Source organism: Rissa tridactyla, chromosome 3 (genome assembly GCF_028500815.1).
Source record: "Rissa tridactyla isolate bRisTri1 chromosome 3, bRisTri1.patW.cur.20221130, whole genome shotgun sequence".
Lineage (NCBI taxonomy): Eukaryota > Metazoa > Chordata > Aves > Charadriiformes > Laridae > Rissa > Rissa tridactyla.
In genome coordinates, this window is record NC_071468.1 from 123,221,703 (window position 1) to 123,360,685 (window position 138,983).

The following is a 138,983-nucleotide window of genomic DNA, read 5'->3' on the forward strand; positions in this document are numbered from 1 at the left end:
CTAAGAAAGCACCAGCTTCTGCTATGCCTCTCCTTAATCTTCCTTTCTTTATTCCCATCTCCCTTAAAACACCCAGGAGGAATGCACAGGGGCCACAGTCTTCTGATCCTGTCCCTGCTCATATCCAGAGCCTAAGATACTATTTTATGACCCTGGATAAATCCCCTGGCTCTAATTCCCCACTCACGCAAAGAGCAAGACAGCAGCACTCCTGCCCCATTGCAAGCTATGCACAGGGGCACTCTGCCGCACAGCCTTATTAAAAAGTTGTTGTCACTCTCCTAGAGGATGACCCATGGCCCATGGAGGCAAGTTTCTTTCTCTGAGGAAGGCTCTGGTTCTCGCTAAGTTCAAGAAACTTGCTAAACAGTGCTTGGATATCACAGCAGGAGAAATCAAAGAGAGTGCTTCGATCCCAGCACCTGCATCTGAGTCAGCAGTCACATTAGCAGCTCACTGTCTTTCAGATCCAGCTCTTTCAGCCTGGCTTGGCCTTCAATCTATTATTTTCCTTTCTAAGCTCATCAGACTCATTCTTTATCTCCCACCGGCTGGCTTTCTTCTCTCTCCCACACCGTGCTTAGACAGACAGTCTGGCTGCATTTCGCTCTGCTTGACTTCTGCTTACAAAACTCTCAGATCCTGCTGCCTGCCCTTGAATCGCAGCCTGGCATGTCTTGTGTACTCTTGATAAAGAGACCAAGGGAAAGACATACAAACCCCTGTTTTCTCCGTGGCGATTGGCTTGGCTTCCTTTTATCTCTTACATTTGGGAGTGACTTTTGCACAACCACCTTTTCCTTGATGGCCCTGCTGCTGCTTCTTTTTTTTTTTCTGTTTCCTTCAGAAAGAGATAAAAATGGTGTTTAAAAGAAATGAACTGTGGCAGTGCTACATATGAAAGAACACGCTATTCACAGCTAATATACATAGTATATACATAATAAACCGTAATTCTGGTTAAAATGTTCTGAGCACTCCAGCTATGGATTTGGTCCTCCATGGCTGCTCCTCTCCCTAGGCACAGCAGCAGGCACGACTCACAAAAGGCGGCCCAGATGCCACGACCCGTTTTGGAGATTTTAGGACAGACACAGCCCAGCTGTGCCGAGGGAGTGAGAGCCTGCCAGAGGCACTACCGAGTTGACGCTGTGGGATGCTGAAAGGCCTCGGATGGGCGTGAGGGGGAGGAGGAACATGGCGGCGGGCTGCGCTGGAGCAGGCGGAAACGCGCTTAAATCCGTAAGAAAGCAGGATTAACGCTTCCCACCCCTCCCGAGACTGCTTCCTTTCCACACTGCGGGAACGAGGGCATCCTAGGCCCTCCCTTCCCAGCCTGCCGGGGGCGTCCCGGCCGCCCCGGCCCCCGCCCCGCGGCCCGGACAGGCCCCACCAGCCGCGCTCCCGCCCTCAAGTTGCCACGGCAACAGATCCCCGTCGCTCCTCGCGCCTGCGCGGATCCGCGCCCTGCCCCAGTGCGCATGCGCAGCCCCCCTTCGAGCGCCTGCGCACCGGGCGAGCCGGCGGTTGCCCTGGAGACGGCGTCGCCGGGGCCCGCGGAGGGAGCGCCTCCGCCGCCATGAGCTCGGAGCCGTGGCCGGGCCTGCCCTTCCTCCCAGGCTGCGCCTTCAGGGATCTCATGGTGAGCGTAGCCGTCCTCCCGAGGACTCCCTGCCCCCATTTCCCCCGGGACACCCCCCAGCCCCGACCTGGCCTGGCCTGGCACAAACACCCCTGAGAATCCCCCCTCTACACCCGCCACCTGCTCTGGGGTCCTGTCAGTGACATGCGACCTGTCCGGCTCCCCCCTTGAACGAACCGCCAGGGAACCTGGTTCTCCCTCAGACCCTCCCCTAACTCCTCAGGAGACCTAGTACCCGTAAACTCACATAATATTCCCCCAGGGGACATGTTACCCCACGAACCCATCCCGAGGGAACAAACGATTCCCTCGGACCACTCTCTCATTCCCCCAAGAGGTCTGTTACCTCCCAAATTCACCTAATATCCCTGAGGGGACTTGATATCCTGGGAACCCATGTCCTCAGAACCCACATCCTGGGAACCTTCAAACCCTTTAAACTCAGCAAACACCCTTCAGGGGACCTGGTGCCCTTTGAAGTGACCCCCAAGGGACCTGGTGCCCTGTAAACTCACTTGATGCTCCCCAGCAGATCTAATTCACACTGAACTCTCCCCCAGGGGACTTGGTGTTTCCCAATGCCAACAAATATCTGCTGAACTCATTTCTGGAGACCTGAACTCTCTGCACCCACCTGGTACCCCCTGACCCCACCCACAGCAGACCTGGCACTCCCTAAGTTCTCCCAATGTAATTTAAAGTCTGTTCCCAGGGGACCAGGTATCCCTGAGCCCAACCTTCAGGGGACTTGGTACTCTTAATCATGTCCCCAAGGAACTCATTGCACCCACCTGATAACCCCTGAAATTGTCATGATAGCTTTGGAGAGTTAGGTTCCCCCAGCCTCATTTGAGACACTAAAAGCTTTCCCTATAACTGCAGAACTACTATCTGCAAACACATACCATGAAGATCCAGTACCCCTGAATCCATCCAATAGTTCCCCTGCCAGTTCATGTGGTACCTCAAGGGAAGAAATATCCCCATATTCACTTTGCAGTCTTGAAACCTGATTCCCCCAGGGAAACTCCTGTTTCTCTGAACCATCTCAGTTTTCCCAAAGGGATGTGTTCTCAACCTCTACTCATTCTGATACTGCCCTGAACCAGGACCCTTAAGCACACCTGATATCCCCTCAACTGACTTGATATACTCAGGAGAACCAACACTGTCCTGGACCCACCCACCACCCTTAGTGGGACAGTTACACCCTGAAGTCACCAATCTCCTGAATACTCTCCTGATACCTCCTCCTGCAAAGCTCTGATAGTTCCACAGATGGTCTCCCAGTATTGCAGGGAGAAATGAATCCTTGATAGTCCATACGGAACTAATGGTCTGGAACCTGAGAACATGATAGTCTTCAGAGAACTGGTATCCTTCCACAGAACTGATACCCCCACAGCCTCCAGGTTCCTGCCAAGGAAGTGAGACACTCTCAGCTTCTCCCAGGTTCCTTGGAAGAAGTAGTGTCGTCCTCATCCTCCACACTTGAATTGATACCTAGATGAGGAAGCAAGCTGTCCTTTTCCCCATTCCCAGTGGCCCCCACATTGAGGATCTGGTAACACCAAGTCCTTGCAATATCATCTTGAGGAAGCAGTACCACAGATGAGAACTGATACCCCCTGAGTTCCTTCCAGTACTGTTTCAGAGCAGCTGACAGCTCCGCCCTTCCTTCTCTCTGGGGAACTAATATCTTGGGTCTTGACACCATTGCTCAACTTCAACTCAATGCTACTAGCGTCAGTTTGAGAACCCAGTACCCTGACTGCTTCCCTCAGAAGCAATGCTCCCAGACTTTTGTAGGGAACAGGTAGTCCAGGGCATGCCTTATATTTCCCTGAAGCTTAGTATCTTTAAGAACAGGCTCCTCAGTTTCCATAAGGCTCCGTATTCTGAGTGAGGTCCCTTCTTCCTCCTGCTCCCTGCCAGTACATCCAAGTTGCCTGGTCATCGGGCAAACAGGGCCCCGGTATGCTCTGGTATTGTAGGATAAGGAATCTCATGTACTTGCATGTGAACATTTGTCACGGGACATGTTCTACTGCAAAAAAAAGACATAACCTTGGGACAGTACTCCTTGTCCTTGATATTCCCATTGAAAACTGACACCTGCAGTACAAGCACCTCTCTGTCTCCCTAGATTGTACAGAAAAGAGAGCCTCTTACCAGTACGGTCTACCCTTTGGCAAATCTTCTCAAGTGACGGTAAGCCCCGCTGCAGGTCAGCCCACTCTGCTCTTCCCATATCACTCACAGAGCCTCTTAACTTCCTGGGACACAGACTTCATACTTATTTGACGTTTCAATGGAAATGCTTATTCTCCCAAATGAGGAAAGCTTCCCTTTCATCTCCTGCCACCACAATGCTCATGATATTTTGAGAGGAGTCTAGAGTACTTCCTAGATACCCTTGTGATAGAAATTACTATAGCTCTTGTTTGCTCCTCAGATGGAGTGGGGAAGAACCTCTAAAGGATTTTAACAACACTGAAGGGATCTAGTGCTCCCTTAGGAAGATATTGTCCTATGTTTCTTAAACCAGTGGTGGTATTGTCACTAATTCCTGTTGGACAGACTTGTTCTTGACATGATGTGCTCTTGACAAGGACTGTGTCATGATGGGCTTTGGTAAACCCAGTCCGGATCATTCTGGATGCTTTTTTGAGAGCCCAGTTTTCTCTGTTTTCCTAAATAGGACCCTCTCTTTTCCTTATTCTGCTTTTGTGTGGATTAGGATTACCCAAGGATAAATTGTCACTGTAGCAGTTTTAGTGGTGTCTTCCAGCATGAACAGTCAAACTGTTTTCTAAAAGTCAGTGACAACTGAGTTCTTCAACAGGAGAGTCATTTACTCATAACGAATGCTCCTAATCATGCAGTAATAAAAGTTATCTCAGAATTATTTTAACAATAGTATTTCCTCAATATAATTTATAACATCTTGGAAATCTGCAATGCAAATTTCTGCCCCTAGCAAAATATTATTCCCTCTATCAGTAAAATCCTGCCTGCTTTAGTCAAATGAATGCTTGTACTGACTTCAGCAGTGCTGTGTGTATGTAAGAAACACCCACGGGACTTAGCAGAGCAGATCGTTATTTTAGAGTAACTTGAAGTGTTGGTAATGTTTTAAGGAGATGTGGACTCCAGAATTGGTTTTGCAGTGTTCCTCAGGATGAGCCCTAGTGAGTGCCAGCAACCCACTTTGCCTCAATTTTCCAGTCCATAAAATGGGCATCAGGATACTTGTTTCTCAAGTGAATGCTAAGGAGTGCTGAAGAAAATCTCTGTGTTCAAATAAGATAGTATTGTCATTGCTTAGTGTTCAAGTGACAGAGGAACAGAGCCACTGGGAGGGGGAACAGCGTTTGTATGAAGTGGTATAGGCTTGGCAAAAAGAAAGACTTAATTCAGTGGAACTTCTTCAGATATGGACTGGCAGCAACTGAGATTAGGAGTCTACTTTCTGGGTTTTCCCTTTTAAATTTACATTAGTCACCTGATACTGTGAGATGTTATTGGCATCCATGCTCACTTGGGAGACCCTATCAACTTTGGGAGTCTTATGAATTTATGAGGTGTTTTCTTTAGGCAATGGTGGTCCCTTAAAAGCCTGTGCACTTCTGACAAACACTGATATTGCCCAATTTAAAGACAAACTTCCTGGTTCTCCTTGAATATTTTTCCCGCAGCTTTCCCTTGGTATTTATTTAACAGAAGGAAATGGCAGTTCTGTGGCAGGGCTAATGTTTATAAGACATTCCATTAACATGTCTTCAGTAAGCTCTCTTGTTTTCACCTGAACCTGTTTTCCTAACTGCTCCGTCCACAGCATTGCAAGATCTGTAGTACCAGTTTAAAGAGAAAACAGGCAACTATGTGAAATTCAAGTGGGGCCTTGAAGGTATAAATAAGATTAGAGGCTTAACCATGAGGGGTGAAGGAGGAGGTGGAGACGTGGTTCATATGCTTGATGTTGGACAGATTGCAAGTCTGGGTCTGTAAAAGGAGATGAAGCTTGTTCCTTCAGTGCTAGAAATGCGTACAACTCTGTTTTACTTGGCAAAAGTCAAGGTAAAGTCAGGGATTTTATTATCAGGGACTCACCATTTCTCCTGCTTTCTACGGAGCATTAAGTGTTGAAAGCCCAGTGGGAGCAGCCAGGCACGTGTTATTTCAAATGCTTTCAGGGTTGCAGGCTGGGTACCAGGCGTGATGGATTGAACAGCAAGTTGGGTAGCTTGGTGTCACTGAAGTCTGATCCTAATCTTCAGTAGTGAAGAACGGGACTGGGCTGACAGAGATCAGGTCCTTTTCACTGACATTTTCTTGTTGTGTGTCCTTAAGCAAAGCAAGGACCTTCCTGTGCCATCTGGATAATTATTTAGCTTGAAGAATGGCTCAGTAGCTGGCATCAAGCAGACAGCAAAGATAGATGAAAGGCTCCAAGAAGCTCAAAACCAAGGTTAAACCAACAAAAGAAAAAATAGCAGGCGAATCCTATAGCCAACAGTATACAGTACTCCCACAAATAGAATTCTTCTTGTCTTATAAGGTCTTACACTGTGGTAGAATAGAATAGAATAGAATAGAATAGAATAGAATAGAATAGAATAGAATATTTCAGCTGGAAGGGACTTACAATGACCATCTAGTCCAACTGCCTGCGTGACCCTTGCATAGACTGTGGAGAGAGATGATGAAACAGCTAATGTCCTTTGATACGTTTCATAACTGCAGTGCTGTGAGCATGACACACCTTGATTTAGCTCAGCAAAGAAAACCCTGTGGATATCATCCCCAGGAGAGGGTTAACAAAATAAATAGTGATGGAAAACACAGAAGGTGTACAAGGTGTAATAGTCAAGGGAGGACTGTAAGGCAAGGACAGGTCCCATGGTGCTCTGTACTGTCATAACACAGAGTAGGGAACAAAGAGTTTGTCAGATAAATACTAGGGCAGATAAAGTGCTGTCACCCCATTCTGGGCACTGAGAATGGTGGCAATAGGGAAAGTAAGCAATTTATGCTCTTGGGGAATCTCTGTCAGCACTAGGATTTGAGTTCACTCTGATGCTTTCTTCCTCCAGCCACTCACTGTTTTTTCAGCCTTCTTGATCTAAAGTAAAATCTGTAAAATCAGTAAAAGTTGATTGTAAATAACTGCTGCAGTAGGTTCTAATAAAATGCTGGGGGGGGCGGGGATTCTGGATATTACTCCTTTTTACTGTTTTTCTGTGCTTTCAGTAGCCGTATCTACTAAGTGCATGCAGTATTTTAACAGCTGGATTTCCTTCCACAGAAAACATCTTTTCATCGGTCCCAGACACTGGGCTACAAAAATGGATTTGCCTTTTCTCGGCTGCCAACAGTGGGGATTGGCGGGGAGCGACTGTATGTGAATCAGCTTTCTCAAGCTGAATTAGATGAATTATCCAACGTGAGACCCACGCTGACCTATGGGCAAGCCAAGCAGGCTCCACCTTCAGGCTTCATTCCAGCACACGTGGCTTTTGACAAAAAGGTATAAAGAAGCTTATTCCAGGAATATCGCTGGCCGAGTTCGGAGACATAAACAGTCAGCTCCAGGGTTCATGGGACAGTGTACAGCAGTTTTCAGATGCCATAGCCCTTAGTCAGAGACAGCTGAACCCCAGACTGAAAGAGGCTTTCTTTACTCGGGAGGAGGATTATAATACGTAAACGATGTAAGACATTCCCCACAATTTACGCTAGAGCATTTCCAGCAGGCGCTGGAAAAGAGGTTTGATTAACTCTGAAAAGCTTCAGTTTATAACCATTGCCCTGTAAACCACAGCCTGGCCTTCTGTGTTTCCAAAACTATATTGAGATTGTAACTGAGTTTAAACTGTAAAGGACAGTCTGCAATGGGGACCTTGTGGTCTATCTATTTGTGCTTGTGTTTGTCATCACAGCGTGTTACAGCCTGTGTTGCTCCATTAGTGCTTTCTGCGTTATATCTTGGTGATTGTATCAGACTAGAAGGTGGCTGTGTGTCCGCTTGGAGCAGCCCTGAGTTGACCCTTGATTTTTCCATGTGCCAGCGGCAGAGGCTGGAAGCTGGCGAGTGCAGCCGCAGCCGCGGACAGAGCAGTCGCTGTGGAGCGTGCGAGGCTCAGCAGATCTGAGCACATGCAGGGGTTTGGAAAGGCAGCCAACCCTCACCCCATCTGTGAGACAGTCTGGGGAACAGATGTGCCATGTTAATTACTGAGGCTATTCCTTCGGAGTAATGTAGATGTTGCTGTTTAATCTGCCAGATACTTCTCTGCCCCTTCATTCAAGCCAGAGTAGCAGCAGGAGCCCCAGTGCTGCTGGGGGAAATCATGGACCCTTTTGAAGCACTTTTGCTGGGTAGTAGGGACTTGCTGCCTTTATCATCACTTGATTACCTAGGCCTGTGGGCTGATGTAGGCTGGGCATGCAAGGCCTGATTGGTCTGCAAAGCTGACGATAGTAAAGTCACGTACATCAGAAAACTAGATTATTGTCAGTAACCAAGCCCTTGGCAGTAGGTGAAATAGCGGGTGATCAAGGAGGAGCAGGGAAAAGGCTGTATTTTTTCCCCCGTCTCAAGACTACCAAATTTGTAAAAGGCAGGTTTTGATAAAAGCCCTCACGATGCCTCTGCCATCGGTCACAGATTAGGCTGCAGCTGGCTTTGATGATTTTATAGATTATAATCCCGTAATTTTGCATTGCCAAAGCATATTACAAATAAATTATTTGTCTTAGTAAACTAATGATGGTGTTCAAATTGTTCCTCTCTTTCTCCCTTTGGGATATTGCCCCTTCGGCAGATTTTGAAGTTTGATGCCTATTTCCAGGAAGATGTTCCTCTTTCCGCAGAAGAGCATTACCGGATCCGCCAAGTGTGTATCTATTACTATTTGGAAGATGACAGCATGTCTGTCATAGAGCCTGTTGTGCAGAACTCTGGTCTTCCTCAAGGCAAACTTATCAGACGCCACCGGGTGCCCAAGAATGACCGTGGGGATCATTACCACTGGAAAGATCTGAATCGGGGCATGAACATCACCATGTATGGCAGGACGTACCGCATAGTCGACTGTGACCCCTTCACACAGGTGTGTTGCTTTTATGGACAACACTGACACAAAGAATCCCAGGAGTTATAGGGGGACAGACTTCTTAGAGTCCAGTAGTCTGCATCTGTAGCTTTCATAATATGGTTGCTCGAAATCTTTCATTTTGCTTCTTGTGAAGGCTTCTTTCTTCAGATTAATGGGGAGTTCAAGGTATGATATTTGCTGTGGGCATATAAATTGCTCAGTATTTTTGCCGCAGGACTGCTGGGATCCCATCCTTTGTCATCAGGACTTCTCCTTACAATGCAAATTCTAAGTTCATTTCCGTGTATACAACAGTTTAATTGCTTAGAGTCCAGATGAAACATTGTGCATGCATGAGAGGAAAATTACTGATCCTAAGTCTTTTCTGATTTCATACTTCTCTGTTAAGAATAGGGGAAGGGAATGCAGTCAGTAACTCTGCACCCATCTACAGCCAAGCCACAGGAGCAGTCATGATCTGTGGGTTGAGAATCGTGGTATGAACTGACCTTTCTAAGAGAGCTTACTCATTGCCTGCTTTTCTATTTCTGGCTATTTCTGTACCAGTAAATGAAATAATAACAACCCAATAACAAATAATAAAAAATACTAGTATAATGGTATCCTGTTAGGTTGTCCCCGGTATAATCTCAGCCTTGGTTGACTACTATTCTTCCAAGCAATTCCCAGGAGCAGTTCAGCAGATAGAATGCTCCAGGGACCATTCCAGATAGGTGAGTTATGTGCAGCCAATCTGTCCTGGAGGCTGAGAGAGTTTAGATGCAGGCAGTTCCTTGCCAATTGTCCTGAGCGCCCAGGAATGTTCCCAAGCATGTGTAATATATTGGTATATATGTGGGTGTTGAGAACGTGTGGGGCCAGCTCTGCTGGTCAGTCAGTTGACATCAAATAAAGAGCTGGTTCTCATGTTAATTTTGGTTGGTTGACGGAAAACATGAAATGAGCTACATGGGTCTACATCTCAAGGCCATCATTAACTGGCATCCTCCAGACAAGAAAATAGTGAGTCTGGAAATGTGAACCTGCCTTGTGAGTCTTCAGGGTGATCTCACATGCCTGGTGGAGGTGTTTGCATAGGTTCTTCCTGGGCTGAATGTTTTCACGGGCCACTTCCCAAGGCCAAAAAGGGAAGAAGTCCATTGACTGAGAATTTTGGGTCACTGATGTGAGTACACAAGTAATACCCTAGAGTTTGTTGATGCATCCGAGGTAAGCAAAAAATCTCTTTATAAACAAACAGATTGTCCTCTTTCTGTGGGAAAAGTACTCCTCCTGAAAGACAGACTGAAGGTGCCACTGTGGCACATATCCTCATGGCCTGAAGGGCCTTGGTAGGCGTGGTATGGGTAACACTAACTTCCACAGTCTGACATAATGGGGTCTGACATATAGGTCTCTTGCAAAATCAGACTGACTACATCCACAGTTATGCACTAATCTAATCTTTTTTGTTCACGCGAAAGAGGCCAACAGTTATCCTCTATTTAAGGTCAAGGAAAACTGTGCTCAAGTAAAGTCTGAGTTAAGATTCTGAGGACAGGACTGCGCTAAGTGATTAAAGGGTGAACAAAGTTTAAACAGAAACATCTTGGTCATCTTCTGTTGTATTTCCTATTGCAGTAGAACTAATACTCCTGCAGCCTGGTGGTCTGTGAGGAATGAATTGCAGTGTTCTGTCAACGCTCATCTCAGCTCACCTGTAATCTCTAGTTATCTCTTACCTTCAGAACTCACGGCAGCATTAATACCTTAGATGACCTTCCTAGGTGTTCCTGGAGAGCCAAGGAATTGAACTGAACCCTCCAGAGGAAATGGTTTTTGATCCTTACACTGAACTGCGTCGGATGCCTGCGCGCAAGTACGTCACACCATCAGATTTTGACCAACTCAAACAGTTTCTGACTTACGACAAGCAGGTGAGAGAACTGGTAGTGATGACCCACGTTACAGACTATAAGTGTTATTGAAACCCGAGTTTTGTGATTCTAAAAAATCTCAGTCCACTGAACAAAGTCCTATTTTTCTCCTTTCTTGGCTTTTGTAAGAAACAAAATCTTTTATCTTTTTACTGGGCTTTATGCCTTGTGAGCAGCTTCTCTTTGGATTGCAGAGCCTATGCTCTAGATCCTCCATCTCTCTCTTGCTTTCTGTTGGGGTGAGATAAGCCACCTGCCGCAGGAAGTTAGCAGATAGGGCCAGATGCAGTTCTAATACAAACGGGCATGGTGCATCCACTCCTCTCTTCCCCCAAAACATTGATGCCAGGTGCCAGAGTGGACAATTTCAGACAAACACAAATGCCACTTGCTCTGACTGAATTCTCCCTGTGCACACAGTTGACTAACACTCTCCTCCCTGCTCCTCTGGATCCTCTTATTTTCATCTAGCAACAATGTAAGAAACCCTATAGACTACATCTATACTAGAAAATAAAACAGGCCCAGGACATGACCTGAGTTCTGCATATTGTTCCTGGCCATCAGCTAGATGTTAGTTAGCACAGGTCAGGATCGTATCCAGTTGCCATTTTGGATATGGTCCCCCGTTTAGAGGGGAGAAGACGGTTTTGCTGTGTGGATGCAAGCTGGGCCATTCCTGCCATTTTACCGCCAGTTTAGCCTTGGTGAGTCAACTCTGCACTGGGCCAACTCTGCCTGCAACAGCCATTGGGCTGCCTGTTTCGGAGCTGTACCTTGGGGAACTCTTATAGAATCATAGAATGGCTTGGGTTGGAAGAGGACCTTAAAGAACATCTAATTTCAACAGCCCTGCCCTGGGCAGGGACACCTCCCACTAGACCAGTTTGCTCTTAAGCATTGCAGTGTGAAGAGTTTTATTTCTGTGGCATTACAAGATGATATTTCCACTTGGCAGAAATAAGATGGGGTCTGCAGTGAATGCAGCCTACCCAGGACTTCCGAGTGCTTTCCCCTCTGCCTTCCTCAGCATGAGAGTAGTAACAAATTGGCCATGAAACCTCTAAGAGGTTTAAAAGTCAAAACAAGATTCTGTCTTGCTGTGTTAAATTTAATTTTAAAAATCACTTCCCTTTGGAATACTTCTCTACTTATTCCTGGGCAATTGTTTTCTGCTACTTTGTCTTCATTCCCCCCCCATTTTTCCTCATGCTTCCTGAACTAAGTATCATGCCTTAGCATAAGCTGTTCTCTCTCATTTGCTGCTTTCAAGGTAAGCCAGGCCTGTCCAGCTCTCCAGACCCCTGCTGCCCTTCACACTGCTGCCTCAGTAGCCCATTCCTCCCAGTACCCACAGTACAAAGGCTTGGTTCTTCTGTCGCTGGCAGAGAAGTTTGCTGAGATGCCTCCAATCACCCAACCCATTTCAACCCACCTTGTTTGGCCAAAGCATTAGTAATTCTAATCCATGGTTTGTTTTCTCTGTCTCTTTTTTCTCCACTCTAGGTCCTCCGCTTCTATGCCATGTGGGATGACACTGACAACATGTTTGGTGAGAATCGGCCTTATATCATCCATTACTACTTGGCAGATGACACAGTGGAGGTTCGGGAAGTCTACAAGCAAAATGATGGTAGAGACCCCTTCCCAATACTGATAAAACGCCAACGCTTGCCCAAAACCTTCATGGAGAAGAAAAGTAAGTTTAGATTGGCCAGCAAATCTGACTATGCTAAAGTACCTTGGTGGGTAGACACATATGTGGTGGCTGTCTCAGAGGTATCACTGAGTCTGGAGAATTTTTGCTGAGAACAACGACTCCCCAAGTGTCGTTGGTTTCTGGCCAAAGAAAAGTTCTTTAAATGATCACTAAATTCTTTATCTTTTGGGAAACAGTGGCAGTACTGCAGTGCCAACAGCTTGCTATAGTATCCCTTTTCACCAGGAAATGCTAACATCTACCTGATTGATTTATTTTTCGTTTTGCTCTCTTGTCCTTAGAGACCTTCCCAAGCTGTGTGCTGGAGATCTCTGATCAGGAGGTGCTTGAGTGGTACACAGCTAAGGATTTTGCTGTCGGCAAATCTACCACCCTCCTTGGACGCACCTTCTTCATCTATGATTGCGATGAGTTCACACGAAACTTCTATCGTGACAAATTTGGCATCACAGACTTCCAGCCAGTGGAAATAAAGAAGAAACCACTTGAGGAAGTTCCACAGGTACTGCAAACAATTTCTCAAAGAGGGGGATGAAAGGATACAGTAGGTATACGCTTTTAGAGTAAAGTATAGTTTCAGCTCAGTAAGAACCTATAGTAAACAAGTTCATCTTAAAGAAAAGAGCAAATAACTTGAAAAAGACAAGGCAAGAATGGTCATAGTCGATATTAAAGTGAAAGTCCTCTGAAACTGTTGATTTCTGATGCTGTAAAGGCCAAAGCACTTGTTAATAGTGATAGAAAGATCTCTGGTTATGTCTATAGTAGAAAATTAAACAGTGTCAGGGTTTGGTTTTGGCTCGGAAGCCAACAGGCACAGTCTGGCTGCACTCATACTACTAGTCTCCCTCACCCTCCAAAACAGGGTTGCCAGGCCCAAACTGCCTCCTGGGGATGGTCACAGCCCTTGTTACCTCCCAAACCGAGCCTAGGAATGGTTTGAAGAGCTAGCTGGCCTGGACCACAAAAGCGATGGATATTAGGTTAACAGTGTAACCATATAGATTGTTGAGTTTCTGTTTACAGGAAGGTTTAGTTATTAGCATAGCCATAGTCTCTTTATTCCAAGAAATTACTTGGCTTTCTGAATTTCAGATTTTCTTAATTCTCTTACTTATTTTCTATAAGTGAGGGGTCCAACACATAGCCAGGCTAGTAGCATCTCTGCTGGGCAGGATTTCACAGCTATTGCTATCTGGTGACAGAAGATTTCTGATAAGCTGTCTTGCAAACATTGTCTTGTTCTTAGTTTCAGCTGCTTATGCTTGATATCTCCTCTGCACGCAGGTAATTCCTCCCTATAATGGTTTTGGCTTCCTTGAAGACTCTCTTCAAAACTGCTTTTCTCTGCTTCCAAAGCCTCCCCGGAAAGATATAATTAAGATGCTAGAGAATCACCACAAGGTGCTGCGATACCAGGTGGCCCTGGTAAGTGCTTTCCTTGATAGTATAGTGCCAGTTCATGTTGTCGAGTCAGGATGGGAGGAACAGCCTGCTCAGACAAGGCTGTTAGCAAATTCTCCTCTGTGCTGGTGAGAAAAGAGAGTTCCCCAACCCAACACGAGTGCCCCTCGGGGGATGCCGTTGGGTTATTGCGTACTTGCTGTGACAATTAGTAGCACACAAAGGTAGAAAAAAAAAAACCACAAAAAAAAAACAAGGCCAGAAAGTACAAACCAGACATGCTATAAAACCACAGCCATTTATGGAAAAACTCCCACTGACATCAGCACGTGACAGATGGCCCTAACTGAAACAGCATTGCAACTGGGCACTGCGCCTCTGCCTGCCTTCAACCGCCGCCACAAGCGTCAGTTTGCTTTCTCTCTGCTGCCGGCTCCCAGCACCTTGTCCTTCTCCAGGCTAGTCCTGGCCACAGCAGCCAGCCAGGGGCTGTACTAGCAGAGCAGCCACGTGCCAGCGGAGAAGCCAGGGAGTCCACGGGGATGGTGCTTTCCACCCACGGCAACGACATTCAGGCCCTGGCCTTTGTGCCAGCTTTACAGTTGGTTTATGCAAGGAGCCGCTGGCACGTCCAGCCGTAGCGATGGCATTTCCTGTGCTGCCTGGTGCCTGCCCTCTCCAAACACTCAGGGTGAATAAGGGCTGATTTCTTTTTCCTATTGTGCAGGAGTTCCTAAAGGTCACAGCTGACGAGTTCAGATCCACTTAATTTTAAACTAAGCAAGTAAAGCCACTGATGTGTCAGGGGAGTGTCTTCCTGTGACTAAGAGCTGGCATGCTCTCAGGCACCCATTATAATGAAAAATATAACTTTAATACTAAATTTTACAGCCAGTCTCTCTCTGTGATGAATCATTCCATATAGGATATTCCTTTCTCTTGGGTTACTCAGCCTGTGGAAACATTGAATATGTTTGGCCACTGCGTCCCAGATTCTGCTTCTGTTAGCCTGGCGAGAGCAAGTAACCTTTGAAATTCAGATACTTAACGCTGTCTAGGGCTTTGTTACGCTACGTCAGCATATCTGTAGCTTTTGGCCTACATCAAGCGCTTTGTTTAGTCAGTTCTAAAGAAAGCTATGAACTCTGAGATGCTTATGAGTGGGTTACTAGGTGCTCCTAAGCACCCCAGGAAAGAAAAACCTGGTTGAAATGTTCTTTTCCAAAGCCACTCCCTTTCCTCCAGGAATCACCAAACCCCGAGGACAGAAAACGTCGTTTCATCCTCTCTTATTTCCTCTCCAATGACATGATCAGCATCTATGAACCCCCAGTCCGTAACTCTGGCATCATTGGAGGCAAATACTTGGGAAAGACAAGAGTTGCCAAACCAGGCTCTACTGCAGACAATGCCATGTACTATGAGCCCTCTGACCTCACCATCGGTTCTACAATTGAAGGTAAAATCCAGCCTGGATTGATAATACTCTCTGAGCATTGGTTTTCAGTGCCTGCTCTGGTATGTCATTTATTGCACGGACAGTGCACGTACTTTTCTTCCCTTGAAAGATCTGTTCCTTCTGGCTCTCATCACATTTGAGTTTCCAGACCACCAGCTGGTGTACATTGATATAACTCTGTTATTGTCACGTTTGGACCCTTGACATAATTAGGAGAAGAGCTAAGTTTTCCATCGTATGTGTTCAGTTTACATTTTCAGACCAGCCAGGATTCAGAGGCTTAAAGCTATGCCAGATGACTACCAGCAGCAAAGGCCATAAATCTACCCTGTAAGGAAAATAAATGTAATACTGAAATATTTAGAAACACACCAGTGCTAATGGGGGAGTCGTAGGCCCAAGCATGGGGCTTTTGCTCTCAGCAGCTGCTTTTCTTGCAGCAAAACTCCCTTTGAGTCAGTGAAACTATTCTCAAGGATGGAAACAAATAGCAGAGCTCGCACAAACTTGAGCCCAGCCAGAAGAGAGAATCTGTGGTCTCTCTTGGATGATGAAGTGACTTACCCATGCTGAAAAGCAAGTAACTCTGCTTTCTTTAATGCCTCTTCCCCAGTGTTTGGCCACAGGTTTGTTATCACTGATGCTGATGAGTATGTGCTTAATTATATGGAGAGCAATGCGGAGAGTTTCCCTGCGGCCACACTGCAGTCCCTGAGGGATCATTTTCGCCCACGGCAGGTGGTAAAGGAGACTGCCAACAGGTAGGCTTCAAAGAATGGTGTTGTGGAGCTAAATAAGACTCAGGGTTGACATCTAAGGGCGTTTCCAGCAGCCTCCATGGGCTCCAGCCCATACCTAATGCCTGCTCAGCTGGTTATTCAGCTCCAAGAGCCTGTGTTTGGACACATACAGAGGGGGTCAACTGTGTACAATGTAATGTACGGCTGCTGATAATCCAAAACCCTTGTGGGACAGCTCTGGCTCAGCAGCAGAGATACTTTTGGCTAGAAGTCATCTTTTCCCAAAAGACAGCAGTTAACTGTAACAGATGCTGCTAACAGTATCTGTGTGAGCCACTTCAGAGTCGCAGGCTCAGGTTGGTGGAGCCTTTTTTTTTTTTTTCCATTTGCTCTGGCTGTGCTTATCAGCCCATCAGAACCCAGACCGATTCCTCTTTTTTAGCTGTCTGGACCTGTTTTGTGTGACCCAGTAACAACCCTATTACCTCTCATGACACTTTAGAGTCAGATAGTATCATGGTAGTTCAGGGGCTCTGGTTGAAATTGGAGTTGCATACAGTTCCTGGGACTGTATGGAGTGCACAAGGAAACGCTCCTTGTTCCAGAGCACTTGCAGACAAAAGGGGCATGGGGGAAATGTCCTGCAAAGGGAAAATAGTTTACCTAATGCTCCAAGATGAAGACTGAGCTTCATCTCCAAGTTCAAGCAGGGATGAGCTTGCCATAAATACCAAGCACCCCAGAAGCCTGCTGCCTATTCAGAAATACAGTCTGGTTAGCCATGGTGGGCAGCCAGTACCCAAGTGTCACAGTAAAGCTGCCAGAAGTAGCTTTTACATGGAGTCCCGTTCTTCCTTTCTTCTACAGTGACATCGCCACGATTGGGACCAGCAAGCAGGAACTGGATGAATTAATTAGGCAGGTTCAGGAAGAACTGAAGCTCCATAAGTCCTTGAACAACAAGAACATTCGTGAGGCGTTTCTTCAGTGCAACAAGGATGGTTCTGGCATGCTTCACAAAGCCAAATTTTTAGCCCTTTGTGACAGCTTGGGTGTGCCAACCAAAGCCTTTCTGGTTAACAAGGTCAGAAGGAAGGGGTGCTCTGCATATCGAATTCCTCTCTTATAGTTCTTCCAAAAGATTTCTTCTAGAAACCAACCCTAGCCAGGCGAGAACGAAAGCTGCTCTACCCTACAAAGGGGAACAGCTTCAAGAAAAGGGCAAGAGAGCCCCAATTCAGAAAGGCCTCTGAGCTGTTGGACTGACCCCGTGTCTTAAAGGAGGAGATAATAATTGCTGTCCTCTAAGTAAAGGGAAGAAATGTTACCCAGGTTGCCCCCAAAATGAGCAGCCTAGTGTTTGGCTACGCTGTTATGTGGAATCTGAAAATGCCTGCTGGCCCAGGGCTGAGAGATGAGCAGAAGAGGTTGTATATCATGATAGAGACCAGGCATAGGCTACTGCAGAGCTATGGAGTATCTGTCATGACTTAAGCACACCTGGGCTTGAGTCGAGATGACACTGAGGTGCTTTAGGGGTCAGCCTTAGGAAAGCTTAGACCCATTCTGGATTTAACAGCAACTGAATTGAAGATTTGAGAACTAAGTATTGTACCAAAAAATAATAATCACATAGAAATCAGAGTCATAACCGCTTGGTTAACACAACTAAAACATAGGCTTGCTGGGCACTCTGAGCATTAGCACATGGAGATCACAGTCTGCATAGCAGAGAACGTGAGGGAAACTGAAGAGGAAAAAACTCCTGAAATGGGGATGGAGGATCCTTTCGGGAATATGACTGGCAAGGATGCTTTCTTAGCATAATGTGATACGCAGTAGATTAGTGGCCAATAAAGGCAGACTCAGAGTTTAAAGAAATCTAGAAACCAGAGGGAGTATTTCCCCTGCTAAAAAAAAACCAAAACCCACAACATGAGCACCGATATAGGCTGGGCAGTGACTGGCTTGAGAGCAGCCCTGAAGAAAAGGACTTGGGGGTGCTGGTGGACGAGAGGCTCAACATGAGCTGTCAGTGTGCACTAGCAGCCCAGAAAGCCAATCGTACCCTGGGCTGCATCAGGAGAAGCGTGGCCAGCAGGTCGAGGGAGGTGATTCTCCACCTCTACTCCACTCTCGTGAGACCCCACCTGGAGTACTGCGTCCAATTCTGGAGCCCCTATTACAAGAAAGATATGGACGTGCTGGAATGTGTCCAGAGAAGGGCCACGAGGATGATCAGAGGATTGGAGCACATCTCCTATGAGGACAGACTGAGAGAGTTGGGGTTGTTCAGTCTGGAGGCTCCGAGGAGACCTTCTAGTGGCCTACCAGTATCTTAAGGGGGCCTACAAGAAAGCTGGTGAGGGACTTTCTAGGACGTCGGGTAACAGTAGGACTAGAGGGAATGGATCAAAACTAGAGATGGGTCGATTCAGACTGGACGTTAGGAAGAAGTTCTTCACCATGAGGGTGGTGAGACACTGGAACAGGTTGCCCAGAGGGGTGGTGGAAGCCCCATCCCTGGAATTTTTTAAGGCCAGGCTGGACAGGGCTCTGAGCAACCTGATCTAGTGGGAGATGTCCCTGCCCATGGCAGGGGGGTTGGAACTAGATGATCTTTAAGGTCCCTTCCAACCCTAACAATTCTATGATTCTATGATTTTCTAAACCAGCCAACAGTAAGCATCACAGCTGTGGTTAGAAAGGTGCACAGGCAGGCTATTTATGTCTCTGAATGTGCGCTGAAAAAAGGCCTTTGATGGGCACGCAGGGATTATGCTGTATTAGAGTTCATCGGAGACCACTCTGCCCTGAGGAATTTACAACATGGTGACAGTCCTTCCTGTTCCTGCGCCGAGAATGGGAGATGAAGTGACGTGCCCAAGAGCATGTGGGGAACCTGTGACAATTGAGGCTGAATCCCCGTGTTTGAATCCCCACCTACTCACTAAAAGCATCCCTTTTCTCTCTTTAAATCTTAATAATAGTTTGCTCGGAGCCCTCAGAATTGTGGCAGTGCTATTTATGAAACATATGGCAGATGATAGTTAACTACTGTCTGGATTGGAGAGGAGCACAGCTGTCAGTCACACAAGAGCAACCCTAGTAAATCTGTCTCCAAGCGACAAGGGGAAGAAGAATCCTTTCAAAGAACTGTGATATTAGACCTTTTCCATCTCCCTGGGTGTCAGAAGGAGATTAGTTATGCAATTAAAGAAACAAAACCCCTCTTTCTTCCCCTTAAACATACAAAGGCTATAGCTCTGTAACACAACGCAGGGTCAGGCACGGATACCAGAGCCGGCTCATTAGCATGGCTGCGGCTGAGCTCGATTATCTGTGCCTCCACTTTATGCCATGTGCACACACCAAAGTGACACCACTGACCGGTAACTGTTCAGATACGCTGCCCCCGTCCCACTTTTGGCAGGGATTTCTCTGGGGTTTCTGAAAGATTTGCCGTGGCTTATGTCAGTCTGTGGCCATGCTTCGGTTTTTTTTGTGGATCTATTGCCACTGTGGTGATACTCAGAAAGCAATCAGGATTAAACTCAAACACTTTAATTCTTCTCCTTGCATAGATTAGTGTCACCTATAAGCATTCAAGCTTATCTGTGATTCAGGGCTACTGACGTGGTAGGCTCTTCCACACATGGGAATCAGATCTGCTCTGTCACACAAGGAGTACTTCTGGGCACTTTCCCCTAAAAAAAATATTTGTAGCTTCTTCCAACTCTTTATGGTGTTTATTTGTTGTTTTTTTCCCCCAGCTGATTGACCTGTGTTCTTGTGAAGACAAGATAAACTACCGCGACTTCCTTAGAGCCTTCCCCTCGTGATCTTCACCCAGAAGTTGAAGCACGAGACCAGCAATAAAATTCTTAGCTGAGTTGACTTGAAGACATTGTACCTCAAAAAGGATGCTCTAGTTTTCACCTTTGCTTCATTCGTTCTCTCCCTCCCTTCCTTCCCAGCTAATTTCATGCTCACTTTTGTTAACCTTTATTCCTTCCTAACCTCTACCTGCCCTTTTAGTCATCACCAAACTCAACCTCACAACTGCCGGATATTGAAATGAAACTCCCGGCAATAAAAAATGCAGAGAACCAAAGCCAAGTTCTCCTGTTGATCTCTCAACTTTTTAATGCACTACAGCAAGCCTTGCTAGAGCTAAAGCCCTCTAAAGCCTGGAGTGATAACCACTTTAGATTTCTCTTACAGAGTCGAAAGCCGCCTTTCACCTTCAAGCAGCGAAGACTGCCACTTTAAATTGTTATTTGCATTGCGAGAAGATCTAAGAGCCCTGCCACGGACCACGATAAACTCACGCTTGCTAGTCTGAATGTAAGCAAGTCATGCATGGCTGCTATAAAAGTGTTAATAAATCTGCTTTAAAGAGAAGTACTTCGATGTCTGGAATAGCCATGGATTAAACTAAGGGGAAAAAACCCCACAAAACTGTGATTCTGGGTTTACTTGAAAGGGAGTGGGGAGTTTAGCTGTCGCATAGCTATGGAGATAGCAGGGGTCTGTACACAAATTGCTGACAGCAGCTATACATTTTTTAATCAAAAAGGTTGGGAGGATGGTTTTAGGGCTGAGATATTATCTAAACCCATCTTATGCAACCTGTCACCTTACCAGACAGGTCCAGTGAAAAGGGAAAACTAGCGATTGGCACAGCAATAGAGTTATGACACTCAGGCTCTACTTAGAATTACATTTCTCATCTCTGCGTGAAGGTAAAGGTGCAGGGACCTTCTCACCCCAGATGACACCTGCCAGGTGTTGCCATTGAGCACGCATGAAAGGCAGCTACCATGCACGCAGCAGAGAACAAAGCTCTTTGGAAGAAAACGCTGATTTAAATCAGCTTTTGTGCTGTGGGTTCCCACTTCCCCTCAGAGAGCTGAGAGTCTCCACATGACAGCTCCCTCCTGCCTGCTCCGAAAGGTCACCACTGTTCTTCCCCTCTGGGCCCGTTTTGTGCTGCTGCTCACTCCGACCAAGAATCGTTACAGCTCTCTCTGGTCCACCTGGGATCTCAAAGCATGGCTTGGCACTGCACAAGGTGCCTTCCATGCAGCAGCTGACAAAGGCGAACTTCTAAAGGCCACCGTAATCAGCTTTTCCAGAGCCCCAGAACTTAAGAGATGAAATTACTGGAGCTGTAGGCTGTGGAAAAGAAAGTCAGAAACTGTTTTCTGCACATGCCTCGAAACTGTAACCTAATACTCAGCCGAATGATGTAGCATGCCTGGGGCCAGCTGCAGAAAGTATACAGTTTGGCTCACCATAAAGTATGCACCTAAACCACATCAGACAAATCATATCCTACAAATGCCCTCATCCTCCCCTCCCAACGATGAAAGCAGCCACAGATAACTAACTCAGAAGCAGCTGCCCGTGCTGTAGACATGGGAAACGCGAGAAGATGAACCCCAGCTGTGGGGAATCCGAGGACACCGGATTTAGAGGCTGCACCGAAGGGAACAGACTGGTCTGGTGTGACAAGACGGAGACAAGTCCAACCCATCACAGCCTCCTTTGGAAACTCATAGAGCTTAGCAGGGTGATAAAGCATCAGCGGACAGCGGCAGTGGAAGAATCTAGGCCTTTTATTCATTTATTTCAGAAAAATACTTTTGTTGAGTTTATCACAAAAGTCATTTAACAACAAACAACAAACAAACAAAATCCGTACAAAACTTGAAGTGACAGGAAGAATGAAATGAACGGGATAACATATCAGAGACTGTTACTTCCCCCCACCCCCTCCAAAATTAGGAAATTTGCACTAAAGTATAAATATGGAAGAACAGAAATTTTCCTCGAGTTCCTTTGCCGAAGTTTGGTCCATCGAGTTCAACGTATTCAAAGAAAAATGACGTGCCTCCGCCTGGCTTCGACAACAACCATTCTTCCCCGCTGCCAGCAAAACCCCGCACGCAGACGCAAGGCGAAGTAACATACTTCACAGTTTGAGTACAAAACCCGCCAAACCATCTATTACACACTCATGAAGTTGACCAGGAGGCTGCAAATCAAACCCCATAATCTCCATCTACTGTTGACGCAAGTCGGGGTCCATCTAGCAAGACTTTAGCTAAGGCAAGAGGGAGAGGCTGCTGTAAACCCCCATGCGCTGCAGTAAAGGCAGGGTATCTACAGGCTTCGAGAGTCACTTGGAGGCAAGGGGGAGGCATCCTAGAGTAGTCGTTCTTCCCTCCAACCAGGAAGCCTACCAAAAATACATTTTCAAATGGTGAATTAAAAGTAAAGGAGACCTACAGGGCAACTGGAACTTGTCTTCTTGACTACCAACCCAAACACGATGAGGAAAAAGAAAGAATCCTAAACAAAAAAACCCCAAACAACCAAACAACCGCAACTGTAATGCCCCATAACACAAGAGTCACTCAAAAATTATATGTGAAATGCTACATCTGTTCTTCCTCTGCCCCTTTCTCTTCCCAAGCCCATTCCCCAACTAAGACAAAAAGAGAGAACTACTGCTCGTATTCCACAGCTCTTCTAGGCTAGGGCAGGAAAACGCTATGTTTCACACCAAAAATCACAGACTACTTGATCCCCGACCTTCTCAGGTTGGATAATGGACACAGACTACAAAAGCAGCCTCAAGCCCATGGGAAGGGTACAAGCAATAGCGTTACACTGAAAGTAAAGGCTTACACAGTCTAACACTTGCTGCACTGTGCTGGACAAGAGCTCCTGGTTGGGGTTGGATCTTTTTGGCAGAAGACACAGGGCTTGAGAAGATGGGGCACTAGAAGAGCATCCACTCAAAGAAAGTGGACTTACGGCATCTTTGTATGCAGAGCGGTCAAGGAAAGACTGACCACTAAAGGCTTGCTATGAAAATACTCTGTTTGGGAAAGATAAAGCTCTTTGGGCTGAAGAGAAGTCTCGGTCTGCTGAGAAATGACGTGGACGTAGAAGCAGCCAAGGGATGACGAGAAGACAGAGACAGAAGCAGCCCGTGGCAACCCCTCCAACGGAGGGTGGATTGCAGACCTCTGGGATGACAGCGCATATTGCCTTGCAGCAAAGGCTCAGCTCAAAAAATAAAAACCAAAAAACCTGCCACATTTGGGCACAACAGGAGAAGGATGGGGATTTCTGAGGACTAAAGACAGGAGAGGGCAAAAAAAGCCCCACCATCTACAGGTTAAAATAAAAAATTAAAAAAAAAAAAAAGAACACATGGAAACGCTTCCAAAACAAAGTGTCCCTTTTACTGATAGCTCTATCACAAAGAAAACAAAAAAAACACATAAATGTAGCATACGTTGTACATACGTCGTAAAGAGGGAGAGCATTCAGCTACTGATATAGTACATGGATCAAGCGTACGAGAGACTACACGGCAACATAAGGCACTTGGGATACAAAGCATAATTAGCTACTTTATGAAGACGCAAGGATTGTGCAAGTGGAAAAAACTGCCTGAAGCGAAGCAGGCAGGAGGAGGAATCATTCAGCAGCCAGGTTTTTTGGGGGACTGTATGTGTCACCTGTTAACTGAGTCAATATCTCAGCTGCTGCCAGGCACCGGCTTTGCAGAACGGACCGGCTGAGGCTCTGGAGAGATGCCGGCCAGCAGTCGCTCTCGGAGGGCACGTGGCAGTGGATGGCTGGGGATGGGAAGAGGCAGCAGAAAGGAAAAAAAACCTCTCACACTGGACCTTTTCCATGTCCTCTCTAACTTAAAGCTCTTTTCCCCTCACTTCTCATCACGTTGCACTGCAGGTACTGTCGCTTCCTCTGAGCCAAAATGTGTATTATCGACCCAGCAAGGGCGACAAGGAGCAATGGAAGATACCACCAAGGACTCTGCTCCAAAGTCTCCTTCCTCAGTTCCCCTGAAAAAGGGGTAATCCCTCTCCTGGAGTCCTGCTGACATCTCTCCTTTGGGACTCAGAGGTCGTGGGTATGGAGGAACAAGTAGAGTTTGACCAACTGTCCCTCGTGTCCCTGCACATTTTCTCCCCAGGGTTAGCTGGGGCTCAACAAGGAGAGGGGGAGGAAGGGAGAGAAGACACCTATAGAAGGAGGAAAAAAACCTGACCCAACTCAAAGAGGGGCAGAAAAATCAACTGTCACCCGTTCCTCAAAACACAAATGATGCGAAGGACGACTGCGCCAGCCTCAAGCTAGAATTGCACTGAGAGAGCCAGAGTTCAGCTGCCCAAAGGGCTGAGCAAGAGGGACACGAAGGACCACGTGCTCCCCTCACCTGCAAGGAAGGTGGACCTCAATCCTGGCTTGCATATCGAAGAGTACCCGAGCTCCCCATAACCCTGCGCCCCCTCTTCTCGCCCAGCCAAGGGAGAACACCACTCGCCTGCTCCTGCCATGGCAAAGAACAAAAGCTATAGCCGGCTTTGCTGCACAAGAGGCACCAACAGCAAAGCCCAGCTACAGAAACTGCCCCGGAGGAGAGCTGTGGGGTGAGAGGTGCCCACCTACTGCACGCCTACCAAATCTAGATGGGTGCACGGCACCCCGAAGAAGCTCGGCGAGCTGGCACTGACCCACAAAGCCCTGGACAGGAGATGCTGCTCCCCAGCAAAGAGGCAGCAGGGGACTGAGCTGGCGGGATCTGGGGTTCCCACCAATCTCTTGCCACCACGTACAGGTGGCAGTGGGCAGGAGCAAGAGGGGAAAGTGGTCTGCAGCAACAGATGGCCTCTGAGGTAGATTTGAGACAACTCCATCTGCCAACAGCTATGCATCACAGGTCAGGCTTTTCCTAATATGCAAGCTGCTCCTTGCAGCCCCGGCTTCCTTCCCCTTCCCTGTCATCTTGTTCACAGCTCAGAAAAGGATGAAGGGGCTAGGTTTTTTGGAAGAAACCCTGCATTTGATAGCACCTTGGGTGGATACAAGCTCTGTATCCTTTGGAAACAAAGAGTGAAGCTGGTGGCTGCCGATGACACGGCTGGACTGGTACAGTAGGGATGAGGAAGGCTGAGGTGACAGCCTGAAGGGCACAGTCCCATTGATGCAAAAGCCTTTGCAGCAGCCAGTTTGTCATCTGGACGTGGTCACAAGTCATGAGAAGACCAGGTCCACAAGGCACAAGAAAGCTGGCAAAGGGCCTGGGCAGACAGGCGACAGGCCAGCGCTCAGGGCGGGGTGGGACTCAAGGTTTCACGTGGACCTGAGGATCCTGCTGCCCCACGACAAGGCACTGCGAGCTGCAGAGCCCTGAGTCCAGCTCTTGGGGCTGGGAGGTCCAGAACAACTACGGGGCAGCCCACCTCCCGCAGCCAAGAGGGACCCAGTTGTACCAGAAGAGCTGGGGCAAGCAGAAGCTAGGACATGGGTCCTATATGAAAAGGGAAATTCTCTCCCTTCTCTGCTGCCCAGCTCTCCAAAATTAGCTCAAAACCAAGGGTCAGAAAAACCCCACTTAACCAGAGGTCCACCATGAGACAAGACGCGGTTGAGGTTCCTCCCTCAGACCCTGGTCTCTATTTGCAGCATCACCATCCTGCGGCACTTGCCAAGCACTGGCCAGACTGTGCCCCAGGAGAGACAACCCTCGCCCAAGAGCACCCCTGAGCCTCAGGGTCAGAGGGCCCCAGCGCATTCCCCCAGGAGCCTGTTCCCATAACAGACACGTGGTGCCTTCAAGCTGCCATAGCCCTGACCCCGGGGCTCAGGGAAGCACCACGGAGAGAGGGGAGGAACATGCTGTAGAAGAAAAAAAAAAAAAAAAAAAAAGGATTGTTTGGAACCATCTATGATGCATTTGTAACAATAACCCAAAATAACGAAACACTAAAATAGAAAAGAAAAAAATTGCACACTGATTTACAATGAAAGAGAAGAAGGCAAGATCAGGAGGGATGGGAAAGGCTCCTACAAGGGGAAGGGAGCAAGGGAAAGGGACCTTTTTGGTTTTATTGCAAATGGTTCAAGAAAGCAAGAAAGGAAGGGAAGAAAGCGAGAGACACCTTGGGAAGATGACCGGTTTCCAAGCCGTTCAAGACGACGCTCATGTGGACCGGGAGGAGGGGCCGCTTCTTAGTCCCGGTATCTCGCCCTCCTCCCCAGGAGACAAGCCTTGGCTTCTACGGCGATTTCAGTTTCTTGGTTCGCGGCGAGGTGCCATTCTCCGCTTTCACCACTCCGTTTTCATGGTAACCTGGGGATGGAGAGAGAAAACATCGTCCCTTGCACAGGCCAAAACCTTAACCCTCCTGGGGCTGGCCCATAGATATGGGGAAATACCCCACCATGGCACGACCCAAGGCCAGGTTGGACGGGACTTCGAGCAACCTGGTCTAGTGGGAGGTGTCCCTGCCCATGGCAGGGGGTTGGAACTAGATGATCTTTAAGGTCCCTTCCAACCCGAACCGTTCTATGATTCTATGACCCTGCTGGGGATCCCCTGGGCTCAGTGTAGAGCAGGAGGCACCATGGCAGCATCGCCTGTATCGGCAGCAGCCTGCCCGAGGGGATGCCGAACCACAGGACTGATGCCTCCCATGGTGTCACCCCATGGCACGCCAGCCCTGGCACTCACCCGAGTCCCTCTTGAGCGGCTTGGCTTGCTGCTTAGCGCCGGCAGCAGCTCGCTTCCGACTGCTCTGCTCGTTCCAGTACTCCCGCCAGCGCCGCAGCTGGAAGTGGATGAAGCGCCACATCACCGAGGCCTGGAAGAGGCACACCAACAGCAGCACACTCATTCTGGTAGGGGCGGAGAAGAGGCAAGCTGAGAACAGAGGAGTGAAGCCACCACCAGCCCAGCCTTCCACCCACACCAGGGCTGGTGGCCAAGGTCTCCCTGGGTGGGAGGTGCCGTCCCTCCAGCCACGATCTCTGCTTTCTGCCATCTCCTGAGCTCAGGGCAGCCACTTCCCTTTCCCTCCTCACTACAAAGCTCTCAGGTGCTCAGGGCATTCCTGGCTCCTAAGACTTTAGGGCAAGAATGGATGAATAGGATCATCCCAAGCAGCACTGCCCAAACCACAGTCTGCATGATCAAGGTAAGATGTCCCCAGCTGCTCTGTACAACTAAAAGGTGGATGTGGTTGGAAGTGAGCTAAGGAAGTCCCCCAAATCCTCAGGTGCGCCCATAGTCCATAGCTCCAAAAAGCTTGGGAATGACCAGGCACCTGTCCTAGAAACTTCTGGACTGAACCTACAGCTGCTGTATGGGTGAGAAAGGCTCCCACTCTTGACAGACAGACTGCAAGGCATGAGGAATCCATCCCGTCCCGTCTCCCATGTCAACAGGCAGCAAAACACACCCAAGCAGAAGGGAAAACGCCTTTTCATTGTCTGCATCCCTGTAAGCGCAGTTATGGGTGCAGAACAGAAAGCCTGTAAGCCTTTCTCTAAGATAGGCTCATGCTTTATAACTTCACTCAGTGTGCAACTCATTTGCTGGCTTTGCCCTCCTGTCGTGGCTCCACAGCCTTTAACCCTTCCTCGCTCCCTCCACACCCTCCCAGCTCACAAGGACCTTCCCTGAAGAGAACCTAGATCAGAACCCCACTGGCATTTCCAAACTCAGCAAAAACCACCTTGGGATAGCACAACCAAGGAACATGCCAAGGGAGGAGATTTCCACAATTCAGCCTTCATGTGAAAGGGTGCATTAAAAAAAAAAAAAAAAAAAAAAAGGTGGTAGATATGATAGGGAATATTCCTACCTGAAGAGGATATTGTTGAAGAGAAAGCTGAGGAAGTTCCCTCTCTCGGGGTCGAGGGCCTGGTTCTCCACCCGTGGCAGCCCGAAGCCGATGACCAGGATGTACAAGGTGAGGGTGAACAGCCTGGTGACCACGAACACGACGGCCCAGACATTAAACCTGCAGGAGGGCAAGCAGAGGTGTCGGCAGGAGCAGCCTCCAGAGCTGAGCTGGAAGGTGAGAGCAAGCTGCCATCATGCCGACAGCTCTCCTCGGCACCGAAGGATGGAAGCCGTAGCCAGCTCGCCTGCTTACAGCTTCTCGTTGTTCTCATCCGTGAAGTAGACCAGCCGGGCCATGTGGAAGAAGAATTCGGCTAAGTACTGCAACAGCAAGAGGATCAGCCCCAAGCGGGTTAAGCTAGGAGGTAAGAGAAGAAAAAAACATCACTGGGCTGGGTCAAGCTTGGTCCTTCATATCCAGCAACAGCATCTCCCCTGCTATCCCTGAGCTGCAGCAAGCACCAGCCCAAAGCCGGACCTCTCTGCAGCAGCAGGAGTGGGATTGTGATGGGGGAATCCCTGTCCCAAAAACATCATAGAATCACAGAATGGTTTGGGTTGGAAGGGAACTTAAAGATGATCCAGTTCCACCCCCCTGCCCTGGGCAGGGACACCTCCCACCAGACCAGGTTGCTCCAAGCCCCGGCCAACCTGGCCTTGAACCCCTCCAGGGATGGGGCACCCACAGCTTCTCTGGGCAACCTGCGCCAGGGGCTCACCACCCTCACACCAAAGAATTTCTTCACAATATCTCATCTAAATCTCCCCTCCTTCAATTTTAAACTGTTCCCCCTTGTCCCATGGCTCCCCTCCCTGCTCCAGAGTCCCTCCCCAGCTTTCCTGGAGCCCCTTTAGGGACTGGCAGGGGCTGGAAGGTCTCCGCGGAGCCTTCTCTTCTCCAGGCTGAACCCCCCCAGCTCTCTCAGCCTGTCCTCCCAGCAGAGGGGCTCCAGCCCTCCCAGCATCTCCGGGGCCTCCTCTGGCCCCGCTCCAACAGGTCCAAGTCCTTCCTGTGCTGGAGGCAGCCCAAACCAGTAGCAGAGCTGCGATGGGTCTGACACAAAGCCCTAACCGCTGGCATTGCTGCTCTGTGCAGAGGAAGGATATGAGCTTGCTTACCCATGCTGTGCTGGGAGAGCACCCCAGGGTGCTTCCCACAGCCAGGGGAGATGCACCCATCAGCCTGGCTCCCTGGTTAACGTTTGCTTTGCAGCACCTTGTGAACAGAGACCACCCGTGCACTCGTATAACATCGCTGAACTCCTTCAAAACTCAGCTCTGTGGGTCTGGGAAAACTCTTTGACTATCGCCCCGCAGTCGGAGGCTCAACTTTGAGACCATCTGCGTTTTACACACTTGCCTTTATCCCCCCTTTAAGCCCCCCACTCGGGTGACTGGCCCTGCAAAAGGACCTGCTCAGCCCCATCCGCGGCGCGGGACAGGATGCCGAAACAGCCGACTCACTTGAGGAGGTAGGCGCCGGCGATGTGTACCAGGTAGAGCGTGATGCACCGCAGCTGGCGGGGAATCTCCTCCTGGATGGGCCAGAAAGCCGCGTTAACCCCTTGCCCCTCTTTGCCCACCCTCTCCCAAAGCTTGCTTTCCCCAAAGCCCAGCGGGCACACCACCTCAAGCATCCCCGAGGCACATGGAAGCACCCACCCGGCTCTCACCTTGCGAACTTTTTGGAAGTAGAGCTCCGGCAGGGCGTGCAGCCAGTATGCCAGCTGGCACAGGTAGAAAAACTTCACCTGGAACCTGAAACGCAGGGACGAGCCGCGTGAGCCAGCCCAGGGCATGGCAGGACCCCGGGGACCCCGACACCAGGGAAAATGCCCAGCTGCACAGCGCCAGGCAATCCCTCCGCCGCTTTGAAGCCACGGGATTTAGGAGGCATCATTTCAGGGCTGAAATTATACATTGAGCCAAGCTAGACATGCCTGGAATTTACCCAGATGCTTGCGCTGCGGTCTCCGTGCTCTCAGCAAACCTCACTCGTGCAAAAACCCAAGAAGGGTGGCTTATCCCCCACTTCGTTTCTACTATGAAAAACGAACAGCAAAGCGACTTGCCCAAGGTGATGCGGGCAGGAAGCATCCAGGAGGAGGAACCAAGCCCACAGGACCCTCCTCATGGAGGAAACCCTCCGGGAACACCCTCCCCGGCGCCACAAACGAGATGTCCAGCGTCCCCTGGGATCTCACTGCGGTGTCCTTGCAGCAGGGTGCTGCGTGCAAAAGGGTGCTGCGCTGTCAGCACCCTGCTCCCAGCCACAAGGAAAACCATAGAGAGGAAGGAAGTGGTCAGCCCGAGAACAAAATGCCCTTGCGAGTGCTTACGGAAGATAAACATGCGGGTAGTTTTCCCACAGACTCCGAGGGTTTGATATGTAGCCTTCCTGCAAAGAGAAAAAAGATGCAAGCCTTCAGCAAAAGGAAGAGGCAGCGCATGGTTACGACGGGGCAGGTTAACGCTACAGTGAAACAAGGAACTGGGGATGACACCCCGAGTCCTTTCGGCCTGCAGTAAAAAACTGCATGCCCTGCACAAGCCAGGGCTGAGGTCTCCAAAGCCCAGCCACATTCACGGCTCTCTACCGCCCCGCTCAAGTTTCATGTCTGGGGGTTGCTTGGTTGCACAGAGGGCCCCAAGTTGAGGATGGGATGTTTTGGGGTCCAGCCAATGCAAGAAGGATGCTCTGGAGGCGTGGGGGCAAGATGCCAGCATCACAGCTACAAGCAACCACGTACATGGTCCAGGGGTCCTTCTTCCCCACCGGCATTTCCAACCCAAGTATTACTTAAGCAAAAAGAAGTCCTTCTGAAGAGAAATGGGAACAGAAAACGCCTACAAAAATAATTTAATATGCACCACGTGGTTTAATTTTGCACCTGCCTGCATTCCCCTACAGCCTCTTGCCTTATGCTCGCGGGGCAGGTTACAGGATGGGGCTCCCTTCTCGTTCCACCCCTGCCACAAAGGTGCTGCACTGGGCTTCGCAAAGAGACGTTGGCATGGAAAACTCATCCTGCCCAGGACCTATCTGTCACCATCGCCCATCCTCTGTCTGCCCTAAGCCCTTTTTTTGTCCGGGGAGCCCCAGGGAAGTACAAGCGCTGCAAAGAGTGACCTACTTTGCACATGTGGAGCATTTGTGGAGCTCTCAGTGGCAACGTGGCTTTGCACAGGAGGCTGCAGCCTCAGAGCCAAGAGGGATGGATCTGACACTGGGCAACAGCAGCCCAAAAACAGTGGCACTGACTTTTTTGCCAAAGCTTCCCTCTCCGCAGCCCTACGGGACTAGGAGCAATGCCAGCAGATTCCCAGAAATGCTGGCCTGGAGGGGGTGGCAACCCTCTACGGAGGGCTGGCAGGACACCCGAGCAACAGGGAGGGGACCTGCCCCTGAGCATCCATCCCCAGTGCCACCAGGAACCACAGATGGACCTCACCGGTAGCAAAGCATCAGCATCCCTTCACACTGCCAAAATAGTCGTATCTCTCCACTGCTGCCTGTTCTTCCATCCTCATTCCTCCCCAAAATGAAACATTTCCACTTCCAATTTTCCTCCCAGAGGTTACAGGTTGAAACACCCTCAACACAACCCAAGGCATGGCATGGTTTCCCTGCTCTCAGTATTCCCCTCACCGCCACCTCACCAAGAGAGGGATCACAGAGAGAAGGATCACAAACATCTGCCCGTTCACCCCACACCCCTGTAAAGGGCATCCAAAAACCCCAAGGCACTGAACTCAAATAAGGAGGAAAATAAGGCTGAGAAAGAAGGTAGGTCCTGGATGGAGATGACAGGGTCAGGCAGGATTTCTGGGGTCCAGCTCCAAAAATTTTTTACAGCCCATTTGTTTGTTCCTTGCATGAAGCAGGAGAAGGATGTCTTGAAACTGCCCTCACTCCATGGCTGGAAAGACCCACCACACTTGTAAAGTGAATTTGCTGAAGTGTGCCCCATCTTGGACCAGGGACTGGCTGGGCACTCCCCGCTGCTGTTGGGGTTTTGCGCTTCAGAAACCCCAAATCCCACCCAGGGAACCCAAATCGCAGCCAACCCCGTGCCTTACCGTCACCACGACATACAAGCACCAAACCATGGAGGTGAGGTGGAAGGCAACCAGCTGTCCCGATTCATTGAACTTGCTGTGTTTGACCTTGGAGAGATGGAGACGCCTGTTGATTTTCTGGGAAGGAGCAGAGGGAGAGAAAAGGAAGAAGAAAACATGAGCCACTGGATCAACAATCCTCCCTCCTCCTCCTCCCCATCCCAAGCAAGCCCCAGAGATGAAGGCTAACTTATCACCCAATGGCCCCTAGAGATGAAGGCTCACTCATCACCACCTCAACCTCCACACCACCCCCGGAGCAGCGTTAAATTGCAGCAGGACCAGGTCCCCCCAGGGTATTTGAGATATTTTGGCAACTCGAGATGCTAAACAGCACTCACGTCCAGGGCATACTCCTGCACCACTGCATGCAGGATGATGGCGATGAAGATGTAGAAGAGGATGGTGACCAGATCTTTCAGCCCGTAGTGATACTGGACCAGCTCCCCGTCTGCAAAGAGACCAAACGGTGGGTCAAATCCCCGTGACCCAAACAATTTCCAGTCAAGGGCTTAAGGGTTAATGGAAGTTCAGCGGGGGCTATTCCCAACATGCAGCTTGGATGGGGCCACCAGAGACGTAGAGGGAGAAACAGGTCGCGACTGTGCCAGTGGCTGCAGGGCTGGGAAAGAGGTCTCTATCCTGGGTCAGATAATTGGCAGAGGGTGGATGGTTCCGCCTCTAATAGTTACACACCTCAAGGGAGGTGACAATCAGGACGCTTCAAGCTTCTCCTGCCAGACGTGAGGGGCTGGGGACAGCCTGGCTGCGGAGATGGGAATTTATCAGGGACAAAGATATGGAGGCAGCGCTGAAGCAAGTGATGGGCAGGAAGAGCTTGCTGTCACCTTCAGGGACACCCTGCTGGGACCACTAGGGCTTGGGATGGGATTTCCACCGCCCTCAGATATCATCCAACACCCTTCTCTCCCACTCAGCCCCGAGAGCTGCCAGAGCAGGATTCAGCTGCCTAAATGCGGATGCCTTGTGCTATTAAGAGATCTGAGACAGCAGCACGGGGCTGGCGGATGAGAAATAGGACCCGTGGGAGGTCCTACTCTTTCAGAGCAACAGGAGACCCAACAGCACCCAAAATACCCCAGACATCTGCATTTAGGCAACTCTTTGCAGCCCCGCAGTTTACGGGGAAGAAGCAGAGTCGGGAAAGCTGCTGCCCTTGTGGCACGCTGCAGAAAGCATCGCAACGCGAAGCTCAGCCCACCCCCCAGCTGCTGCTCTCCTTTACCCTCATCCCAACCATCCCCTCCTAATATCAATGCTGGGAAGTGACTGGTCTGTCACCGACCCCGTTTACCCTCTAAGATTCGAGAGGCATGAATGAGGTTTGAATAGGATTTATGGAAACACCTGGCATAAGGATGTGAAAACGCTTGGTCCTTAGGAGCCCCTCGGCTGGGCGCTGTGAAAACCCAGAGGTAAAAACGTTGCCTGTATCACAGAGCTCATAACCCCTGTATAAAAGAATTACAAGGCTAAAGGAAATAACACCATGCTGTGTGCGGCTGCCCTGCCTCCTCTCCTCTCTCTAGGGCATTTCAGAAGCTGCTCTAGCAGGAGCTGTGCGTGCGCTGAGCACGGGAGACGAGAGCGAGATCTGCCGACTGCCAGGCAATGGCATTCTTGTTGCGAGGGATGTGAAACAAGCCTTTTTTCAGGTGAGCTTTTGCAGGAAAAAATTCAGGTGAGCGATAACCCTTCCCACGAGCAAGCTCGCTGCACCAAGCTCTCTCTCCCCACGGCCTCAGTTAGCTCATGCCCTGTATCGATATCCCAATACCTGACCCTGGCGAGGCGGTTATGAGCCCCCCCCCTCCTCGAGATGTGTGGTAGCAGGAAAGAATAAATCACTTAACACAAAAGCAGCGGAAGGTGTCTGGACTGTGCCATAGGGCAGCGTGGACCACAATTTAATCTGGATGATTTCTTCAACCATGACATTGATAAGGGCGGACCTTTTATCTTCCTCCTAGGATGTCTGCCTCATCCTAGTTTCACTAATCCCGACAACCCCGGCTCTTCCCTTGGATGATTACTCAAACACTTCTAATTAACTGCAGTTTTCTGCCACCAAGCCAAGCTCCGTTCCCTGGGCGTTTGGCTCATCCTCAGCCCAGGGCTTTATCCAAACCACCTCCTGCTGCCCTCACACCGGTGCTCAGATCGCCGCCAGCCCCGCGTGGGCTCTCAGCCAGGAAGGTGACAACTAGCAGCCAAAATACAAACAGGGACCGAGCCTCCAGCTGCCTCCTGGCTGGGAGCTGAGGAACATCTCCTGGTCCACGGGGCTCGGACCTACGCCAGCTCAGAGCCTCCTTGAATTACTCCCCATGGGCGCCAGGACCATAAACTGCCCGGTGCAGGGATGCTGTCGCACCATGTGCATCTCTGCACCCTCACCTTGCCCCATCCCAATAAATAATGCGAGACGGGAATTATCTGCGCAGCCCCTGCTGCTCAGCAAAGAGCTAAATCCCTCCTGCTCCTGGGCAGGGCACAGAGCTGCTCTGGGCACGCAATCAGGCAATTTGATCTTGCCTGACCAGCCTTGGAGGTGGATCCTCACCCTGCAGAGCACACAAAGCAGCCTGACCACGGCAGGAACAGGAGAGGAAGCCCTAAAACCTCTGGAAAGCATTTCTTCCCAACCCCAGCCAGCAGCAAGAGGGCCGGCAGACAGGATCAGTGTGCTCTAAGCCACCCGAACTTTGTTTTTTCCCCCACGTTTCTTATTTTTAAAGTCTCCTTTAGTACCAGACAAGGGCCTGTACAGTGTGCGTCAGCAGAGGGCGAGTCCAGGCCAGCTAGCAGCGAGGGTTTGGGGCAGACCACGACTCGACCCTCCCTTTGGGGTGCCCACAGCAGAAACATCTCTTACCTGCTGTAGGGACGCTGACGTTATACTGAGGTAAGATAAACAGGAAGGCAGTCTTGGCTGTAACCTGTCAAAGAGACACAGAGCGGGGAGGGAAAAAAAGCAAATCAGTTGTTGAATCTATTCCTGTGGCACCATTAACTCCCCTTTCCTACAGCACTGGGAAAGGCAAATCGTCCAGGGAGATGTGCAGGCACCAGCTTCACTGGCAGAAAAGCCTTTCAGCAAGGAGATTGCTAGGGAAGAGGTTTGTCAACAGGGACTTGGGATTTGGGAAGGAGAAAGGGGTGGACAAAAGAGGGAGAAACCTGAAAAAGGAATGCAGCTGCAAAAGCCACCAGCCAGCCTGATGGGGGAAGCTCCCCGCTTCCCCTCCAGGATGAGCATCCCTCCAGTAGCATGGGCCACCGTCACGTGCGACTGGCTGCTCAAGGGACCCCAGGAGCCTGACCCAGTGGGCTGTTAACTAAAATCATCCCTCATTCCCATCCGCTCCAGGCAGCCACACAGGGAGACTGGCCCAGGTAGGGATGGCAGCACCCAGCATCCGAGCAAGCTCAGAGGCTGCAAAGCACCCAGGGCTCAGCATGGATTTAACCCTTGCATCTTTGTGGAGACTTTTCTAGTAACATCAGCCATGGGACCAGTGAGGCTGGACCCCTTTAGAGACCACTCAGGTGCTCAGGAGGGTCCCACGGGGCAGGCGAAAAGCAGCTTTGGCAAAAGTGCTGAACCTTATGCTGGCCACACAAGAGATCCCAGATGCATGTCCAGCATCGCAGGCTGGTCCATAAAGTGAAAAAAAAAAAAGCCTGGGATGAGACACCAGCCCCCCTCCAAATGAGGGCTGTGCTGCTCGCCCTTCATTTATTGCTTTGAAGTCAAGGGGACGATCCTCCCCAGCAGTGAAGCAGGAGGCTTTGTGGGGATGGGGCAGAGCATCCCATCCCATCCCAGTGCGTCTGCAGGACGCCCCAAAGCAGCATCTCTGAGACCAATGCACCCTCGAGCTGGGGCCACAGATGCCTGACACCAAAAATGCCTTCATCCCATCCAACCCCACACCAGCAGCAGGTCACCAGAGACTTTTACCTTTCCGATGGCTCCTCAGCCACCCTTCCAAATGCTTTGCAAGTGCCCAGCCTCATACGCAACCAGCCCCAAAAAAATCCTGTGCCCGTCCAACGCCGATGAAGATGAGCCGTGTTTCACACAGACATAGCTGCAACCGTTTCAGAGCTGCAGGCTATTAAAAACCCGGCTGGAAATATTGCTTCATGTCTTGCGGGATGTAGCTGTGGGGGGGATGGATGCATGGAGGCTTTGCCAAGCGTTCCCATCCCGCCCCCACGAGCATTGAGCAACCGGCCGGTGGCTCCGCTCTGCCGGCGCAGGCAGCGCTGCCCATCCTCCTGCAGCCTCGGCTGAGGGCAAGTAAACTCCACGGCGTGTTTTCATGATGTTTGGGGATTATCTTTTTTTTTTTTTCCCCCCACACTTAAAAAAAAGGAATCCCACATGTTGTGCTCTGCTTGTGGAGGAGTAGAGGCGAGAAGCACTACGCCGAGAGAGACCACGGGCAGAGTTTGGGGTGGTAATGGAAAAAGCGCGTCGCCTGGCCTCATGCTGGCTTAAGGAGACACTTCTGGCTCTTGGAAACCTTGCTGGCTAGGAAAGCAAAGTTGCTTCATCCCAGAGCGGTACGGCACAACCAGGACCTGGACTTTATATCCAAACCTCATCACAAGCTGGCGCAGGGCATGAAACAAATGCACGCACCCAGTGGGGGCCGTGATGCTGCAGGGATGGGTGGCCGTGCCATGGATGTGCTGATGGCAGCAAGCCCTGAACGTTTTACATCCTACCCGAGTACCCGGCTGATATCCAGAGGTGTAAACAGCTGGAAATAAGGCATCACCTCCAGATGAAGTCTCTTAACCTGATGGAGGGGCCATAAGCCAAACTTGTGGGTCTGAGAAAACCTGGAGCATCTCCCGGCTGGGGAGCAATGCCCACACGGTGCTCAGCCCCAACGTGGTTTGCAAGGACTCTCCTAATCTTCTTTTCTAGAGGGCCTGGTAGGAAACCTAGAGGTTTCCTCCATCCACTCAAGGATCAATCAATGCTTTGTCCCATCTCCACACTTGTCTTTGCTTCCCGTGGGCCAGAGGACCACCAACAGCTTCAGGGGCCACCTCTGCGCTCCTTCACCCCTCCACCTTTCACTACAGAGAGGTAGCGGGTTGTTTGCTAAAGCCTGCATAAAATGTTTTACATCCTAAGATAAATGTAACCTCCTGGGTGTAGGCATGCTCCAGACAGACTGACTTCCAAAGACAAACTGCCTCTCTTCTCCACCTGATGGATGGGGAGGCCCAGGCACGCACCTGCCGCCACTCACTGAAGGCTACGACAGCAGCTCCGGGGGCCAAATTTGAACCTCCGGGCACCCGACCTCCCTGTCCACCTCTGGACATCTCACAGACCTTATGTGGAGGGAAGGTCTCCTCTTGGGCATCAAAGGCATTCCTTTCTCCTGCAAGCGGTCGGGAAGTGTTCACACTCACCACAGAAACGCCTGAACACATGCAGGATTTCACCCTTCGCCCTGGCGCAGACCCCAGACACGCTCTCCTGTGGGCACCAGCAGGACTTTAATGGCCAAGGCAGCATTTTCAGAGGTGGGTCCCTGGCCTTTCCAAGGGCTCAAAAGACCGGTCGCATCTCATTTTGTGAGCACTTGCGCCTCCGTGCTTTCCTTGCTGCAGTTCCACAAGAAACCCAGAACAACGCACTTATCCAGCTTAGCTCTGTCCTCTGGGACTCACCACCTGAGAAAGCCACCAGGGTCCTGATCGCATCGCGCACTCTTGGCTGGGTCACCTCCATCTCCTTGCCACCACTGCGAGGACATCTCAGTCCAGATAGAAAAAGAGCTGTGGTTTCCAGCAGCCGAGGCAGATGGAGCATGAAATACATGGGACGAACCACCTTGAGCAGGACACTGGTGTCATCCCTCCAGCCTTGAAGGTGAAGGACACCCTGAACGTCTATGGAGGGACCTGCGTCTTTTTGCCATTGCGCACAACACGCTCCTTACTGGCAGGCATGGAGGGATAGGTGACTTGACCGAGGTTGTAACTGAGCTCCATCAAGTGAGCACCAGGCTCCAAAATCCCACACTGTAGCCATAAAGCCCCCACAGCATGTCCTCCACCACATCAACTGGGATCACCCATGGTGCACCCATTGCTACACAGCCCTGCGTAGCACAGAGAGACAGAAACTCCACCGAGCAGCTTAAGCCTCCAAGAAAATGGGGAACACTTGAACCACGACCTCCAGCAAGGCCACCTCCAGCTCCCCTGCAAGGCAGAAACCAGGTTTCCCGGGCTCGGGAAGGAGCGACGAGCACCAGCGATGGCAAAGCTTTAGAGCTCACATCGAGCGTTTCGCAGGCAGCCAGAGAAAGGAGAAGTTTGTAACGGGAAGAGCAATGTGAGCGTTATTCAGAGGCACAAGATGCTCGCTCTCTGTTTGCTCTGAGACAAGATGTTGGTACGGGAAAGGAAGCACCAGGCACCCTCCTGTCTCGAGTAGAGCCGGAGCTGCCACAAAACTGCCACAGGCAGGGGTGGAATTGGGCCTCTCCAGGTATTATTATATTTTTTTGGTTATGCTGTGAAGCCAGCTCCCCAACCTGCTTGTTTGCTTTTCCCCTCTTATCTCCAGCCAGCCAGCAGCCCAAATCCTACAGAGCATCACCGTGACTTGGGGAGGGATTTTTATAGGGTGGGAGAGGGATTTGTATGCATGGGACCATATAGGAAAGGCTGTGTTTTCCTTGTTCGCTCCCTGCCCTGCATTAAGGGCACCTCTGTGCAACCCGCCGCTGCCCCAGGGGGTGATGGGGATGCTCCTCATCCAGGCCTCATCCTGCCTGGCATGACAGATGTGCCTGAACCAGCTAAATTTGGGAAGCAGTTCTCCTGAGGGCTCCCTACAGCCACGCAGAGGGAACAGCATCTTCAGCAGCGAATGGGTTTCTGGTGATTTATGACATTAACCTGAGGACCAAAGGGCAGCCGGACGGCGAAGAGGCAAAACCCGACGCATCCATCAGGACCACGGTTTCCCGCGATGCTCAGAGCAGCCGGGACAGGGTTCGGGCTGTTTCTCATGGAGCAACGCCAAATCAGCGCATCCCCCTCGCAGCCCTCGATGACGGGACGACGGAGAAAGCCCAAACAACCCCACCAAGCTAATGTACCTGTTCCCCGATAACGCAGCGCCTGGAAAAATCCACACACCCCCGCTAGCCCGGAGTTTGCTGCCTAATACAAAGCAGCAAAGCTCCCCCCACCCTTTTTAGAAGACGCTGGGTTTTTTTCCCCACCACGAAACACTCTTAAGAGTCCAAACCAAAAATCCCAGTCACGCTTTCGCAGGCACGTGAGTGGCTTTTAGTAAATTCATCCGAGCACGGGCATCCCGACAGCTTAGCACCTCTCCCAAAATCTACCCGCTGCCACACTCAATCCCTGACATTTTCCGGAGCGAGGGGTAATTTTTGAGCATCCTTCGCTGAGAGGTACCAGGTCACCTCTCTGAACAAAAGCCTCAGCTGGGTGGGATTTGCGGGGTCTGGTGCCGTCTTCACCCGAGCCGGGATCCCCCAGACACGGCGTCATCCCCACGGTCCTGCCTGGGTTAAAACAGCTTCGGAGGAAGGAAACGGCTCCAAATCTCTGGCGGGGGAGGCTGGGGGAGTTTCTGCAGGCTGAGCTGGGAAAATATTTCCAGGGCTTGAAAAACAACTCGAACTAATTAAAGATAAAATGCTGTCCGAAGGCTTTTCTCACAACTTTGGGGTTGTTTTTTTTCTCCCCCGGCAGCCCGAGCGCTTATTGAAAGAAAAACTTGTTGATCCACGGTATGGATTGACACAAGCCCTATATGTAAACTCAAGAACAAACTTTGGACCAAAGCCTTTAAAAGTAAACAACCAGCTTCGACAAAAAAACCTTCCCGAGGGCGGCACAGCCCCCCTGCTCCCACAGACACGCTGGTCCCCCAGCACGACACCATTATCATTGCCTTGTTTATTCCCTTTTTTACAAAACAGACCTAAATTTTACTCCCCCCCCAACTATTCAGCCTTTACGCCGCCCGCGTGCCTCAGCTCCCACATCTGGCAGAGACCGGGAGAGGCAGAAACACGGTTTGTTTTCCTTCGTTAACGACGGGAAGGCCTTAATTTTTGCAGAGTACTACGGAGGGGACCGGGGAGGGGAAAGTATATTTAGCAGGAAGCCTGGAAATAGCAGCTCATTCGTCAGCCGCCTTCGTTTGACGGTGTCACAACCCGGTGTTTGGGAGACCGTGACTCACTGCCGTGGCTCTGCACACAGGGGGAAGCCCGGCAAGGGCACGGCATCTCTTATAACATAACGTTTTATAAATTTTATTACCGTCACCCCATGTATAAGCATCGGGACCTGCCCCTCTGCTTTGTCCCTGAGCTCATGGCAGCCACTTTGGGGCATAAAGGAGAAATAAGATTAAGCCTGTTTCCCCCATCTTAAAGAGATGATGACAGCAGCCACCGCCTAATATAGAAACCCCCCAAACCAGCAAGGTTTGCCCCAAACTCAACCCCCATGGAGGCTGATGGACCCCACACCGTCCCAGACGGGACACAGGTCACCAGGCAGCTGCAGGTTAAACCCAGCCTGGCCTTGGCTTCATTTTTCTGCAAAGCAGGGTGGAAAGAGATATGCAAAGCAATTTCTGCCCGAGGATGGAGAGCACCTGTTTCGCGTTGCTATACCCGGTCACTTAAAATGGGTTTTAACCAAAAAAAAAAAAAAAAAAAAAAAAAAAAAAAAAAAAAAAAAGAGGGGGGAGGGATTTTTCTTTCTTTCCGGGCTCCAGCTCGCTCGGGGATGAAGCAGCTGCACACACGCGGCAAAATCCCTGCCTGGCCACCACGCAAACTTGCACCGGGAGTGTTTTTACACCCTGAAGGCTTAGGGCTGGCTGGGAAGGCAGAAAACCCTGCGGCGCCCAGCTGAGGACAGCTGTTTTTGGGGGGGGACCTCCTCCAAACCCTGGGCTTCCCTCCCTGACCAATGCTATTATCACCTTAAAAAGTCCACAAGACTCGAATCATCAAGTCCAACACGCCCGTGCCACTGGCGAGCAGCACACCTGGATACCCACCCACATCTGCACACACCTACTGCGCACATCTGGATGTCTGCCCATATCTGCACCCACCTACCACACACATCCAGAGACCCACCCACATCTGCACACACCTACTGCGCACATCTGGATGCCCATTCACATCTGCATCTCCCAAATCCCCTTTCTGGAGCCGAGACGGTGCTAGCGGCGCAGCCGGGCATCAAGCGAGACGCAAACGCTATCTCCATCACGACTGATACCCGCTCCCCGCTGCGGACAAAATACCGGGCTGGCAGAACCCATTGATCCATTTGGATGGGGAAGAGGTTGCGCATCCAAAAGGATGCTCAAGGTGTATCTCGCGCCGCATTTTGGGATGGGGAGACCCCCAGCAGCCCTCAAGCATCACCAGGAGCACGGTACCGGAGCAAGCAAGCACTCAACTCCCGGGGGCCGCTTGGGAAAAGGTTAAAAATCCCGGCTGTGCTCCCCCAAAGAAACCTCCCCTGCAGGAAACGGCCTATTGTGAGCAGGATTCGGCTGTTTCCGCTGAGCCTGAGCTCGGCCGTGGCCACTGGCATCGGGGAAGGTGGGAGCCCGGCAGTGAGCGGGGTGGGAAACAGGGTGGTGAGGAGGAGGAGGAGAAGGGATGATGACATGTCCTGCCCACCATCAGCGCTGAAAAGGCGTCAAAAGGCAGAAATATCTTGAGCTGCCACCAAAATTCCCTGTAGAGGTGGTGCAAATGGGCAGGGATGGTTTGGAGAGCTGGAGAAGAGCAGAGCCTGATTTCTCCATCAGGGAAAAAGCACCACAGGGACCAAAAGAGTTGTCCCAAACCCCATGCCGAGGGGAAGACGAGGGCAGATGCTACGGATGGATGGTGCAGAGGGAGAAGCGCCGAAAGCCACCCCAGTACGGCACGCATCGTGTCCCTGAGGTCTGCCGGGAGAGCGGTGGCACCAGCAGGAAAGTGCTGGCTCTCAATCAGGGGAGATTTAATTAAAAGCCATTTAAAAAAAAAAAAAAAAAAAAAAAAAAAAAAAAATCAGAAAAGCCACAAAAGTCTCCCTGTCACCACCTCCACGGGGAGGGTTTCACCCCATCGCATTTCAAAACCGCCCTCGGAGCATCGTGTCAACCGAAAGCCCTCGCAGCAGCGAGTCCAGGTACCACCTCTCCGGGACGGGATTCCCGACACACAACCGCAGGCGCCAGCACCCCGAAAAGGACAGCTGTAGGGAGAAACCCTGACAGAGATGCAACCTCAGTGACTTTTTGGGTGTTTTGTTTTGGTTTTTTTTTTGTTGTTTTTAAAGAACAACTACGAAACTTGCAGCCCAACTTCGCAGCATTTGCATGCGGTTCTGGAATCCAGCTGGCTCTCTCGGGTGAGTTTTGAAAACTCCCCAATCCTTAAACAAACATATATATATATATATGGGCACAAACACATCGAAAGGTTTTGTGCACTAGAAGCGACTCGCTCATTCAATCCGAAAAAAGAAAAAAAAAAAAAGAAAAAAGGGGAGAGGGGAGAAAAGAAAAAAGAAGGGGGCTGTCACCGGGAGGGTATTAAGGAAATGGATTTCCTCCTCTTGCGATTTGCTACAGAAGGAGCCTTTCCTCCTCCGCCAGGCCCCCCGGCCACCCCTTTCCCATCCGGATTTGCTTTGAAACGTGGCACTTGCGCCGAAGGGGAGGGTTTGCGCGGGGGAAGCAGGGAGCGGGGGGTCCGATCCGGCTGAGCCGATGACCACGGCTCGTCGTCGTAGCCGCCCGAGGTGCTTCGGCGTAGGGTGCCGGGAGCCGAGCGAAGCTGCAGGGTGGTGGTGGCCTCCGAGCCCTTCCCCGTCTCCTCCCCGAAAGAGGAGAGGAGGAAAAAGAAAAAAAAGGCAAGCTGGGAGGGAAAGGAGAGGGAGCAGGGAGAAAGCGGCATTCCCGGCATGGCTTTGCACGGCGGTGGGGTGGCAGCGGCCTTTCCGGGGGGGCTCCAGCCATCCGGGCTGGGCAAAGGTTTCCCGTGGAGGAGCCGGGATGCCTTCTCATGGCCCGGGATGGCCGAGATGGGGAAAAGCTGGGGAGACGCTGGCATCCGCAGGAGGCCCAGAAGCCTCCGGTGTTTGTCCCACGGCGCGGGGGTCAGCAGACTGCGGAGAAAACACCTGGAAAAGGGCTAACGTTGAATTAAAAAAAAAAAAGGCAAAAAAATACTACCCCCATTTCCAGTTGTTGGAAATATCAGCGAGGGTTTGACTGCTCCCTTTCCCGGCACCCCTCTGTGCAGGGGAAGCTGTGCGGGACAGGGATCGTCCCCAGCAGCGGTGGTGGGATTGCGGGAGATGGGGGTTCAACCCCCCCTGTGCTCCCCCTTCCGCAGCCGGGGACCCCCGGACAGGGCTGGGGGTGGCAGAGGGATGCGCCACCCCCAAACCCAGCACCGGGCTGGGTCCCCACTGAGATTTTGGCGGGGGGCGGGGGGGAGAAGAGAGACGGGGAATGAATGGGGCGGCACTTGGCACCCCCAGGGACGGGGATGGGGACGGGGGGGTCCCGCACCCTCAGCGGGATGGGGTCACCTCGCCGGGGCGCAGCACCCCGGGGCATGGCGGGGGGAAAGGAGGGTGGGGAAGCGAAGGGATGCCCCGTCCGCGTCGGGGGTGCACAGGGGTGGGGGGGACACACAGAGAGCCGGTCCCAGGTGGCGGGGGGGGGGGGGGGGGGGGGGGGGTTTCCTCCGGTGGGATGGCGGAAGAGGGCGGGGGGGGGGTGGGGAGGGAATGTCTCACCTCGAACATGAGGGCGATGAGGACGCCGAGCACCAGGCAGAAGCCGATGTCGGCGTGGTTGTGGATGAGGAACTCCTGGCTGAAGAGCGGGTGGCTCTTGGCCCGCCGGCGGAAGGCCATGGCCGCTCCGGGAGGGCAGCGGGAGCCGCCGCCGCTGCCGCCGCTGCCGCCGCCGCAAAAACTTCCCCGGGCCCCCGCGCAACTTCACGGAGCTCCGCCGCGGCCCCGCGCAGGCGCCGCCTGACCCCTCCCCGCCGCCCGCCCCGGCCCCCGCCTCCCCCGGCCGCCCACGGTTTCCCCCCCACACAACCCCGGCCCCGCGGCCGCGGCCGCTGCCCCCGCAGCCCTGCACCGTCCTGCCCTCCGCCGGGGTGGACGGGGGGGCACCCCCCGGCCTCGGCACCCGCCGCCCGTGTGCGTCCAGACAACGCCCCCCCACCCCCCAAACCATGCTTGTGCCCCACCTTACTGTGCACATCTGGGCACCCACTCACATCTTCACCCCCCTACCGTGCGTGTCCAGGCACCCACCCATGTCTACACCCAGCTGAAGTGCGTGTCTGGACGCCCACCCCCATCTGCGCCCACCTACTGTGCACCTCTGGATGCCCACCTGCATCTGCACCCCACCTACTGTGCGCGTCTGGACGCCCACCCACATCTACACCCACCTACCATGCACCTCTGGATGCCCACCTGCACCCCACCTACTGTGCACGTCTGGACGCCCACCCACATCTACACCCACCTACCATGCACATCTGGATGCCCACCTGCATCTGCACCCCACCTACTGTGCACGTCTGGATGCTCACCCACATCTACACCCACCTACGTGCACATCTAGATGCTTACCTGTATCTGCACCCACCTACCATGCACATCTGGACACCCACCCACATCTGTGCCCAACTACTGTGCACATCTGGATGACCACCCACATCTGCACCCACATACCATGCACATCTGGGCACCCACACACACCTGCACCCACCTCTCCACGCCATGACTGCACTCATCGCCCATCCGCGGCCCAGCACCTGCCTCCCTATGGGCACCTTGACACCCCCCCACCCCTCCCCCCACCCCTCCCCGAGCCCACTGAACCCCAAATCTCCATCCTCATTAACCATGGGGAGAGGCATGGGGTGCCCTCCCCATCCCATCCCACCCATTCCATCCATCCCATCCTGTACCATCCCATCCCACCTGTCCCGTCCCATCCCATCCATCCCATCCTGTACCATCCCATCCCATCCCACCCATCCCATCCCGTCCCGTCCCATCCCATGCTTCCCATCCTGTACCATCCCAACCCATCCCATCCCATCCCATCCTATCCCATCCCACCCCTTTCCAAAACCCCATCCCAGCTGGGGCTGGGGTACAGCGGCTGCCAGATGCTTCGCAGCATGGATGGAGAGACGATTGAGCCGAGACTCCGGGGCAGAGCAGTGGCACGTTCGCTGTTATTTATTGTAGCCAGCCCCTAAAAAAGCCCCCCAGCCCCCCCAGGGAGCCCAAGGGACATTAAGGGGACCGGGCAGGGCCCTTCGGTGGCTTTGCTTAGCAAAAAGCAAGGTGTGAAAAAGCCTTTTTGTTTTAAATATCTCCCTTCAAACAAAACAAGCTCTGGATCCTTCAGTTTGCGGGATGGAGCTCGGCTCCTCCAGCATCCCTGGATCCTCACGGGTCCCTCGGAGCCGCAGATCCCCGTCCCGTGGCTATCGAGGAGGAGCGTTTGAGGGAACTGAGCCGTCTCAAACGCGGTGCTGAGAGCACAAAGCGTTTTCCTCCAGCCAGATCCAGCACAGGAAGCGCAGTCCCTGAGTTCGCACTAAGTGTTCGCTCCTATTAGGCGAGTCCTGATTAGCCGTGTTTACCCTCCGCGACGCCTCTACCCCCCCCCCGTGTTATTGTTTAGCCTCAGAGCGACAGGCACGGACATGCAGCCGTTTACAGAAACTGTGAAGACACCAAAAAGGGATCTGAGACAAATCAAAACTGCTTAATTGCGGGGCGGGGGGAAAGAAAATGTCCAAAGTTTCATCTTGGAAAAATCCCAGCAAATAACGACCACCCCAGGGCAAATACTTACATTTTCTGTAATGTCCAAGTATTGCGCTTCGATATTTTTGGAAGTGAAAAGATGTTTTTCTGGGTAAACCTTTCCTGGGTTAGTTCGAGGCTGGGGGGGTGGTGGGGTGGTGTTTACATCACCTGGGAGCCGGAGGGAATGTTTTTCACCGTGCCTTGAGTAAAAACGACCCCGAAACGTGGCACCGGCACTCGGAAAAGGGGCTGCAGAGGGAGGAGGAAAATGACGATGCTGCCAACCCTCGTGCCCTGCCGGTACCTTTCCAACCCACTTTATTTTATTCACCTCGAAAGAGGGACGAGAGTGACGTGCTAAAATCAACAAGGCAAGGGGACGGTGCCAGCAGGCCGGACGGCCATGTCCCGAAGCCCAGGCGCTTGCCCGGGTATTGTTTAATTTATCAGGGACGTAGCCTCCGTTCCTGCCTGTTTGCTCCTTTTTTCCAGATCGCCGGCGAGCGGCACAGCCAGTTCTCCCCAGGAGCCCGTGGGACACTCCCTGCATTGTCAAAATTCACCGATGATTCCCGCTCTCCGCTCCCTTGCTGCCCTTTCGCAGCCCATGAGAGGTCCTCTCACCGGTGGCCCTGACCTCTCCTGTGCTGGGACATGTTCTTCTCTCTCTGTCAAGCACTGGAGAGGGTTTCCTTAACAAAATAAAACAAACAAAAAAGGTCCAGAGGAGGAAAATGAGCAGAAATCTTCCATTCTAGGATAGGTGAGAGCGCAGGATGATCTGGCCAAATGTGGTGGGATGGGGACGTCCCCCACTCCAGACCTTCTGTGGGTGGCTGAAACCCAAAGGTTGGTGATGAGCATCCCACAAGGCTGGGCAGATCCTAAGGTCTAGCTCAAGATAACGTATCTCATCTGAAAAGAGCTTCACAGGAAATGCTGAAGAAGTAGCAGAGGGTCTGGTTGGGTACCCTCAAGCCTTTGGGACACAGGGAGGAAACATCAGCTGGTTCCCCTGAGCAGCTGGTTCGTCACTGCTCTGTCACGCTTTCCCCCAGCTGCAATTTCTCATGGAGCTTCACATCCTGGGTTTGGACTGAGCCCAGGACAACATTACTCCACATAGAGCAAGAATCTGGGCTTTGTGGGACCTCTGCTGCCCACGGGTTGATGTGAAGACAGACCAGAGTGGGGAGTGACCATGTCACCCGTCCAGGCGCATGTGCCTTGCTCCACGCATTTGACATGGAATATCGGGACTCACCACCATGGTGGCAACAGCTGGAGCCGGTTCTACCAAACCAGCAGGTTCCCACGTCGCATCCAATGTGGTCGGTGGCACCCCCTTGCACACCCACCTTCGGACTTGAAGTCACCATGGGATATTTGCATATGGATATCACCCTTCCCGACCCTCAATACTACCTTGGTGAGACCTTGGTGGAGGCTCCCAGACTTTACCTGTGGCCTGGTGGTGTCTGCAGAGGTGGAAGCAGCCTGCTGCAATTATAGCCAAGTTCCTCCAGACACCATATCGGCCACCTCCAGTATCCCAGAGCCCTCCATTTCACTCCCATCTGCGATGCCACAGCAGCATCGGTCCTGTGCATCCCTCTTTTCCCATAACCCGGCCGGGAACGCAGCCTCTGGAACAAGGCATCCGCTTTTGTGGCCTTGAGCAGCATCTCCCTCTGGTGGCTGAAGAACAAGAAGCTACGGGGAAAAACACCTCCCCAGCGCGACTCCTTCGCTCTGGCAGTGTTGGATGTGCACCAGGTCATTGGGGCATCTTGAGTTCCGCCCCCTCCCAGAGATAGGAAGGGTGGGGAGAGGTATCTGGAGCTGTGATTTGCGCAGCTGGATAGTCCTCCTACTCCAAACAGGGCTTTAGATTTAACTAAATATAAGTCCTTTTTATAGGTGGAGACCTGTGGTTTGGTGCTGAGGTGGTACCCAGCACGCAGGACTTGGACCCTGCATGCAACAGGGCTCTCACGCAGGCTGGAAGTCTTTGAGGACAGATAATCCACATTATTTTACCTCATTTCAGAAGATGACAAGATGAGAAGATTCAGAAGATGAGAAGATGAGGGGCAGCACAGCAGGATCTCACCAGTGACCATCTCCCATCACGGGTGACCAAAGCCATGGAAGTACCCCCACCTACACCCCCATCTGTACCCCAGCCATTATGCCCCCTCCGGTGCTGTCCTCAGCGTCCTCCCCTCTCTTGGCCACTCCTAGATCCATCTGAGTTTTCCACAACCAACTTCTCCAGGGGCAGAGGTGTCAGCTCATGGTGCACCTCCCGGCTCTCTGTGCATCGTGGATGTGCTCTGAGTAATGAAACTCCTTGAGCACGCCTGTCTCCTGTGCCCAAAAGTATTTCTCTACTCTCTTAAAATTGTCTGTTTGGCCATATTTTCTTTTCTGACTGGTCCATGGGGTAGTCTCACGACGGCTGCTCAGTGCTGTCAGACCTTTACCATCTACAGCTAGCCCATGCCACCACGAAGCTAGCATTAAGCTGTAGGATATAGCCCTCCCAACCATTTAATGACCCTTATCAAGTGTTGCAGACCCATGGTTGTTCAAGGCAGAACCAAGTTTAGTCAGCACAAAGCCTTCTGTTAGCAGCAGGAACCCTGTATTTATTGGGTGAAAAACACTTAAATTGCTCACAAGTGCAGCAAGGATGGTGTAGATCCTTCTGTGTCTCAAGGTCCTGGACTCGGACAGAACAACAAACCTTCAACGCATTGGCTTTTCCCGCCTGATTGTGCCTTGTGATAACCAGCACAAGTCTGAGGGCAGCCCATAATTTGGATAATCATCGCTTGACCTACTAAGCATTTGAATTTTGTAGTCGATGCAAGCTACCACAGCACGTAGGGTTACAACCACCGGGCATAGAGCCAAGGTCAAAACATCTGCAGCTGGAGGGCATCAAGAAGAGATTCACACCAAGCACAATGTCATGCACTGGGATCCTTGAGTTGGTGGCTTGTTTTCCAACCTGCTGGACTAACAGATGTTAGGGTTGGATGCTCTTTCCATCTACAGCAAATGCTCAACATCTACTCCAAATATTACCAGTCTTAATTTAGTGTACAGTTTCAACAATTCTTGTCATGTTAATGTTTCTTCTTAAGGTTGCATGTAACTAAGATCAGATCTCTTGGTCCAAGTTAGGACACAGCCCCTTTCATGGGACCCCTCCAACCTAAAGGGAAGGCTCTGGGTTCGGAAGAGAATGATCCTGCTCAGGGAGGGGTTCAAGGCCAGGTTGGACAGGGCTTGGAGCAACCTGGTCTAGTAGGAGGTGTCCCTGCCCAGGGCAGGGGGGTGGCACTGGATGATCTTTAAGGTCCCTTCCAACCTAAACCATTCTATGATTTGCAGCAGGAGGATGAAGAAGGGTCTGCACCTAGTTTGGTCCAGGGATGGGGCAGTCACAGCTTCTCTGGGCAGCCTGGGCCAGGGGCTCACCACCCTCACAGCAAAGAAAATCTTCCTCATATCTCACCTAAATCTCCCCTCTTTCAGTTTAAAACTGTTCCCCCTTGTCCCATGGCTCCCCTCCCTGCTCCAGAGTCCCTCCCCAGCTTTCCTGGAGCCCCTTGAGGGACTGGCAGGGGCTGGAAGGTCTCCGCGGAGCCTTCTCTTCTCCAGGCTGAACCCCCCCAGCTCTCTCAGCCTGTCCTCCCAGCAGAGGGGCTCCAGCCCTCCCAGCATCTCCGGGGCCTCCTCTGGCCTCGCTCCAACAGGTCCAAGTCCTTCCTGTGCTGGAGGCAGCCCAAACCAGTAGCAGAGCTGCGATGGGTCTGACACAAAGCCCTAACCGCTGGCATTGCTGCTCTGTGCAGAGGAAGGATATGAGCTTGCTTACCCATGCTGTGCTGGGAGAGCACCCCAGGGTGCTTCCCACAGCCAGGGGAGATGCACCCATCAGCCTGGCTCCCTGGTTAACGTTTGCTTTGCAGCACCTTGTGAACAGAGACCGCCCATGCACTCGTGTAACATCACTGAGCTCCTTCAAAACTCAGCTCTGTGGGTCTGGGAAAACTCTTTGACTAATGGCCTGCGGTTGGAGGGTCAACTTGATATGTAATCTAAATCTCCCCTTTTTTAGTTTAAAACTGTTCCCCCTTGTCCTATGGCTCCTCTCCCTGACCCAGAGTCCCTCCCCATCTTTCCTGTAAGTCCCCTTTAAGTACTGGAATCCCAACAGCCAGTTCTCCTTGGGCAAAGTGGGAAAGAGAGAAAGTAGGGGATGTGGACTCTCACACCGGCGAAGGAGAAAAACCCTGCTCAATTAAACAAACAACTTGACTGGGGGCGGGTAGAACTGGAATGGGTGGAAAATCTAAGAAAACAGGAAAGTAGAATTGAAAAGGAGAGGGGAAGAGGCAATGTCACATCCAGCCAGGAAGCCATGCGGCGCTTTGCTTGGAAAGCAGCAGGAGATCAAGGTCCAACATCCCCTACAGCAAGGTCCAGAGGACCTCTCCGTGCAGCCCTAACACGAGACACAGACACAGCCAAGGCTGGTTTGTTTTTCAAAGCCTCATTATGTATTATCAAAGGTAGAAAAACAAACGAGATAAAAATTTCCATAATGCCACAGCAGCTCTGCTGCCTTCTGGGTGATGCAGGTAGTGAGGAGGGCTCCGGAAAAGCTGCTGCAACTGGTTTCTCCCCGCAGAGAAGAGCTGAGAACAGAGGAGCTGGGCTCTGAATGGAGACACGGAGCCTTCAACACGTCGGAAAGTGGCTTCACTCCGAAACTGGCACCAACTGAGTGTTCACTGGTGAAGAAGCTTGAAGGAACATCTGGCTGGGTCGATCCTGCGCAGTGAATGCTACATGGAAGCTTTTTTTTTTTTTTTTTAATAATTCATGGCATGCCTGGCCTTCCTGCTGTCTTTCCTGCCCTGTGGCGCCACCGGAGTCCTGCCCGCAATGGGACAACAGCTGGAGGATGCAGCCAGATGTGCACCAGCTGGCACCCATGAGCTCGCTGGTGAACCCAGCTTGACCAGAACTCAATCAACATGTCAAGCCACGTCCTGGGCACAAACCCACCTCCAGCCAGCCTGGCTGGAAGCATTAACTATTCCCTGAGACCACGGTATTGAGGCTTTTGGTTTCTGCTATAAAGAAACCCTGTCTGCACGGGGGATTTTAGGGTGTCAGGAGTATGTAGATCTGTTTTGAGATTTGGCTTGAGGTTAAATTTAGGAGGGAGCATCCAGTCAGATCTGGATTATCTGCAATTGGGTGGAAGAGGGCAAGGAAGAGGCTGGGCAGAAAAGGCCGCTTGAGGAAGCAGGGTGGTGGGCAAGTGAGAAGGACATGGCTTTTGTCTACAACTCAGAGTCCTGAAGTTGTGGTCTGCTGTATGAAGAGGGTCTGGGCTCCTATGTGGCCCCAGCAAATGGAGTTGGAAGTTCTCAAGATGAACCCAGTGGGGGAAAAATAAATCAAGCACTGCTGAGCCTTGCTTCAGGGCTTATTCTGCTCAGAAGGAAGGGCATCTGAGAGTAAAACTCATTATTTTTCCAGTTTAGGCACTTATTTGTCCTGAGAAGACTCCTGCTTGGCCAGTGTTGCAGCTCCTGGAGACAGCAGCCAGATCTTCATGTTGAGACAGGCCTGCAGCTTGTAGAGACACTTGTTAAAGGACGTGCTTCAAGGCATTATCAGAAATATGTCAAAGGCAGCATGCTCCAGCTGCCTGGCAGGACTGTTACATAAATAAGTTTAAAAAACACTTAAATCTGGACTTTTAAGGCTTTTTAAGACCTTTGAGGCTCTCCAAAACTGCAAGCAGAAGACGCACCAGGAGAGAAGGTGATGTCCTAGTGATGGAGTACCATGTCCGCCCAGCGGCAGGGTCACCATGGGGACAGTCTTCATGGCCAGCATTAACATCCCACCACCTCCTGCCGTATCCTTCCAATGAGGCAGTCACCCCAAGGCTGACCCAAAGTGACGGTGCAGCAATTTCAGGGTCACTCCAGCCACCCAGAGAGGTCTGTCCCCTCTCCCAGCTCCCCCAGTCCTTGCTGTGGGTATCTAGAGTCACCTTTGGGGGTGGAGGTGAAGCACGGTGGCCTCAGCTTGCTCGTCATTACAGTCTCTTGTGTGCCACAAGGGTGGGTGTCCCGAGGGTGATGCCACCCCACAAGGGCACCCTCTGGCCCCACAGGCTCTTTGGGGGGACCTGTCACCCCACAGACACTCATGCTTCCGAGGCAAGAGCTGCTCTGCAGATCCTTGTGGGCACAAACGCCCAGGATTGGGCTGATGCTCGCCATCCCAAGGGATAAATCCCTTCCTCCCAGGCAGCCCGGGGGAGGCTGGGTTTCTTTGTCCCTTTGCACCAGGGCCATGCGTGTAGCCATGGCTGTCCCCACACCAGGAGAGGTGATTCCTCCCGCGGTCGCGCTGAAATACACAGAGGAGCCCTCGGCTGGATCCGGGGAGAAGCTGCTGGGAAAGGATACGGCCGAGTGAAAGCCAGGCTCCTGCCCTGCTCCGTCCTCCCGTGCCGTTCTCGCAGTGCCAGTGATGGGTTGGCCGCCTCCTCTGGTCCCCACCGCCTCCAGTTTCTCATCAGTCAGAGCAGGTTCAACACCCTGAAGACCAGTTTCCCTCGTGGGGAGGGAAAGGTGGGCCCCAGGCTCAATGCTGGCATGTTTCTCCATCATCCATCCTCCAGGGTAAACCTCTCCCATGCCACCGTCTCCAAAAGCTGCGTTGATGGTGGACGTATCTCCTGTCTTCAAGGCCAGCTTCACCAGCAGCCAGTGGTGATGGTTTGTCCAGCTGTCCTCCAAACACTCTCTGAATTGTAGGATCAATGAACTGTTCCTGGTTTTGGGATCTGCCGTGGTCCCTTCCCCTGCCAAGGACCCGCTGTGTCCCGAAATTTCCAAGCTCTGCCCTGCTTGGGAGCCATCTCCAGCCACCTCGTCACCACCCACAACCGCAGCACTGCAGGTTGTCTCCAGGAAGCCCTGCCAGATCTCTGTGGATTTGGGATGGAGCAGACTGTAATACACCACCAGAGCTGTGGCACCTGGAAAAGAGCAGAAAGGTGTCAATGGAAGAGTTCCCAACAGCGTTCCAGCGAGATGTGCCATCTCCAGATCAACACGCGCTCTGCAGAGATGCTGCTGGGCATCAGGTGTCCAAGCAAGACGTCTTTCAAACATTTTTAGGGATGCAAAAATTCCACCTGAGCAGCCTTAGGGAAAGTGCTGAGCACATTCTCAAGACCGAATTTAATCTGGATTGATTTGCAGACTGACGGATGGACAGCGAGGCAGCCGCTGACCCCGGCAGACAGGGAACGGGGCAGGGAGGAGATGTGTGATGCAGGAATCCTTCCCATTTGCAGCATCCCAGTCCTCTAGCCATTATGTGCAGCAGGATTTTAAGACACCTTCCTACTTCTATCCTAAACTCATTGAAGGCCAGAGGAATTGCTCCTTTTCCACCCCAAATGTGCCCTTTCTCCGAGCCCCCTGCAGCCTGGGCTGCATCCCCAGCAGCGTGGGCAGCAGGGTGAGGGGGGGGATTCTTCGCTGTGAGGGTGGTCACCCCCTGCCCCGGGTTGCCCAGAGAAGCTGTGGCTGCCCCATCCCTGGAGGGGTTCAAGGCCAGGTTGGACGGGGCTTGGAGCAACCTGGGCTGGTGGGAGGTGTCCCTGCCCAGGGCAGGGGGGTTGGAACTAGATGATCTTTAAGGTCCCTTCCAACCCAAACCATTCTGTGATTTTAAATGAAAACGTTTCCCTGCAGTGATTCCCTGGGTTACACCACTGCCTGCACTGATTGCCAACCACCAAGATCCCAGAAAGCACCAACAGACGTGCTTCAAAATTGCATATATTGTATTTGGCGGCGGCACCTGAGCCATTTGGTGACGTCTTGATCGTTTCCGCAAGCCCTCTTCTTCAGGGATGGGCTTTTAAGACGTGCTGAAGAAATGAAACGCAAGGTGGGTTTACATATTATCAAATAGATCCAGACGCTTAAGCTGGAAGGAATAAAGCAAACAGTCTGACGCAACTGAAATAACTCATGATGCTCATTTACCCTCCAAACATGCAATCCAGGCCCTAAAAACCAGACCTTACCTATCACAGACCCTGACATGACGGCCCCGGTCACGCACAGGCTGCTCCTCAGCTCTGCCTGCAGGAAGCGGGTGGCCAAGAGCAGCAGGAGGGTGTTTTCCATCAGCATTATCTGCAGAGCAGAGGGAAGAGAGTTGTCACTTTTGCCCTTCTGATGGTTTTAGCCGTGCTTCCGATGGCAGAGAACACCCACTTTCTAGATTTTGCTGATTTATTTTGCACCTGAAGTTATCACTTACAACATAAGGGTTGCTGAACAGAACTTTCTGCGAAGTCTTGACCTTTTCTTACCATGAAAAATGACTCTGTCAGAGCCGCGCAGACACTCTGGTGTTCTTGAGATGTTTTATGGCTCCTGCTAAGAACATGAGGCCAGTGCAGAAGGCTAGTGACCACGGGGCTTTGTCAGGGCATGGGAAATGCTGGATTTTTATCAATTGGTGATATGAGAGATGAGAACAGGTCTGAGCTCCCACTACTCCCCAGCAGCTGCATCCATGTGGAATATTGAGTATCCTGGGTACTTACTGCATAAAACACGGCCACCCTGTGCTTGGAGGGACCGGGCCGGACATTAACATAGCAGAAGATGTACACGGCTCCCACCACGCAATTGAACAGCCTCCAGCGGCAGGGCTGGGCCACGATGTCCGTCTGCTGGGCCACCAGCCAGAAGGCCATGAGCAGCCAGTGGACACCTGCAAGGAGACGGGATCAAAAAGGCAAAGCCATTCCTGGAGGAGGCTGGAAAGCCCTCCAGAACCAGGAGCATCCCCGCGGCTGACCAGCAGGATGGGACATGGAGAAGATGATCACAGGTCTTACCTGCCACGGCAAAAACCCAGAAGGAGTACAGCCTGGTAAAGAGCACCAGGGCCAGGACCCTGGTCCCCAGCATCCCCGTCCTCCAGAGCAGCAGGCAGAGGATGGCCGCGGCTGGCGGGCAGAGGTGACCAGGTTTCAGCAGGCAGGAGAAGCGGCTGTAGGAGACCAAAGCCCAAGCAAGGGAGAGCAGAGACAGCCCAGCGCTAACACCTGCACAGGGACAAGGGATGTCAGGAGCTCTGAAGGACACCCAACTGCCTTGTAGGACCACATCTCAATGCTAAGGAGCTGTTGGTAGCATGGCACCCCGTCACAAGCCAGACACCCTGGTGTCCTGTCAACTGTAGTATTTCATAGAATCATAGAATGCTCTAGGTTGGAATCATAGAATCGTAAGGTTGGAAGGGCCCTCTGGAGATCATCTAGTCCAGCCCCCTGCCAGAACAGAGTCACCTAGAGCAGGTTGCACAGGAATGCATCCAGGGGGGTTTTGAATGTCTCCAGAGATGGAGACTCCACCACCTCTCTGGGCAGCCTGTGCCAGGGCTCTGCCACCCTCAAAGGAAAGAAGTTCCTCCTCATGTTTAGGTGGAACTTCCTATGCTTGAGTTTGTGCCCGTTACCTCTTGTCCTGTCACTGGGCACCACTGAAAAGAGCCTGGCCCCATCCTCCTGACACCCACCCTTTCAGTATTTATAAGTGTTGATAAGGTCCCCCCTCAGACGTCTTTTTTCCAGACTGAAGAGACCCAAGTTCCTCAACCTTTCTTCATAAGAGAGATGTTCCAGTCTCCTCATCATCTTGGTAGCCCTTTACTGTTCCCTCTCCAGCAGTTCCCTGTCCTTCTTGAAGTGGGAAGCCCAGAACTGGACATAGCACTCCAGGTGTGGCCTCCCCAAGGCAGAGCAGAGAGGGAGGATGACCTCCCTCCACCTGCTGGACCTTTCAGATCATCAAGTCCAACCACGAACCCAACACTGACAAAACCACCACTAAACCATGTCCCTCAGCACCATGTCTGCCTGTCTTTTAAACACCTCCAGGGATGGCGACTCCACCACTGCCCTGGGCAGCCTGTTCCAATGCTTGATAACCCCTTCAGTGTAAAATTTTTTCGTAATATCCATCCTAAACCTCCCTTGGTGCAAATTGAGGCCATTTCCTCTTGTCCTTTCGCCTGTTGCTTGAGAGAAGAGACCAACCCCCCTCTGGCTACCCCCTCCTTTCAGGGAGTTGTAGAGAGCGAGAAGGTCTCCCCTCAGCCTCCTCTTCTCCAGGCTGAACACCCCCAGCTCCCTCAGCCGTTCCTCACAAGGCTTGTGCTCCAGACCCCTCACCAGCTCCGTTGCCCTTCTCTGGACACACTCCAGCACCTCAATGTCTTTCTTGCGGTGAGGGGGCCAAAACTGGGCACAGCCCTCGGGGTGGGGCCTCAACAGTGCTGACCAGTTCCTGATGAGTCTGGTCTCCTTTGCACACTTGGCATCTCCCTGCTTGAATCCTCCGAGTGCTCGCTGCCATGTGCAGAGCTCTCTGCCAGGGCAGGTCCCTCTCTGGTCACTGCGCTCAGACCAGAGGCTGACACTGATTTGAGTGAGACCTTGCGCACACCGTGACTCCACACATGCCAGCTTCTCCCTCTGCACACCTGAAAGTTCACGTTTTCTTTACAAAGCAGCCCCCAACCCCTAAATGCTCAGCATTGTTCCGTGATTAGGGCTGGACCAGCAATAGGAACATGTGTTGGATTCGAACCCAGGCAAGGCACTGTCTGGCCATGGAGGTGCCCTCTATGGGGGACTGACTGTACTGGCCAGGAGAAGCCATGGATAGCTCAGAGGCGCCGGGTTCAGCCACTGACCTTTAAGCCCCCTTTGTTCACACACATGAGATTCAACCAGGCCAAGTGCAAGGTCCTGTGCCTGGGTCAGGGCAACCCCAAGCACAAATCCATGCTGGGAGGAGAATGGCTGGAGAGCAGCCCTGAGGAGAAGGACTTGGGGGTGTTGGTGGGTGAGAAGCTCCACAGGAGCCGGCACCGTGCACTGGCAGCCCAGAAACCCCCCACAGCCTGGGCTGCATCCCCAGCAGCGTGGGCAGCAGGGCGAGGGGGGGATTCTGCCCCTCTGCTGCGCTCGGGGGAGACCCCCCTGCAGTGCTGCCTCCAGCGCTGGGGCCTCGGCACAGGAGAGACACGGAGCTGTTGGAGCGGGGCCAGAGGAGGCCCCGGAGATGCTGGGAGGGCTGGAGGCCCTCTGCTGGGAGGACAGGCTGAGAGAGCTGGGGGGGTTCAGCCTGGAGAAGAGAAGGCTCCGCGGAGACCTTCCAGCCCCTGCCAGTCCCTAAAGGGGCTCCAGGAAAGCTGGGGAGAGACTCTGGATCACGGAGGGGGCTTGGAGCAACCTGGTCTAGTGGGAGGTGTCCCTGCCCAGGGCAGGGTGTTGGAACTGGATGATCTTTAACCAACCCAAACCGTTCTATGATTCTATGATTTGTCCCCTCTACTTTGCCTTGGGGTTTCCCAGCCCCTTTGCAGCATAGTCCTCCATCCAGAGCCTGCCCTGTCCCCTGCCAGGTGGACACATACATCCCCCAACCAAATACACCACCCCTCTGCATCTCGCAGCAGCATCCTGGGACCTCTCTACTCACCGGGGATGAAGCCCGCTGGCTCGACAGCCACGACGATATAGGCCTGCAGCAGGAGGTGAGGCAGGGTCTGCAGCAGAGCTTCCAGGAGCCGCAGCACACTAACGTCCCCATGCTGTGTCAGCACCTCCCCGGCACAGTCACTGCCACCCGTCTTCGCTGCCATCCACAAAACATCCCAGTACCTGCAAGAGTCCCCGTGATAGGATGCCCACCCTGGTTTGGGCAGGTTTGGGACTGACAACCAGGTTGGGGGGACAGGGGGGCTGGATGGGCCGTGAGGAACATCTCTCACCGCTTCCAGAGGCCCAGCTGCAGGAGGTGGAGCACGAGGAGCCAGCAGCCAGGCGGGTGGCCATCTGCTCTGAACCAGAGGATGCTGAGGAACTGCGCGGCATAGCCGGGCACCACGCAGGCGATGGTCAGCCCCAACCAGCCCAGTTGCCCACGGACAAGGTAGTGGATGATGGCGCAGAGCCCTGGAGAACGGCAGAGAAGGACCACTGAGGGATGTCACAGCCAGCCACTGAAAGGTACTACCCACAACCCAACCCCAAATTCACCTCCCAGACACTGAGGGGGGGTTCGCAGCCCTTGTCCCCCATTGTCCCCCATCTTATCTCCAGCTGCCGGCTCCCTGTGGCTTGTCAGCTGTGGCACAGCCATCACCACCGAGGGGCCTGGCCCAAAGAAGGGCTCTCTGATAACAAGCACTCGCACTCAAAATAAATAAGTAAATAAGAAAATAAGTAAGTAAGTAAATAAATAAATTTTTTTAAAAAATTAATTTTTCAAATTAAAAAAGAAAAAAAGAAAGAAAAGGACCAGGGTGTGCATGGATGAAGAAAACCCGCGCTGCTGTCCATAAGTCCCGCTCATGCTCCAAATAAACAAACAAACAAACAAACAAATAAATATATTTTTTTTAAAATAGTCATTTTTTCAAATAAAAAAAAAAAAAGAGGAAAGAAAAAGGCTGGGGTGTGCGCGGATGCGGAAAACCCGCGCTGCCGTTCATGAGTCCCGGGGGCAGAACCGCGCAGCCTCCGCGGGGGCGCAGGGACGGACACCCCCCCCCCCACCCTGGCTGCAGGGGGGTGTGTGGGGGTGTGGGTGTGCGTTACAGCCGCCCCCGCGCCGCTCCCCCCCACCATCTCCGCGGGTGCGCAACCCCACTCCTCCCGGTCCTCCCCCCGCCCCCGCGCATCCTGCGCGCTCACTCACGCGCCGCGCGCTCCGCCGCCAGCAGCGCCAGGCAGAGCCCCGGGAAAGCCCCGCGCATCCTGCGCCCTCCTTCCGCGGCGGTGCCGCGCAGGAGGAGGAGGAGGACGAGGAGGAAGAGGAGGAGGAGAAGGAAGGAGGCGCCGGTCCCTCCCCGCCCGCCCCGGCCCGGCCCCACCGGGCACCTCCCCTCCAGAGCCTCCCCCCGCCCCGCCGCCGCGCGTCTCTCCCGCCGCGCAATGTGACGTCACGCTGTTTGCGTCACGATCGGGCTCCTCGGCTTCCTGCGGCCACACAGGTGGCACCAGCCCGAGACCGCCCCCCCCTCCCCGGGTTGTTGTGCCCCTGCATAAACCTATCCCGGTGTCCCCCAAGCTGTTGTCTACTTGCACAAGTCCATCCTGATGGTCCCCAGGCTCTCCTGCATTCGCACAAGCCCGATCTGATGTCCCTCAGGTTGTTGTGCCCCTGCACGAGCCCGTCCTGATGTTCCCCAAGCTGTTGTCTACTTGCACAAGACCATCCTGATGGTCCCCAGGTTGTCGTGCACTTGCACAAGCCCGTCCCGATGTCCCTCAGGTTGTTGTGCCCCTGCATAAGCCTGTCCTGATGTCCCCTGGTTGTTGTGGCCCTGCACAAGTCTGTCCCGATGTCCCCCAGGTTGTTGTGCGCCTGCACAAACCCGTCCCAATGTCCCCCAAGCTGTTATCTACTTGCACAAGTCCATCCTGATGGCCCCTAGGTTCTTGTGCACTTGCACAAGCCCGTCCCGATGTCCTCCATGTTGTTATGCACTTGCACAAGTCTGTCCTGATGTTCCCCAGTTTCTTGCGCACTTGCACACGCCTGTCCCGATGTCCCTGGGTTCTTGTGCACCTGCATAAGCGTGTCTTGATGTCCCCCAGGTTGTTGTGCACCTGCACAAGCCCATCCAGATGTCCCCTTGTGCAATGCCCAAGTGATGTGTGCATCCATCACGGGCCTGAGCACTAGGTGGCAGCCGGGACATGATGCACACGGAGCCGTACGTTAATTCAGTTGCTATTTTCCCCCCACCCAGAAGACGAAACCTTTGCGAAGTGTGACCCCAACTGCTGGTGGCTGGAGAGACGTGTCCTATCTCTTTTTTTTTTCCAGTCTCCAGTGCCGCAGACTCTGTCCCCTGAGAAGCAAGTGCTTTTTAGAAAATAAATCCTCGGCAAGTCACTACACAAAAGCCACAGAGGGGTTTTTAAATTAAGTCCAAATATCATCTAGGGTTTTGTCATTGCTTTTGCAAAACCGTGCAGGAATCCCCCAAAGCTCTGTACACCCGCCAGGCTGTCGGGATGTGTGTGTGTTTGGGGGCTTTCACGCATTTGCTCTTGTTTTTTGAAATTTTAACGAGCTTCTTTGCAACCATGGGAACAAAATCTGCTGCTGAACAGGAGCAATGTTTCACCCATCCAGCGGGGACTTTGTGAAATACGAGCACTCAGTTTCCAGGGTTCTCTGTAGGTCCCCAGTACGTTACGTCTGTCCCCACCATGCTCTGTAACACCCCTCCTCGACATTTGCATGTGAACAATGAACGAAACATCCCGCCTGTGCTCAGAGATGTCATTGCCTGATTGTCCCTCCTCAAGGGACCCTCACCAGTAACTCCGCTTGGTCTCCAGCACTGGTTTTCACCAGGCATGTAAGAACTTCGCATCTTTGCAACCCCAAATCCAGTGTTTGAATTTGGTGGCCAGTGGGTTAAAGAAGTCATGGCTGGGAGGGATCTTCTACTTCTCTTGTCCTGCTGCCATGACCCTATTTGGCAAAGTGTTTCATTGACTAACGATGTTGAGCTGTTGGGCGCAGCTCCAGCAAAGCATTTTAATAAAATTAGGGGTGTAAACAGGGCTCTGGAACCAAGTGAAGCTCAGTCTTGGCTGTCTCCAAGCCACGTCCTTGACAGTTGATGATAGTGCAACAAACACCACCGCTGCCAAACAGCCCATTGCTGGAAAACCCAACTTTTTGCATGCAAAGCACAATGAAGCCTCTGATGGGCACCAAAGCCTCTTCCAAAGCTGAGGGTGGGTTGTTGAAGAACTGTCTTTGCTCGCAAATCCAGCAGTGAGGAAGTTGCAAGGATTCGTGCAAGTTGCAATGCAGCGTGCCCCTTCTTGTCACCCACAGAAGACGCGTGAACCTCATGGTCTCATCCCCCCTGCCCTCCATCGTCATCATTCCCAAGAAGGTGCCACCCTGCGGTGCCTCAATGGCCTTTTCTCAGTCTCAAAGTGACTGATGACAAAATTGGTCCCTCCTCCTGCCCAAAGGCTTTCTTCCCAGCCAGGAATAAATTCCCATGCCACATGAGACGTGCCATTACCACCCCGAAACATGGCTAAGCAAAGAAGGAGACAGCCAGAAAGCCTTCCAGAAGATATTCCCAGAGCTAGCCACCCTCCCCAGTTTCAGCGCCAGCTCCCAGTTGCTCTGGCTGCCATCCAACCACTGGTTTGGCTGCACTTTTCTCTGCTGGATTTCAGCGCCCAGGAGCCTCTCTTGCCGAAAAAAAACAAACCCTTCAGGTCTCCAAAGAAGCTACATACAGAGGACGGGGAAGTCACCTCTCCAGGTTTTATTTAGTGAGCTTAGGAAATGAAGGTTCTCCATCTCCTCCATGCCAAGCTGTTTCTCCATCCTTCAAGGGATTTTTTTGGGGACTCTTTGCTGGACTTCCTTGTATTTTCACCCCTTCTTGAAGTGGGAGCACAGGGAGTTCCAGAGACCTGCTGATGGAGCTGCACACGGAGAGGTAGAACATCTTGGTGGGGCTCATTCTGGATTCAGTCTCTATGTGGCTTTGGGCGATCTTTTTTTGGGGGTCTGACATGGGAAGAAATATTCCTTTCTGTGCGGAGTCTGGATTTCTGGAGGCAAAGATGCATCTTGTTGAGATTTGAGTGTGCAAGTACCTGGAAGTGAACGGGCCCCTGTGCTCATGGTCATTGCTCTGAGTAAATGGTTGCTGAAATATCTGCCTGTCTCTGCTATTCGTGGAGAAGACGGTGCTTTGGATCAGGACGTGGGAGCCAGCAGGTGTTGGTGTTAAGAGGATGACTTCTCTGGGGGCAGGGAGGCGTGGTGGTACCCATAGAAGAGTTTGTAATTAGAGGTTACAATGTTGATCCTTTAAATATATTCTTTGTATCCAAATACCATTGCTAAATCCCTGCACTCATCAAAGCCTTATAAATACAGGTTAACCGCTTCCTCTTGCAGTGTCCCTTGCTCTCAGCAGCTTCGTGGTGGAGCTCCACAATGTCAACAAAAGCCATGAAGATACTCTTCCTGCTTCTTCTTCTCCTCCCCGTGGTGTCCCAGGCTGCTGCGGGTAAGTGTAAATACAACCAATGGGCATTTTTGTGTTGGGGGAACAGGGAGCGATTCCGTAAATGAGGAACGGACTTGTGATACGTGCGCAGTTGATGTGATACCTGACATTGAACCTGCCTAGCGCCGAGTAAACTCCAGTTAGCTTTTTCAGTGCCAAGGGGAGAGAGCACCACAGTTTGCAGAACTCACGAACGCTTTCATGAGTTGCTCTGGAACAGGCTGCCCAGAGGGGCTGTGGAGTCTCCTCTGGAGATATTCAAAACCCACCTGGACGTGTTCCTGTCCAGTCCACTCCAGGTGAACCTGCTCTGGCAGGGGGTTGGAATAGATGATCTCCAGATGACCCTTCCAACCCTGACCGTTCAGTGATTCTGTGTGATTCAGACATCGCAGCAAAACTCAACAGCAGGTTGACGATCTCCAGAAGATGCCACTTGCGTTATAGAATCATAGAATGTGTTGGGCTGGAAGGGACCTTTAAAGGTCATCTAGTCCAACCCCCCTGCAGTGAGCAGGGACGTCTTCAACTAGTTCTTTATACTACTACTACTACTACGACTACTACTACTACTACTACTACTTTAACTACATCTTTATCTACAGCTCAAGCTGTTGCGAACATAGGGACAGGCTTTTTTCATCTGTACAAACCCAAAGAAAGTTGCTTACCAGCTTTTTTTTTTTCTCAATTATAGTGTCAGACACTGTGACGTGTCGGAAGACCAAGGGCAAGTGTTCATTCCTACTCTGTCCCTTGTTTAAGAAAGCCACTGGTACCTGCTACAATGGACTGGCAAAGTGCTGCAGGCCTTTATGGTGATCCTCCACCGTCCACACAAGGGTGGTAGCATCGGTAGCATCCTTAGCAGTGGCAGCAGTAGCATGGTATTGTCCTTCTTTATGTGGGTATCTCTTGGGTTTGGTGTTGTCTTTCTTCAGAGCTGGTGGAAGTTACTTTTGCTTGTGGTCATGTGTCTGCTCTTGGGTATCCACACCTGGGAAATCATTGTGTGGCACCTCCTCATCCACTGGACCCTGTCCCTCCACTGTCACCAAGGCAGGGTTGAACTGGTAGCCTGAAACTGGGAAGCTTCTCTCCTCTCCCTGCCAAGCGTGGTTTGTAGTGGGAATCAGGCAGATTTCCTCCTCGTGGTGGGGGAGAGTGTGATGTGTCCCATGTGATGCTGAGATACCAAAGACCTCACCCTTCCCACATGGTCTCCTGTGGTAGCCACCCATGAAGCCCTGATGGCTTCAGTTGCCACCCTGGTGTCCCAAGGCGAGAGCACAAGGCTAATTTCCAGCCACTGAAGAAGTTTAGTTGTGAAGTGGCTCCTTGTTATGGCCCTGCTGCTTCACTTTGGTCAATCCCATGGAGGGGTGAGGTGTGGAGGGCTGGTCCTAGGCAAGGCTCAGAGCTGACAATGCAACACCCTGAGACCTTCCTCCACCTCTCGTACTTCTCCATTGCCCTTTCCAGCCACCACATGCCAAAGGGATGCGGGGCAGCGACACCACTGCTTTCTCTCCTCACATCTCTCCCCCCTTGTTCCTGCCTGTGATTTGTCTCTCTGCCTTCATCCTCACCAGCCAGGTGAGGTCCCAGCTCCTCTGGCCAGACCTCATATCTCTCCCCAGGGGCACCGAGTTGCTTCTGCCAATGTAATATTTAGATGTAATATTTAGAAATATCTTGGTTAACGTCTGTTAACGTGTCCACCTTCTCCGTGCAGAATGGCTCTCTTTCCTGAATAGATGGATAAATGTGAAATATAACCCTCGTTTTCTCACCTTCTCTGTAGGACCCCTTTTCTCTTCCATAAGACTATTTATTTCCAATATCCCCTTGTAACCATCTCAAGAGAAGGTCTTTTATCTTCTGCCTTTCCCATCCTGTATCCTCAGAAGATGCTGTCCTGGCTCAGTCATCTGTCCAGCTTCTCAGAGGACATCTGGCTGATTCAGATCTGATTCTAGAGGGGAGGTCAACTCTCATTTGACTTCTATCATGATACAACAAGGGCTGGAAACCGAAGTCTTCAGGGATGTTCTGCTGCTCTTTTGCAGGCTCTGCAAAAAATCTCAGCCTTCCAGAACTGACGTGATCTGTGTAGTTTTTCTCTCCCCCAAAACACATTCGCTGTGTCTAAAGAGACTGTGGTTTGCAAATTCTTTGAGATGTGTAAATATCTAATAAAGCATGAGTAATAACAAAAAGCCCTTTAAACAGTTCATTGGGGAGGAGTGTTTTGATCCCTCCAGTTTCTGAGTACTAGGGCCTAGGTCCTGTGGATCTTCCATCCAGCCACTTCTCATCGGCAGGCACCTCCAAAACCTGGGGAAGGTTTTCTAGATCATCTCCTACCCAAGCCCAACGCAAGAGGAGGTTTGATTACGTCCACAGTCAGGGAGCTCAGATTTGTTCAGCCCAGGAAGGTGGCTTAAAAAAAATCTCATGAGACATCTGTGCTGCTTTTGGTGTAGCAGCTTCTCCAGGAATGGCTACTCCTGCAGCTGACATTATTGCACAGTGTGTTGCCACGGCCAAAGAAAAAAAATCATTACTAATAATCAAGCTCTCCAAGCAAATGGTGCTATTTGAACCTTAATCACTCCTTCCATCTAGCGATTTGGAAGCCTTTTGTAGTCATGAACTGGGTCTTGCACTACCCGTAAGAGGTAGCCAAGCAAACAGAAGGTACCTGCTGTTGTAATTAAGCCACATTCTTCCATCCAGGATTAATTTTAACCCTTTTAGTTCAGGAATCAGAAACAATAATAGCAAAAAGCAGATATTTGGTGGTATGCCAAAAAGTTGCATTGACTCTGCACAGGGCTGGCTTTCAGGAATAATTAGTGAGACTCCTCACTCATATAATCATTGCAATTAGGAAATCAAGAGCTTTGCAGAGGATGCAAAGTTCGCTACTCACGTAGCACTGATGAAGAAACGGGCACAGAACAAGGAAGTGTTAGCAAAGATGTTGCCTTCTGGTCACTCACAGCCAGGAGCAGCAGAAAGATCCCAGGAATTGTGCTCTGATCTCCTAAATTGTTTATCCCCTTTGAAAAAAAAAATGCAGGCATCATTAATGAAATAGCATGCAAAATTGTTCTTAATCGTGGACAGCAACTGTGGACAATTGATCCTTTGGTGTAGAACACGATTGCTGACCACCACATCCCAGAAATCTGAATAGCCATGTCATGGCTATAGTGGGGCAGGCATGGAAACACCTCTTCTTCACCGAACTTGGGAAGATTCACTTCATGGGAAAGATGTCTAATGTAAGAGTTGGGGCTATACTGAGCTGGAAATGCCTTCCATTTTTGAAGGGGGTTCACAATCTGAAGCTCAGAGAAGGCCAACAAGGCTGGGGAGCCGGACAGCCCGTGCTTTACTCATGCAGTGAACAGGAACAATGAGAAACATCAAAACCACCTGCACAACCATGTTCCCCAACTAGCATAGCCCCCGTGGGTAGGAGAGGAGGTAGCGAAGGCAAAGGGAGTCTTGGCTTGCCTACAGATGATGTTGTATGGATGAATCTGGCCCTCATGTGTTGAGTGAGCTACCTGTGTGCACCAGTTTCAACCCATATTTTGCTACCCACGCTAGCTGTAAATATTTCTCAACACCTCAGAGAAGGGTTTAAACAACAGTCCCTCCCTGATGGACCCAGGTCACCTCTTTTGCAGATCATTCCCCTGCTTGAGGTGATGCAGCAGAGTGGTTGTGAGGGATGATGGTGGGTGATATTAGGAGATGCAGAGCTCAAATTTTTGTTGCAGTAAAAGGGTGATTCTTAGAACATCTAATCCTGGCACCCACCAGAAGAGTTGCCTTCCTGGATTTGGCTGTGAGTAGTGCAAAGGACCTAATTCAAAAGTTGTTTGTGAAAGAGCTGCTCTGTAAAAGTGATAACAGTACAATTAGGCTTAACCGTGTTGTGAGACCAAATAGAAGCATAGAATGGTTTGGGTTGGAAGGCACCTTAAAGATCATCTAGTTCCAACCCCCTGCCCTGGGCAGGGACACCTCCCACCAGCCCAGGTTGCTCCAAGCTCCATCCAACCTGGCCTTGAACCCCTCCAGGGATGGGGCAGCCACAGCTGCTCTGGGCAACCTGGGCCAGGGGCTCACCACCCTCACACCAAAGAATTTCTTCCTAATATCTCATCTAAATCTCCCCTCTTTCAGTTTAAAACTGTGACCCCTTGTCTTATTGCTACGGTCCCTGATAAAGAGTCCCTCTCCACCTTTTCTGCAGGCCCCCTTTAAATACAATCAACATGTGAATGTTTAATTTCAAAAAAAGCAAAAATGCGGAAAGAAAAGCACCAGCAGCAGCAGTCCAGAGGAGCGAGAAGACTGCAGGCAGCCTGAAAGATGTTAAAAAGGCTGTGCTAGAAACCTCAACAAAATATTTGCTTTGACTGGGAAAGAAAACAGAGAGGTCTAAGAAAAATCCCCGCAGGGCATGAAGGGCAAGTCAAGGGAGGCTCTCGAAGGGAAGAGCTCAGTGGTAAACAAACGGCTGACAGAGGAGAACGGCAACTCCCATAAAACGTGGCAGGGCAGATTCAGGTAGGAAAGAGGGCTAAAAAGGAAAGTGAAGATACCTTTGCAACAGACAACCTGAGCTGATAGTAGAAATACCAGTAACTGCATGGAAAGCGGGAAGCCGTTGGGGGAGTTCTTGGTGAGAAAGAAGTAGAAGGGCTCTTAGGGGTGGTATGCTGTAACTCATCACACTCTTCTGTCTACGGCAGGATAGTAAAGCCTATAATAAAAATGAAATTGCTGAGCATGGGCAGTGTGTTTCTGGACATTGCTGGCCGTCGCAGGCGGAGTGATTAACTTCACTCGTAAGAGAGAAGTAGTGAAATATTTATTAATATAAAACAGTGATTTAACAAAGTTAGTAGTGAACGTGACAGTATTTTATGAGATTTGATGGAAAGGTACACTTGATTATTTACTGCATAGAGGCTAGGGTCAAACAGAGCTCTCAGGGAGACCCTCCTGTTGAGTCACGATGTTCAGAAAGGACCCCCTTTCTTTCTAAACTCCTTCTCAGAGGGGAATCTAGGTGCAGCTGGATCCAATCCTAGTCCTAGACTTGGTCAATGGTTTATGTCTAAAGGATTATACATGCACAATCCTTTACATCACTTAGCTAAGATTTCAAAGTTTAGCATGCTATTAACCACTTACCGAGAATCTGTTGCAGCAAGGAATCTCTCAGCCTCGAGGAGTAGAACCTTAAGTGAGTGTCCCCACTGATGGGGAGATGCTGGCGTGCAGCCCGCTGCCATGCAGGAGAGCTGAAAGGGCTCTTGGTCTGTCCACTATTCATAGAGCAAGATAATAGACCTATAGTCGTATTCGCATTGGAACAAAATATCTGGGTCCCCACTCCAGACAGTGTTTCGACTGTGTTGCCAGCCATCCCCCAAAGTCCAAGTGCAACTCATAACAACTCCCACTGATGGTTGTGGCTTGAGCAGGAGCTGGGGGCAGGGGGGAAAGGGGGAAAAGGGGAGAGCACACAGTCACACTGGCACAGGAGGCTGTGGAGGCAGAAAATGCCAGCAGGCCCAAAAAGTATTAGGCAAATTCCCGGACAGCAGGTCCTTACATGGGTATTGAAAGGATGGGCGAGGATGCCCCTTGCAACATCCCTGCTTTTGCAGTTACAGATGCTGGGGCAAAAGGGGAGGACTTAAGAAAGCCAATGGCGTCCTGGCTTGTATTAGAAATAGTGTGACCAGCAGAAGGAGGGAGGTGATTGTCCCCCCGTACTCAGCACTGGTGAGGCCACCCCTTGAGTATTGCATCCAGTTCTGGGCACCTCAATATGAGAGAGATCTCAAGGTGCTGGAGCGAGGGCAGAGGAGGGCAACGAAGCTGGTGAAGGGCCTGGAGAATAAATCTTATAAGGAGCGATTGAAGGAGCTGGGACTGTTTAGTTTGAGGAAGAGGAGGCTGAGGGGAGACCTCATCACTCTCTACAACTACTTGAAAGGACATTGTGGAGAGGTTGGTGCTGGTCTCTTCTCACAGGTAATTAGCGATGGAACAAGAGGGAATGGGTTCAAGGACATTAGGAAAAAATTCTTCCCAGAAAGAGTGGTGAGACACTGGAATAGGCTGCCCAGGGAGGTGGTGGAGTCACCATCTCTGAATGTGTTTAAGACTCATTTAGATGTGGTGTTAAGGGATATGGTGTAAGGGAGAACTTTGTAGAGTGGAGATGATGGTTTGACTCAATGATCCCAAGGGTCTTTTCCAACCTAAATGATTCTATGATTCTATGACTTGCCCACAGATAACACCCAGGCTCACGTGTTTCCCCTGAACAACAGGGAAGAGAAGGCAAAGAGAAGCACAGAGAAGGCATAGAAAAGATTTGCAAAGAAGGAAAACCAGCATCCAGAGACAGGCAAGGGACAGTGAGCGGTGTCTGGAGCCAGGCCAGCAGCAATATCCTGCTGACTGCGGTGTTTGATTGCAAGCAATGAATCTGCAAACCATTTTTCTCCTCAGTTATGAGCTGCAAATCAAAATGCGTAGCCCTTGGAAGAGCCCGTGGCCTGTCCTGCTTGATGGCAATTCCCGTGCAAAGGTGGCAGCAGGGACTTCAGCTGCTGAGAGCTTTCTCATGGAGAAGCCTCTGGGAAACACCCTGGTGAGTGTTTCCCAACTTTTATGGGTTGGGTGTCCATTGATGCAAGCCTCCATGGGCTTTGGCTTTGGTTGAGAGGCTGAAATCCTTTCCATACTCAAATCATTAACTATTTAATTAATTCAGATGCTCTCTGGAGCACCTCTCATCACATGGCTTTGCTTTGCAGAGCTGTGATCCCAGTAAGTCCCTGTTTTGCCAACAGTGACACCTGAGTGTTGATAGACTCATCACTCACAAGACCTAAGTTACTGCTTCATGCTCTTGGAGGTGCAGAAACTGCAGTGAGCTCAGGGCAGGCAGTGAAGAAAGTTTCAACCACAACTAGGTTAACCCTGAGGTCTGTAAAAACCTCTGCAGAGAGATCAGGAGTAAATACATTGAAGCTAAAATGGCAAACGTAACCAGAGCAATGTCTTCTGCATTTTAAGATCATACTCTGCTCCTCACTATGCTGAGAGGTGTAAATCAGAAGAAACTCTGCTGAAATCATTGCACCAAATACTGATGTCATGAAGGTCAAAATCCAGCCATGGCTGATCATGGAAAGACTCACCAAAAGAAACAGTGGGGATCTTCCAGCCGCCTTCTTCTTCATAGCCCATTGCCAAAAGGTCCCAGGGTCTAATCCTGCTCGGCACCTGAAAATTCAGGCAGAAGGAGGCTTTCCCCTCTTTTCTACCCGAGAGGGACACTGAAAAACCTGCCACAGTTTTGTCGAGGCAGAGATTGCTTTCTCCTCGACTCTGGCAATATGGCAGGTGTCCAGGAGACTGTGCTGTAAGACAGAAGGGATGAACTTATCATCTACTCTAAGGAAGGCTTGCACAACTTATATATCTGCCCCTGAGCTTGTGGCCAAGCTCTGCCTACGGGGCATCACAAAGCATAGAAGATGCTTTTGCACCACCATGTCAGGCACACACTTTGGGGTCCTGTGAGACACACAAAACTGCCTTTCTTTGTCTTTTGCCCCTCTGTCCCAGTCTGGTGATACCACCCTGCTCAAGCACAGATGATAAGCAGCATTGTCTGACCCCTCAAATTAATTGAGAAAAGCTGGAAAAGCCTTGCAGTTCCTTTCCAGGTGTATGGTATTTGGAGCATCCAAGCACATGACAGTCTTTATGCATAATCCTTGAAATATGGAAGACAGCAGTTGTTTCTCCAGTGTCTCCTTGAGAAGGTAGACCAACAGCAGCACAAGCTACAGAGGAATAAATGCAAACTCCTGCCCATGTCTGACAGCTTCACCCAGCATCGGTTTCTTGTCCAAGCTGGCCAGGGCTCATTCCAAAGAGGAAGGTCCCTGAAAAAACAGAGTAAGGGAAAATGAAAAAGAGATTTAAAATATCCCATTGCTGGGGTGGTTCCAGTAATGATTTTCATAAATAGGTGTGGCTAAAAAAGTCTTACATACAGTGCAGGTAGCGCTAAAAATTTTTTAGTGCAAAAGTTTAAAAATAACCAAACCATCTTTTCTTTTTTTTTAATTTTTTACTCATAACTATTAGATTTCTGTTTTACTCCCTCACTTTTTTCCCTGCCATTCCCCCTTGCAGACCTTTTTTCTTGTTCTTAATCAAAACAGAGAGAACTCTCCAAACTTCCCCTCCCAACAGCAGAAATAAGGTAATATTGATGACAGCTCATCAATCCTCCTTCTGAATTTCCAAAGAAGCACTAACTTCCCATTTAATGCAGTTCTTTTTAACCTAATTCCAGCTGATGATTATTTTTCTTTTTATGGTAACATATTTTTCACATTTTTAAAGGAATGAATACAAAACCTCTGAAAACAGATGGAGAAGGTCCTTCCCCACTAGAGAGTTGTGGGCATTTAAAGAGAAATTCCTGCTGGGATTTATTTGGTCAAAAAAATAAATGTCTGGTTTATTAATAACACTCAGATACACATGACTCCCCTCATCAAAACCCGAAGCGCATTTCTGCAAAAGGCAAAACTAATACCTAGAGCAAGAAATCATTGCATATCCCTCAAATGACTGGATGACGTTATATTAAAATCTACTTTTTTCTTCTCTTTTTGTTTCAAGTTACAAGAGCAAAGGCAAGCTTAGGCTCCGTACCTTTCCATAATTTAACTGTAGAGCTGCCCCTGGCACAATCTCGGCTCTTGCGCTCTCCCTGCAGTTTCTGGATGCAGTCTCAAAGCTGGCGGAAACCAGGGACCATTCCCAGCAGGCAATTTAGGTGAAGCCAATCCATGCTGGAGGCTGAGTTTAATGGTATGGACATGGCTAGACTCTGCCTTTTGGCCTGGAGATAAACCTGGTGCGGGTTAGCTCCCTAGCAGAAATATGACCATCAGGTAGCAAATGTACTCAAAGAGCAGTTAAATTGAGTAACAGCAACTAGTGCTGCTCGTGCCAACCATGAAGCCTACCCGAACCGAACAGCTTCAAGACAGCGTCAGGTTTATGATTTTCTTCCATGCCACAGGGACTCAAAGTTGTGAAAGAGGGTCACGGCTTTGTAAAGTACCTGCTCTGTGGGCATCTGAGTGGGCATCTGCTGGGTAAATCCCACCAGACCCCACTGTGTACCATTTCATAGAATCATAGAATCATAGAAGGCTTTAGGTTGGAAGGAACCTTAAATATCACCTAGTTCCAACCCCCTGCCCTGGGCAGGGACACCTCCTACTAGACCAGGTTGCTCCAAGCCCCGTCCAACCTGGCCTTGAACGCCTCCAGGGATGGGGCAGCCACAGCTTCTCTGGGCAACCTGGGACAGCGTCTCACCGCCCTCAGAGTGAAAAATTTCTTCCTAATATCTCATCTAAATCTCCACTTTTTCATTTTAAAACCATTCGCCCTCGTCCCATGGCTCCCCTCCCTGCTCCAGAGTCCCTCCCCAGCTTTCCTGGAGCCCCTTTAGGCACTGGAAGGGGCTGGAAGGTCTCCCCGAAGCCTTCTCTTCTCCAGGCTGAACCCCCCAGCTCTCTCAGCCTGTCCTCCCAGCAGAGGGGCTCCATCCCTCTGATCATCTTCATGGCCTCCTCTGGACCTTCTCACATAGGTCCATGTCCTTCTTGTGCTTGTGATTCCCTGAGGGATCCCATCACACAGCATCAGCTTCCAAATGATCTGCACAGAATGACCATCCATGAGCACAGCAGCCTGTATAGCTTTTTTTATCGCGCTGTAGAGTGACTGCCACCAAGCCTCAGCAGGCAAGCACAGGACATATGACACAGAAACGTTGATCGAGCTGCTGTGGCCGAACATGTTGCACAAATGGAGGTGTCCCAAGGCGGTTTGCTTGCAGCTCAGCACATTTACCAAAGCGATGCTGCAATATTTTGAAAGCGATACCTCAGTTCCTTATAGGAGGATGGTAACGAAGAGGATTCATAGGACCTCCCCAGCGCTCTCCAAAGCTGTGGGGACTGTCTGATTCGCCAACAGAAGGCTGTGAAGACCAAGCGTCCTTCACCACCCTCCAGAAACAGTATAAAACCAAGCTCTGCTCTTTCATCTTAATGCGTCTGAACGGCTGACACAGATCCAAGGACTGTTCCAACCTAGAGCTTCCTCTTACCTGGTAATGACTGAAATCTCATTATTCATCCTCTCTAAAGAAGTTCTGTCCTTCTTAAATGGGCTGGAGACTTTATATTTTTCATGTATTTCACTGTTACAGCCCTAACTGTGCAGTGACTCTGGTCTACAAAGGGTCATTTCTAGAGATTTCAAATATCAATAAGGGAGAAGAGTTTTTGTTGGCCGAGGGAAGAGAGCTGAGAGGAAATGCAAACACACAGAAATTTATCTTGGAAATCATGTAATTCTTGAGGTGAAAGAAACGCAACAGCCTCTAAGCAAGAATGGAGAGAAGCTGGATTTTAACGGTGAAGGAGCTTTTTATGCCTTTTTTTTTTATTAGAAAAGTTTGATAATGCACATTGGGTTGTTTTTTTGTATAAATATAGTAAAAATTGTCTTATTTTTCTTACTGAATTAACAGCTTTATCTTCCATAAGTCAAATCAATTTTATTGCAATGTATTACAAAGGATCAACTAATCTAGGATAAATGTGTGGTTAATTAACATGGTAATTAAAAGGGGATTTTCTGCCAGAAGTTTCATGCTGTGACACAATCTTATGTACGCTCCAGGGAACCCTCAGGACAATAGACATTATTAAAGAGAAAGTGCATAATAACTCTTGTAAATAACACTTGGTCTTGAAGAACATTTCTGTATGTCACTTCTCAGCCCACTGGGACTGTGGAGGGACAACCCCCTCACTAATGTCTTGGTCTTCTTTCTCTGTAGTGACGGGAGTTCCCAATCCACCCTCTGCCATGAAAATCTTTTGCTTTCTCTTTGCTCTCCTCTTGGTGATATTTCACGGAGCTGCAGGTAAGGTGTAAATGAAGATGAGGGGCTATAGAGAAGGAGAGACTGGTGTCTTATAAAGGTCTCCTATCTCCTTTGGGAAGCGGCCAAGCTGCTTCTGGCAAAGAAACTTCGCATACATCACCAAAACTTGGTGGCAGATTACTGATGATACATGAAATTAGCATGTAAACGTTCCAGTCGTCAATTCAGAGCATTTGCCACCCCTCTGAAAAACCAGTCTAAGTTGAAAGCACTAAGAGCAAGCCCAAAATACCATTCAGCACCAGCATTTTCCCCATTAAAGCTTGCCAACTCTTGTACTTAAATCACTTACATTGTCTCTGGGTCACCCTACAGCAAACCACTCATAATCAAAGAGTCTTAAGCCACACAGAAAAAAAGCAATCTGTCTCTGTGCTCTCCAAAAATCCTTTGCTTCAGGACCTTTTTCTGGGGTGGGGAGGCAGAAGATCATGAGTTAAAATTGAAATGCTTGCTGGTAGCTTCTGCTCAGTGGAGAAACCAGTGCAACCATAAATGATAAGTGTAAGGCTGTGCCTGTTGGGGGGATGCAAGGGGGTCTGGAACCCAAAATCCACCTTATTGTCCAGCAAAAGGGACCGTGTTTAAACACCATCCCTGAAAACTGCACAAGTACAGTGCAGGGCACTGTTTGCACAAACAAGTGCCAGGGGATGTTTGAGGTTGATCTCTGTGGGAATAGGATGGGAAGTGCCCTCTGGGGAGTAAGGATGGAAAAAGACTGTGATGAATTGCAGAAGACCAGAACCATGAAAGATGTGTCATATATACTTGCCTGATCTTATTCTTACCCGGGCCTCTATTTATAGCTGTTCTCATAGAAAAGACACTGGGCAAAGTGTTCCTTTGGTCTAGACCAGAATAGTTGCTTCATGTCCTTATTTAATATATGCATGGTGGACATTTGGGCTGTTTTCCATAAGACCTATCTTCTGGGTATGGTAAAGCAAAAAATTTATCTGGAAGAAAGTGTTTCTGAGAGCTGAGGCTGCTCACAATCATCTCTGCAATGTCCCATAGATAGTTTGGGACCAGAAGTGCTTTATTCAGCCTTCCCAATGTTCCTTTAACTGCTGCCTGGGATTTTCTGGGTACTGCTGTGTGTGAATGCACCACAAAACTCATGTGCTGCGAATCTAACACACCAGGGATGCAGTGGATCTCCTCTACACGTATAATATTCATGGTCTGTTTGCTGAAATAAGCTCTCCACTTTCTGGATACTCTGGGCTTAGTGCTGTTGCATGGGCAATCTGTGAAACTGGAGTTAGCTGGTTCATGTGGAGTCAATCAGGTGCATCCAGAACGCATCAGCCTCCCAGGCTACATCCAAATCAACCAAACAGGGACAGGCAACATGCTGCCTAATTGGTAGTCTGCTCCCTAAGGTAATTTTGACCCCTGACAACTAGCACTTTCATGGATAAAAACTGTTCTGGGAATAGCACAAGGTGGTGGCCATTCCCAAAAGGCAGTTTGTACGTGGATAGGTTATTTTCATGGGTAAGAAAGTTTATCCATGTGGATAAGAGCAATGCCACGCTGCCTGGCCTCAGACCCAAAGGGCAATGCCTGGAGTGCTGTATTTCCTAGCATGGAAGTGGTCGTTCTGCATGCATTGTTGAGTTTATCCATGTATGATGGCCATCTATATGGACTGCTAGACACCAGGACCTGTTTTGAGGCCTGGGTGGAATTTATATGGAGAGAAATAGGCCAAATCTATGGAAATCCAGATGCACAGAAATCCTCATCTTTCTGCTTCTGGAAGTGGCAGCCCCTCAGCTGAGCTGGTGCATCTCTCCTTAATTGTGACCTGCAAGACTTTAGGAGCTGCGAAGTGTCCACATAACCAGGTCTCTGGTGCCTGTCCCTGAAATCCAAGTTCCTAAGGGAGTCCTGGGCTTGGAGACGGAGTTCTTACATCTGAAGAAAGGATTAGAGCATTTGCTTGACTGTTCTGCCTGTAGACATCCTCCCTGAGGGTTGCATTAGGACCTTCATGACTTCAGGCACCGGTATGACATGGTGTCAGTGACCAGGAATGTAGAAAAATGCAAAACCCTGCCAGAAACAACTGAAACAACTCTCTCCTGCATTTTTTGTTTGTTTGTTTGTTTATTTGTTTGTTTTTCTTTTAAGGCACAGGCTTTCCACGACCTCGAAGACCTTTTTTGAGATGTGGGTATCGTGGGACTTTCTGCATCCCTGGGATGTGCCCTCATGGCAACGCTTATCTGGGGGTGTGCCGTTCAGGTTATTCTTGCTGTAAATGGTAAGTTTATGATTCAATCACGGCAAAGAAGACTTTCTAAATTTTCGGTAAAGTTCTGTGTGGGGGGATTTTCCCCATCAACATAAGCCTGAAAACCCTGAAATATTCTTTCCTTTGTGTAGGTTGTAGAGTGGCTAATTACACAGGATCTCCAGGGATCTGGGGATGGTGGCTTCTGACGTCATTGGATTCAGAGAACCGTTGTACCAGTCATCAAAGATTTGTCATTCTTCTTTCAATAAATGCAAGATCTGGGGAGGTTGTATGACTGCTGTGTGTGGTAGTGTCATTCTTCTCTCTAGAAGTGTTATTTCCCTTTAGAAGTTTGAACAAGAATTCTGAAATCGAGTTAAACCTACCAGGAATGCTTAGTTCACCAAAATATTTTCCCCTCCTGGGCTGCTGGTCGAATGAGCGCTGGCATGTTCTCCACCCATGCTTGCTAGGAATCTTCTCCCATGACCAAAGCTGGGGTCAGTCACTTTTTCCATAGGGAGTATGAAATTCCTCTCTGGTGTGATTCTTCATAGCACCTCTGCTCTGAAAACTTTCCCACCTCCTGGTCTAGAGTTCCCAGACCTGGGAACAGCCTCCTGGTTTGTTATGGGAAATAAGAAGGATACACTGAGGAGAACAAAAGGAGGCAGATTGACCCCCTTTTAAGATTTGAAACCTGGTTTTACTTTTAGTTGTTTTGGCTGACATAAATTTGGAGTTAATCTGCAAAATTCTTATCAGCTGCAGTAGCAAATCAGGAGATAGGAGTTAGACCTACATCATTTCTTGAGACAATGTCAGCATGTATGAAAGGCCAAAACTCCTGCTACTTTAATCAGTCCTCTTGCAAGAGTGTTCTCCTGTCCTGCCCTGAACCCTGATAGAGAACTGAGAAGGTGCAGGTTGCTCAGTGAGCTCCTGTCTCTTGAATGGTCAGGAGCTTCCTTGTGCAGACGAATCACCCTTCAGATTAGCACTTGGTGCCTGCAGGCAGTAGATAGTTTTCTACCCTGAGACCAGGTAGCTGGGCAGAGTTCCTGAATGTGCAGCCAAACTCAGCCTCCAAAGCAGGACAACCTCAGCCTGTCCACAACCACCCTGTGCTCATGCTGTCCCTTGTTGGAGCGGGGCCAGAGGAGGCCCCAGAGATGCTGGGAGGGCTGGAGGCCCTCTGCTGGGAGGACAGGCTGAGGGAGCTGGGGGGGTTCAGCCTAGAGAAGAGAAGGCTCGGGGGAGACCTTCAAGCCCCTTCTAGTCCCTCAAGGGTCTCCAGGAAAGCTGGGGAGGAACTCGTGATCAGGGGATGGAGTGATAGGATGAGGGGGAGTTTTAAACTGAAAAAGGGAAGATTTAGATGAGATATGAGGAAGAAATTCTTTGGTGTGAGGGGGGTGAGCTCCTGTCCCAGGTTGCCCAGAGAAGCTGTGGTTGCCCCATCCCTGGAGGGGTTCAAGGCCAGGTTGGACGGGGCTTGGAGCAACCTGGTCTGGTGGGAGGTGTCCCTGCCCAGGGCAGGGGGTTGGAACTAGATGATCTTTAAGGTCACTTCCCACCTAAACCATTCTATGATTTTATGAGTCCTGCTCAGTTTACCAGGGACTGAGCCCAGGCCAATGAGCCCTGTGCAAGAATAACTCCAGGGCTAAGCACAAGGCAAGGACCTTTTCAAAACAGCAATATGGATGTAGCCTCCCTTCTCCAAGCAGAGGGAATTTAATAACAAACATGGCCTGTGTGAAGGGCAGCACTCGTAGATGCTCAGCAGATGCAGGAGCAGTAATGATTGCCTTTTTAAGGGAAACAACCAACACGTGCACCTACATGCAAAGGTCTGTCTCAAAGCCCCGAGCTCGCCATTTGTTGCAGAGCCTTTGGCCTCCCTTCAAAGCAGATGTTTCCCCAAATGACTCTGCCACCATTGAAACCACACCCTTGTGAAGGGCAGGAAACTGGGCCAACGGCCACCTCGCAGGGATTCCCCTGGATGGAAACCTGAGGAAGTTGCCAAATGGAACCAAACCAGCAATTTACAGTTTATGTCCTAAGAAGTTTTGCACAATCTGCAGTAGGTGAGTGATTCTTTCACAAGCTGGAATGGCACAAGATGTTTTGCTCAAGGACCGAGGACTTTGCAGAGAGGGTTCAGCCCTTGTTATTTTAGATTCAGCTCTGGAGATGGTGCAGTATCTGTAGCCAGCATCACGCAGAGTACTGTATCATCAAGCTTTTTTAACTCATTGCCACAAATAGCTGCCCTTGCATTTAGCACTGGGGAATGGCTTCGAGAGCCAACTTAGAGTGAAAAACAGGCTGAAACCTCACTCCGTTGGATGGGTGCTGCACGTCCCCCCCCTGCTTCTTACCCCAGTTCCACCTCCCCAGCATTCTGGGTGTGTTTGAATTCATCTCACAGCTTTTCCCAGGAGGTAGGGATGCTGCCGAGGATGGAATAGAAAATACTAGACAGATAGCAGCAGAGCTGGTGGAGTGGGACCTCCCACGCTAAATGCAAGGGTGGGCAGCACCTAAAGCTTATTTCAAATACACGTCAAGCCCTTGGTGGAATGGCTGGTCATGCAAAATCACAGTTTGTGCCACCAGGACTGTACTACATCCCCCAACGATGCTGCTGTCACTCTTTTAGCACTACTCCTCTTTATCTGCTCAGGTCTGAGAGAGGACTTTTTTTCATGGCACAGAGGCATGAAGAATAGGAAATCTGCGCACCCCAGTGCCCCAGCAGCCCTCTGCATGTGAAGCTTCACTGGAGAAGACAGATGCTCCCAGCACCTCACTGGAGGCACAGAAGTGCAGGCAGCACTTTCTGGGTCTCTCTTTTCCATGGTATTTTTGCTTGGTCACAGCTGCTTGGTGTGGACTCACATCCATCTAGAGGTGATGAACGTGGACCAGGATGTGGAGTTGTGAGCTCAGCCTGACCTCAGTGTTCAGGGAGGGCTTGGGTGTGTACCAGTCCCCATAAACAGCTTGGATGCAACTCCCAGGATTAAGACTGAGGTGGCTGGCCTCAGGAACCGGCTGGTTTAGTGTTTGTTTGCATGAGTCCGAAATATCATGGGAGGTGACTAACTTTCAGTGTCTTTCTTGTAATCACAGTACACAGAAATAACATTTTCTTAGAAGCAGGCTGCTGAATTAGCAGTTTTCTCATTTCAGGAGGGATGGTGAATAGATGGGAAGTCTGTACAGAGCAGCCACTGTCATTTGGGGTGGTTTCATCTGTGCTTAACATTAGACGACAATGACATCTGTATAAGAGTTGGTCATGCTAAGTTCCTTTTATAGACTATGGCAGAGAAACTGGAGTTTTTTAAGTGGGATTTGCCAGACCTATTTGGGACATCACCATGAAGATGACGTGACTTGTGCTCCATCTGCTATGGAAGGAGTGGGAGGTGAAGAGTGCAGCCCAACTGCTTCATCACTGCAAAAATCCTCATGTGGCCAGCTGAGTCCTTCCCCTGGTATGTGTTGACAAGTGCTCTTGTTTCAGCTGTGTCACCTCCATCCCCTTGCACACAGCAGCCGGCATTGGCAAGCTGCTCTGCTAAGCAGGATGGTACTTCGGAAGAGCAAAGGCTGGTGGGCTCCTCCTGCACCCTCCACGGCTCCCAACCTTGTGTCACAGGTGGGTCACTGCAAGAGGACATCTGTCTCCTGGCAAAGTCCTGGACCAGCCTGCTGGGTCCATGGCTCCTCTGCTTCTTCCAAACATGCAGCAGCTGTCTCCCACCATTTCTGCAGTGATTGGATTATATAGGCAGTTGGCATCTTGACAAGGTGGGAGAAGGAAAAACCCAGCTGCTGATCTCCACTGCTGAAATCCCCAGCCCCTGGTAGCTGGGAGGTCTTCCAAACATCAGAAGAGGCAACCCAAAACTCAGGCATGAAGCACAGCTCTCTCCAGACAGTCAAGGACTGTCACTTGTCCTGGTGGCATGCTGATCCTACAGCTATAGCTGGAAAAAGGGAAAAGGCCTTGGCCCAGATTTTTTTTGTCTGCTGACCTCTTGTGGCACCAGAACTGGGAGCAGCTGCATCTGGTGGTCAAGCTTCGTTAAGGCGGCAATTAACTACCTCTTTGCAGTGTTGCTCTTCAACACATGCAGTAGGTCAGTTTTGGGGTGGTGGAGGAAACGAGAAGCCCTCTTGAGCGCCCTGCTCCTGACCACCATGGCAGATTAGCGTTGCCTGCCAAGAGATCCCCCCCAAAGTCAGACCCTAAAGTACTTTGTGCAATTTCCCTCACTGGGGAGAGAAATTGAGGCAGGAAAGAGCAATGAAATATGGTGAGGCATTGGGATAAAAGGTATATTCATGTAACTACTCAGCAAATATACATTATGTAGGAGTATGTTTTTTACATATATATACACACATACATATACTTGATGAATATGCAACAAGGCTGAAAAAATATACAAAGATGGCACCATCAGTATGTTGAGAACCAATAAAGGGTTACACACAGCAAACTCTTAACAAAGTCACAATTAAAGCCTGTCTTTCATGGGACTGCCAGTTGGACGGAGATGTCATCCCGTGTGGCGTCTTCCCCAGTTATTTTCAAGTGAAGCATAGAGAGCACGCTTCACTTGGGGGGAAGAACACAGAGCTCCTTTGTGTTGCAAAAGCCGATTGCTTGCCAAGGTCTAACGAACAGGGATGCAGTGTGTCCCAAGACGTGTCCAGCAAACCACAGCGCCGAGTGGCCCTTACGCAAATCAAGATGACACAAGAACCCAGGCTGGAGGTCTGGGAATCTTTCTCAGAGGCGTCAGAAGGGGAAAGCGATGCTTCTTTTTCTCTGGCAGGGGGAGAAGCAGGAAAAGAAGCTTTTGGGCTGGAAACTTTGAGCGGTCAGTGATCCCAAGGGACACTTTGCCACGTGGAGAGACCAGCTGGCTGGGACCAAACTGCTGCTGTCACCGCCGGGAAGCAAGAAGCTGCGGGAGGCTCCTACCCCTTGGCTTTTGAGTGTGTCATCCCACTGGTGACTGGTCTCATCTCCTCCTGGATGGGCTGTCCCCTCTCCTCAGTCCTGTCCCTGTGCAGATACTACATGACACGCAGGCAGGGACCCTCTCATTCATCTCTGCCTCCTTCTCTTCTCCCCAGAGCTGCCGGCGACTCCCAGCCATGCAGATCCTGCCTCTCCTCTGTGCTTTCCTCGTCCTGATGCTCCAGGGAGCAGCAGGTAAGAAATGGTGGGGGGGAACATGGAGGATTTGTCCTTAGTCAATTACTTGTAGGGAGGATTTGCCATCTGTGATGATGAGTCACATGTGACTTCTCCTGTTTGCTGTGGCATTTCCCCTGGGGTACCTCACACCCCATAACTTTGAGAAAAGGCTCCTGGCTGCAGATTCTGCAGCTGGGACCTTGTAACAAAGCTCTTGCACTCCACAGATGAGGTTTTGCTAGATTCTCCATGCCTCCTGGCCCCTGCCTGTCCAAGTCAGCAGCACAGGGCACAGCAGCCCTGCAGGAGAGGAGGAGGAGGGAGGAAGGCAGATCCTACTTCCACCTTTGAATCCTCCTTTGTGCCATGTGGGACCCAGTAAATGTGCTGGAGACCCTCTCCCACAGGCTACTGAGGGATGGTAGAGAGAGTCTCCCATCCAAGTGCCGCAAATGTCATGGCTGATTTCTGCTGCAGACACCTGCCTGGGCATTCGTGGCAGGGGATAGACATGGGTTGGGCTAATGCTGGCCACGCCAGCACCAGGCTCTGCTCTCAGAATCTCGGCAGGGCCATGCTGGAGGTCTCCCCTTTCTATGCTCTGCAGGGCTGTCCCGAGCTCGAGGATCACTCCAGGACTGTGAGCGCCGCGGGGGCTTCTGCTCTCACGGCTCGTGCCCTCCAGGGATCGGTCGCATTGGCATTTGCTCCAAGCAAGACTTCTGCTGTCGGAGGTAGGTTCAGGGCTGCCTGAAGGGCTGGGGTTGCTGCCTGTTGGGGTTGGAGGTGAGGCTGATGGAGAAAGAGAGGATAATATGCAGCTTAAGGGCATGGGGACAGCCCTGAGCCCTCACTGCTGCCCTGGTTGGGACAGGCACTGCCAGACGTTTTCTCCTGCAGCCGATGGTATCCCTGATGGCCTCCTGGGTCCCTGGCACCGATCTCTGAGCAGCCCTCTGAGAACACCCTGAGCCCTGCAGTGTGGTCAGGATGATGCTGCACGAAGGCACTAAACACTGCCAGGAGCGGCAGCAACCTCGGACAGCCGGACCATGGTCCAGTGGGAATCCTGTACCCCAACATCCCCAATACAAGGTGGTGGTTTGCATTCCTGCCAAGATGTGTGGGTTTTTTTCCCAGGGAGCAGCGTGTGCGTGTGTGCGTCTCTTTTTTCCCATGTGTGGGGAAGGGCAGAGAAGATGCGGTGAATTCCTGGTAGGCACAGACCAACACACACCCCTCCGCCCTCACCTACCCTCTCTCCAAGTTGTCCCCGAGCCACAGCAGCATCCCCACCATTGTTTGTGTGGGACCTACAGGGACCTCAACACCAGCCTCCCCTCTCAGCAAGGACATCCCTGCCCCGCACACTGAGGGTCAGGGATGGGGGTGCTGCTGTGAACCCCCGAACTTCAGTGGGTACCTGCTAGTTCCCATTGGGTCTCATACTTGGTCAGGAGTCCCTGTGGGGCTGTTTCAAAGGACATGGTGCTCTGGTGGCCTTGGGTCCATACCCAGCTCTGGTGCATGGCACCAGGGGGTGTTGTGAGGGTTCAGGGGTAGCTGGGGGGTAGGGGAAGTCATCCTTCCCCTGAGGAAATAGGGGATGGTGGCTGGATCAGGGGGCCACTCAGGAACTTGGGATTGAGTTGGGGGTCAGCGTTGTATGTAGAGGTTCAAGACCTGGGGTTTGGCTGAGGGGGGTCACTTAGGAGCCCAGGACCGTGCTGGGGGTCAGCATTGCTGGCAAGCCTAGGGGCAGACTGATGATGCTCAGATCAGGAAGGCCATGATGGTGTTCACTGCATTGCCATGGGGCAATCATCATGGGGACTGGCAGGGCAGTGGGACTGGGACTGCCTGGGGCATTGGGCACCTCCATGGGCACGGACCAAGGCCAGGCTGGGAAGTCAGCCATGGGTCAAGGACCAGGTATAGATCAGCAGGGCCAAGCTACAGCTCTGGTGGGGTCCAGCACAAGATCTCCAGCTCAAAGCAACTCCCCCGGGCAGGGGCTGGCCCCAGCCATGGTCTCCCTGCAGAGTGGGCTGGAAGCCCTCTCCACACCATAATCTGCAGCCCTTGGCTGTTCTGGCCCTGGACTCTGGTACCACACCTCCAGGAGTGAGGACGCTCCCAGGACCCTTACACCTACAAAGACACCACCACGGATACCTATTCCTTCTTCTATGGATTGCTGCTCATATTCCCATTGCACATCTCTCTGGTAGGTGGCACCAAATCCCTGGTCTCTGATGTATCCAACCTCAAGACCCTTTATCTCTCCAGGATCCAACTCCCACAGCTTTGGTCTCTCTGGCCAAGGCACCAGCGCTCTTGGTACTCTCTCCTATACCTAGTAGTCCAGCGCAAAGTTTTCTAGAGGACTGCACAGCCATGTAGACACACCGTAGACAGATTGTTTGTACAGAAAATCATTAGAAATAAAGTTCACTAGGAATATAGGACAGATTATGGTGATCAGATGTAAAGCATGTCCAGAGAAGCAAATTGACCATCAGCCTGCTTACAGGAGCTTAGCCCCTTTCATCCCTGGCTTCTCGGTTTCTCATGACCCATTCCTCCATAGAATCATAGAATCATAGGGTTGGAAGGGACCTCTGGAGATCATCCCGTGCAACCCCCCTGCCAGAGCAGGGTCACCTAGAGCAGGTTACACAGGGACACGTCCAGGGGGTTTGGAATGTCTCCAGAGATGGAGACTCCACCATCTCTCTGGGCAGCCTGTGCCAGTGCTCTGCCACCCTCAAAGGAAAGAAGTTCCTCCCCATGTTTAGGTGGAACTTCCTGTTCTCAAGTTTGTGCCCATTACCTCTTGAGCTGTCACTGGGCACCACTGAAAAGAGCCTGGCCCCATCCTCCTGACACCCACCCTTTCAGTATTTATAAGTGTTGATAAGGTCCCCCCTCAGACGTCTTTTTTCCAGACTGAAGAGACCTAAATCCCTCAACCTTTCTTCATAAGAGAGATGTTCCAGTCCCCTCATCATCTTGGTAGCCCTTTGCTGTCTCCTCTCCAGCAGTTCCCTGTCCTTCTTGAACTGGGGAGCCCAGAACTGGACCGAGTACTCCAGGTGAGGCCTCACCAAGGCAGAGTAGAGGGGGAGGATGACCTCTCTCGACCTGCTGATCACACTTTTCTTGATGCACCCCAGGATGCCATTGGCCTTCATGGCCACAAGGGCACATTGCTGACCCATGGTCATCTGTTGTCCACCAAGACTCCCAGGTCTCTCTCCACTGAGTTGCTCTCCAGCAGGTCAGCCCCCAGCCTGTACTGGTGCGTGGGGTTATTCCTCCCCAGGTGCAGCACCCTACACTTGCCCTTATTGAATTTCATAAGGTTCCTCTTTGCCCAACTCTCCAGCCTGTCCAGGTCTCTCTGGACGGCGGCAAAGCCATACAGAACCCCCCCCAGCTTTGTGTCATTGGCGAACTTGCTGAGGGTGCACTCTATCCCCTCGTCCAGGTCATTGATGAATATATTGAAGAGGACTGGACACAGTACTGACCCCTGGGGAACACCACTTGTCACTGACTTCCAACTAGACTCTGTGCCCCTGATCACAACCCTCTGAGCTCTGTCTTTCAACCAGTTATCTGTCCATTCATCAAGCCCACTCTTCCTAAGCTTCCCTATGAGGATGCTGTGGGAGACCTTGTCGAACACCTTGCTTAAGTCAAGGTAGACCACATCTACCGCCCTCCCTCATCTATCCATCCAGTCATGCCATCATAGAAGGCTATCATAGAATCATAGACATATAGAATTTTCATGGTTGGAAAGGACCTTTGAGATTATCGAGTCCAACCATTTTCCTCATGTTTAGATGGAACTTCCTGTATTACAGTTTGAGCCTGTTGCCCCTTGTCCTGTCTCTGGGCACCACTGAGAAGAGTCTGGCCCCATCTTCTTGCCATGTGCCCTTTAGATATTTATAAGCATTGATGAGATGCCCTCTCAGTCTTCTCTTCTCCAGGCTGAACAGCCCCAGGCCTCAGCCTTTCCTCACAAGAGAGGTGGTCCAGTCCCTTGATCATCTTTGTAGGCCTTTGCTGCACACTCTCCAGCAGTTCCCTGTTCTTCTTGAATTGAGAAGCCCAGAATTGGACAGAGAACTCCAGATGTGGCCTCACCAGGGCAGAGCAGAGGGGGAGGATGACCTCCCAAAACCAGCTGTCCATGCTTTTTTTAATGCACCCCAGGTGACCATTGGCCTCCTTGGCCACTAGGGCACATTGCTGGCTCATGGTCATCCTGTTGTCCACCAGGACGCCCAGATTCCTCTCTGCAGAGCTGCTTTCCGACCTTTCAGGGCAATTGAAGCCCTAACCTGTACTGGTGCATGTGCTAATTGCTCCCAAGGTGCAGGATCCTGAACAAAAATCCACAAACTCTCTTGATCAAGTTCACATCTCCAAGGCGTATTAAGTCCTATACACCTTCATTCAATAGTCTCCCTTAGTTTGCATACCTTTGCAAAGAGGTGTTTTTCTATTGAACCAAATTTGTGAGTTTAGTACAGTTTTAAGAGCAGTGAATTCAAATGGTTTTAGGTGAGCTGTGATCTCCCCTGATTGCTCTTCCTCTGTTCACTGTTTCTTGATCTGAGCAGTCATCCGAAAAGTACCATTATGCTTGTAACTACCTGGAATGTTGAATGCAAATCACCTTGGCAAGGATGAAGCTCTTCTTGTAATGTTAAAAAAGGAGAAAACTAAAATATTTTGCATGATCCTCCATGTCACTCACCACTTCCTTACCAAGGAAACTGATGGGAAAGGAAGAAAGAAATATTTCATCCTTTCATGGCCCTGCTTGCTACTGGTGTCTCCCCCAACCACTCTACATTGTCCATCCCAGGCAGTTCCTGCCAAGGTGCCGCAGCACGTGTGCCCGCTGTGAGGTGGGGTGTCACAAGAGGTGTTGCATGAGGATAACGGTGAAGATTGCAACAGCCCCCAGGAAGCACCTCAGCCTCTCCCATTGCTTCAGAGAGGGATCGTCCCCACACAGCTGGGTCGCTTTCTCATTGGCCAAGGGGAGATGGGTCAGCAGGAATAAGCGCACGTCCCACCCCCAGCAATGGTATAAAACCCAGGCGTTTGAGCCAAAACAGTACTCCTTGCACCCCAGGGCAGCTGGACGCCAGCGATTCCTGTTGGGTTCTTACTGCCTGAACAGCAAGACCTTCATCAGGTAGGTAATTGCTGGCTCTCTTTCTGGAAAAGTGACCATTCAGCTCCTCTGTTCAATTCCCATCACTCGAGACTCATCTGCATGGCCAACTGCTGGAAGTATCCATGCATGTAATTAGGCCACCAGAGATGTCTGGGAAAAAAGAATCATTGCAAGACATGCAGAGTGGTACGGAGCTCAGAATTGTTCTTAAGCCAAAGGTAGAGGGAACACCATCTGCTTGAGTTGGAGGTAGGCTCTCTGCAGTTTAGTATCCTGGGCAGAGTGGCCAGGCTTCTGCACCACCTGGGTCCTCCATGTCCTTATTGCCGCGGTGTCCCCCTCCGCAGCCCCGTCCAGACCCGGGACAGGTGTCAGCCATGAAGATCCTGTACCTGCTCTTCTCCATCTTCCTCCTGTTGATCCAGGGTGCTGCAGGTGAGAGGGAAAGAAGGGAGGTGGGGGAGGGGTGAGTGCCCATCAGAGGGGTTTCCCGTGTGCCGCAAAGTCTCCACGTCAGTTGCAGTGATGCAAAGGTTAGCGGGGATGGAGGAGAAGGCATTTTCCACATGCCCTTCCAAGAGCACATGGTAGAGCGAGCTCTTGGCAACAGAATCCTGGCTGCTTCTGTGCGTCAGCAAGGGGTTTCCTTTCAGGTTCCAGCCCTGCACCCAGCTGTTCCTCTTTGGGTGTCCCTGGAGGATCTTTTGAGCTGTGCAGGGATGGGAGAGCCCCAGGGGGTTGTTGGCTCTGTGGGTTGCCCGGGGCACAGAGCGGTCCCTTCTGGTCTAGTGCCGCCTCAGCAGCGTGTCCCAACACCTCATTGCCCCCAGGCACGATCCCTGCAAGGGCTGGGCAAGGACTTTCCATCAGAGGTGACTCCAAGGCAAGGGTGCAGCCAGGACAGGGAATTGGGCCGCAGGCAGTGCTCTGCTTGCCAGCTCTGCTGGTCCAGGCAGTGGTGGACATGAAGCTGGGGAGCCAGCATGGCTCTTCCTCGACCTCATGCCGTTCCTCCTCACGGTCTGTCCTTGTATGCACCCACGCTGGTGTGAACGAGTCCTTCTGGGTGAGACAGGTTGCCATTGAAGCTGTGGCTATGGTGACCTTGAAGCTGAGCCCATTTATTGGCCTGAAATGCATGGGGGGGGTGAGCATTTCTGCAACCATGTGCTGCTAGACCAGATTATCCCTTTAATGTTTTGTGTGTAGCATTCCCCATGGAAACAAGAAGCACAATTCGATGCAGAATAAGAGGGGGAGAGTGCACTTATGGGCCTTGCCAATACCCTTCAAGACCTTTTGGGAGATGTTCCAGATTTCAAAGCTGCTGCAAACGGTAAGGTCCTGAGTAGGGAAAGAGTTTCCTCCTTTCTCCAAAAAAATATCCGTTACAAATGTCTTTCTAGCCAATGCCTGGTAAATTCTCTCCTGCATTTCTGCTTTGTGGGAGAGGCCCAAGAAGGAAGGGAAAAGCCCTTGAAGGTCTGGTCCTGCCTGCTGTGGGACTGCATGAACCCTGGCACACCCAGAACCCCCCAATGCTCCTTCAGTGCCGCGACACTCATTCAGGCTTTGCAGAGGGCTCTCTCAAGCCAGCCAAGAGCAAAGCACGCACTGTCCTTGGACAGTATCAAGCACACGATCCTGCTTTTGCTGCATCTGGATAGACGTGGAGTCAGGGCTGCCAGCACTAAGACAACACAGGTCCAAAGTGTGTGCAATAAGGACGGAACTTCACCTCCGTGGAGCCCGATGCTCTTGCACCATAGACCTGTCTTGTCCTTGCAGGGGAGGTGTGAAAGGGTGGGAGGAAGGGAAAAGTAAGTTACAAGAGGTAACGTGCTCATCTCCTTTCTTCATACAGCATCTGGGGTTGAGACCCTGAACTCTGCAAGCTGGACGTCCCCCTCACTTCTGGCTCCTGGACCCATCTCCTGATGTCCTCTCCCCTCCCTGCCTCTGCCGTCCCCAGGTGCTGTGACAGCAGGAGTGGAAGTGCTGCTCCTGCTTGATGCCCGGGTGCTCGTGGGCCAGAGCCATCCCGTCACAGACCTGGTGCTGTTGGGGCAGAGGCTGCTTTTCCCGGCTTGAATAAAGATGAGCAGTTTGGCATTGCAGCGTGTGGGACGTGTGGCTATTCTGTTGTGGTGGAGGGTGTTTTGTGCCTGCTGGCTCTGGTGGTGGTGGTGGGTTGGTGTCAGGAGAAGCACCGGGACTTGCTGGGGGTCACAAGCATGGCGGTCCCTGGGGTGCTCTTAACTGGCAGTGGCGTGTTGACACTGATCCTGCCAGTCCCTGCTGGGCCAAGGGCTTTGCTGTGGGTGTGATGGAGGTGCTCTACGGATGGTCCCTCCTGGGAAGTGGGAGGCCTGTCCTGCTCCTGCCAGTCACGGCTGTCCCTTGCCCCTGACAGCCATGGGAATCCCTCACAGGATTCATGTGCAGGGCTGTGCTGGGTGGTGCGTCCCTTGGTTGGGCATGGCCAGGGCCGCCCTCCCAACCAGCCCTAGAGGCCCTGAAGTTCCTCCTTGTCCTGCTCCAGCATGCTGCAGCCCTCCTGGCTGTGGGCCATGTGGGAGATGCGCTGCACCACTACTTGTCTCAGCAGGCAGGAGGAGGAGGAGGAGGTCATGCAGGTCCGGCTCCAGGTGACCTGTGAACTGTGTCCTATTCACTATGGCCCTGAAATGTCCAAATTTATAGTCCCACAGGGAGTAAGCAGGTTGGCTTCTTCTCTCTGCCCGGCTGGAGGCAACAGGGATGACAATGCTCTTCTTCATCAAAGGCTCTGCTCCATCATAGGCTCTGCTCCATCAAAGGCAGTGACCTCTACCTGTCTGCAGAAGCAAACCTCACGCTTTAGGTTCCCTGGGTGGTTCCATACCCGCCTGTGTCTACACACATGTGTGTGTGTGAGCAACTACTGAACTATCTCATGTTATGGACTATCACATAACTCCTATAAAGCCACAAATTCTCTTGATCAAGTCCACACCTCCAAGGCCTAGTAAGTCCCCTAGTCCCACTTCATTTGCATAGTCTCTGTTCACTGTTTGTATCTCTGAGCAGCCATCAGGAAGGTAGCCTATTGCTTGTCACTTCTTGGCATGCCAAATGCAAGGATGAAGCTGTTCTTTCACGTAAACTATTTTGTACGATCCTCCATGTCACTCACCACTTCCTTACCAAGGAAACTGATGGGAAAGGAAGAAAGAAATATTTTATCCTTTCATGGCCCTGCTTGCTACTGGTGTCTCCCCCAACCACTCTACATTGTCCATCCCAGGCAGTTCCTGCCAAGGTGCCGCAGCGCGTGTGCCTGCTGTGAGGTGGGGTGTCACAAGAGGTGTTGCATGAGGATAACGGTGAAGATTGCAACAGCCCCCAGGAAGCACCTCAGCCTCTCCCATTGCTTCAGAGAGGGATCGTCCCCACACAGCTGGGTTGCTTTCTCATTGGCCAAGGGGAGATGGGTCAGCAGGAATAAGCGCACGTCCCACCCCCAGCAATGGTATAAAACCCAGGCGTTTGAGCCAAAACAGTACTCCTTGCACCCCAGGGCAGCTGGACGCCAGCGATTCCTGTTGGGTTCTTACTGCCTGAACAGCAAGACCTTCATCAGGTAGATAATTGCTGGCTCTCTTTCTGGAAAAGTGACCATTCAGCTCCTCTGTTCAATTCCCATCACTCGAGACTCATCTGCATGGCCAACTGCTGGAAGTATCCATGCATGTAATTAGGCCACCAGAGATGTCTGGGAAAAAAGAATCATTGCAAGACATGCAGAGTGGTACGGAGCTCAGAATTGTTCTTAAGCCAAAGGTAGAGGGAACACCATCTGCTTGAGTTGGAGGTAGGCTCTCTGCAGTTTAGTATCCTGGGCAGAGTGGCCAGGCTTCTGCACCACCTGGGTCCTCCATGTCCTTATTGCCGCGGTGTCCCCCTCCGCAGCCCCGTCCAGACCCGGGACAGGTGTCAGCCATGAAGATCCTGTACCTGCTCTTCTCCATCTTCCTCCTGTTGATCCAGGGTGCTGCAGGTGAGAGGGAAAGAAGGGAGGTGGGGGAGGGGTGAGTGCCCATCAGAGGGGTTTCCCGTGTGCCGCAAAGTCTCCACGTCAGTTGCAGTGATGCAAAGGTTAGCGGGGATGGAGGAGAAGGCATTTTCCACATGCCCTTCCAAGAGCACATGGTAGAGCGAGCTCTTGGCAACAGAATCCTGGCTGCTTCTGTGCGTCAGCAAGGGGTTTCCTTTCAGGTTCCAGCCCTGCACCCAGCTGTTCCTCTTTGGGTGTCCCTGGAGGATCTTTTGAGCTGTGCAGGGATGGGAGAGCCCCAGGGGGTTGTTGGCTCTGTGGGTTGCCTGCGGCACAAAGCGGTCCCTTCTGGTCTAGTGCCGCCTCAGCAGCGTGTCCCAACACCTCATTGCCCCCAGGCACGATCCCTGCAAGGGCTGGGCAAGGACTTTCCATCAGAGGTGACTCCAAGGCAAGGGTGCAGCCAGGACAGGGAATTGGGCCGCAGGCAGTGCTCTGCTTGCCAGCTCTGCTGGTCCAGGCAGTGGTGGACATGAAGCTGGGGAGCCAGCATGGCTCTTCCTCGACCTCATGCCGTTCCTCCTCACGGTCTGTCCTTGTATGCACCCACGCTGGTGTGAACGAGTCCTTCTGGGTGAGACAGGTTGCCATTGAAGCTGTGGCTATGGTGACCTTGAAGCTGAGCCCATTTATTGGCCTGAAATGCATGGGGGGGGTGAGCATTTCTGCAACCATGTGCTGCTAGACCAGATTATCCCTTTAATGTTTTGTGTGTAGCATTCCCCATGGAAACAAGAAGCACAATTCGATGCAGAATAAGAGGGGGAGAGTGCACTTATGGGCCTTGCCAATACCCTTCAAGACCTTTTGGGAGATGTTCCAGATTTCAAAGCTGCTGCAAACGGTAAGGTCCTGAGTAGGGAAAGAGTTTCCTCCTTTCTCCAAAAAAATATCCGTTACAAATGTCTTTCTAGCCAATGCCTGGTAAATTCTCTCCTGCATTTCTGCTTTGTGGGAGAGGCCCAAGAAGGAAGGGAAAAGCCCTTGAAGGTCTGGTCCTGCCTGCTGTGGGACTGCATGAACCCTGGCACACCCAGAACCCCCCAATGCTCCTTCAGTGCCGCGACACTCATTCAGGCTTTGCAGAGGGCTCTCTCAAGCCAGCCAAGAGCAAAGCACGCACTGTCCTTGGACAGTATCAAGCACACGATCCTGCTTTTGCTGCATCTGGATAGACGTGGAGTCAGGGCTGCCAGCACTAAGACAACACAGGTCCAAAGTGTGTGCAATAAGGACGGAACTTCACCTCCGTGGAGCCCGATGCTCTTGCACCATAGACCTGTCTTGTCCTTGCAGGGGAGGTGTGAAAGGGTGGGAGGAAGGGAAAAGTAAGTTACAAGAGGTAACGTGCTCATCTCCTTTCTTCATACAGCATCTGGGGTTGAGACCCTGAACTCTGCAAGCTGGACGTCCCCCTCACTTCTGGCTCCTGGACCCATCTCCTGATGTCCTCTCCCCTCCCTGCCTCTGCCGTCCCCAGGTGCTGTGACAGCAGGAGTGGAAGTGCTGCTCCTGCTTGATGCCCGGGTGCTCGTGGGCCAGAGCCATCCCGTCACAGACCTGGTGCTGTTGGGGCAGAGGCTGCTTTTCCCGGCTTGAATAAAGATGAGCAGTTTGGCATTGCAGCGTGTGGGACGTGTGGCTATTCTGTTGTGGTGGAGGGTGTTTTGTGCCTGCTGGCTCTGGTGGTGGTGGTGGGTTGGTGTCAGGAGAAGCACCGGGACTTGCTGGGGGTCACAAGCATGGCGGTCCCTGGGGTGCTCTTAACTGGCAGTGGCGTGTTGACACTGATCCTGCCAGTCCCTGCTGGGCCAAGGGCTTTGCTGTGGGTGTGATGGAGGTGCTCTACGGATGGTCCCTCCTGGGAAGTGGGAGGCCTGTCCTGCTCCTGCCAGTCACGGCTGTCCCTTGCCCCTGACAGCCATGGGAATCCCTCACAGGATTCATGTGCAGGGCTGTGCTGGGTGGTGCGTCCCTTGGTTGGGCATGGCCAGGGCCGCCCTCCCAACCAGCCCTAGAGGCCCTGAAGTTCCTCCTTGTCCTGCTCCAGCATGCTGCAGCCCTCCTGGCTGTGGGCCATGTGGGAGATGCGCTGCACCACTACTTGTCTCAGCAGGCAGGAGGAGGAGGAGGAGGTCATGCAGGTCCGGCTCCAGGTGACCTGTGAACTGTGTCCTATTCACTATGGCCCTGAAATGTCCAAATTTATAGTCCCACAGGGAGTAAGCAGGTTGGCTTCTTCTCTCTGCCCGGCTGGAGGCAACAGGGATGACAATGCTCTTCTTCATCAAAGGCTCTGCTCCATCATAGGCTCTGCTCCATCAAAGGCAGTGACCTCTACCTGTCTGCAGAAGCAAACCTCACGCTTTAGGTTCCCTGGGTGGTTCCATACCCGCCTGTGTCTACACACATGTGTGTGTGTGAGCAACTACTGAACTATCTCATGTTATGGACTATCACATAACTCCTATAAAGCCACAAATTCTCTTGATCAAGTCCACACCTCCAAGGCCTAGTAAGTCCCCTAGTCCCACTTCATTTGCATAGTCTCTGTTCACTGTTTGTATCTCTGAGCAGCCATCAGGAAGGTAGCCTATTGCTTGTCACTTCTTGGCATGCCAAATGCAAGGATGAAGCTGTTCTTTCACGTAAACTATTTTGTACGATCCTCCATGTCACTCACCACTTCCTTACCAAGGAAACTGATGGGAAAGGAAGAAAGAAATATTTTATCCTTTCATGGCCCTGCTTGCTACTGGTGTCTCCCCCAACCACTCTACATTGTCCATCCCAGGCAGTTCCTGCCAAGGTGCCGCAGCGCGTGTGCCTGCTGTGAGGTGGGGTGTCACAAGAGGTGTTGCATGAGGATAACGGTGAAGATTGCAACAGCCCCCAGGAAGCACCTCAGCCTCTCCCATTGCTTCAGAGAGGGATCGTCCCCACACAGCTGGGTTGCTTTCTCATTGGCCAAGGGGAGATGGGTCAGCAGGAATAAGCGCACGTCCCACCCCCAGCAATGGTATAAAACCCAGGCGTTTGAGCCAAAACAGTACTCCTTGCACCCCAGGGCAGCTGGACGCCAGCGATTCCTGTTGGGTTCTTACTGCCTGAACAGCAAGACCTTCATCAGGTAGATAATTGCTGGCTCTCTTTCTGGAAAAGTGACCATTCAGCTCCTCTGTTCAATTCCCATCACTCGAGACTCATCTGCATGGCCAACTGCTGGAAGTATCCATGCATGTAATTAGGCCACCAGAGATGTCTGGGAAAAAAGAATCATTGCAAGACATGCAGAGTGGTACGGAGCTCAGAATTGTTCTTAAGCCAAAGGTAGAGGGAACACCATCTGCTTGAGTTGGAGGTAGGCTCTCTGCAGTTTAGTATCCTGGGCAGAGTGGCCAGGCTTCTGCACCACCTGGGTCCTCCATGTCCTTATTGCCGCGGTGTCCCCCTCCGCAGCCCCGTCCAGACCCGGGACAGGTGTCAGCCATGAAGATCCTGTACCTGCTCTTCTCCATCTTCCTCCTGTTGATCCAGGGTGCTGCAGGTGAGAGGGAAAGAAGGGAGGTGGGGGAGGGGTGAGTGCCCATCAGAGGGGTTTCCCGTGTGCCGCAAAGTCTCCACGTCAGTTGCAGTGATGCAAAGGTTAGCGGGGATGGAGGAGAAGGCATTTTCCACATGCCCTTCCAAGAGCACATGGTAGAGCGAGCTCTTGGCAACAGAATCCTGGCTGCTTCTGTGCGTCAGCAAGGGGTTTCCTTTCAGGTTCCAGCCCTGCACCCAGCTGTTCCTCTTTGGGTGTCCCTGGAGGATCTTTTGAGCTGTGCAGGGATGGGAGAGCCCCAGGGGGTTGTTGGCTCTGTGGGTTGCCTGCGGCACAAAGCGGTCCCTTCTGGTCTAGTGCCGCCTCAGCAGCGTGTCCCAACACCTCATTGCCCCCAGGCACGATCCCTGCAAGGGCTGGGCAAGGACTTTCCATCAGAGGTGACTCCAAGGCAAGGGTGCAGCCAGGACAGGGAATTGGGCCGCAGGCAGTGCTCTGCTTGCCAGCTCTGCTGGTCCAGGCAGTGGTGGACATGAAGCTGGGGAGCCAGCATGGCTCTTCCTCGACCTCATGCCGTTCCTCCTCACGGTCTGTCCTTGTATGCACCCACGCTGGTGTGAACGAGTCCTTCTGGGTGAGACAGGTTGCCATTGAAGCTGTGGCTATGGTGACCTTGAAGCTGAGCCCATTTATTGGCCTGAAATGCATGGGGGGGGTGAGCATTTCTGCAACCATGTGCTGCTAGACCAGATTATCCCTTTAATGTTTTGTGTGTAGCATTCCCCATGGAAACAAGAAGCACAATTCGATGCAGAATAAGAGGGGGAGAGTGCACTTATGGGCCTTGCCAATACCCTTCAAGACCTTTTGGGAGATGTTCCAGATTTCAAAGCTGCTGCAAACGGTAAGGTCCTGAGTAGGGAAAGAGTTTCCTCCTTTCTCCAAAAAAATATCCGTTACAAATGTCTTTCTAGCCAATGCCTGGTAAATTCTCTCCTGCATTTCTGCTTTGTGGGAGAGGCCCAAGAAGGAAGGGAAAAGCCCTTGAAGGTCTGGTCCTGCCTGCTGTGGGACTGCATGAACCCTGGCACACCCAGAACCCCCCAATGCTCCTTCAGTGCCGCGACACTCATTCAGGCTTTGCAGAGGGCTCTCTCAAGCCAGCCAAGAGCAAAGCACGCACTGTCCTTGGACAGTATCAAGCACACGATCCTGCTTTTGCTGCATCTGGATAGACGTGGAGTCAGGGCTGCCAGCACTAAGACAACACAGGTCCAAAGTGTGTGCAATAAGGACGGAACTTCACCTCCGTGGAGCCCGATGCTCTTGCACCATAGACCTGTCTTGTCCTTGCAGGGGAGGTGTGAAAGGGTGGGAGGAAGGGAAAAGTAAGTTACAAGAGGTAACGTGCTCATCTCCTTTCTTCATACAGCATCTGGGGTTGAGACCCTGAACTCTGCAAGCTGGACGTCCCCCTCACTTCTGGCTCCTGGACCCATCTCCTGATGTCCTCTCCCCTCCCTGCCTCTGCCGTCCCCAGGTGCTGTGACAGCAGGAGTGGAAGTGCTGCTCCTGCTTGATGCCCGGGTGCTCGTGGGCCAGAGCCATCCCGTCACAGACCTGGTGCTGTTGGGGCAGAGGCTGCTTTTCCCGGCTTGAATAAAGATGAGCAGTTTGGCATTGCAGCGTGTGGGACGTGTGGCTATTCTGTTGTGGTGGAGGGTGTTTTGTGCCTGCTGGCTCTGGTGGTGGTGGTGGGTTGGTGTCAGGAGAAGCACCGGGACTTGCTGGGGGTCACAAGCATGGCGGTCCCTGGGGTGCTCTTAACTGGCAGTGGCGTGTTGACACTGATCCTGCCAGTCCCTGCTGGGCCAAGGGCTTTGCTGTGGGTGTGATGGAGGTGCTCTACGGATGGTCCCTCCTGGGAAGTGGGAGGCCTGTCCTGCTCCTGCCAGTCACGGCTGTCCCTTGCCCCTGACAGCCATGGGAATCCCTCACAGGATTCATGTGCAGGGCTGTGCTGGGTGGTGTGTCCCTTGGTTGGGCATGGCCAGGGCCGCCCTCCCAACCAGCCCTAGAGGCCCTGAAGTTCCTCCTTGTCCTGCTCCAGCATGCTGCAGCCCTCCTGGTTGTGGGCCATGTGGGAGATGTGCTGCACCACTACTTGTCTCAGCAGGCAGGAGGAGGAGGAGGAGGTCATGCAGGTCCGGCTCCAGGTGACCTGTGAACTGTGTCCTATTCACTATGGCCCTGAAATGTCCAAATTTGTAGTCCCACAGGGAGTAAGCAGGTTGACTTCTTCTCTCTGCCCGGCTGGAGGCAACAGGGATGACAATGCTCTTCTTCATCAAAGGCTCTGCTCCATCATAGGCTCTGCTCCATCAAAGGCAGTGACCTCTACCTGTCTGCAGAAGCAAACCTCACGCTTTAGGTTCCCTGGGTGGTTCCATACCCGCCTGTGTCTACACACATGTGTGTGTGTGAGCAACTACTGAACTATCTCATGTTATGGACTATCACATAACTCCTATAAAGCCACAAATTCTCTTGATCAAGTCCACACCTCCAAGGCCTAGTAAGTCCCCTAGTCCCACTTCATTTGCATAGTCTCTGTTCACTGTTTGTATCTCTGAGCAGCCATCAGGAAGGTAGCCTATTGCTTGTCACTTCTTGGCATGCCAAATGCAAGGATGAAGCTGTTCTTTCACGTAAACTATTTTGTACGATCCTCCATGTCACTCACCACTTCCTTACCAAGGAAACTGATGGGAAAGGAAGAAAGAAATATTTTATCCTTTCATGGCCCTGCTTGCTACTGGTGTCTCCCCCAACCACTCTACATTGTCCATCCCAGGCAGTTCCTGCCAAGGTGCCGCAGCGCGTGTGCCTGCTGTGAGGTGGGGTGTCACAAGAGGTGTTGCATGAGGATAACGGTGAAGATTGCAACAGCCCCCAGGAAGCACCTCAGCCTCTCCCATTGCTTCAGAGAGGGATCGTCCCCACACAGCTGGGTTGCTTTCTCATTGGCCAAGGGGAGATGGGTCAGCAGGAATAAGCGCACGTCCCACCCCCAGCAATGGTATAAAACCCAGGCGTTTGAGCCAAAACAGTACTCCTTGCACCCCAGGGCAGCTGGACGCCAGCGATTCCTGTTGGGTTCTTACTGCCTGAACAGCAAGACCTTCATCAGGTAGATAATTGCTGGCTCTCTTTCTGGAAAAGTGACCATTCAGCTCCTCTGTTCAATTCCCATCACTCGAGACTCATCTGCATGGCCAACTGCTGGAAGTATCCATGCATGTAATTAGGCCACCAGAGATGTCTGGGAAAAAAGAATCATTGCAAGACATGCAGAGTGGTACGGAGCTCAGAATTGTTCTTAAGCCAAAGGTAGAGGGAACACCATCTGCTTGAGTTGGAGGTAGGCTCTCTGCAGTTTAGTATCCTGGGCAGAGTGGCCAGGCTTCTGCACCACCTGGGTCCTCCATGTCCTTATTGCAGCGGTGTCCCCCTCCGCAGCCCCGTCCAGACCCGGGACAGGTGTCAGCCATGAAGATCCTGTACCTGCTCTTCTCCATCTTCCTCCTGTTGATCCAGGGTGCTGCAGGTGAGAGGGAAAGAAGGGAGGTGGGGGAGGGGTGAGTGCCCATCAGAGGGGTTTCCCGTGTGCCGCAAAGTCTCCACGTCAGTTGCAGTGATGCAAAGGTTAGCGGGGATGGAGGAGAAGGCATTTTCCACATGCCCTTCCAAGAGCACATGGTAGAGCGAGCTCTTGGCAACAGAATCCTGGCTGCTTCTGTGCGTCAGCAAGGGGTTTCCTTTCAGGTTCCAGCCCTGCACCCAGCTGTTCCTCTTTGGGTGTCCCTGGAGGATCTTTTGAGCTGTGCAGGGATGGGAGAGCCCCAGGGGGTTGTTGGCTCTGTGGGTTGCCTGCGGCACAAAGCGGTCCCTTCTGGTCTAGTGCCGCCTCAGCAGCGTGTCCCAACACCTCATTGCCCCCAGGCACGATCCCTGCAAGGGCTGGGCAAGGACTTTCCATCAGAGGTGACTCCAAGGCAAGGGTGCAGCCAGGACAGGGAATTGGGCCGCAGGCAGTGCTCTGCTTGCCAGCTCTGCTGGTCCAGGCAGTGGTGGACATGAAGCTGGGGAGCCAGCATGGCTCTTCCTCGACCTCATGCCGTTCCTCCTCACGGTCTGTCCTTGTATGCACCCACGCTGGTGTGAACGAGTCCTTCTGGGTGAGACATGTTGCCATTGAAACTGTGGCTATGGTGACCTTGAAGCTGAGCCCATTTATTGGCCTGAAATGCATGGGGGGGGTGAGCATTTCTGCAACCATGTGCTGCTAGACCAGATTATCCCTTTAATGTTTTGTGTGTAGCATTCCCCATGGAAACAGGAACCTTCCTTGGATGCAGAATAAGAGGGGGACAGTGCAGTTTTAGGCCCTGCAGCTATGGTTTATCAAGTATTGGGAGATGTCCACCATTTCAATACTGCTGCAAACGGTAAGGTCCTGAGTATGAATGAGTTTCCTCCTTTCTCCAAAAAAATATCCATTACAAATGTCTTTCTAGCCAATGCCTGGTAAATTCTCTCCTGCATTTCTGCTTTGTGGGAGAGGCCCAAGAAGGAAGGGAAAAGCCCTTGAAGGTCTGGTCCTGCCTGCTGTGGGACTGCATGAACCCTGGCACACCCAGCACCCCCCAACGCTCCTTCAGTGCCGCGACACTCATTCAGGCTTTGCAGAGGGCTCTCCCAAGCCAGCCAAGAGCAAAGCACGCACTGCCCTTGGACAGTATCAAGCACACGATCCTGCTTTTGCTGCATTTGGATAGACGTGGAGTCAGGGCTGCCAGCACTAAGACAACACAGGTCCAAAGTGTGTGCAATAAGGACGGAACTTCACCTCCGTGGAGCCCGATGCTCTTGCACCGTGGACCTGTCTTGTCCTTGCAGGGGAGGTGTGAAAGGGTGGGAGGAAGGGAAAAGTAAGTTACAAGAGGTAACGTGCTCATCTCCTTTCTTCATACAGCATCTGGGGTTGAGACCCTGAACTCTGCAAGCTGGACGTCCCCCTCACTTCTGGCTCCTGGACCCATCTCCTGATGTCCTCTCCCCTCCCTGCCTCTGCCGTCCCCAGGTGCTGTGACAGCAGGAGTGGAAGCGCTGCTCCTGCTTGATGCCCGGGTGCTCGTGGGCCAGAGCCATCCCGTCACAGACCTGGTGCTGTTGGGGCAGAGGCTGCTTTTCCCGGCTTGAATAAAGATGAGCAGTTGGCATTGCAGCGTGTGGGACGTGTGGCTATTCTGTTGTGGTGGAGGGTGTTTTGTGCCTGCTGGCTCTGGTGGTGGTGGTGGTGGGTTGGTGTCAGGAGAAGCACCGGGACTTGCTGGGGGTCACAAGCATGGCTGTCCCTGGGGTGCTCTTAACTGGCAGTGGCGTGTTGACACTGATCCTGCCAGTCCCTGCTGGGCCAAGGGCTTTGCTGTGGGTGTGATGGAGGTGCTCTACGGATGGTCCCTCCTGGGAAGTGGGAGGCCTGTCCTGCTCCTGCCAGTCACGGCTGTCCCTTGCCCCTGACAGCCATGGGAATCCCTCACAGGATTCATGTGCAGGGCTGTGCTGGGTGGTGCGTCCCTTGGTTGGGCATGGCCAGGGCCGCCCTCCCAACCAGCCCTAGAGGCCCTGAAGTTCCTCCTTGTCCTGCTCCAGCATGCTGCAGCCCTCCTGGCTGTGGGCCATGTGGGAGATGTGCTGCACCACTACTTGTCTCAGCAGGCAGAAGGAGGAGGAGGAGGTCATGCAGGTCCGGCTCCAGGTGACCTGTGAACTGTGTCCTATTCACTATGGCCCTGAAATGTCCAAATTTGTAGTCCCACAGGGAGTAAGCAGGTTGACTTCTTCTCTCTGCCCGGCTGGAGGCAACAGGGATGACAATGCTTTTCTCCATCAAAGGCTCTGCTCCATCAAAGGCAGTGACCTCTACCTGTCTGCAGAAGCAAACCTCACGCTTTAGGTTCCCTGGGTGGTTCCATACCCGCCTGTGTCTACACACTCGCGCGTGTGGGAGCAACTACTCACCTTGAGTGTTTGGTGGTGCCTTTCCCTGCCAAGAAGGCAAAACCTTCTCTGCCATTGTTTTTCTGATCGGGGGAATGTGGCGAGGCATGTTCAGGTCATCCCTGCCTGCCATGGCCTTTCCTCCCCCTGTGCTCACCTCTCATTATATCGAGCCCGCAGCATTCCCCTTGAGCACGTTTCACTTCTGTAGGGAGAACTTGTTCCACTCCCGCAGGAACTTCTTGGCTCACGACGTCTCAAACAGAGAAAGACTGTCTTTTATCTACAATACATGGCCTTTTCTGTTGTCTGTCATGCGTCGGATGACTGATTGTCTGGGTGAGTCAGTGGTTGTCAGAGCCCAGAACATGCTGAAAGGGAAACTGGGTTTCCTGACTACAAGAAGGATTGGAAATGTGTCTTGAAACATGAGGAAGGTTCCTGAGACCTCATGTTGTGGTGTGCATGGGGACTGTCCTGGACAAAGCAGGGAGATGCGATTCAAGCAGCAGTGCAGAGATTTCCCAGCCTTTCAGGCTTACACTCACTTGGAAGGTGGCTTTGTACTGACCATACTGGTCACCAGGGGTCTCCCTCACCAAGTGCCGGGCACCTGCCGGTACGTACATTTCCCTCAACTCCAGAACCTGGGTCAGTCCTTGACCCCGGTTTGACTATTGGCATTGCGTTGAGTGTTGGCACGAAGACCTCCTGATGTGTGAACCTTCTCTGCTTTAGCCCTTGGGTAAGGAGAGGCGGAAGTGCAAAACCAAATGCACTAGCAATGCGTAACTGCCTCTGAAAGTCCGTCTTGTCTCCCCTTTTTCTCTGTCTCTCCAGAAGCGTAGCTCTCCTCAAGAGTTGAGTCTTGGATGCAAAAGGCCTGAGGGATGACTCCTTCCGAGGGAAGATATTCTGTTTGCATTCTCCACGTGTCTTTGAATGTTGCTTTGCTTAATTGTGCAGTAGTCAGGCATTACTTCTCCCATGTGTCCTCTAAGAAAATACAAAGAGAAAAGTGAGAAATAAGACGACGGAAAAACATCAACTGGATTGTCACACAGGCCGATACTTCCCCAGCTGCTCCCAGGATATCCAAAAGGTGCGTATCTGACAGACATCCTTAGGAACAGGCCACAGAAGACATCACCCTCCATTACTTGAGATAGCCCCTCTGCAGTTTGGAATATTACTGTGTGCTGTCATCCCCAGGAGATTTAGTCTATCCTTGTCTGCAGCCCTGTGAAGTCCCAGGCCAGGTGTCAGCCATGCAGATCCTGTCCCTGCTCTTCCCATTCTTCCTCATGTTGATCCAGGGTGCTGCAGGTGAGAGGGCGAGAAGGGAGATAGCGTGAGGTGTGAGTCCCCATCAGTAGGAACCTCCTTGTCCTGGGAAGTGAACACTTTTGCCAAAGACAAGGAGGGGAACGTTTTTGCAGTTGTCTTAGAGCTCCTATGTAATGGCATACAACTGGGTGTGGTTATGGCTGTTACCATTTGCAGTGCGTATAGAGGAATCCAGCCCAAAGAAAGGACTTTGTTTCTTCTGAGGTTTAGGGAGGGAATCAGCCCTGGGCTCCAACTCCCGAGATTTGCTGCCGCTCTGGGAGGTGTCTCTGGATGAGCTACTACTGAAGTCACTGTAGGCACAGGCTACACAGACCATCTTAGGTGTCCAAAATGTGGGCACTCCGGGGCAGAGTTTTCTGAGCGTGATATGCAGTACAGTTTGAGGGCCCTTTGACCTCTTAGACCTCCAATCCATCCCGGTACTGTGTGACTTAGCTGAGAATTTCTGCTGGAGGTTAACAACTTAGGGGGTGGCTGGAGGCCACGGCACAGCCTTCTGCAGCCCTACGGCCAGAGACAGCTAGACACCAGGTCTTTAGCTTAGAACTCTCCAGGATACACTGCTCATGCTGTCCAGTAGCATTGAACCTGAGTGTCCCAAAGCACTATTGTCCCGAGCCATGACCCCTGCAAGGGCTGGGCAAGGGCTTTCCGTCAGAAGTCAGCCAAAGGTGGGGTACTGCCAGGACGGGGATGTCGAATGGGAGAAGTGCCCCGCTTGCCAACTCTGCTGCTCAAGGCAGCGGTGGACACAAAGCTGGGGAGCCAGCGTGACTCTTACTCAGCCTCAGTTTGGTCCTTCCCACGATCTGTTCTTGTGTGCACCCACTTGAGAGTGAAAGAGTCCTTCTGGGTGAGACACGTTGCCATTGAAGCTGTGGTTATGGTGGGGTTGAAGCTGAGCCCATTTATTGGCCTGAAATGCACGGGGAGTGTCAGACTTTCTGCAACCACATGCCGCTAGACCAGATCAATGTTCTAATAGTTTCTCTGTTCATGACCTTCCATGGCACCAGGAAGTGCAAAATGATGCAGACGACAAGGGGGATTCTGTGTTTTTGGGGGATGCCGTTTCCCCTATAGATTCGTGGGAGTTTGTTCAACATTCAGGCACTGCTGCAAAAGGTAAGTTCTGGAAACAGTTTGCCTCTATTTATATAGTTATTATTGTCTTTCAAGCCAGCTCCTGGTTGGCAGCTTTGTGCATTCATGCCCAGAGGGAAAAGCCAGGGAAAGAAGGGAAAAGTCCTTGTGGGTTTGGACCTGTCTGCTGTTGGTGCTGAAGGAGCCCAAGGTCAGCCAGTGCCTCCCCGCCCTCTTTCAGCCCCATGGAGGCTTGCCCACTGACAATACAGAAAGCTCAGCCTTGTTGTCCAAATGAGAAGGCTGTCCCTTGGGTAGTGTGAGGCACAGGACTCTCCTCTTGATGTCTCTAAAGAGCCTTGGAGCCAAGGCTGCCAACACTACGGAGAGCACAGGGCAAGCCAACTGGAATGGCTGGAGTTTACATCTGTGAGGTTGTCTTATCCCCCGCACTTGTTTGTCACAGGAGAGGAGGTGGGCGAGAGTGGGAGGAAGGGAAAAGTGAGTTACAACAGGTGACGTGCTCATCTCCTTTCTTCATACAGTGTCTGGGGTTGAGACCCTGAACTCTGCAAGCAGGACGTCCCCCTCACTTCTGGCTCCTGGACCCATCTCGTGATGTCCTCCCCCCTCCCTCCTCTCCCCGTTTGTGATTGGGCTGCCGTGCCCAGTACTGCTGACTCAGAAAGGCAAGAGCCAGGAGGTACGGAGAAGGTAGCAAATCCTTATTTGTGGAGCACAAGAGCTTTGTTACAAGGTCCCAGCTCTGGTCCCAGTTGCAGAACCCACCACAGGAACATTTCCTTAAAGAAATGGGGTGTGAGAGACCTCGGGGGGATGCCACAGCAACCAGGAGAAGTCACACGTGACTCATGATCTCACTGGAGGAAAATAAATATCTGTACCCAAAAGTCTGGCTTCTGCCTTCCTTCATCTGCATCATGTCTATAGGGAAACCTCATTATCTACTGGGCAGCTTCACTGTAGTATCAGATAAATCCTCCATTTTTACAGACACTTAATTTATTCAGATCTTACCTTCTGCTCCCTGGAGCATGAGGAGGACGAGGACACAGAGGCCAGGCTGGAGTTGCTGGTACCTCAAAATGTCCATCTCAAAAGCTCCTTTTCCTGCATCTCCCCCTGCCAGAGAAAAAGAAGCATCGCTTCCCTGTTCTGACACCTCTGAGAAGGCTTCCCAGGCCTTCAGCCGTGGGTCTTGTGTCATCTTGCCTTGTGTAAGAACCGCTTGGTGCTGTGGTTTGCTGGACGCTTCTTGGGACACACGCACACACACATGCACTGCATCCCTGTTCATTAGTAACCAGCACCAGGCTGCTGCTCTGCCACAAAACGGAACTTCTCCTGCTTCTCTTCAAGAAGCTCTCCCAGTAAAATCCAAGACCAGCCTTCTGGCACTGGGCCCTCTTCTTCTGCTAAGCATGCAGAAGCCATCTTCCACTTTTTTCATGATCGTTATCTTGACACCGTGTCTTGAAATCTCAATGGCGTGTGAGGGGAAAAGGCTGAGAGGCCAGGCTCCACAGCCAAAATCCCCAGCAGGTAACCCCTTGGAGTTGGGGCGACCAGATTGCTCTTCCATACACCTTGGGAGGCAGTTGCCAAGTTGGGCATGCAGCACAGAGCCCTCCTGCCCAAAAAGAGCAGCCACTTTACATAAAATCATAGAATCATAGGATCATAGGGTTGGAAGGGACCGCTGGAGATCATCCCGTCCAACCCCCTGCCAGAGCAGGGTCACCCAGAGCAGGTGGCACAGGAACGCGTCCAGGAGGGGTCGGAATGTCTCCAGAGATGGAGACTCCACCACCTCTCTGGGCAGCCTGTGCCAGGGCTCCGCCACCCTCACAGCAAAGAAATTCCTCCTCATGTTGAGATGGAACTTCCTATGGTCACGTCTGTGCCCGTTACCCCTTGTCCTGTCCCTGGGCACCACTGAGAAGAGCCTGGCCCCATCCTCCTGACACCCACCCTTTCAGTATTTATAAGCGTTGATAAGGTCCCGCCTCGGCCGTCTTTTTTCCAGACTAAAGAGACCCAAATCCTTCAGCCTTTCTTCATAAGGGAGATGTTCCAGTCCCCTCATCATCTTGGTAGCCCTTTGCTGTCTCCTCTCCAGCAGTTCCCTGTCCCTCTTGAACCGGGGAGCCCAGAAGAACTGGACCCAGCACTCCAGGTGTGGCCTCACCAAGGCGGAGTACAGGGGGAGGATAACTCCCTCGACCTGATGGCCACACTCTTCTTGATGCCCCCCAGCATCCATTGGCCTTCTTGGCCATAAGGGCACATTGCTGACCCATGGTCATCCTGTTGTCCACCAGGACTCCCAGGTCTCTTTCCACTGAGCTGCTCTCCAGCAGGTCAGCCCCCCAGCCTGTACTGGTGCGTGGGGTTATTCCTCCCCAGGTGCAGCACCCTACACTTGCCCTTTTCTCGATTGCAAGAATGACATCAAACACATTGGCTTCACAAGTGATGGCTACGTCCATCTTATATTTCTTCACCTTGCATGGCTTTAGGAGGAGACACAGATTTGTTGGATCACCTGGTTTACAGACCTTAACGTGTACCCTGGTGTTCCTCTCACTTTCTCTGAACAGACAGCAGGGAGATAGTGTCATGGTCAGCTGCACAGACATCTTGTTCCAGAAGAAAGGGTTCTTGCGGTGTCTAGAGGTGGGAAGATTTTCAATATTTCACATGTTCTTGCACATCACATGCTAGCTGAGTATTCAATCTGATGAGAAGAGACAAAGAAGGACTCCTTTCTTTTGGGACCAGGCTAGTGCTGGTTGGTGTTTGCACCAACCAGTTGCTTTGTGCATCCCAAAGATTTTTCAGCAAGCCACCACAGCCCGTGTGCCTGCTGTGAGGTGGGGTGTCACAAGAGGTGTTGCATGAGGATAACGGTGAAGATTGCAACAGCCCCCAGGAGGCACCTCAGCCTCTCCCATTGCTTCAGAGAGGGATCGTCCCCACACAGCTGGGTCGCTTTCTCATTGGCCAAGGGGAGATGGGTCAGCAGGAATAAGCGCACGTCCCACCCCCCAGCAATGGTATAAAACCCAGGCGTTTGAGCCAAAACAGTACTCCTTGCACCCCAGGGCAGCTGGACGCCAGCGATTCCTGTTGGGTTCTTACTGCCTGAACAGCAAGACCTTCATCAGGTAGGTAATTGCTGGCTCTCTTTCTGGAAAAGTGACCATTCAGCTCCTCTGTTCAATTCCCATCACTCGAGACTCATCTGCATGGCCAACTGCTGGAAGTATCCATGCATGTAATTAGGCCACCAGAGATGTCTGGGAAAAAAGAATCATTGCAAGACATGCAGAGTGGTACGGAGCTCAGAATTGTTCTTAAGCCAAAGGTAGAGGGAACACCATCTGCTTGAGTTGGAGGTAGGCTCTCTGCAGTTTAGTATCCTGGGCAGAGTGGCCAGGCTTCTGCACCACCTGGGTCCTCCATGTCCTTATTGCAGCGGTGTCCCCCTCCGCAGCCCCGTCCAGACCCGGGACAGGTGTCAGCCATGAAGATCCTGTACCTGCTCTTCTCCATCTTCCTCCTGTTGATCCAGGGTGCTGCAGGTGAGAGGGAAAGAAGGGAGGTGGGGGAGGGGTGAGTGCCCATCAGAGGGGTTTCCCGTGTGCCGCAAAGTCTCCACGTCAGTTGCAGTGATGCAAAGGTTAGCGGGGATGGAGGAGAAGGCATTTTCCACATGCCCTTCCAAGAGCACATGGTAGAGCGAGCTCTTGGCAACAGAATCCTGGCTGCTTCTGTGCGTCAGCAAGGGGTTTCCTTTCAGGTTCCAGCCCTGCACCCAGCTGTTCCTCTTTGGGTGTCCCTGGAGGATCTTTTGAGCTGTGCAGGGATGGGAGAGCCCCAGGGGGTTGTTGGCTCTGTGGGTTGCCCGGGGCACAAAGCGGTCCCTTCTGGTCTAGTGCCGCCTCAGCAGCGTGTCCCAACACCTCATTGCCCCCAGGCACGATCCCTGCAAGGGCTGGGCAAGGACTTTCCATCAGAGGTGACTCCAAGGCAAGGGTGCAGCCAGGACAGGGAATTGGGCCGCAGGCAGTGCTCTGCTTGCCAGCTCTGCTGGTCCAAGCAGTGGTGGACATGAAGCTGGGGAGCCAGCATGGCTCTTCCTCGACCTCATGCTGTTCCTCCCCACGGTCTGTTCTTGTGTGCACCCACGCTGGTGTGAACGAGTCCTTCTGGGTGAGACAGGTTGCCATTGAAGCTGTGGCTATGGTGAGCTTGAAGCTGAGCCCATTTATTGGCCTGAAATGCATGGGGGGGTGAGCATTTCTGCAACCACGTGCTGCTGGACCACATTATCCCTTTAATGTTTTGTGTGTAGCATTCCCCATGGAAACAGGAAACCAATTCGGATGCATACAAAGAGGTGGATACTGCACCTTGGGGCGCTGCCGCCGCCCTCATAGGTCTTTGGGAAGATGTTCGATATTTTACGCATGCTGCAGAAGGTAAGGTCTTTATTCGTGGCTAAGGAAGGAGTTTCCTCCTTTCTCCAAAAAAATATCTGTTAAAAATGTCTTTCTAGCCAATGCCTGGTAAATTCTCTCCTGCATTTCTGCTTTGTGGGAGAGGCCCAAGAAGGAAGGGAAAAGCCCTTGAAGGTCTGGTCCTGCCTGCTGTGGGACTGCATGAACCCTGGCACACCCAGCACCCCCCAACGCTCCTTCAGTGCCGCGACACTCATTCAGGCTTTGCAGAGGGCTCTCCCAAGCCAGCCAAGAGCAAAGCACGCACTGTCCTTGGACAGTATCGAGCACACGATCCTGCTTTTGCTGCATTTGGATAGACGTGGAGTCAGGGCTGCCAGCACTAAGACAACACAGGTCCAAAGTGTGTGCAATAAGGACGGAACTTCACCTCCGTGGAGCCTGATGCTCTTGCACCATAGACCTGTCTTGTCCTTGCAGGGGAGGTGTGAAAGGGTGGGAGGAAGGGAAAAGTAAGTTACAAGAGGTGACGTGCTCATCTCCTTTCTTCATCCAGGAATTAGGGTTGAAACCCTGAACTCTGCAAGCTGGACGTCCCCCTCACTTCTGGCTCCTGGACCCATCTCCTGATGTCCTCTCCCCTCCCTGCCTCTGCCGTCCCCAGGTGCTGTGACAGCAGGAGTGGAAGCGCTGCTCCTGCTTGATGCCCGGGTGCTCGTGGGCCAGAGCCATCCCGTCACAGACCTGGTGCTGTTGGGGCAGAGGCTGCTTTTCCCGGCTTGAATAAAGATGAGCAGTTGGCATTGCAGCGTGTGGGACGTGTAGCTATTCTGTTGTGGTGGAGGGTGTTTTGTGCCTGCTGGCTCTGGTGGTGGTGGTGGTGGGTTGGTGTCAGGAGAAGCACCGGGACTTGCTGGGGGTCACAAGCATGGCTGTCCCTGGGGTGCTCTTAACTGGCAGTGGCGTGTTGACACTGATCCTGCCAGTCCCTGCTGGGCCAAGGGCTTTGCTGTGGGTGTGATGGAGGTGCTCTACGGATGGTCCCTCCTGGGAAGTGGGAGGCCTGTCCTGCTCCTGCCAGTCACGGCTGTCCCTTGCCCCTGACAGCCATGGGAATCCCTCACAGGATTCATGTGCAGGGCTGTGCTGGGTGGTGCGTCCCTTGGTTGGGCATGGCCAGGGCCGCCCTCCCAACCAGCCCTAGAGGCCCTGAAGTTCCTCCTTGTCCTGCTCCAGCATGCTGCAGCCCTCCTGGCTGTGGGCCATGTGGGAGATGCGCTGCACCACTACTTGTCTCAGCAGGCAGGAGGAGGAGGAGGAGGTCATGCAGGTCCGGCTCCAGGTGACCTGTGAACTGTGTCCTATTCACTATGGCCCTGAAATGTCCAAATTTGTAGTCCCACAGGGAGTAAGCAGGTTGACTTCTTCTCTCTGCCCGGCTGGAGGCAACAGGGATGACAATGCTTTTCTCCATCATAGGCTCTGCTCCATCAAAGGCAGTGACCTCTACCTGTCTGCAGAAGCAAACCTCACGCTTTAGGTTCCCTGGGTGGTTCCATACCCGCCTGTGTCTACACACATGTGTGTGTGTGAGCAACTACTCACCTTGAGTGTTTGGTGGTGCCTTTCCCTGCCAAGAAGGCAAAACCTTCCCTGCCATTGTTTTTCTGATCGGGGGAATGTGGCGAGGCATGTTCAGGTCATCCCTGCCTGCCATGGCCTTTCCTCCCCCTGTGCTCACCTCTCATTATATCGAGCCCGCAGCATTCCCCTTGAGCACGTTTCACTTCTGTAGGGAGAACTTGTTCCACTCCCGCAGGAACTTCTTGGCCCACGACGTCTCAAACAGAGAAAGACTGTCTTTTATCTACAATACATGGCCTTTTCTGTTGTCTGTCATGCGTCGGATGACTGATTGTCTGGGTGAGTCAGTGGTTGTCAGAGCCCAGAACATGCTGAAAGGGAAACTGGGTTTCCTGACTACAAGAAGGATTGGAAATGTGTCTTGAAACATGAGGAAGGTTCCTGAGACCTCATGTTGTGGTGTGCATGGGGACTGTCCTGGACAAAGCAGGGAGATGCGATTCAAGCAGCAGTGCAGAGATTTCCCAGCCTTTCAGGCTTACACTCACTTGGAAGGTGGCTTTGTACTGACCGTACTGGTCACCAGGGGTCTCCCTCACTAAGTGCCGGGCACCTGCCGGTACGTACATTTCCCTCAACTCCAGAACCTGGGTCAGTCCTTGACCCCGGTTTGACTATTGGCATTGCGTTGAGTGTTGGCACGAAGACCTCCTGATGTGTGAACCTTCTCTGCTTTAGCCCTTGGGTAAGGAGAGGCGGAAGTGCAAAACCAAATGCACTAGCAATGCGTAACTGCCTCTGAAAGTCCGTCTTGTCTCCCCTTTTTCTCTGTCTCTCCAGAAGCGTAGCTCTCCTCAAGAGTTGAGTCTTGGATGCAAAAGGCCTGAGGGATGACTCCTTCCGAGGGAAGATATTCTGTTTGCATTCTCCACGTGTCTTTGAATGTTGCTTTGCTTAATTGTGCAGTAGTCAGGCATTACTTCTCCCATGTGTCCTCTAAGAAAATACAAAGAGAAAAGTGAGAAATAAGACGACGGAAAAACATCAACTGGATTGTCACACAGGCCGATACTTCCCCAGCTGCTCCCAGGATATCCAAAAGGTGCATATCTGACAGACATCCTTAGGAACAGGCCACAGAAGACATCACCCTCCATTACTTGAGATAGCCCCTCTGCAGTTTGGAATATTACTGTGTGCTGTCATCCCCAGGAGATTTAGTCTATCCTTGTCTGCAGCCCTGTGAAGTCCCAGGCCAGGTGTCAGCCATGCAGATCCTGTCCCTGCTCTTCCCATTCTTCCTCATGTTGATCCAGGGTGCTGCAGGTGAGAGGGCGAGAAGGGAGATGGCGTGAGGTGTGAGTCCCCATCAGTAGGAACCTCCCTGTCCTGGGAAGTGAACACTTTTGCCAAAGACAAGGAGGGGAACGTTTTTGCAGTTGTCTTAGAGCTCCTATGTAATGGCATACAACTGGGTGTGGTTATGGCTGTTACCATTTGCAGTGCGTATAGAGGAATCCAGCCCAAAGAAAGGACTTTGTTTCTTCTGAGGTTTAGGGAGGGAATCAGCCCTGGGCTCCAACTCCCAAGATTTGCTGCCACTCTGGGAGGTGTCTCTGGATGAGCTACTACTGAAGTCACTGTAGGCACAGGCTACACAGACCATCTTAGGTGTCCAAAATGTGGGCACTCCGGGGCAGAGTTTTCTGAGCGTGATATGCAGTACAGTTTGAGGGCCCTTTGACCTCTTAGACCTCCAATCCATCCCGGTACTGTGTGACTTAGCTGAGAATTTCTGCTGGAGGTTAACAACTTAGGGGGTGGCTGGAGGCCACGGCACAGCCTTCTGCAGCCCTACGGCCAGAGACAGCTAGACACCAGGTCTTTAGCTTAGAACTCTCCAGGATACACTGCTCATGCTGTCCAGTAGCATTGAACCTGAGTGTCCCAAAGCACTATTGTCCCGAGCCATGACCCCTGCAAGGGCTGGGCAAGGGCTTTCCGTCAGAAGTCAGCCAAAGGTGGGGTACTGCCAGGACGGGGATGTCGAATGGGAGAAGTGCCCCGCTTGCCAACTCTGCTGCTCAAGGCAGCGGTGGACACAAAGCTGGGGAGCCAGCGTGACTCTTACTCAGCCTCAGTTTGGTCCTTCCCACGATCTGTTCTTGTGTGCACCCACTTGAGAGTGAAAGAGTCCTTCTGGGTGAGACACGTTGCCATTGAAGCTGTGGTTATGGTGGGGTTGAAGCTGAGCCCATTTATTGGCCTGAAATGCACGGGGAGTGTCAGACTTTCTGCAACCACATGCCGCTAGACCAGATCAATGTTCTAATAGTTTCTCTGTTCATGACCTTCCATGGCACCAGGAAGTGCAAAATGATGCAGACGACATGGGGGATGCCGTTTCCCCTATAGATTCGTGGGAGTTTGTTCAACATTCAGGCACTGCTGCAAAAGGTAAGTTCTGGAAACAGTTTGCCTCTATTTATATAGTTATTATTGTCTTTCAAGCCAGCTCCTGGTTGGCAGCTTTGTGCATTCATGCCCAGAGGGAAAAGCCAGGGAAAGAAGGGAAAAGTCCTTGTGGGTTTGGACCTGTCTACTGTTGGTGCTGAAGGAGCCCAAGGTCAGCCAGTGCCTCCCCGCCCTCTTTCAGCCCCATGGAGGCTTGCCCACTGACAATACAGAAAGCTCAGCCTTGTTGTCCAAATGAGAAGGCTGTCCCTTGGGTAGTGTGAGGCACAGGACTCTCCTCTTGATGTCTCTAAAGAGCCTTGGAGCCAAGGCTGCCAACACTACGGAGAGCACAGGGCAAGCCAACTGGAATGGCTGGAGTTTACATCTGTGAGGTTGTCTTATCCCCCGCACTTGTTTGTCACAGGAGAGGAGGTGGGCGAGAGTGGGAGGAAGGGAAAAGTGAGTTACAACAGGTGACGTGCTCATCTCCTTTCTTCATACAGCGTCTGGGGTTGAGACCCTGAACTCTGCAAGCAGGACGTCCCCCTCGCTTCTGGCTCCTGGACCCATCTCGTGATGTCCTCCCCCCTCCCTCCTCTCCCCGTTTGTGATTGGGCTGCCGTGCCCAGTACTGCTGACTCAGAAAGGCAAGAGCCAGGAGGTACGGAGAAGGTAGCAAATCCTTATTTGTGGAGCACAAGAGCTTTGTTACAAGGTCCCACAGAATCACAGAATCTTAGTGGTTGGAAGGGACCTTTGAGATCATCGAGTCCAACCACATTAAAAAAAAAAAACAAACAAAAAACCACACAAAAAAAAAAGCACCCACCAACTAAACTCCACACCCACAACCCCACACACAACACCCCACCACAAACCAATAATCTTGGGCACTAGAGCATGCCCTGAAGAGCCATGTCTACACGTTTCTTAAATACCTCCAGGGATGGTGACTGCACCACCTCTCTGGGCAGGCTGTTCCAGTGCCTGACCACTCTTTCAGTAAAGTAATTCTTCCTAATATCTAATCTAAATCTCCCTTGCTGCAGCTTCATACCATTTCCTCTGGTCCTGTCGTTATTCCCTTGGGAGAAGAGGCCAACCCCTGCCTCTCTACAGTTTCCTTTCAGGGAGTTGTAGAGGGCAATGAGGTCTCCCCTCAGCCTCCTCTTCTCCAAACTAAACATGCCCAGCTCCCTCAGCCTCTCCTCGTAGGACTTGTTCTCCAGACCCCTCACCAGCTTGGTGGCTCTTGTCTGGACACGCTCCAGCACTTCAATGTCTTTCCTGTAGTGAGGGGCCCAAAACTGAACACAGTACTCGAGGTGAGGCCTCACCAGTGCCGAGTACAGAGGCACGATGACTTCCCTACTCTTGCTGGCCACACTATTCCTGATACAAGCGAGGATGCTGTTGGCCTTCTTGGCCACCTGGGCACACTGCTGGCTCATGTTAAGCCGGCTGTCCACTAACACTCCCAGGTCCTTTTCTGCTGGGCAGCTTTCCAGCCACTCTTCCCCAAGCCTGTAGCGTTGCCCGGGGTTGTTGTGACCAAAATGCAGGAGCCGGCACTTGGCCTTATTAAACCTCATCCCATTGGCCTTGGCCCATTGATCCAACCTGTCTAGATCCCTCTGTAAAGCCTTCCGACCCTCAAGCAGATCAACACTCCCACCTAGTTTGGTGTCATCCGCAAACTTACTGAGGGTGCACTCAATCCCCTTGTCTAGATCATCAATAAAGATATTGAACAAGACTGGCCCAAAAACTGAGCCCTGAGGGACACCACTGATGACTGGCCGCCAACCAGATTTCACCCCATTAATCACAACTCGCTGGGCACAGCCATCCAGCCAGTTTTTTACCCAGCGGAGGGTACACTTGTCTATGCCATGATTCTCCAGTTTCTCCAGGAGAATGCCGTGGGGGATGGTGTCGAAGGCCTTACCAAAGTCCAGGTAGACAACATCCACAGCCTTCCCCTCATCGAGAAAGCGGGTCACATGGTCGTAGAAAGAGATCAAGTTGGTCAGGCAGGACCTCCCTTTCATAAATCCATGCTGGCTGGCCCTGATCCCTTGGCTGCCCTTCCCTTGCCTTGAGAGCTCACTCAGGATGATCTTCTCCATGATCTTTCCCGATACCGAGGTCAGGCTGACAGGCCTGTAGTTTCCGGGATCCTCCTTCCGGCCCTTCTTGTAGATGGGCGTCACATTGGCCACCCTCCAGTCATCCGGCACCTCTCCTGTTGACCAGGATTGTTGATAGATAATGGAGAGAGGCTTGGTGAGCTCTCCTGCCAGCTCCCTGAGAACCTTTGGGTGAATCCCATCCGGCCCCATAGACTTATGCGTGTCCAGGTGCATAAGTAAATCATTAACTACTTCCTCCTGGATTACAGGGGAGTTGTTCTGTTCTCCATTCTTATCTTCCAGCCCAAGAAGCTGAACACCCTGGGGGTAGCTGGTCTGACTATTAAAGACAGAGGCAAAGAAGGCATTAAGTATCTCAGCCTTCTCCTCATCCTTGGTTGCAAGGTTTCCCCCCGCATCCAGTAAGGGATGGACATTCTCTGTCACTCTCTTTTTGTTGATGTATTTATAGAAACTTTTTTTGTTGTCCCTTATATTAATTGCCAGGTTAAGTTCCAGCTGGGCTTTTGCCTTCCTGATTTTTTCTCGGTATGACCTAACACGATCTCTGTACTCCTCCTGAGTTGCCTGTCCCCTCTTCCAAAGGTGGTAAACCTTCCTTTTTTCCTTAAGTCCCATCAAGAGCTCTTTGTTCATCCAGGCTGGCCATTTTCCCCGCCCTTTAATTGTGCGCCTCATGGGGACAGCCTGCTCCTGGGCCTTTAGGATTTCCCTCTTGAAGAGCGTCCAGCCTTCCTGGGCTCCTTTGTCTCTCAGGACTACCTCCCACGGGACTCTCCCACCCAGGGTTCTGAACAGGCTAAAGTCTGCCCACCGGAAGTCCAAGATGGAGGTTTTGTTAACCCCCTTCCTTACCTCACTATGAATGGAAAACTTAACCATTTCATGGTCACTAAGCCCAAGATGGCCTCCGACCTCCACGTCCCCCACTAGCCCTTCTTTGTTTGTGAACAGTAGGTCTAGCAAGGCACCTCCCCTGGTAGGCTCACCTACCATTTGTGTCAGGAAGTTATCCTCCATACACTCGAGGAACCTCCTAGCCTGCCTGCTCTCTGCTGTGTTATATTTCCAGCAGATGTCTGGTAAGTTGAAGTCCCCAACTAGAACAAGGGCTGGCGTTTGCGAGACTGCAGCCAGCCGCTTATAGAATACCTCATCAACCTGCTCATCCTGGTTGGGTGGTCTATAGCAGACTCCCAGCACAAAATCACCTCTGTTAGCCTTCCCTTTCACCCTTACCCATAAACACTCGACTTCTTCATCACTGGAGTCTATCTCTATAGAGTCAAACAGCTCCCTAATGTACAGAGCCACACCCCCCCGCCCCTCCTTCCTTGCCTATTCCTTCTGAAGAGCTTATAGCCACTCATTGCGGCATTCCAGTCATGACCATCATCCCACCACGTTTCCGTGATGGTGACTATGTCGTAGTTGTCCTGCCGCACAATGGCTTCTAGCTCATCCTGTTTGTTGCCCGTGCTACGTGCATTAGCATAGATGCACTTGACCTGGGCTACTGATTTCACCCCCATCTTTGGCCCTTGACACTCAGGTTCATTACCAGCGGGCCTGGTTTTATCCCCTTCCCCCTTAACTTTCGGCTTAAAGCTCTGTCCATGAGCTTTGTTAACTCTTAGCCTAGTACCCTTTTCCCCTTCTAGGAAAGGGTTTTCCCATTGTTCTCTAGCAGTAATTTCTAAACGTCTATCACCTTTCTCTGATGAAATGTCAGAGTGGGAGTCCTCACTAATGTGGTCTCCTTCAAACCGTGGCATGCTTTCCTCAAGTTTAATCTTGACAGGCCCAGTTATCTCCCCTTCCCCTCTCATATCTAGTTTAAAGACCGGTCAATGAGCCCTGCTAACTCCTGCCCCAAAATTCTTTTCCCCCTCCGGGACAGCTGTGTCCCACCTGACAATGGCATGCCAGGTGTCTCATATAGCCACCAATGTTCGAAAAACCCAAAGCCCTGCCTGTAACACCAGTCCCGGAGCCACAAGTCGATCTGTTGCCTCTTCCTATCAATTTCTTTATTCACAGTTGCCACTGGTGGGATAGAAGAGAAGACAACTTGTGTTCCTGACCCCTTGAGCTGCTGCCCTAAGGCTCTAAAATCTCTTTTAATTGATTTCGGCCTCCTCCTACCCATTTAATCACTACCCACCTGAAATACTAACAGGGGGTAGTAATCAGTGGGGTTTACTAGGTCTGGGAGTTTGTTCATCACATCCCTGACCCGTGCCCCAGGGAGGCAACAGACTTCCCTGTGTAGCGGGTCAGGGCGGCATATTGGTCCCTCTGCCCCCCTCAGCAGAGAGTCACCCACAACTATGACCTTTCTCCTTTTCCTTTTGGAGCTTGTAGTGAAGTTGGGTCCGCTGTGACGTGTACTTTCTGTCTTCTCTAGTCTTGGTGTGCCATCCTCCTCTCCATCGGCCAGTTCCTCCTGCAGGACTCCATACCTGTTCTGCAGGGGTAACTGGGAAGCTGGGAGAGGTTGGGAGGGGACTCGCCTGCTTCCTCGAGCAGGGACCTGTTTCCATTCCCCTCTTCTCTGAGATCCTCTCCTGTTGCTTGGTGAGAAGAGGGGAGAGGGTCCTCCGATTTACACGGGGCCTCAAACTGTTCCCCTGCTCTCAGGGAGTGGGTCCACCAGTCAATTTCTCTTTCACACTCCCTGATGCTCCTCAGCCTCTCCACTTCATCCTTCAGCTGGGCCACCAGGTTGAGCAGATCATTCACCTGTTCACATCTTATACAGGTGTTGTCTCCGCCACACTCCATTGCCAGCACCAGGCTCCGGCACACTCTGCACCCAGAGGCCTGCACGCCCATATATTTGCGTGGGGCCTCGGTCTGGGTGCCCACAGCTTTCCTAAACATAGCCTTCAATCTGGTAGCAACCACAGCTGAGTCCCCAGGAGCGACTGACCTTACCATGTAGGCCAGTAGAGGTACTGGGCCCAGCCGGTACACACACCAGCTCTGGTTGCTCCCTCTGTGCTCTGTGGGCAGGGACTGCCCTCCCTGACGCCTTTTATTCCCTGGAGGCAGGATAAACCAGGGGTGGTGGTGGCTCCCAACCCCGGTGGGAGCCACCACCAGGCTAGTGGTCCCAGCTCTGGTCCCAGTTGCAGAACCCACCACAGGAACATTTCTTTAAAGAAATGGGGTGTGAGAGACCCCGGGGGGATGCCACAGCAACCAGGAGAAGTCACACGTGACTCATGATCTCACTGGAGGAAAATAAATATCTGTACCCAAAAGTCTGGCTTCTGCCTTCCTTCATCTGCATCATGTCTATAGGGAAACCTCATTATCTACTGGGCAGCTTCACTGTAGTATCAGATAAATCCTCCATTTTTACAGACACTTAATTTATTCAGATCTTACCTTCTGCTCCCTGGAGCATGAGGAGGACGAGGACACAGAGGCCAGGCTGGAGTTGCTGGTACCTCAAAATGTCCATCTCAAAAGCTCCTTTTCCTGCGTCTCCCCCTGCCAGAGAAAAAGAAGCATCGCTTCCCTGTTCTGACACCTCTGAGAAGGCTTCCCAGGCCTTCAGCCGTGGGTCTTGTGTCATCTTGCCTTGTGTAAGAACCGCTTGGTGCTGTGGTTTGCTGGACGCTTCTTGGGACACACGCACACACACATGCACTGCATCCCTGTTCATTAGTAACCAGCACCAGGCTGCTGCTCTGCCACAAAACGGAACTTCTCCTGCTTCTCTTCAAGAAGCTCTCCCAGTAAAATCCAAGACCAGCCTTCTGGCACTGGGCCCTCTTCTTCTGCTAAGCATGCAGAAGCCATCTTCCACTTTTTTCATGATCGTTATCTTGACACCGTGTCTTGAAATCTCAATGGCGTGTGAGGGGAAAAGGCTGAGAGGCCAGGCTCCACAGCCAAAATCCCCAGCAGGTAACCCCTTGGAGTTGGGGCGACCAGATTGCTCTTCCATACACCTTGGGAGGCAGTTGCCAAGTTGGGCATGCAGCACAGAGCCCTCCTGCCCAAAAAGAGCAGCCACTTTACATAAAATCATAGAATCATAGGATCATAGGGTTGGAAGGGACCGCTGGAGATCATCCCGTCCAACCCCCTGCCAGAGCAGGGTCACCCAGAGCAGGTGGCACAGGAACGCGTCCAGGAGGGGTCGGAATGTCTCCAGAGATGGAGACTCCACCACCTCTCTGGGCAGCCTGTGCCAGGGCTCTGCCACCCTCACAGGAAAGAAGTTCCACCTCATGTTGAGATGGAACTTCCTATGGTCAAGTTTGTGCCCGTTACCCCTTGTCCTGTCCCTGGACACCACTGAGAAGAGCCTGGCCCCATCCTCCTGACACCCACCCTTTCAGTATTTATGAGTGTTGATAAGGTCCCGCCTCGGCCGTCTTTTTTCCAGACTAAAGAGACCCAAATCCTTCAGCCTTTCTTCATAAGGGAGATGTTCCAGTCCCCTCATCATCTTGGTAGCCCTTTGCTGTCTCCTCTCCAGCAGTTCCCTGTCCCTCTTGAACCGGGGAGCCCAGAAGAACTGGACCCAGCACTCCAGGTGTGGCCTCACCAAGGCGGAGTACAGGGGGAGGATAACTCCCTCGACCTGATGGCCACACTCTTCTTGATGCCCCCCAGCATCCATTGGCCTTCTTGGCCACAAGGGCACATTGCTGACCCATGGTCATCCTGTTGTCCACCAGGACTCCCAGGTCTCTCTCCACTGAGCTGCTCTCCAGTAGGTCAGCCCCCCAGCCTGTACTGGTGCGTGGGGTTATTCCTCCCCAGGTGCAGCACCCTACACTTGCCCTTTTCTCGATTGCAAGAATGACATCAAACACATTGGCTTCACAAGCGATGGCTACGTCCATCTTATATTTCTTCACCTTGCATGGCTTTAGGAGGAGACACAGATTTGTTGGATCACCTGGTTTACAGACCTTAACGAGTACCCTGGTGTTCCTCTCACTTTCTCTGAACAGACAGTAGGGAGATAGTGTCATGCTTATCACCTTTGACATGTCAGGTGCACAGACATCTTGTTCCAGAAGAAAGGGTTCTTGCGGTGTCTAGAGGTGGGAAGATTTTCAATATTTCACATGTTCTTGCACATCACATGCTAGCTGAGTATTCAATCTGATGAGAAGAGACAAAGAAGGACTCCTTTCTTTTGGGACCAGGCTAGTGCTGGTTAGTGTTTGCACCAACCAGTTACTTTGAACATCCCAAAGATTTTTCAGCAAGCCACCACAGCCCGTGTGCCTGCTGTGAGGTGGGGTGTCACAAGAGGTGTTGCATGAGGATAACGGTGAAGATTGCAACAGCCCCCAGGAGGCACCTCAGCCTCTCTCATTGCTTCAGAGAGGGATAAGGTGCAACCCCATTGTCCCCACACAGATGGGTCGCTTTCTCATTGGCCAAGGGGAGATATTGCTTGCAAGAAAAAGCACATGTCCCACCCACTGGAAACAGCGTAAAACTAGGGGCGTTTGAACAAAGGGATACTCCCTACTTCTGGGTGCAAGTGACCCCTGGTTGGGTTGTTACAGCCTGTTGCTGCCTTGGTGCGTTCTGAACCAACACCTTCATCAGGTAGGTGACTGCAGAGCCTCTTCCAGGCTGGCCACCCATTCAGCCTTTCTGTGCAAACCCATCTTCCTGGAACCGTCAAAATGACAAAATGTTGGGAGTGTCTCTGAATGTAAACAAGCATCAGAGCTGCCTGGGAAAGAGAATAAAAACCTTTGTAGGAGTTTTAAGAGCCCAGAGCATGTGGAAGATGGAACCAGATTTTCCTAAGTACAAGAGAGTCTGTAAAGGTGCCTTAATGCTGCAGCAGATTCTTTGCTATGAAGCCTGGGAATGGTCTTGAGTTGCAGATGGGCACTCCCAAGTCAAGCTGGGAGACCTCTTCTGAGCCCAGGGAAGCAGAGGGGATTGGGGAGGGTGTTTTGGGCAGCCAGCTTTGCACTGGCTGAGGTGACGGAGAGCACCGGCAGGTCTGGCATGGCATCTCCAGGTACAAGCATTTCCCTAAATTCTTGACCCCGGTTTGGCTATTGCGAGGGCACTGAGTGTTGGCACAAGCATCTCCAGATGTGTAATCCTTCTTTGTTCTGGCATTCGATTAAGAAGAGGCTGAAGGGAATGCTCTACTGGTAAACTAAGCATGAATCCTCCAGTTCATGTTTTGAGGAAACCATCATGAAGACCTGTGAAGAAGACAATGAAATAAACTCCAGATAATCCAACAGGCTGGTGCTTCCTGAAATGCTCCCAGGATACCCATGAAATTGCAATGCTAAGACTCATTATTATCTCTTTTTGTTGGAGATTGAGCTTCTGCATTTTGGCTCACCGTTGTTGTCTCGATGTGTCTTCTCTGCAGCCCTGTGAAGACTTGGGATAGGCATCAGCCATGCGGATCCTGTACCTGCTCTTCCCATTCTTCCTTCTCTTGGTCCAGGGTGCTGCAGGTGAGAGGGGAAGAGGGGAGACAGGGTGAGGTGTGAATCCCCATCAGCAGGATCCTCCATGTCCTGGGAAGGGACCAGATTTGTCAGATATAGATAACATTTGGGAGGGACTGGCTCTGATGAATGGCCAGGCAGCCGAAAAGCCAGCACAGCACCTCCTGGACCTTACACTGGTCTTCCCTGATGGCTTTCCCCACACCCACACACACTGCTGCAGAAAAGAAAACCTACAGTGGAGAGGTAAAGATGTTTGGTTTGGTGCTCAGTGCACGTGGGAGATAGCTTGAGGGGCAGTGTTAGCCTCTCTGGAACGAGGCACATTTTTAACAGTTATCCCAACCTCACTTTATTTGACCTCTTTCACTGTGCAGGGTCCTCCCTGGCTCCAGGAAATAAGAAAGAATGTCAACGACAAAAAGGCTTCTGTGGATTTCTGAAGTGCCCTTTCCCCTTTATTGTCAATGGGAAATGCTCAAGGTTTTTCTTTTGCTGCAAAAAGTAAGTTTTGGAACTGGAAATGCTACTGTGATGGCAGAAAGTGTTGCTGTTGTGTTTAAGTGCCGATGTTTGGCTAATTGCTCAGTACTATACACGCTCCAAGGCAGAGGACAGGGGAGGAAAGGAAAGGTCCTTGGAGCTGCCTTGAATGGGGCTGACGGAGCCCACAATCAGCCAGCACCCCCCAACGCTCCTTCAGTGCTGCGACACTCATTCAGGCTTTGCAGAGGGCTCTCCCAAGCCAGCCAAGAGCAAAGCACGCACTTATCCTTGGACAGTATCAAGCACACGATCCTGCTTTTGCTGCATTTGGATAGGCTTGGAGTCAGGGCTGCCAGCACTAAGACAACACAGGTCCAAAGTGTGTGCAATAAGGACAGAACTTCACCTCCGTGGAGCCCGATGCTCTTGCACCGTGGACCTGTCTTGTCCTTGCAGGGGAGGTGTGAAAGGCTGGGAGGAAGGGAAAAGTAAGTTACAAGAGGTGACGTGCTCATCTCCTTTCTTCATACAGCATCTGGGGTTGAGACCTGAACTCTGCAAGCTGGACGTCCCCCTCACTTCTGGCTCCTGGACCCATCTCCTGATGTCCTCTCCCCTCCCTGCCTCTGCCGTCCCCAGGTGCTGTGACAGCAGGAGTGGAAGCGCTGCTCCTGCTTGATGCCCGGGTGCTCATGGGCCAGAGCCATCCCGTCACAGACCTGGTGCTGTTGGGGCAGAGGCTGCTTTTCCCGGCTTGAATAAAGATGAGCAGTTTGGCATTGCAGCGTGTGGGACGTGTGGCTATTCTGTTGTGGTGGAGGGTGTTTCGTGCCTGCTGGCTCTGGTGGTGGTGGTGGGTTGGTGTCATGAGAAGCACCGGGACTTGCTGGGGGTCACAAGCATGGCTGTCCCTGGGGTGCTCTTAACTGGCAGTGGCGTGTTGACACTGATCCTGCCAGTCCCTGCTGGGCCAAGGGCTTTGCTGTGGGTGTGATGGAGGTGCTCTACGGATGGTCCCTCCTGGGAAGTGGGAGGCCTGTCCTGCTCCTGCCAGTCACGGCTGTCCCTTGCCCCTGACAGCCATGGGAATCCCTCACAGGATTCGTGTGCAGGGCTGTGCTGGGTGGTGCGTCCCTTGGTTGGGCATGGGCAAGGCTGCCCACCCAACCCATCCCAGAGTCCCCAGAGGTTCCACCACATCTCCACCTCCCTCATCTGCAATGGGGCTGTGAGTTGCAGAGCAGTCCCCACTCAGCTCCCTCCACTGCTGGCACAGCACCAACCCCTCCACCTGCCCCACAGCCTCTGTCCCTGACACAGCTCTCCTGGGGGGGCCTGATCCCACAGAGGGACTCCAGGGAGACCTTTACCGGCCTTGGAGGGAAGTAGGTCTCCCAGACTGGCTGTCCAGCTCCTCCTCAAGGTGCCCTCTCCAATGGTTCCCATGGACCACAACTAGGAAATGTCCAGAAGTGTAGCCTAGCAGGGAGAAAGCAGGGTATCTCCTCCTCTTTGCTTTCTCCTCTATGCCTTCTCCTCTCTGCCAAACTGGGATTGCAATGCTGTTATCCGTCAACAATCATTGACCTCAACCCTTCTGCAAGTGCAGACCTCTGGCCCGTATGGTTAAATACACGTGTGTTCCATGCACATATGACTATGTCAGCGACTAGTGACCCTGGCTGTTCTACCGAATTCTTTCTATTCCAAGGAGGCAGATCACCCTCAGCACTCCAACCCTGACTTCCCTACCTTCTGCTTCCCTGCTGAGTGTGCAGCCCCTCTCAGAGCCATAGGGCTGACACCCGCATTTGCTCCCAGGGCATCTCTGCCCCAGTCCCGAAGCTGAAGGTCCCTGCTGGATTCAGAGCAGCTCAGTCTCCTGTGACAAAAATTCCTGTGTGAGGGTTGCAGGAGTGAGTGAGGATCTGTACGGCCCCAAGAACTGTGTCTACGTCAGCTAGAGTCTTTCCTCCTGCCCATCAGCATCTCCCACCCTGCTCTGCAGGCCCTGTATCTTGCACAGCGGGTTCCCACTGACTTACCAGCATCATTTCCTTCATGTTCGTTCATGCATCATTGAACCGAACATTTAACAGTCACCACGAACACCCTTTATCTCTACCAGCATGAAGCTGTTCCACTGTGCCATGGACCGCTTTGCCCAGAACATCTTGAACAAGACTGATGGTATTGTGGAAAGTCACCCCATGAGTTTAATACAGTAGAGGTAGAGGAAAAGCAGCAAGAAAAGGAGAAAGGTCAATGGATAAATGATATTTTCTGTTACCCAGGATATGATAAGACTTACATGGAAGCAGTGAACTGGAGATGTTGATACATGACCTGAAAGATCCCTTCCAACCTAGGCAATTCTGTGATTCTATGATTCTATGTGTGCATTTGAACATCAGCTCATAAATGCATGCAGCAATCAATGTTATTTCCAAAACATCTGATAAAACTGCAAATAAAAGCAGATATAAAGCCACTCTTATAATTTCAAAAGGTAAGAAGGTTTATAATACCCCTCATGTTTTTTGTCAAATTGGAGGAGAAAAGGAGGGAAACCTGTTTTTTTCAGACTGGTTGCTGCTGTCTACAGCAGGCAACGTCCAGGCAGTTCCTGCCAAGCCACTGCAGCTCGTGTGCCATGGGGTGTCACAAGAGGTGTTGCATGAAGATAACGGTGAAGATTGCAACGGCCCCCAGGAAGCACCTCGGCCTCTCCCATTGCCACAGGGAGGGGTGAGGTGCAACATCACCATCCCCATGCAGATAGGTCACTTTCGGATTGGCCAAGGGGAGATGTGGCCATAGGAATAAGGACGTCTTACCCATCAGCAGTGGTATAAAACCAGGGTGTTTCTGGCAAAGCGGTATTCCTTGACCCCAAAGGCATCTGGAAGCAAGTGATTCCTGGTGCGTTTGTTGTTGCCTGAAGACCAAGACCTTTCCTCGTCAGGCAAGTAACTATGGGGTCTCTTTCAGGTTGGCCACCCATTCAGTCCCTCTTTTCAATTCCATCATAGTGGAACCACCTAAATGACAACCTGTTGGGTATATCTGTTCACAAAATGATGTCATCTGAGCTTTCTAGGAACAAAAAAGTAAATTGAAAAGATGAATTCCTTCCCATTAGAGCTTGAGATCTGCTGAAGCTGGATCCAGGGCTTCCCCAGTGCAGGAGAGCCTGGAAAGTTTCTGTGGTGTTTGAAGAACACCAGGATCTTGTATTCTGGGGAAATGGGAATTCTATAACTTAAAGGGAGGAGCCACATTACATGCAGCAGTACAGATACTTTCCATTCCTTCAGCCTTCAGTTCACTTGAAAGGTTGCGTTTTCCTGACTTCTTTGGCCACTGAGACACTTGTCTGCCTTCTTTCCTCCCCTGGGGAGCTGCTGCACAGAATCATTTTGTGTCCGTAGCTTTACCATTGCCTTTGCTTTCAGCATTGTCACAAACATCTCCAAAACATGCAAACCTTGTCTACTTTGGCCTTTGGTAAGGAGATGAAGAAGCGAGAGAGCACAGACACTAGGCATAACCCTTATCTGATGAGCACACATGAAAGCACACCTAGTCTATCCCTTTGATTCCATCTCCCTAGAAACATATTTAGGTCTGTTTCAGAGACAAGTGTGCCATGGGTAAGGCCCAAGGTACTTCCAAAGGTAAGTTTTCTGACTGCATTCTCTAAAGTAGCACCAGCTGCTTTTTTACTTAAAACAGCATGAACCACCAGACATAAGATCTACAGTCTGTGCTTGGAAGAAAGCATAAGGAAGATAAAATGAAATATGTGTTTAGGTACTGCCTTCCCTGAAATTTCCTGAACTGTTGGCAGGCTGTTCATGAAATTGCACAGATAGCCATTGTTCTTGTGAATTGGCTACAGACAACAACATCTTCTTTTTTCAGGATAACACATCTGCAGTTTGATATAACACAGTGACCAGGCTTCTACACCATCTGGGGTTCCCCATGTCCTTGTTGCCTTGGTGTCTCCCTTCTGTATCCCTGTGAAGACCTGGGCCAGGTGTTAGCCATGAAGATCCTGTACCTGCTCTTCCCCTTCTTCCTCCTGTTGGTCCAGGGTGCTGCAGGTGAGAAGGAAAGAGGAGAGATGAGTCAGGTGTGCGCTCCCATTAATGAGGTCTTCCATGTCCCAGGAAGTGACCATATTTTTTACAGATGCTTAAAGGAAAGAATGGTTTTGTAGATTTGCTCCAGCATGGAAGGTCATGCAATAAGATATTCCAAAGGAGGCTCTCACAATGCCCCTTCCTCTGAGGGTAGAGAAGCTGGTGTAGAGCAAGCCATCCAGGAATAAGAGCTTGGCTTCTTCTGCGGGTTTGTGAGGGACTGAGCTCTGGGCTCCACCCTGGGCATTTAGGTGCTGCTCTGGCGCGTGTCTCTGGATGAACTCCCATTGCAGTCGCTGCAGTCTCAGCCTATGCAGCGTATTCTGCTCACCCAAAAAATGGATGGGCAAGTCTGTTGTCTAATCACAGATATCTGGTACCTTTTGAGGATCCTTAGATGTGTGTGATTCTGAGATGTCAAAGCCCTTTACACCAGGCTGGAGGAGCTAGCCAAGGCTTTATGGAAGAGCTGCTCCTTCTGCAGGGACAGAGGGAGGATGGAAGTTATCCCTTTGTACCACAAACAGCCAGGGATACGTGTGCCTCCGGGCTTTAGCTGATAGTCCTTCTAGGTAGTTAACTTGATATTGAAGGTCCAATTGTGGTCATTTTAATACTTGGCCCACAAAGTGGGTTGAATTCCTAGTGGAGTGCCAGTCCCTCTGGAATTACAGAATATTCTCCCAAATCTCTTCCTTTCAACTGTTTCTCTGTACAGGTGCATCTCTGGCTCCAGGAAATGAAGGTCAATGTAAGCAAGAAGGGGGATTCTGTAATTTTTTGACATGCTATCACCCTCATCACATCTTTGGAAGGTGTTCAACATTTATGGTTTGCTGCAAAAGGTAAGTTATAAAGTCAAACATTGGGGAATTGACCCTGTGCTTTCTTGGCCAAAATAGATCTACTGTTCTTTTTACATCCACACTGCTGGATAACACCCTCCTGAATTCATGTGGAGACGCAGAGGCCAGGGAAGGAGGGTTAAAGTCCCTTGGTAAAGATGCTTGAACCTGGCCTGCGTGGGGCTGAGGAAGCCCAGAATCAGCCAGCATCTTCCCACGAGACCAGACTGGGGCCTCTCATGAAGACTTTCCCATGCTGTTGGAAAGTGAAGTTTGATCTTTGCGTAGTGTGGGGCACAGGACTTTCTCCTTAAGGTTTCTGAAGAGCCTTGGGTTCAAGGCTGCAACTACTAAGGAATGCACAGGTCCAAGTCGTCTGCAATAAGGTATGGAGGTTTTCTGAGGAGGGGTTGTCCAGTAATTCCCTACGGGTCCTTACAATAGCAGTGGCAGAGAGACTGCAGGATGACAAAGAAGGAACATAAGAAATAAATATCAGTGACCACATATTGTGCTTTCTTTATGCAGGAAATGGTGATGAATCCCTGGACTTTCTGAGCAGGACATCCCCCTCGCTTCTGGCTCCTTGAACTGACTGTTGATGTCCTTTCCCATCCCTGCTTCTGCCATCCCCAGGTGATGTGACAGCAGGACTGGAGGCGTTGCTCCTGCTGGGTGCTCATGGGCTGGCGATGTCCTGTCGCGGGACGGGTGGTGTTTGGGAAGAGGCTGCTTTTCCCGGCTTCAATAAAGACATGTAGTTTCACAAAATCACAGACTGGGGGGCTGGAGGGGACCTCTGGGGTCATCTGGTTCTAACCCCCTTCTCAAGTTGGCCACCCAGCGCTGGTTGATGAGAACTGTGTCCAGCTGTCTTTTAAATACCTCCAAGGATGTGTAACCTGCTCTAGGTGACCCTGCTCTGGCAAGGGGGTTGGACTAGATGACCTCCAGAGGTCCCTTCCAACACTATGATTCTATGACTTTATGATGGAGACTCTTGTCGCATGGCATCTGGTCCTGGCACTGGCACCACTGAACGGAGCCTGGCTCTGTCCTTTTTACACTCTCCCTTCAGGTATTTGTATATATTGATAATATCCCTGTGGAGCTTTCTCTTCTCCAGGCTGAACAGTCCCAGCTCTCTCAGCCTTTCCTCATAGGAGAGATGCTCCAGTTCCTTCATCATCCTGGGGACCCTTTGTTGGCCTCTCTCCAGTATGTCCACGTCTCTTTTGGACTGGGGACCCCAGAACTGGACACAGTACTCCAGGTGTGGCCTCACAAGCACTGAGTAGAGAGAAAGGATCACCTCCTTCATCCTTCTGGCAATACTTGGTCTAATGCAGCACAGGATACCTTCAGGATAGCTTTCTTTGCTGCAAGGGCCCATTGCTGGCTTATGTTCAGCTTGGTGTCCACCAGGACACCCAGGTCCTTTTCTCCCAACCTGCTTTTCAGTTGAGTGGCCCCCAACATTTATTGGGGTGTGAGGCTGTTCCTCCCCAGGTGCAGGACATTACACTTCCCATGTTGAACTTCATGAGGTTCCTGTCAGCCCATTTCCCTATCCTGTTGACATCTCTCTGGGTGGCAACAAAACTCCCTGGTGTATCAACCACTCCTCCCAGTTTGATGTCATCTGCAAGCTTGCTGAGGGTAACCTATATCTTAAAATTTCCTGATTTCTGGGGAAGACATGCCTTCTCCTTTTTTCCCATCTAGAGACCATACGAGACCAGCCCTGCTGCTCTCTGATATCGAGCACTAAGCTCAGCCCTTCTACAAACCAACACGCGAAGCTATGCTGCAGCTGCAGGTGAACATGCATGTTCGTTGGTGCACAGGTCTGTGTGTGACCAAAATATTTGTTGGGGAGCAGTGAGTCCAGGCTGTTCCACCAGGGAAGTCTGGCTTCACAGCAATAAGGCAGCTCCAGGTTTAAACCAGGTAGGCAGATCAGCGAGGTGTACAGCCATTACCCCTCATCCTATCACTGCACTCCCTGACAAAGAGTCCCTCCCCAGCTTTCCTGTAGGTCTTCGTTAAGTACTGAAAGGCTACAATAAGGTCTTCCTGGAGCCTTCTCTTCTCCAGGCTGAACAACCCCAACTCTCAGCCTGTCCTCATAGCAGGGCGGCTCCAGCCCCCAGATCATCTTCGCAGCCTCCTCTGGACTCACTCCAACAGCTCCATGTCCTTCTTATGTTGGGGACCCCAGAGCTGGAGGCAGCACTGTAGGGGGGTCTCACCAGAGCGGAGCAGAGGTGATGATATGTTAGATACTTGGATAAATACACTGCCGTTGTTTCAAATGTGATATTAAGCAGAACATAAATATGAATTATAAGCAGACACAGAGATGCAGTGTGTGGCAAGTCAAAAGTGTATTAATTAAGCACTGGGAAATGGTACATTTGACCCTTTTCTATTCCCACCACCTCCGACCACTGAAGACTGCAGCGTGCACTGTTTTTGCACTGTTTCTCAGTCTGTCTACACCCAGAATTCGTGATGCCCTCAGGGTATTCTGACAAACACCTCCTCCATTTCACTTGATTTCCAGGCTGTTCCATGTTTATCTTATCCTAACTTGGCTGTGAACGTCCTCTACAACACACCTGACTTGCTCGCCACGTGTGGGAGTAAAGCCCCGGAGACACATCGTCCTGCCTGACACACGTCAGTGACTGCTCCACAGTAAAAACACCAGTCCCGCTGCAGACTGGTTTCCAGTGCCCTGTTTGCACTGCATCCTGTATACTGAAGCCAGAACCCTTTTTCAAGGTGAAGGTCAAGGCCTGAAAAGCATCAACAAGGAATTTCAGCTTTCGGATTGCAGAGAAACCTCAACAGTTGGTGGCCAGCTACCCACTAACTCCTGCCACGTTGAGAAATAATGGTGTTTCCCGTCCTTCACTTCCATGGGGTGCACTTCATTTCCAGATGTAACCATAAAACGTTACTTTGCCAAGCGGTGCCACTCAAGGGAGTATTAAGCATTTGGACAAGTTCAGGCAGAACTGCAGAAGGGAAGAGAGGGGCTGAGACAAGAAGAAATATTTCAGAACCAATTATGATGTGACCTGTGAAGTATGTATACCGTATCTTCCACAATATATACTCCATGCAACACATCTGTGGCGATTCAGTTCCTCTGACTAATTTGAGTGACTGTAGACACAGTGGTGGCTAGACAGAGAACTGAAGGAAGTGTGCCACGTGGGAGAGGAGCTAAAGAGGAGTGATTAAGATAAGCTATTCCCCACCTACTATCTTTTGTGCATCCTCTCAGAGGAACAGGTGGAAAAAAATAAAAAAAACTTACATCCGTTGCTGTGAAATTACAGGACAAACAACTTATGGAGAGAAAAGAACTGTCATAAATTGCTGCACTGTTTAGATAATTGTGGCACTAGTTACGTTTGTGTGTCAAAACCCAGGTAGGATCATCGCCCTCAGCCCAAGAAACAGACACCCATGTTCCAGTGATGTGAATGCTGAGCAACCATTTATTCAAAAGGAGGGAAAGCAATGCAGAATACATTTGGATTTACTCTACATCATAAAGCTTTTTGCACTGAAAATGAAAGGTGCATGAGGCTTTGTAGCAGGATCCGGTGGTTTTCACAGTAAGGGGATTCAAAGCAAATTCCTAGGTTTAGAAGAAATGTTCATCGCTCTTGAATGGACAATCCATGAAGTTTTTATTGATTCCATGGCCTGTACAAACTAAAATAAAAAAATATTCAGATTCTCTCTGTGCTTGTATTCCTCCCCTACTTACCCTCAGTCCATGCTTATTTTCCTCTTGGGTATAAGTACTTTCCAAAATACCTAGTGTCATGTATAGTCATGCTGGGACAGACCTGTGCATTCATACCTGTGAGTAAGAGGAGTGTTTTCCTATTGCTTCAGGAAAAGCAGGGAATTAAATTTATATAACTTGATTTTGGGGTGAATGCGTTAATTCCTGAGTGAAAACAGAAGTCTACCTTTCACATGATACTTTCTTTTTACAACACTGGGCCCCTTTTTGCACACATTAGACTACACTCAGAGATCTGTGTTCACCCTCAATGTAATTGAATTCCCCTCTGTTCCCCATACAGCACAGCAGCCCGCTTCTGCCAATACCAAACCCTGATACTTCACTCTGGCGTAGGAGCTGTAAAGGGGTCAAACAGAGCTGGGACAGCACAAGACATCTCCCACCATACGTTATCTTTCTTGCTGGGGCAGATCATGGTGCACATCTCAAGAAAAAGACCATCGTGGAGCTCAACCTACTTCAAAGCTTGACTGTCCTCATGGCATAATAGTTTTTTTTTTCTTATATCCAATCTGAACATTCAATAGCACCTTGGGATTAAGGACACAGGCAAAATCAATTTGTCTGCTCATACTGCAGCTAAGCCTTGGTGAACATTAAACTTACGCTTTGCAGCAGGATCGAAACCCAAAACATCTCCCAACTTTAGTCAGAGAGGGGGGACATCTTCCAAAGTAACAGTACCCACTTCTACAGAAAAACATGTCCCGCTGGGGTGAAGACAAACCTGCAACAATAACAAAAAAAAAAAAATAATTTCCTTCCCTCTCATTCTGCAGGGCAGGACAATGCAGTTGTAATGCTAGCAGGGTTTCCCATTTGTCAAGCTGCCTTCACCACCCACTTGCCTTCAGGATGGTTGCCTGGATTTGGCCGTGTTGAAAGGCCATGTAAGAGGTGAGGTGACAAAGCAGGTCTACACCTTGGAGAGCTGGGACCCTTAGCTCACACCGCATCTAAATGTATGGCCTTAAAGCCCAGGTGGAGAATGATACAGACCTCCTGACTCATTGTCCTTTACCTTACAGAAAAGGGTCACAGGTCCAGAGGCTTTAATACTGGCTCCCATCCCAAAATAGTTGGCCAGGCTTCATTTTCATCTGCATATGCACCACTGAGTGTGTTGTTACCCAGAGATCATGGCCACCACAGATACCATCTCTGGTGCCTAACACCAGAACATTTAGCCCAATCTTTTTAGGAAGACACTAGAATTGAAAAATCACTTTTCTTCAAAAGTCATATCTTCTCCACCTTTGAAAGAGTTTTCATGGGGGACCACAGGCACTGAGCTATATCACTAACTCCTGCCCAGTTTCTAGCAATTTTAACCAGCAGTAGTTAAAATCTGCTGGGAAGTTTACTTCAGGTGCACAAAAATCCCCTTCTAGCATCTCTTTTCCATCTTACCTGGAGAAACCTGGAGTGCCAAGAAGAGGAGAGAAAAGAGCAGGTAAAGGATCTTCATGACTGCGGATTTGCTGTGCCACTGTGGGAAAAAGGAGCACGAATAACGTATGACAGGCAGTCCCTGGGATTTACAGTCTTCTGAACCATACAAATACTGTGTTAATCAAAATGTCATTTATATTGCATTTTTCTTCGAAGTTTCAAAGATAACTAGTAAGACCCGTATGACATCACGGCTGCTGTGAGCATTTCTGGGAAAAGTAAATATATAAGGGGCACCATGCTTTCAGGTTATGTGAACGTTAAGTTATTTTAATAGCTTGATTGTTTGGATTTCTTTTACATTTTGCAAATAGTCCTTAGCCAAAATGCAATCATAACTTTATTTTTAGTTAAATGTTTTATCTAATAAATAAACAACACTAAGCAGAATGAGGTGAATATACAGTCAAACTTACAAACTTCAGGAAAAAAAAATGTTCATTTTGCAATGTTAAAATTTATCCAGAAATAATAGCTAAAATCAACTTGCTCAAAATCTTCAGTCTTAGTCTACAGGCAGCAGTTCTAGAATGGAAATGTACAAGCCAAGTCAGTTCCCAAATTGAAATTTGACAAACGACATTTGAAAAGCAAACATGTAACGCCTTAATTGAAAGAGCTAATAATTGAACTAATATAATCACACAGGGCTAAGACAGCCTAGAAGGGACCTCATGGATAAAGAAGAGGCAGTAAATGTCATATATCTTGGCATTAGGATCTTCTGATCTGTCACAAATTACGTTCTTTTAAGCAAGGAAGGGAAATTAGGTTGTGCTGAAACGTCATATTTCTGCAAATGGAATGGTAGAGGGTGGCCCAAAACAGCTTTGAAATTAGTATTAGAAGTTTACACAAATTTCTATATGCTTGAAAATATCAGGAGAAACAAGTAGGCAAATTCAAGAATTCTGAAAATGAAGTTATTAACATAGAGACATAGATAAAAAATATATATACTGGTTTCCACCAAAGAGACCACCAATTTCTCTGGACCACAAACCTCTCTCAAGTAACCTGACCCAGTCAGATTTTTTCCTGGGAGTTAGTAAGCAGAGTATTTTTATCAAACTTTTCTAGATATTAGCACATATTGGAACTACTTATTCAACCTGTGCAATTTCTGGAAAATGTAGGTTAACCTTCTTTAATAACCTACAAATTTACAAATTTAGATTAATAATGCAGAGGTTTGGGGGTTGTTTTTTTTTTTGATTGCTTGTTTGTGTGGGGTTTTTTTTGTTTGTTTCTGTTTTTTAAAGAAAAGACAACAGGAGATATTGAAAGAAAGACTGAAAAAAAATGGGGAGTTACCAGGTATCAGGTGAGCCCAGACGCCAAACAAGACCTGCTCTTGGTCCCTTTCCTCCAGATAGTTTTGGCTGTGGGGCTGAGAGCCTCTTTTATAACGTGTTCCTTATGGGGGGGGACAACTTGCTTTCCCTTCTCAGCAAGTACACGTTCAGCCAATCAAAAAATTACCTCTTTTTTTTTTTTTTTTTTTTGTATGACTTCTAATCCAACCAGAATCAAGTTGCTTTTCATTTCTCAGTGAAAAAGCAGGGTTTCCCTCTGAACCTCTTGAAGCTTTTCTTCTGAAAAATCCCAGGTTATTCATGCAATACCTCTTGTGACACTCCGGTTTGTGTAAGATACGTTAAGCCACTGTGGTATGTGTCAAACATCTTGGGACGTACGTTGAATTTTGCCTGCTTAGGTGCAACATATTCCATTGCAATACAAAACATCTGCGCGCTTCTCTGCACTCCCAGTTACTTTATTTTTGTTCCATAAATGCAGACTATAAGAACGCAGATCCTATATATGAAACTGAAACAAATGTTCATTGACTTAGTGGCCAGTGGCCACTAAGGATGCCTAAGAGTATAAAATGTACAGAAATAGGGTGGGTGCATTGTGGTTACCTCCCTGTACACCCTTTCAGCTGATGGGAAATACATCAATTTTGGGAAATCCAGTGCCACAGCCAGTCTCTGGACCCTCAGTCTGCAGAGCTCCTTATTGAGCATATTTCTGTGACTCCAGCTGATCTTCTTGCACTTCTGGCCTCCACAGGAGCTTCAGCTGATAATTCCACAAATATATTTATTACGCCTTAGGTGAGGATTCATATTCCATTTTCACCTCCCCACATCACTACGGGTGCTGTGGTCTTTTCTTACCCTCCTGCTTGTCTGTCTATTATCCCACAATGAAAAGGGGGATTCTGTCAACCACGTCTGTCAGATAAATCTTCAAATGGACCCAGATATTTCAGTGGATCATTTCTGTGCATATTTATCTTATTTTTTCAGTTCTATTATACCCTTTTGGGAATAGGCTGGATAGAATTTCATGCAATGTCCAAAATGCATCTTGGATTTGCATGGTGCTTAATCATACTTACTCTTTTGTTTTCAACTCCTTTTTTTCCCTCTCAATTCCTAACATTTCCCTTGCTTTTTTGTCCACAGGTGAGCACAGACATTTCTAGAGTGGTATCCACTGGTGTTCCCCAGGGGTCAGTACTGTGTCCAGTCCTCTTCAATATATTCATCAATGACCTGGACGAGGGGATAGAGTGCACCCTCAGCAAGTTTGCCAATGACACAAAGCTGGGGGGGTGGCTGACACACTGGAAGGCTGTGCCGCCATACAGAGAGACCTGGACAGGCTGGAGAGTTGGGCAAAGAGGAACCTTATGAAATTCAACAAGGGCAAGTGTAGGGTGCTGCACCTGGGGAGGAATAACCCCCCACACCAGGACAGGTTGGGGCTGACCTGCTGGAGAGCAGCTCTGTGGAAAGAGACCTGGGAGTCCTGGTGGACAACAGGATGACCATGAGCCAGCAATGGGCCCTCGTGGCCAAGAAGGCCAATGGATGCTGGGGTGCATCAAGAAGAGTGTGGCATCAAGAAGAGAAGAGCAGGTCGAGGGAGTCATCCTCCCCCTCTACTCTGCCTTGGGGAGGCCGCACCTGGAGCACTGTGTCCAGTTCTGGGCTCCCCGGTTCAAGAGGGACAGGGAACTGCTGGAGAGGGGACAGCAAAGGGCTACCAAGATGATGAGGGGACTGGAACATCTCTCTTATGAAGAAAGGTTGAGGGATTTGGGTCTCTTCAGTCTGGAAAAAAGACGTCTGAGGGGGGACCTTATCAACACTTATAAATACTGAAAGGGTGGGTGTCAGGAGGATGGGGCCAGGCTCTTTTCAGTGGTGCCCAGGGACAGGGCAAGAGGTAACGGGCACAAACTTGAACATGGGAAGTTCCACCTAAACATGAGGAGGAACTTCTTTGCTGTGAGGGTGGCAGAGCCCTGGGACAGGCTGCCCAGAGAGGTGGTGGAGTCTCCGTCTCTGGAGACATTCCAAACCCACCTGGACACGTTCCTGTGCAACCTGCTCTGGGTGACCCTGCTCTGGCAGGGGGTTGGACGGGATCATCTCCAGAGGTCCCTTCCAACCCTATGATTCTATGATTCTATGATCCGGAGCGAAGTCTACAATTGCATTAGTGCAGTTTTGAAGTAACCTCCTGATGGTCCCCTGCTGGTTTGGTTTGTAGAGGGGTTTCCATGTGTGCAAACTAGATTCCGTAGGAGGAAAGTGAACTAGAAGTTTTGCTTTAAAGGTACTCCAGTGCCCAGTGAGGCGTGAACCAATGTATGGGCTACACCCCCTCAAAGTCCTGCATAGTGTACTTAACATTTCTTTCTTCTGTAAACCTGGAGAGTTTGGACTGGGGGATCAGCCCTTTGAGGAGAGGCTGAAGGACTCATCTTTGTTCAGCTTGGAGAAGGCATGGCTAAGGGTCATCTAATTGCTGTTCAAAACTACCTAGTGGTAGCTATAGAGAAGATGGAGCCACACTCTTCCCAGAGGTGCACATTGGAGGGATGAAAGATAACAGAAACAAATTACAATGAGAGAAATTCCAATTAGGTATAAGGAAAAAAGCCTTCTCACAATGAGGGTCATCAAACACTGGCATGAGGGCCCAGAGAATTTATAGAATCTCCATCCCCATATAGATATTCAAACCCAGCTGGAAAAAGTTCTAGGCAACATGATCTGCCTTTAAAACTGGCTCTGTCTGGAGGAATGGATGGACCAGATGGTCTCCAAACACCCATTCCAACTTACATTGTTTTGTGGTTTATTCAATAGTAAAATCCAAATCAAACTGGATTCATATAATGAAGAACTGAGGAGCCTCAGCATAATCTCTAAGGTCTAGTGATCTTTTCCTATCTACTGATCTTGTATTGCACCAAGTCAATTGCTGACATACCCAATAGCTATCCAAAGACATCAATATTGAATACTTTTTCAGATCATGTTTTACTTTATGCCTCACTTCAGTCAAGAAATAAACATTGTTCATTGTTCATGCAATATTTTAATATGACACCTGAAGTACGTCATAGTAGGTTATATATTTGCTATTTTGAATGAGTAGTATTTCTAATTGACCAAGATCGCTGCAAAGGACATGATGTCCTACAGATCATTTATATCAAAACTAAACTGAAATATTTTAATTGCTTATTGTTCCTCATTTTAGTTACTAGTGACGTGATTTTTTCAATACTCTGATATTAATTTCTTAAGTATACAGAAGTGTGCACATGTGCATACATGCACAGTCACATATAGACATATATGCACATGAAAACATGCCTATAAATGATTTCCCTTAAATGCATACCCCGATAATTGAGATAACTTTTTATTTTCAACATATTTTTTGTAAGTAAGTGAATTGTTTTTGCAGTAGGAAAAAATGACAGTTGAATTTCTGGTGTGTCTATGAACATCTGGCCATAAAGTGGAAAAATGGAGGGAATAAAATTACAAATGTTACAGTTACTTCACAAATTGCCAAGAGTTTGCGGTTAGTTTGCCCACCAACTGCTATTGTTACTCAACCTGATTCTTCAAGGAAACAAAGATGCATCATGAATTTTTACCATATCCAAGGTCCTATGTGCAAGTAATGTCAAGGACTTGGCTTTAAAAATGAGCATACTTGACGCTGATAATTATAAATTGTACATGGTCACTCCTATCATTACAATCAAAATATCTCTGTCTGAGACAGGAAAGGGAGAAGAAGAGGAGGGATGGAGCACCTTTGATTGTCCAAAGGTCATAGCAGTGAGCCAGGCCTTTTAGAGATTTTGCTTTGTGGCTCTCAGGGTGGAAAACCTTTCCATCCTGTTCTGATGAGCAGCAGACAGTCAGTCAGTTTCATACCTCAGAAGGAATGTATCAGTGTTTTGCCCTTCAGGATCTCAGCATTGTTCTTCAGCACTGGTAGACCTTTTGCTGGTAGACCTGACTTACACCAGGATTACAGCAGTATCAGGGTACTACTTCACCCTGGGAACCTGTGTTCACCCAGACCAGCTAAGCCCATGGGATCCAGCCCAGCCCCTAACCACACAGTCATTTGGCTCTTGACATTAGGTAAGTAATCCTCTCTACCCAGAACACCATCTACTTTCTTACTGTTCTCAGTGCAGAGGGAAAGGGAGTCTTCATGGAGAGTTTCCTTCTGCTTAAATAACGTGTTTCTTTTGCTTTCTTGTTTCGCTGAAGTTCAGAAGACGCACCAGTCGTGTTTCCCTCTATCTCCATGGCAAGTCTTCACTCCAACTCCTTCGAGTTGGAGCTTGCCAATGATGCCCCACTCCCCCACTCATTTCAGGTCCAGATCACCAACTCCTCTTTGGAGGAGGACAAATATTATGAGGGGATCAGCATTCTGTGTAATACTATAGTGCTTAGAGCCCTGGTACAAGAACTGGTAGATGGAGCCTGAAGCGCTGCTCTGCCTGATGCAGGTGAGATACACTATTAAGGGAACTGTCTGCACAATGAGGCTGCAGAGTGTCATGAGGAAAAATGGTTTTCACCCTTTTCAAATCAAGATGTTTGGGTAATTGTGCCAAGATCACTTCCCAGAGGGGAAGGAAGATCTTACCTCTGCCTTAGGAGTTTGTATCTAGCACAGCAGATGAGGCATTTAGGAGCAAAAGGGAGAATCTCAAACTCTGCTCCTAACATTTTTCTGGTGCAAAAAAAAAGGCAGCAAATATTAAGGAAGTCTTCTAGTAGTGTCACCCCTATTTAAAATGCTGCTATACAAAATATCCGTCTGCTGTTCCATCCTTCGCCTCCAGGGGACAGTTTGGTCATGGCAAAGAAGGCTCCAAGCACCTGGAAGTCATTGTATGCAGGCATAGCTAGAACATCGGGACCAACAAAAGGCTGAGCCCCTTCAGCTTGCCAAAGAGCAGATGTTTTCATGTGCTCCCAAGAGGAGCTTGGTTGAACAGCAGTGATGGTTGGTGGCCTAGATAACCACAAACTGCTCCTCAGTCATGCGGTAACATCATCCCTTAGCCTACTCGTGTGTGCTGCACCGAATTCTCACCATAAGGCATAATCGATGCACAGGAGATCAAGGTATTTTGATGCCACTCTGGAGTGTATAGTTAGTATAGAAATTCAGACTCTTCTAGGTTAGCTGAAAAAGCTGTTAACAGCAGTTACACTGCCCAAGTAGATCCACCAAAAGGAGTATAACCAGTATTTAGATGCTGTTCTATAGTCATAAGTGAATTTGCAAGCCATGTACCACATTATAATCAGCAGATAAAGATTTCACCCAAGTATAGATCATCTGAGTCAATAATGAATGGATACACAGTCATAAACTTCTAACAGTATACTAAAAAATATTTAATCAAGCTGAAGTCTTTAATGGTCATGTAGTTATCCTGAGTAACCAGGGAGAAATGATGAGATTAACACCTGTATGAACAAATCTGCCGTCCATCTTATTTTTGACTTGGCAGCTAATTGAAGGTTTCAGGTTACCAGTGCAGAGTCCAGCCTCTTGGTGTAAGGACCACACTGTGACTGACAGGCACGTAGTGCGTGTTCAAAGCCCCTTGGCACAGGCCATGTAGCCTAAAGCTTCTGAAACCCAAAGAATCTCTGTAAATCGAATCATATTTTCTAAAGACAAATAGAAGGAGTGATCTCACCAAACTCTAGATGCCCTAAAGGTAAACATCAAAGTCCAAGCTGTTTTCACTGCTCTTCCTTTATAGTTTATGGAGAGAAATTGTCAAGATTTTTATCTGAAGTACAAACATTTACAATAAGGGTGATAGAATCAATGCAAAAGTAACATAAGGAAATACAAGAAACCCAGAAATGTTGCGTTAGGAGATGCTGTGCTACAGCATCTCCTGCGAGCTCCTGCCGAACAGTATAAATGGGAGCTGTGTCTCTATCAAAGCCAGCATTTCCCCTTCAGAGGGTTTTTTACATACATGGCCACCTCTCCAAAGCCACCCAGCAAGCCATTAGGAGACAAAACCATCTTGGTTTGGTAATGTGGCTGGGTGCTGTTCTGTGCACATGTAGCAAGTGCTTGTGGAATAAATACTAAATTGGCTAAAAATACAAAAGTACAGCATTGTTCACACATTAAGGAAAAGTATAAAATCAAGAGGCTTCTGAGGTAGAAAACAGCCACAGTTGGCATGAAGAATCCAACATCTGTGGTTCCTTGATAAGCTACATGAGGTACAGGACGGGATGCAATTATTCTGCGGCTTTACCTTATGATGTATAGTGGATATGGGAATGGGATGATACCAGGAAACAGATAAGCTGCCAATTAGCTGCCCGCTCGATACTCAGAGCCAACATTTTGTCAAATTTGGATGAAATGCTGTCCTTTGTGCGAACTTTGCTCATTATAACGTCATTATAATACCAAAGCACACCTCCATCCCAAAGGCTACCCACCTCCAAGGTGCGACCACTCCTTCTTGAGCCTGCGCACTGAATTTCTCGTAAATTACACCTTTAATTGTGAAGCGAGAAAAATTTACACCAATCATAATAAAAGTATGTATGACTAAAGTCACTCAAACTCCACCTTGAAGATAACAAATAGTATAAAAATAGCCCGAGAGAGGGGGGATACCCAGGGAAGACATCATCTCAAAGAATTACATCAGTGACTTCTGGGAGCAGTCGACGGGCTAGGCCTCTCTTCCCCCCCATAGGGACGCCTTTGGGTAAGATTCAGATTATACCTAGTGCTTTCTCGGTAAACTTAGAAATTTCTCTAGAGACTCTCTTTTCTACATTTATAGCCAGGCTGTATCTTTAGAACTTTGTCGCGTGTTTTGTATATGTAACAATACTTTCATTTGCACGTGCTTTGCAGACAGTGTATTTATCACCGGCAACCCTAAGAACCTATATATCTGTTGCTTAAATAAACTGCACTTTTTTTAAGTAGCCAGTCATTTTGGTTTCTCACTGAACGTGACCAAAGACTCGACAGTGGCCGTGCTAGTTCAGGAGCACAACTAGACTGAAGGTGCAGTCCACTATTAGTGTATCCAAATCGTAATAGTTTAATACATATTAAACGCGATTGGGCTGATAGTGCTGAATTGGGCATCACTCAGAATTTAAACCTAGCCACACCTGGCCTCCCACCTCGGTGAGGAGTGTTAGAACGCAAGGGGGTTTATTTTCTGCCAAAAACCGCTTTGCCCCTTTTCACACAACAGTGCTTCTGAGAAGACAATGTCCGAATCATTATGTTGCACATCTATAACTTTTGGAAATGTGTTTGCTAGTGTCTTTCTCTTTCCCTCTTTGTACCCTTGTTCCCAGTTTGTGTCACTGTCGCAGGTCTGGTGTTATACAAAATGTTCCTGGTTTTCTCTTGCGTGAGGTCCCCTCAGAAGTGAAATTTCTCAGATGCCTCCAGGCCCTCTGAAGGAAACATCTGGAGATATCTTGGCATTTTCTACACTGCTACACCATGATGGCAGGGAAAAAGAGACAGAAAGCCTGAATTCTGTCTCTGACATCTCAGTCAAAAATACCATAATACCTTCAAAAAGCAGCATGGAAACCACCAGAATGTGTATCTGCTGGACCCAAGCACCCATGAAATCATCGTAGAGGGAAGCTAGATTTCACCCCTGACAAAAATACCATGGTAAATGCAGGAGTGTTCCAGGGATATGGCTATTGGGAAGCGGGGGATGAAATGACCTCCCTTTTCCCTTGGGGGGTGATGGGGTGCAAGAGGAGAAATGTCTAGCTCTAAGAGCCACAAGCCCACCCGTG

At 50.7% G+C, this 138,983-nt stretch overlaps 6 protein-coding genes, 4 long non-coding RNA genes and 1 pseudogene across 13 annotated transcripts; 8 read left to right on the top strand and 3 right to left on the bottom strand.

Annotated features, from left to right (window-relative positions):
- Window positions 1–1,518: 1,518 nt before the first annotated feature.
- On the top strand, window positions 1,519–20,452 carry EFHC1 (EF-hand domain containing 1). 2 transcript variants are annotated; one of them, XM_054196630.1, is made up of 11 exons: window positions 1,519–1,642; window positions 6,951–7,172; window positions 8,470–8,757; window positions 10,530–10,679; window positions 12,186–12,378; window positions 12,681–12,901; window positions 13,687–13,827; window positions 15,049–15,262; window positions 15,876–16,023; window positions 16,870–17,086; window positions 19,776–20,452. In XM_054196630.1, the coding sequence occupies exons 1-11, from the start codon at window positions 1,580–1,582 to the stop codon at window positions 19,842–19,844; spliced, it is 1,926 nt and encodes a 641-aa protein (XP_054052605.1). In that variant the 5' UTR covers window positions 1,519–1,579; the 3' UTR covers window positions 19,845–20,452. The 2 variants fall into 2 exon arrangements, with proteins under 2 accessions (XP_054052605.1, XP_054052606.1); XM_054196631.1 differs by lacking the exon at window positions 16,870–17,086.
- Window positions 20,453–21,611: 1,159 nt separating this feature from the next.
- TRAM2 (translocation associated membrane protein 2) lies at window positions 21,612–43,940 on the bottom strand. 3 transcript variants are annotated; one of them, XR_008465590.1, is made up of 12 exons: window positions 43,724–43,940; window positions 34,749–34,812; window positions 32,194–32,303; window positions 31,814–31,930; window positions 30,073–30,131; window positions 29,407–29,491; window positions 29,198–29,268; window positions 27,987–28,091; window positions 27,693–27,851; window positions 26,561–26,724; window positions 25,989–26,179; window positions 21,612–22,246 (listed from the first exon to the last, which is right to left on the bottom strand). XR_008465590.1 is itself a non-coding variant. In XM_054196330.1 (11 exons), the coding sequence occupies exons 1-11, from the start codon at window positions 43,841–43,843 to the stop codon at window positions 26,106–26,108; spliced, it is 1,128 nt and encodes a 375-aa protein (XP_054052305.1). In that variant the 5' UTR covers window positions 43,844–43,940; the 3' UTR covers window positions 25,733–26,105. The 3 variants fall into 3 exon arrangements, 1 of the variants encoding a protein (XP_054052305.1); XR_008465589.1 differs by having other exon boundaries at window positions 21,612–25,725; XM_054196330.1 differs by lacking the exon at window positions 21,612–22,246 and having other exon boundaries at window positions 25,733–26,179.
- Window positions 43,941–50,326: 6,386 nt separating this feature from the next.
- XKR5 (XK related 5) lies at window positions 50,327–58,703 on the bottom strand. The gene is made up of 7 exons (XM_054197032.1): window positions 58,621–58,703; window positions 57,692–57,875; window positions 57,400–57,581; window positions 54,747–54,956; window positions 54,450–54,619; window positions 53,922–54,033; window positions 50,327–52,859 (listed from the first exon to the last, which is right to left on the bottom strand). The coding sequence occupies exons 1-7, from the start codon at window positions 58,676–58,678 to the stop codon at window positions 51,790–51,792; spliced, it is 1,986 nt and encodes a 661-aa protein (XP_054053007.1). The 5' UTR covers window positions 58,679–58,703; the 3' UTR covers window positions 50,327–51,789.
- Window positions 58,704–61,914: 3,211 nt separating this feature from the next.
- On the top strand, window positions 61,915–62,809 carry DEFB1 (defensin beta 1). Its single transcript, XM_054197189.1, has 2 exons — window positions 61,915–61,987; window positions 62,685–62,809. The coding sequence occupies exons 1-2, from the start codon at window positions 61,915–61,917 to the stop codon at window positions 62,807–62,809; spliced, it is 198 nt and encodes a 65-aa protein (XP_054053164.1).
- A 9,289-nt stretch (window positions 62,810–72,098) lies between these two features.
- LOC128907744 (gallinacin-4-like) lies at window positions 72,099–75,367 on the top strand. Its single transcript, XM_054196947.1, has 3 exons — window positions 72,099–72,245; window positions 72,981–73,067; window positions 75,231–75,367. The coding sequence occupies exons 2-3, from the start codon at window positions 73,010–73,012 to the stop codon at window positions 75,365–75,367; spliced, it is 195 nt and encodes a 64-aa protein (XP_054052922.1). The 5' UTR covers window positions 72,099–72,245; window positions 72,981–73,009.
- Window positions 75,368–85,732: 10,365 nt separating this feature from the next.
- On the top strand, window positions 85,733–87,876 carry LOC128907419 (uncharacterized). Its single transcript, XR_008465581.1, has 3 exons — window positions 85,733–85,784; window positions 86,114–86,201; window positions 87,631–87,876. It is a non-coding gene; the product is annotated as an uncharacterized LOC128907419 (long non-coding RNA).
- A 1,440-nt stretch (window positions 87,877–89,316) lies between these two features.
- On the top strand, window positions 89,317–91,480 carry LOC128907441 (uncharacterized). Its single transcript, XR_008465594.1, has 4 exons — window positions 89,317–89,388; window positions 89,718–89,805; window positions 90,580–90,706; window positions 91,235–91,480. It is a non-coding gene; the product is annotated as an uncharacterized LOC128907441 (long non-coding RNA).
- A 1,440-nt stretch (window positions 91,481–92,920) lies between these two features.
- Window positions 92,921–95,084, top strand: LOC128907464 (uncharacterized). The gene is made up of 4 exons (XR_008465623.1): window positions 92,921–92,992; window positions 93,322–93,409; window positions 94,184–94,310; window positions 94,839–95,084. It is a non-coding gene; the product is annotated as an uncharacterized LOC128907464 (long non-coding RNA).
- A 9,934-nt stretch (window positions 95,085–105,018) lies between these two features.
- Window positions 105,019–107,179, top strand: LOC128907200 (uncharacterized). Its single transcript, XR_008465512.1, has 4 exons — window positions 105,019–105,090; window positions 105,420–105,507; window positions 106,281–106,407; window positions 106,943–107,179. It is a non-coding gene; the product is annotated as an uncharacterized LOC128907200 (long non-coding RNA).
- A 10,889-nt stretch (window positions 107,180–118,068) lies between these two features.
- On the top strand, window positions 118,069–120,307 carry LOC128907409 (gallinacin-1-like). Its single transcript, XM_054196251.1, is given in 5 exon segments — window positions 118,069–118,166; window positions 118,963–119,050; window positions 119,422–119,548; window positions 120,063–120,078; window positions 120,080–120,307. Coding segments are annotated over 4 exon segments (300 nt in total). The 5' UTR covers window positions 118,069–118,166; window positions 118,963–118,992; the 3' UTR covers window positions 120,179–120,307.
- Window positions 120,308–128,026: 7,719 nt separating this feature from the next.
- On the bottom strand, window positions 128,027–131,174 carry LOC128907374 (antimicrobial peptide THP2-like; annotated as a pseudogene).
- Between the last annotated feature and the right edge of the window lie 7,809 nt (window positions 131,175–138,983).

What these genes read in the sequence shown, in the direction of transcription:
- LOC128907744 (XM_054196947.1), top strand. Translation starts at nt 73,010, where the DNA reads ATGAAAATCTTTTGCTTTCTCTTTGCTCTCCTCTTGGTGATATTTCAC. An exon ending in GATATTTCACGGAGCTGCAG is followed by an intron (nt 73,068 to 75,230) that starts GTAAGGTGTAAA and finishes TTTTCTTTTAAG; the next exon opens with GCACAGGCTTTCCACGACCT.
- TRAM2 (XM_054196330.1), bottom strand. Translation starts at nt 43,843, where the DNA reads ATGGCCTTCCGCCGGCGGGCCAAGAGCCACCCGCTCTTCAGCCAGGAG. An exon ending in CGTCAGCGTCCCTACAGCAG is followed by an intron (nt 32,304 to 34,748) that starts GTAAGAGATGTT and finishes GTCTCTTTGCAG; the next exon opens with ACGGGGAGCTGGTCCAGTAT. An exon ending in TGCAGGAGTATGCCCTGGAC is followed by an intron (nt 31,931 to 32,193) that starts GTGAGTGCTGTT and finishes GCTCCTTCCCAG; the next exon opens with AAAATCAACAGGCGTCTCCA.
- EFHC1 (XM_054196630.1), top strand. Translation starts at nt 1,580, where the DNA reads ATGAGCTCGGAGCCGTGGCCGGGCCTGCCCTTCCTCCCAGGCTGCGCC. An exon ending in CACTTGAGGAAGTTCCACAG is followed by an intron (nt 12,902 to 13,686) that starts GTACTGCAAACA and finishes CTCTGCACGCAG; the next exon opens with GTAATTCCTCCCTATAATGG. An exon ending in GTAAAGGAGACTGCCAACAG is followed by an intron (nt 16,024 to 16,869) that starts GTAGGCTTCAAA and finishes TTTCTTCTACAG; the next exon opens with TGACATCGCCACGATTGGGA.
- DEFB1 (XM_054197189.1), top strand. Translation starts at nt 61,915, where the DNA reads ATGTCAACAAAAGCCATGAAGATACTCTTCCTGCTTCTTCTTCTCCTC. An exon ending in GGTGTCCCAGGCTGCTGCGG is followed by an intron (nt 61,988 to 62,684) that starts GTAAGTGTAAAT and finishes TCTCAATTATAG; the next exon opens with TGTCAGACACTGTGACGTGT.
- XKR5 (XM_054197032.1), bottom strand. Translation starts at nt 58,678, where the DNA reads ATGCGCGGGGCTTTCCCGGGGCTCTGCCTGGCGCTGCTGGCGGCGGAG. An exon ending in GGCGGCGGAGCGCGCGGCGC is followed by an intron (nt 57,876 to 58,620) that starts GTGAGTGAGCGC and finishes GCCGTTCTCCAG; the next exon opens with GGCTCTGCGCCATCATCCAC. An exon ending in GGGTGGCCGTGTTTTATGCA is followed by an intron (nt 54,034 to 54,449) that starts GTAAGTACCCAG and finishes TCTGCTCTGCAG; the next exon opens with ATAATGCTGATGGAAAACAC.